We start from the raw sequence: 144,179 nt of genomic DNA on the forward strand, positions 1-144,179 counted from the left end.
TTTTAAAAATGTGAAATGAGAATGAAAGGAGCCTACCGCTGAGGAAAGATGATGGAGCTGGGAGGCAGACATTTAGCCAACATGAGGCAGCAGCAGGAAGTGTGCTTGCTGCCTCCCACTGGCAAAAAACAGAAGCGGGGCAAGAGTGAATGGAGGTGGCGGCAGTGTTTCCCACGGCCATGGGGATGATGGGGCATGGGGCAAGTGTAGCGAGTAGGCCCATAGAACCGCAGCTGCTGCCACAGGGAAAATACAAAAGAAGCACTAAGCGGAGGGCTTCAGGCAAGGCTCCCACTCTCTGAAGAATGTCACATGGCTACTGTTGGTCGCCACAATTCTGTATTAGGTATGTGACTGCAGCAACCAATACCTTCCACGTGATTGGGGTGACCAGCCCACCGGGGCATGCCTGAAGCCCCGCTAGGCCACTCCACACCTGCTGAGCTAAGGCCAGGTGCTGGTCTGGATCTATGAATCAGACAATGGTGACTTTTCTGTGGCACATCTTATAAGGTCTGAAAGCGTACCAATGTGCCATGGCCCATTGGATGGGGAAAACATTGCCCTACAAAAAGGGTCCTATGAACTACACTGCTACATGGAATCCCCCATCTTTCATGCTCTCCCCTCCACCCCCATAAACACTATGAAAAACTGGTCCAGTGAACTACTAGCCATGCAGAGACCCTGACAAGTAGTGATGCAGATCAACAGATATAGATCTTTTATTTCCCACTGTGCAGCCTGTTTGTTTATTTATGTAATATCATGAATATTTTATTCAGGTTTGTTTGCCACTCTAGTAGACTTAGTGTTTAAACCAGCCATGCGTGTAGACTCAACCCAAGGCTTAGGCGTAGTATGTGGCTCTATCCAATACTTAAAAATAAACTGACACAAAGAAAAGAATGGAATATGTAAACATTAAGAAAAAAAAAGAGGACATGCTTCGGTCTGAAAATCTGCTTTATGGAGAAATTTTACCCCTTTTCTTTATGGGTTTGCGGAGTTAAATAGAAGAAGAGGAGCAGGAAAGCGCTGCCTCCTGAAGCCTCCGGATTTCAGCTGCCGAAAGTGGTTGGAAGAGGGTCCTGCGGTGGTCAATGCAACCCTGCGCCTCCTCGTGTACTGCGGCGATTTCTCTTCCTTACGCCCCTAGGAGACCCAGCACCCCCTGACCCGTCCGTACCTTGCCCGTCCTCGGTGGGTTGCCCCTGATCCGAGCTGCTCCCCTCTCCCTGCAAGTCCTCCGCTTTCTCCTCGCCTTCCTTTCCGCTCATTTCCGTATCTTCCGCACGTTTCTTCTTCGCGCTACTCAGAGACTCCGCCGCCACCCGCACACTGTGCCAAATAGCGGCGCCGCGGCTGCAACTACCGGCACCCCCTCCCCCACTTGTTATTCGCGTTTCTCAGGAGACGGGCGTGGAAGGGCGGCTGACGTTATCGCGCCAGGTTCTGCACATGTGGTGCACGTGACGTCCAGCTGCAAGCTCCACCTGTTTTCATAACATAGTTTTGTCAAGGGGCGGGGAGAACCAGCAAGAGCCTAGCAGAAGTCCAGGAGCGCTCTCTGTCACTGTCCGCGGCAGAAGCTGCCTGTTGTATTAGGATGGCTTGGTTCACAGTAGAGGATATTTTAGGGTCCTTGTTCCCATAGTTCATTTTGGGGGTAATTTTCAAACACTCCGCCTGAAATAAGTGGCAAAAAAACCCCTCATAAGTTACACCAATTTTCAAAGCGGACTTGCCTGCATAAGTCTGCTTTGAAAATTATCCTATGAAATTTGCATGCATGCATGCAATTACACCTATTATTATATGCATGGAAAAACTTTGTGAAAATTTATACATATACTTTTTAAAATCCTAAACTATTGCCCGAATTTTAAAAGCCCTGGGCGCGTAAAATTTGGGGGTTACACGCGTGGCCTCGCCCTGTGTGCGCCACGAGCATTTTCGAAAGCACCTGGCCACGCACATAACCCCCGATACGCTCAGAAGTGCTGGGCCAATTAAAAGGAGTGGGCTGGGAGGCGTGGTCTGGGCGGGGAGGGGCAGGCCAGGACAGCGCCATTAGATGCTGCCCCGGGGAAGCGCATGCTAGTAGCCAGCCGGCGCACTGAGTTTACTTCTGCTCCAGAGGAGAGGAGATGGGAAAAGGTAGGAAGGTTAGGTGGGGTATAGGGAAGTTCCCTCCCAATCCACTCCTTAATTGGACAGACTGGGAGGGAACTAGGTATGGCCTACTCACGTCGCCGTGCGTTGCTTTCTAAAATCCCCTCCCCCCATGCGTGAGCCCCGACCCGTCTGCACATGCACACGTGGAATTTAAAATCTGGCGCGCATGTGCACTCGGGAAATGTATTTTATATCATGCTCGCATATTCAGGGCCGGTGGAAGCAGTAGGCGAACTAGGCAATCGCCTAGGGCGCCGAGCATTAGGGGGCACCGAGCCGCCGATGGCTGCCGGTGGACTCATCCCACTGGCGGCTGAGTGGTGAACTACTGCTGTGCTGTGTGCTGGATACACACAGCAAGAAGATCAGCAGGGACACTCCACCACAGCCAGAAGGAAAAGGTCACGTCTAAACATGCAGGTGCTCCTTCTCCTTCCTGCCCGCGCGGCCCCGGAAGAAAAATGTTGCCGGAGCCTTGCGGGCAGGAAGGAGGACGAGCATCAGCTGCGGGCAGAAGAGGAGAAGCACAGCCCAAGAAGACCAGGGCCGCTGCAGAGCCCATCCTGTGGCGACCAGTAAAGATAGGCCCAGAGGTGAGAGAGAGGCTGAGGGCCTGTAGAGTGTGTATGTGTGCGTGTATGAGATGAGTTGAGAGATTGTGTGTGAGAGTGAGTTGAGAGACTGTGTGTGGGAGTGAAGACCTGAATGTTTGCAGAGACAGCATGTGGGAGCCTCTGTGTGTGTGTGAGAGAGACAGTATGTGACAGTGAGAACCTGTGCTTGAGCAAGACAGCATGTGGGAGTGAAAGAGAGCCTGTGTGTGTGAGTGTCAGACAGCATGTGCCAGTGAGAGATGTGTGTGTGTGTGTGTGAGAGAGAGAGAGAGAGAGAGAAAGCATGTGAGAATGAGAACCTGACTGTTTGTTTGAGGGAAGAAGACAGATAGAGAGAAAAGAAATAGAAACAAAGACAATATAAAAGGAATTGGCAAAAAAATAAGAAAGGGAAGGTGGAAAAAAAAGCCTGGGACCAACCAATTAGAAAACTAAGATCAGACAGCAAACGTAAAAAAAAAAAATTACTTTTTACTGATTGGCATGTATAGCAGTGAATGATGACATAGACTTAATTGGCATCTCAGAGACATGGTAGAAAGAGGACAACCAATGGGACAGTGCTATACCGGGGTACAAATTATATCGCAATGACAGAGAGGAGCACCCGGGAGGCGGTGAAGGCTTTATGTTCGGGATGGCATAGAGTCCAACAAGATAAACATCTTGCATGAGACTAAATGCACAATCGAATCTTTATGGGTAGAAATCCCTTGTGTGTTGGGGAAGACTATAGTGCAGGGGTGGGCAATTAATTTTCCCATGGGGCCGCATGAGAAATTGGGATGGTTTTAGAGGGCCGGACTAATATAATTAACTCAGTTCTCAATAGCCCTACTTATGAAAAGACAGCAGTTTACCACCAATGTATGTCCTCTGAGAAAACACAACAAATAAGACCGATACAAACGCTTACATGCTAGCAAAATATCTCATCTCGGTAACAGACACAGAACCGACCTAACATACTCCCAGGATCTGTAGTAATGCACATAAACTAATCCGCACACAGTTACACCTGTATTATGGAATACACTCAAACAGGAGCAACCCTATCTATGAAAAGGCAACACTACAAATATTACATCAGACCCTAAACACCAATACACCTCTTATTAGGAAAACAGAATTAACAAGCAGCTATAGATCCCCAAACAGAAATAATTGTAAAACTATACTAATAAGCAGAATAAATGTTTCTAAACAGCTATGAACAGAATAACATCCAACAATTAAAAACTCATAAAAACTATTAAACATTCTCCAAACACCAATAAAATATTTCAAAAAAGCAGACATCACACAATTAAAATGGCAGTCAAGAAAAATAAACTTAAAGCCACCTTTACTTACCCCCTCCAGCAGCTCTCCTACTCCCCTTCCCTGCAGGCCATGGCACACACCAGAAGCAGCAGTAGAAGCTAAGCTCTATACTTATGGTCCTCTTCCTTAGTGCCCATGTCTCTCACACACACACACCATACCAGTCAAACCTCCATGACCAGTTTCTGTCTCTCACACACCAATCATCTCCCAAACAGTCTTTGGCACACACACACCAGTCACCTTCCTGAACAGTTTCTCTCATGCCATACACACACACACACACAGGCTTCCCACTCCCGTGTTCTACTTGCATATATGGTCTTCTCACTCTCATAATCACTTTCTCTGTCTCTCTCTCTCACACACACACACACTCACTCACCAGTCTCTCACTCCCATGCTTGTTCTCTCCACATGCACAGGCTTCTCATTCCCAAAATCACTTTCTTTCTCTCTCTCACACACACACACACACACACACACACACCAGTCTCTCACTCCCATGTTCTCTTTCAGATATACCGGCTTCTCCCTCCCATGATGTGTCTCACACACACCCGGGTTTCTCACTCCCATGCTCACTCTTCACATGCACAGGCTTCTCATTCCCATAATCACTTTTTCTCTCTCTCTCTCTCACACACACACACACACACACACACACACACACACACACACACACCAGTCACCTGATCTCACTCATGCATACACACACACACAGGCTTCCCACTCCCAAGTTCTCTTTCAGATATACAGGCTTCTCCCTCCCATGCTGTGTCTCACACACACCCAGGTTTCTCACTCTCATGCTCACTCTCTTCACATGCACAGGCTTCTCATTCCCATAATCACTTTCTCTCTGTTACACACACACCAGTCTCTCTCATTTCCATGCTCACTCTCCACGTGCACAGGCTTCTCATTCCCTGAATCACATTCTTTCACATTCACACACACCAGTCTTTTTCTCTCACACACACAGTCACCTTACCAAGCAGTCTCTCTCTCTCTCATGCATGCACACTCACCCAGGTTTCTCACTCCCACAACTCCAGGCTTCTTATGCTCATGCTTTCCCACATACCCAGACTTCTCACTTCCATGCTTTTTCTCTCACACACACACACATCAGTCACCTCCCTGACTAATGCCTCACACTCTCACATACACATCAGTCATCTCCCTGAGCAATCACTTTCATTGTCTCTCACATACACACACACACACATCAGCTCTCTGACCACTCAATCACACACAGGCTGGCTGGCTGCTTCTCACTCTCTCTTACTCACTTCCTCTTCCCCCTACATATGTCACGGAGTTTTTTGCCGGTCCGCGGCGCGCACTCCCGGTCTCTCCCGCTGCCGTTGCCGCTGGGCTGTCAGCACGTTCAAGCCCAGTGGGAACGGCAGCGGTGTTGGAAGAAGCTGTGGCACCCGCGGCTGGGCCTTTTCTTCTTCCCGCGCCTGCCCCCCCTCCGTGACCCGAAACAGGAAGTGATACACGGAGCGGTGCGCGGGAAGGAGAAAGAGCCGTGCCGCGTCGGCTGCAGCATCGGCCCCCGAGCAATTGAACCAGCCGGCAATCGAGAAGAGTCAGCAGCATGAGCCTCCCGCAGGCCAAGAAAGAAGAATCCCTTCGGCCGCGGGAGGCTCATGCTGCTGACTCTTCTTGATTGCCGGCTGGTTCAATTGCTCGGGGGCCGATGCTGCAGCCGACGCGGCACGGCTCTTTCTCCTTCCCGCGCACCGCTCCGTGTATCACTTCCTGTTTCAGGTCACGGGAGGGGGGGGGGGCAGGCGCGGGAAGAAGAAAAGGCCAGCCGCAGGTGCCACAGCTTCTTCCAACACCGCTGCCGTTCCCAATGGGCTTGAACGTGCTGACAGCCCAGCGGCAACGGCAGCGGGAGAGACCGGGAGCGCGCGCCGCGGACCGGCAAAAAACTCCATGACATATGTAGGAAAGAAACTCGAGCGAAGACACGCTGCCCGATTGGCCGGTGCTGGGCAAGGCTTGCCCAGCACTGGCCAATTGGACAGCGTGCCTTCGCTCGAGTCACTCCCTCCTCTCCCCCCCCCCCCCCGGACGCTGTAAAAAAAAAACCAGTTCATTCTCCGCTCCCTCGCTCCCCGATTGGCCGGCCAATCGGGGAGCGAGGGAGCGGAGAATGATCTGCTGCCTTCCCTCTGCAAGGGAAGGCAGCAGTGCCTCATTCCCCGTCTGCTCTCAGCAGTGGGCGGGCCGGATTCAGACCGTAGGCGGGCCGGATTCAGCCCGCGGGCCGCCCCTTGCCCAGGTCTGCTATAGTGATAGGAGTATACTACCGTCCACCTGGTCAAGATGGTGAGACGGACAGTGAAATGCTAAGAGAAATTAGGGAACCTAACCAAATTGGTAGTGTGGTAATAATGGGAGATTTCAATTACCAATAAAGAAACATGTCTATTTATCCACAGAACAACGATCTGATTAACTTCAAGAAAAATACGTTGTATCACAATTTTTTGTTTTTTATAGTATTGGTGCTATGGGTTTTTCAAATTAATATTTCCACACAATTTATTTATGAATTTGGGACCTTCATAACACCAGCGGTGCTACAAGTATGCACTTGTGTTTCACACCGTTGTAGGTCCTTTTTAATCATAGGTCCATCAGTCCAGCTTTTGCAAAGAAATTGGAGAAATTACTTACCTGATAATTTCATTTTTCTTAGTGTAGACAGATGGACTCAGGACCAATGGGTATAGTGTACTCCTGATAGCATTTGGAGATGGATCAGATTTCAATTTGATGTCAGCCCTAGTTCATATACCCCTGCAGGAAGTGCAGCTCTTCAGTATTCTCCTCGAAAAGCATTGTGGATATGTGTATGACTGAATAATTTGAATAACTTGATTAACTTTTAACTTGGTTAACTTAATTAATTTGAACCAGTTGAAATGATTATAGCTGGAGATCGCCAGTGCCCTCAACCGAGAAATGTCGACATCCGGTAGGATGGGTGTCCTAGCTGAAGGAAAGCATGGCTTACCCGTGAATCACTCGCTCTTGCGGATGTCACCCGAGAATTCCATGAGTAACGGCAGCTGTGGGTAGGATGCTGAGTCCATCTGTCTACACTAAGGAAAACGAAATTATCAGGTAAGTAATTTCTCCATTTCCTAGCGTGTAGCAGATGGACTCAGGACCAATGGGATGTATAAAAGCTACTCCCGATCCGGGTGGGAGGCTGCCCATGACCCACTTAGTATTGCCCTTGCAAATGCTGTGTCCTCCCGAGCCTGAACATCCAGGCAGTAAAACCTGGAGAAGGTGTGGATGGAGGACCATGTCGCCACCCGGCTGATCTCGGCAGGTGACAGCATCTTGATTTCTGCCTAGGTGACTGCGTGGGCTCTATTAGAATGGGCCTTGACTAGTAAAGGCGGTGGCTTGCCTGCATCTACATAGGCCGCCTTGATGACTTCTTTGATCCAGCGGGCTATGGTTGCTCGCGAGGCCGCTTCCCCTTGCTTCTTCCCACTGTGAAGGACGAATAGCTGGTCTGTCTTTCATACAGATTCCGACCTTTCCAGGTATAGGAATAGGAATCTACCGATGTTGCGATGGCATAGGCTGCGAGACTCTTCCGAATTCTTATGCTCATGTGGCGATGGTAGCGAGATGGTTTGGTTGAGATGGAAGTGAGACACCACTTTGGGGAGGAATGACAGTACTGTGCGTAACTGGATGGCTCCCAGGGTGAGTCTGAGGAATGGCTCCCGGCAGGACAGTGCTTGTAGCTCGGAGATACAGCGGGCCGAACAGACCACCACCAGGAAGGCTGTCTTCAATGTTAATAGTCAGAGAGACTGGCCGCGAAGAGGAGAATACTGAAGAGCTGCACTTCCTGCAGGGGTATATGTACTAAGGCTCACGTCAGATTGAAATCTGATCCGTCTTCAGCCGCAGGCGGGAACCCCAGTCCCAGGGAATCGATACCCTGGTACAGACCTGGCCACAGGAGACTGGTGCGAGGACCACAACATCGTTCCACGCTCAGTCAAAATTTCTGCGGTTTTGGAATTCCTACAGAACGGTCTACAGAAGGGATTGTCTCTCAACTCCATCAAGGTACAGGTGGCCGCATTGTCATGCTACGGAACCAAGAGCGAGAACGGCGGCATAGTCTCTCACCCGGATGTCTCCTGCTTTCTGAAAGGAGTCAAGCAGATCCGACCACCCCTAAAGTGGCCAGTGACTCATTAGAACCTCAACCTGGTCCTAGATTTCTTAGCAGGAGCTTCCTTCAGAGGGCTCCCTGTCAGTAGCCTTCGCATGTCTGCGTAAAACGGTCTTCTTGGCCAGTCTGGGGCCACCAGAGGTACTGGTCCCTTGTGGTGTTCTATCTTGTGGATGATTGTGCCCAATAGGGGCCACAGTGGGAAGGCGTATAAAAGAGTTTCCTGTGGCTAGGTCTGTACCAGGGCATCGATTCCCGTCTGTGGCTGAAGAAACTGGGCACTTGGGTATTGGACCAATTTGCCAAGAGGTCCATCGTTGGTGTTCCCCAAGGGCTTACTATCAACTGGAATGCTGTGGTCAACAGTCTCCATTCTCCTGGGTCTAGATTTTCTCTGCTGAGGTAATCCGCAGCGACGTTGTCTTTCCCTGTGATGTGGACTGCCGAGATCTCTCGAAGGTTCGCTTCCACCCATGTCATTAGGGGGTCTCTTTCCAGGGACACCTGTTGGCTTCTGGTTCCTCCCTGATGGTTGATGTAGGCCACTGTTGAGGCGTTGTCCGACATGACTGACTGAGTTGTCTCGGAGTCTGTGACCGAACCGTAGGCAGGCTAGTCTGACTGCCCGTGCTTCTAGATCAGGGGTCGGGAACCTATGGCTCGCAAGCCAGATGTGGCTCTTTTGATGGCTGCATCTGGCTCGCAGACAAATCTTTAATAAAAAAAGTAAAAATCTAACAAAACCCCCCACCCTCCTGACACCGAACTCTGTCCAGGAGCTGGAGATGAATGGTGTAATTCTGGGACAGTGGGCTCCATCGTGACAGTAGAGAGCGCTATAGGGGTCTCATGTGAGCTCTTGCCCATGGCACTACTTTCAGTGTGGATGCCATGAGGCCGAGGATTTGGAAGTAGTCCCATGCTGTGGGACGAAGCTCGCTCAACAGGATTCGCAGCTGGGTCATCAGTTTTGATCTCCTTGTCGGTGTCAGGATAACCCTGTCTTGTTTGGTGTCGAAACGAATTCCCAGGTATTCTAGGGATTGGGAGGGCTGCAAACAGCTCTTGTTTGTGTTGACCACCCACCTGAGGCTCTCCATAAGAGTTTTGACTCTGTTGGTCACCTGGTGACTCTCCTCTGGGGATTTTGCCCTGATCAGCCAATTGTCCAGATAGGGGTGTACGAGAATTCCTTCCTTCCTCAGTGTTGCTGCCACTACCACCATGATTTTGGTGAACGTCCGAGGTGCTGTGGCTAACCCAAATGGTAGTGCCCAGAACTGGTAGTGATGGTCCAGGATCATGAAGCATAGAAAACGCTGATGCTCTTGATGGACCGGAATGTGCAGGTAAGCTTCCAACAGATCCAGGGATGTAAGGAATTCTCCCGGTTGTATCACCCTTATGACCGAGCGTAGGGTTTCCATGCGGAAGCGAAGAATCTTCAGATGGTGGTTTTCCAACTTGAGGTCTAGGATGAGCCAGAATGTCCCTTCTTTCTTGGGAAAGATAAAATAGATGGAATAGTGTCCAGTATTTATTTGTTGTGAGGGCACCAGTGTTATAGCCTCTAAGGCGAGTAATCTGGTCAGTGTAGCTTCCACTGCAGTCCTCTTGGAGGGGTCGTGGCAGGGGATTCCACAAATTTGTCCAGAGGGAATTGGTGGAAATCCAGATAATATCCCTCTCGAATGATGGCTAGGACCCACTTGTCCGAGGTTATCTCGACCCATCTTTGGTAGAATAGAGCAAGTCTGCCCCCTATGTCTTCCTCCCTTGGACGGGTCGGCTGATTTTCATTGTGGGGTGCGGCTGGGAACTGGCCCTGAGCTGGCTCCCCTTTTATTGTGCTTGTTCCGAAAGGACTGGCTTCTGCCTGCAGGGCGAGCCGCTTGATATGTGCTTCTGTATGGGTTGAAGCGCTGTGATCCTCTGCCCCTAGAGGTTCGGGGGAAGGGTCGCTGGTTTCTCTTATTCCTGTCCTCCGCTAGCTGCAGCAGTGGGGATTCACCCCATTTGTTGGCTAGCTTTTCTAGTTCGCTCCCGAACAGGAGGGTTCCCTTGAATGGCATCCTCGTGAGTCTCGTTTTGGACGATGCATCGGCCGACCAGCTTCGGAGCCAGAGTTGTCTTCTGGCCGCCACGGTGGATGATATGCCTCTAGCTGCAGTGCGCACCAGATCAGAAGCAGCATCCGTGAAGAATGATACTGCTGGTTCCAGGGCTTCCCCGGGAGTGTTGTTCCTTGTCTGTGATAATCAGGCGCGTGTCACTACGGCACAGCAGGCCGCGATCTGCAGAGACATAGCGGAGACGTCAAAAGACTGAGGATGGATTCCAGACGTCTGTCTTGGGAATCCTTGAGTGCTGCTCCTCCCTCGACTGGGATAGTAGTGCGCTTCGAGACCACGCAGACCATGGCATCCACTTTGGAGATCTTTGGCAGCGGGATCCAGAGGGTACATGGCTGCCAGGGCATGCCCCCCTTTGAACGTGGTCTCTGGGGCTTCCCATTCCAAGTCAATTAGCTGCTGGACGGCTTGTAATAGTGGGAAATGACTGGAGGTCTGATGGAGTCCCTCTAGGAGGGGGTTCATCTTAGGTTCCCCCAAGGTACTTGTGCACGGGATAGCGAGATAGTGACTAGGTCTGGAAGCTCGTCTTTGGTGAAGAAACGCCTCATGGTTCGGTGGAGTTCGGTCCCTGGGGGGAGTTCCCCTTCCTCCAGGGGTTCTGAATCGCCGTCTGAGCTGTCCATGTCCCTGAAGGTGGGGCTTCTGGGCGGTGGGGCTTCTGGACGGTGGAGGCACATCTCTGGACATAGAGGGTCCCAGGATGTTGAGGTCCTCTGGCGGAGGCTGTGGCTATGTTATAGGAGGCCCCTGCTGCATGTGGACGAAGGTATGCAGGCCTTTGAAGAATTCCACCCAGGAGATAGATGCTGGGTCTAAATTAAGAGGCGCTGTGTCCCTAGGGAGCCCCGTTTGAGGGAGGCTCCCGCTGGGGGATGTGAGGTCTGGCGTACTGTTCGAGGAGCTGGATCTCAGCACCGGCTGGGAAGGGCCATGGGCTGAATCCCCCAAGGCCTGCTTGCACTGTATTCACAGGGCTATGGCTTCCTTATGCTGCGCAGCTCTGATGTGGCATGCTGGGCAAAGATCTTGAGCTTCTTCTCCAGTGGTGGTATGGCTTGTGCGCGTAAAAATACAGGGACCGGGCGGCCTAGTTATGCGCTTCGGTGTGTCGAGGTTGTGCGCGTAAGTTGGATGCGTGCTCAATAAGATGCGCACGCCGCTGTGCACACGGGCCAAACCTATGAGCCCAGCACATTATGCGTGTGGTTGTGCGCGTTGCTATGTGCACGGCAATTATGCGTGTGCCGATGTGTGCACAAGAGATTTGTGCGCACGGCTCGCCTCTGTGCGCACGGGTCTGGACGGCAGAAAGGGCAGCGAATAGGTCAAAATGGTGACGGCGACCACGCGGCCAGTATGGCGGCCACCTCGGAAGGTCTCCACGTGGGAGGACCACCGAATCTGACCGGGGCCTAACCCTGCTAGGGCTGATCAACCCAGTGGCACTGGCACCGGCTGGCGACCTGTGCGGCTCTTCGAACTTCGGAGACCAGAGACTTTAAAGAAGTTTTCTACCTTACCTTGTATCGGCGTTTCCCGGTCTCGTTCCGGGAAGTCTCCGGCTGCGGGGGGAAAGGGAAAATACCTTCATCGCCGCGCTCAAAGTTGCACTCGCTGCCTCTCAACCTCACCCGTTGTCGGGGGCTAAGTCCACGCCGAAGGTTGGCTGCCGGCCCGAGGCCAACCTCCGAGGGATCGCGGAAATCACCTCGGGAATTCTCAACTAGGGGAAGGACCCAAGGGGTGTCATGGCAGGAGAGCGGGGCTCGTCTGTAGAGGTAAGATTTCTTCTTGTTTTGGTTTTCTTTGGTAACATTACTCTAACGCTGTGCGAGCGTGCATAGAGTCCCGGACTGCTATGGAGACGGGAAATACTGAAGAGCTGCACTTCCTGCAGGGGTACATGTACTAGGGCTGACGTCAGATTGAAATCTGATCCCTCTCCAACTGCTATCAGTACACTATACCCATTGGTCCTGAGTCCATCTGCTACACGCTAGGAAAGCAAAATTTTTAGTTGTGTGTGGTGAGGGCTGGGAGAAGGGGGTGCAAAATTATAATTTTTGCCCAGAGCACCTAATTGCCTTGGCTAAACTAGTTAAGTTACCTTGCAACTGTATTTATACTTTGGTATGTGGTCCTGCCTAAAGTTACCATAACACCTCATTATTTTTGACCTATCAAAGCCTCATTTTTTAAATCTATACTTCTAAGCATAGCAGGACTCCCAGATCGCTGGCCTGCTAAATCTGAAAGGGCTACACAGTTCCCAGGGCTTTCCTTTCCTTTCTGGATCACTCACTCTCTCAGACCTATTTCTTTAGCCTCTAGGATGCAGGGTTCATCTAGCGGGGAGGAGGTATACACCTCCAGGGCCCCTGAGGCAGTGGCAAGCAAACACAGGCTCAATCCTTAATTCACACCCATCTCTTTCCCATGCTGGTCAGTTACTACTCACAGTAGAAAATGTCTTCTGCTAGGAAAGGCACAATGGAATAAAACAGGGAGTCCAATGGTGATGTTCAATGGAAAAGAGTTTACTTTAACTTAAAATAAGTGTCCATGATAGAATGGCAAAAATCATTAACAACATGAGAAAAAAATCATAATATGGAAAACGGTGGTTTTCTTTATCCGTGCTGCTACATCTATTCTCTCTCCGCTTCCTGTAACTGAACTAATGTCCACTTCAAAATTTCCTTCCCCCCTGGAGGGTAGGAAAAGACTCAAGTTTCAGCATTAAACAAGGGCTGGATGGCAAAACCCCTCAAGCTCCAAAAATAGATAACTCCCAAAACTCTCAACACAGCAACCAATATCTTCCAGGTCTTCTTCTCTGCTGTTATCTGGTGCAAAGGCAAGATGACCCCAAGAACTCAGCTGGGGGGTGGGGAGTGCCCCTCTATCAGTAAGTGGGCCAAAGTCTAACAACAGGGAAAAAATATAGCCTCTTCACTTCTGAAATGCGTACAAAAATTTCCAGTCTTCACGATCTTCCACATCCTCCAAAATTACTCCAGAAATATCCCAGCACTCACCTCTTGCTGTAAACTGGGTGCAAGGGTGAAAGTCATGAATTCAGCCCTTCAAGATTAGGGGTTTGCCTTTCTTTCAGGAGCTGGTCAAAAGTCAAAACAGCAAAACAACTCATTTCTGATCTCAGGTTCCTCCAGAAGTATTTTCCCCACTTCTCTCTTTGAGATCCAGGGTTGAGCTCAATTCCTCAAAAACCCTCTCCACTTCCCTGGTCAGCCTCACTTTGCAGTATCTCTTAATCAACTCTGGGCATGGTCAAGAGGTAATTTATACTCTTAAGACACATCCCACACAAAGGTGGGGTAGAAATAAGGAGAGAACCCCAAAAATGCAAAACCCTAGCATGCTTAAAAAAACAGGGCAAAAATATTAGTGGCTGGCAAGGCTAGGTCACCTGTTACGATCATGGCTGCTATGCAGCCGCCTCACCACCAGAGGTCCCCCGCGAGCATGCTCTCCTGGCTGGTTCTCCTTGTCTTCTCTATATTCCAGACTTCCCTTTATAACCCTGCTTAGCATTTCCATCGATGCTTCGGCATCGAGCTCGTCTGGGCTCCCTGCTCTAGCCTCTTCTGCCTTCTGTGTGTGGCCTACGGGCCCTCTGCCTGCTGTTTGTGGCCTACGGGCTCTCTGTCTGCTGTGTGTGGCCTACGGGCCTTCAGCCTGCTGTGTGTGGTCTACGGGCCTTCAGCCTGCTGTGTGTGGCCTTCGGGCCTTCTGCCTTCCCTTGCTGTGTGTGTGACCTTAGGGCCTTCTGCCTTGCCTTGCTGTGTGTGTGTGGCCTTCGGGCCATTTGCCTTGTTCTACTGCCTTCGGGATTATGTGTTTCATGTTCGGTGTTAGTGCTGTCCTGGTTTGTCTGTCCAGTTCTCTGTCAATCTTGTTTCCCCAGTTCAGTCACTTATACCTCCAGCCATTATCACTCTTCCCTGCACGCTTCCTGAATTCATCCTTACCAGCACCCAGTTCCAGTTTTCTATACACCTTTACCTGCATTCACTTTCACACATACCTCCATGCTGTTCCAGTATTCGAGTTCACCCTTACCTCTATGCATCTGGTATCAGATATCTCCAGCCAGTGTTAGACTCCATCTGCCTATTCCACCTTCCCACTTGCCCATAGGGTTCACTCATTCCTGCCTGCACCAGCCAGCATCTAGACTCTTCTGCAGCCCTGCCTCTCTCCACCCTGAGACACTCCTGTTAGTGGTGTTCACGACTCCTGACCTAAGCCCATTCCGAACATCACCTAAGATAAGACACATTACAGTTACACCCTTCTGATAAGTTTATCTTTTAGTTAAGAGTTCATCAGCCACCAGCTTTCAGCCGATTTAGCATTCAAGGTCACAGGACTTTCAGACTGCTTTTGTGACTTTGTATTTCTCGCTGAAGTCAGGATATTTTCTTGTAGCAGGAGGATGCTGGGGATTTCAAGAGCGCTCTGGGCTGCATCTTCTACAACAATGGTCACATTTCCCAGGCCCCCTAAGGAGTCTCAGCATGCTCCTTGTTAGAGAATCCAGCAATGTAAAATGGCAGATTTTGAAGAGTTAACCATAATAAACATCACAAAGGTCAAATTGCATAGGTGGAACAGCTTTTGCACTTGGGCATGCAAAATTGCAAATTTGCAAATATGTAAATAAGATGGGGAAAAAAGAATAGACAACTTCACTCAGAAAAGGCCTAGCACAAGCAAAGATGCTACCTGGCAAGAAAAATAGGAGTGCAGTTCTTTCTGTTAGCCTATTTTAAGTTCTGCCATAGTGCAGCATTGCTAAAAAATGTATTTCTAAATATAATTATTGAAATGAACAAAGAAGTGCTGTGGTGCTCTTTGGGGCAGATTTTTAAAAAGTACGCGAGCGCGTATTTTTGTTTGCGCACCCGGCGCAACCAAGAGTATGCCGGATTTTAATAGATAGACGCGTAGCTGCGCATATCTTTTAAAATCCGGGGTCGGCGTGCGCAAGGCTGCGCAAAATTGGCAGCCTGCGCGCGCCAAGCCAAGCAGCCTGCCTCCGTTCCCTCCGAGGCCGCTCCGAAATCGGAGCGGCCTCGGAGGGAACTTTCTTTCCGGCGCCCCCCACCTTCCCTTTCCTTCCCCTAACTAACCCGCCCCCCGGCCCTTACTAATCCCCCCCCCCTACCTTTATTTCAAAAGTTACGCCTGCCCGAGACAGGCTTAACTTGCATGCGCAGGCCGGCTGCCAGCGCATCATGTTCTGGTCCGGGGGCTGGTCCAGAGGCCGCGGCCACGTCCCCAGAACACCCCCCGATGACGCGCCGGCCACGACACGCCCCCCCCAGGAAAGCCCTGGGACTTGCGCGCCACCGAGCCTATGCAACATAGGCTCAGCGCGCAGGGGTTGGAAGGGGCAGCTTTTCAGGGGTTACGCACGTACCCCTTTGAAAATCTGCTCCTTTATTTGTTGCAGAGTCACCAGTGTCTGTTATAAATCCCAACCCCCAGTGATTGACCACCAATGTCGACATAAGCAACTAAAATAAAATGACTTAACTTCTCAGTGAGTATCTGACCCCTTTCCCAGAATATTTCTCTAGTTGTAAGAGCAGCTCTGGGCTCAACTTATTTCAAATACATTCCAAATCATTTCACCTTTTAAAAAACTGAGTTGGGTTTATTGATCTTTTCCCACACTCTGTGAAAAAGAACAACCTATTTATCTATATATAATATGGTTTGGTTTTGGTTGGGGGGGGGCGGGGGGGAATAGGCACCTTCTTCCCTTTAAACTTCTAACTCAGTTGGAACCTTCCCTTTCTGCAGCTGTGAGGCCTTGTTTGATCCCCTCCTCCCATGTGTTATGTTTCTGTGAACCCAGAGATACTGAAAAGAAGGGTAAAGATGCCGATCCAGCCCGGGTCTTGGCAGGCAGCAAGCAAGAAAATCCAAGGCAATCCAGGTAATAGGCAGGCAACAAGCAAGAGGAATCCAAGGCAATCCAGGCAGTAGGCAGGCAACAAGCAAGAGAAATCCAGAGTCCAGTCCGGGTCAAAGGCAGGCAGCAGGCAAGAGGAATCCAAGGCCATCCAGGTAGTAGGCAGGCAGCAAGCAAGAGGAATCCAAGGCAATCCAGGTAGTAGGCATGCAACAAGCAAGAGAAATCCAAAGTCCAGTCCAGGTCAAAGGCAGGCAGCAGGCAAGAGGAATCCAAGGCAATCCAGGTAGTAGACACAGGTAACTCCAGCAGAGAGACAGCACCAGCACAAGCAAGCCTGTAGTCGAGGCAAAGTTTGAGTCTGGAAGCCGGGTTTAAATAGCCCGTTACCGGAGCTAGCACAGGGACCATCGGGAGGTGCACTGACGTGCTGAGGGGGACGGAGCCAAGGTGCCGTGCAGGTCGGCCTACGTCGCTGCTGCTTCATGCTGCTCCAGTGTTTTGCAGGGTAAGCCCGATTCGCCGTGGTAACACAATGTGGCCGTCATTGCAGCATCAGTCCAATGACTGAGAAGCACAGACTATTGTGCCTTCTGGAGCCTGGAACAAATGTGCCCATGAACCATCCAGCAAGTCAGGATTTCCCAAACTGTGGTTTGAGACCCCAAATGGGGGTCACAAAACCTTCAGCTAGAGTCACAAGTGCCTCCAAATGGCAGCACTCCTCAGGCGCCAGCAAATTAGTAGTGGAAGTCAGCAATGGGGCTTGTGAGCCAACAAGTAGTCAAAGGCCCTGTAGTGGCACTGCGATAGCATGAGTTTATGTGGTAAAAGGAAGCCCTACATGAAGCTGGATCAGGGCCACTGCGCAGCCTGTGAGCTTGCAATAGTCCACAGGCCTCATGCTAGCTCTCATTAGTAATGCTTAGGGATGTGCAGAGGGACGCTATATGTTGCATTCGGGATTCGTATTTGTCGGGGGGCAGATACGTTGCATTCGGCAAGGGGGCCCCCCTGATATGTTTATACGTTAATTCTTATTCGTTTCCTGGCTAAAATTAAATTAACTACAAACCCCCACCCTCTTGACCCCCCCCAAGACTTACCAAAACTCCCTGGTGGCCGGCACCATCTTGTGCTCCTACCATGTGACAGAGGCTGACCAATGGCACCGGTAGCCCCTGTGACATAGTAAGGGCAAAGGCTATCGGCACCATTTTGATTACTGGCAGCCGATGGCCTGAGTGCAGGACATCGCTCCCGGACCCCCGCTGGACCACCAGGGACTTTTGGCAAGTCTTGGGGGACCCTCCTGACCCCCACAAGACTTGACAAAAGTCCAGCAGAGGTCCGGGAGCAACCTCCTGCACTCCGGCCGTCGGCTGCCAGTATTCAAAATGGTGCCGATAGCGTTGCCCTCACTATGTCACAGGGGCAAACCGTCGGACCCTCCTGACCCCGACAAGACTTGCCAAAAGTCCCTGGTGGTCCAGCAGGGGTCTGGGAGCGATCTCCTGCACTCGGGCCGTCGGCTGCCAGTAATCAAAATGGCGCCGATAGCCTTTGCCCTTACTATGTCACAGGGGCTACCGGTGCCATTGGTCAGCCCCTGTCACATGGTAGGAGCACAAGATGGCGCTGATGGCCATGTGACGGGGCTGACCAATGGCACCGGTAGTCCCTGTGACATAGTAGGTCAAAGGCTATCGGCGCCATTTTGAATACCGGCAGCCGAGGGTGTGAGTGCAGGAGATGGCTCCCAGACCCCCGCTGAACCACCAGGGAGTTTTGGTAAGTCTTGGGGGGGGGGGGTCAGGAGGGGGGGGGTTGTTTAAATTGGCTCCTTTAGATGGCCGAATAATTCGGCGAAGATTCGTTGTATTCGTGGGGAATCGCGATAAGTTTCGCTTCCCCACAAATACAACGAATATGGCCCTAAACTTTAGGGATTCCCAATTCATAGGGAACGAATGCATACCCCTAGTAATGCTGCTTCCAGATCACTGTTGGACTTGGGACCAGACAAGGTTTGCTTTTTTTGGCGGACGATATCAAAATCTGCAATAGGGTAGACACTCTGGAAAACATGAGGAGGGATCTAATGAAGCTTAAGGAAAGGTCTAGATTTTGGAAGCTAAAATTTAATGCTAAAAGTACAGGGCTATGCATTTAAATTGCAAAAACTCAAAAAGAGTGGTACTCTATGGGGGTGAAGTTCTTCTGTCCACAAAACAAAAACAGGATCTTGAGTGATCATAATTGATGATCTTAAAATGGCCAAACAGGTAAGCAACAAAAGTCAGACAGATGCTTGAAGGCATAGGGAGAGGAATAGCCAGCAGGAGAAAAAGGTGATAATACCTCTGCTTAAGTCTCTCATTTAGAGTACTGTGTACAGAGCTGGAGACCACACCTTCAAAAAGATATAAACCAAAACGATTGCAAATGAATCATTAACAGTCTTCATCATAAAGCATACTTAAAATATCTAAATATGTATATCCTGGAGGAAAAAAGGGAAAGAGAAGATATGATAAGAGACATTTAAATACTTCCAAGGAATAAATGCCTAGGATGCAGGTCTTTTCAATGGAAAGGAAGCACTAGAATGGGGGATCATGGCATGGGGTGAAAGGGGGTAGACTCAGGAGTAATCTAAGGAAATAATTTTCTTACAGAAAGGGTGATAGATGGCATGGGGCCAGCACAGAGGATCTTTGAGGGAGATGCAGGGACTATAAAGCTGAGCATATGTGCATGGCTCAATGGCCTTTATCTGTTGTCATGTTTTCTGTTGGGAGATTCATTCTTGATTTTTGAAACAAAGTGGAAAGGTCCTGGACCGTACATGCCAACACAGAGGTTTTCAGATTTAGGACTTGTGATGCCCAGGTTCGGGAAGATGAAATTTGTACTTACCAGATTATTTCCTTTCCTTTCGTCCTAGCAGACCAGTCCACATCTGCTGGATTCTCGTGTACCTATAGATGGAGGCAGAGAATTATTTTCATGTTTTTTTTCCTTACGTTATCCATGCTACTTATTCTAGGATAGCTGGGCAGTTCCTCAGTAGCCTCTTGCCCTAGCCTATTAGGTTGATGTCCTACATTGATTAGTACTCCCTCTTTTTTTTTCTGTGGGGGGAGGGGTACTTGTACTGGTTTACTAGGACTAAAGGAAAGGAAATTATCTGGTATGTACAAATTTCACCTTCCTTTTTTCCACACCTGAGCAGTATTTAGTTTGGGTGGGTTCTGTGCCCCCCCCCCCCAATACTACTTTACTAAACCTCAACTCCTCTTCTGCCTGCAGGTCTAGCCTGTAATGCTTTGTGAATGTACCCCAGGAGGACCAGGTTGCTGCTATACAAACATCCTGAGGTATTGCTGCCTTGCTCTCTGCCCACAAAGTTGCTTATGTCCTGTTGAATGTGTGCATAAAGCCCTCGGGGCATGCTTCCCCTTTCTAGTATATGCTGCTACTATTGCTTCCTTAACCCAGCATGAAATTGAGGGTTTAGATGGTGCCTGTCCCTTTCTTTGGCCTTCTAAAAGGACAAATATCTTGTCTGTCCTTCTGAACTTATTAGTGATCCTTAAGTAATGTAGCAGCACCCTTCAGACATCCAGTGGGTGAGGTTTCCCCCGTCTCTCCCCCTTCCGTCCCTGTCAGAGCTGGTAAAACAATTTCTTGGTTTGAGTGAAATTCTGATAGTACCTTAGGGAAGAAGGATGGGATGGGGCAAATGACTATTCTGTCCCTGTTAATCAACAGGTAGGGCTCCCTATAGGACAAGGCCTGGATTTCCAAAACCTTCCTGAACATATTGCCAAGAAAAAATGTTTTCAGAGTCAGGTATTATTAAGTTGCCCCTCTGAGTGGTTCAAAGGGTGCCTTGGACAAGGCCCGTAGCACCATGTTAGGATCCCATTTGGGTACTACCTGGTGCTTCTGCAGCCTCACGTATTTAACTCCTCTTAAGAAGCGTACTATGTCAGGGTGAGATCCTAGTTAGCTTCTTTGCACTCGGCCCCTAAAACAAGCTAATGCTGCCACCTGCACTTTGAGGGAGTTCATGGCTAACCCCTTTTCTAGGCCTTCCTACAGAAACTGCTCTATTTCTCTAATCTGAGCTGTCTCTGGGACGATTCCTCTCCTTATGCACCACTCTTGAAAAACATTCTAGACTCTACAATAGGCTCAGAAGGTAGAATGCTTTCTCAACCTCAACAAGGTACCCTTGAGTAGCCTTTTTTCTCTAGCCTGTCCCTCTTAAGAGCCAAGCTGTAAGATAATATCGATCTGACTATTCCCAAGCAACTGGGCCCTGCCTGAGCAGGTTCTTGGCTTTCCTTAGTCTCTAAGGTGCGTCTTTGCTTAGCCTACTAGGTCTGCATACTAAGGGCTTCTGGGCTAGTCTGGCGCTACCAGAATGTTCCAGCCCTCATGCTTTTCTTAGAACCCTTGCTATCAAGGGCCATGTTGAGAATACGCAGAACAGCTGCTCTACTGGCCACAGCTGGACTAGGCATCTAACCTTTTTGATCCCTTTTCCTGGCATTTGCTGAAAATTTTTTTTGCCTTGGCATTCCTTTGCATTGCCATCACGTCCCATTCTGGCTGTCCCCATCTTCCTACCACTTTTGTAAATGCCTCATCCACTAGTTCCCATTCTCCCTGGTCTAGTGTGTGTCTGCTGAGGAAGTCCGCCTATATATTCTCCTTCCCTTCTGGCCATCAACCCTATCAGGTTTGCCTCCTCCCAGTTCATTAGTACTCTATGTACTTCCCTGCCTGTTTATATAGGACACTGCTGTGGTGCTGTCCAAAAAACTCTTACTGGCCTTGCTCCTACCTTGGGCTTAAACTTTTGAGCACCAGCCTTACTGCCCTCGACTCCAACAGATTTGTTGATACCTCCCTTTCCTTGGCTCACCATTTGCCCTGCACCACCTGCCCTTCACAGTGCGCTCCCCAGCCTAACTTGCTGGCATCTGTTAATTGTATAACCCACTCTGGCAGGACTAGGCTGACCCCTGATAATAGATTGCTTTCTACCAGCCACCTCCCTAGGCTGGCTCTGGCCTCGGAGGTGAGTCTGATCCTCTCCCCATATTTTCAGCTGCTGTGGTTCCTATGGGAGAGCAATGCCCTTTGAAGTGGGTGCATATGAGCTCTTGCTCATGGGACCACCTCTATGAGTGCTGCCATTGACCCCAGCACCTGCAGGTAATTCCCTCATTGTGGGCTTCCTGGGTGCTATAAGATTCCTCAACTGGTGTCTTAGTTTATCTTGTGTCAAAAATACCTTTGCCTGTTCTGTGTCGATCGAACAGGGTTCCCAGGTAGACCAATCTTTGGGATGGGTGTAAATTGTTCTTGGGTTCATTCACCACCCAGCCTAATGCCTCGAGGAGCGTCCTCATCCTTTTTGTGAATTTCCTGCTCTCCTCCTCTGACCTGGCTCTGATCAGCCAGTTGTCTAAATCCAGGTGCACTGGGATACTTTTGCTCCTTAGGGCTGCTGCCACTACCACCATCACTTTCGTGAAGGTCCTTGGCACTGTGGCTAGCCCAAAGGGAAGTGCTTTGAATGATAATGGTTTCCCAGTATTGCAAATCTCAAATACTTCCAATACATTTCTCTAATGGGGATGTGTAAATAAGCCTCTGCCAGGTCCAAAGCAGTCAGGAATTCTCCCTTCCTGACTGCCCTTATATGTCTGACCTCAACATTTCCATCCTGAACCTTTGGACTTTTGAGGACTCTGTATTCTTTCTTCAAATCTAGCACTGGGCGAAATGTCCCTTCCTTCTTGGGCACTACAAAATATAGGGAGTAGCAACCTGACCCCCTCTCCAAGTCTGGCACTGGCACTATCGCTTCTAGTGCTAACAGCTTTTCTGTTTCCCCGATTGCCTACTCCTGAAATCTGGTAACCTTAGAAAAACTTCTGGTACTGGGGTGGCTAACTCCAGGGCATACCCCAGGCAGATCACTTTCAGGACCCACCTGTTCCTAGTGACTTGGACCCAATCCTCGAAAAAGTGTTAGGCGACTGTCCACTGGTGGAATCTTGGCGCGGGGCCGCAAACCATCACTTAGCTCCTTTAAAACCCCCAGGAGCTATATGGGCCTTAACTCTGACACAACCTTGGACTGCCTGAAATAGCTGTCTTTGCTGTGAGTGCCTGGCCCTCTTGGCTGTTTAAAACCTCTAAATTCTCTGGTTTTTAAATTAAATGGCCTTGTTGGCTCCCCCTAGCCCTGTTCTCTGGAAGCCTTTGCAGTTTTGCACCTGCTAGGCTTTTCATTAAGGTGTCTAACTCCTCTCCAAACAGGAGGCATCCTTTAAAGGGCAAAATGCTAAGCCTTGATTTGGAGGGTGCATCTGCTGCCCCCTGACTGAGCCACAAGAATCTCTTTGCCACTACCACAGACGCCATCTGCTTGGCCGAGGTTCTAATTAAATCGTAAAGTGTCTGCTAGGAAAGCTACCCTACTCTTTCCTGGCCGTATCCTCACCTGTGCTCTCTCCTACACCTAGAGCTTCTTCCTATAACTGCTGAAGCCATTTGCCTAATGCCTTGGCTACATAGCCCCTGCACACAGCTGAGTGCAGGGACAAACTGGCTGTTTCAAATGCTTTCTTCAAAGGCTTCTACCTTTCTATCTTTTGCATCTCTCAAAGGCATGCCCTCTTCTACTGGGATAGTTGTCTTTTTTTGAGACTGCTGCCACTGGGGCATCTACCTTGGGAACCTTTAGCAAATTATCCACCTCCTTCTGTTGCAGGGGATAGAGCGTGTTCATTAGGTATTTAGACCTCAGGGATGAATCTGATGAGACCTGTTGTCCCTTGATCATTTATAGCCGGGTGGAGCGGAAAGGCTCTTGAAAGTCTCTTTATCCCTCTGAGAATTGGATCCCCCTGCCGGTCTTTTTCCTCCCCCCTCGTCCTTGCATTAAGCCTGCAGGAAGCAGAGATTACTTTCACTATTTAGTGGCCCAATTCTTCTTTCCTAAATAGCGTCACTGCTACGTCTCTCACTTCACCCCTTCCTCTGGGAGCTCTAACTCTCCTGAGTTACTATCCATCCCTTCAGCGTAGGGGGGAGACAGGGGGCTCCCTCCTTCTTAGGTTTTTCCCCTGGAAGGTGCAGGGGGAGGTAACCCTGAGGCCCTTCTAGAGCAGCCCCTTTTGATTTTATGTTCTTATAGGCTTGATGCATTTGCATAATAAACTGTGGAAAACGCTGTTTCCTGTACTGTATGTCCCTCTTTCCTTGCTCCCGGGACCTCCCTGTCTGCAGTGGGGTTTGCTTGTAGTTTGGCTGCATCCCCCCCCATGAAGAGCACTCGGCTCGGTCTCTCAATTCCCACGGCTCCCTCTAAGCTGGCATCGGCGGTGCATCTGCCTGCCGCTCGCCCCTCCTCTCCTTCCCTGCTTTCCGATGACTGCCTGCTGGTGATCCGAGGCCATCACAACAAGGGCAGAAGGAAACCGCAATGGTGCTCTGGCTCCTCATTCCATACTGCGCGCATTTCCAGCCTCTTTCGGCCATGCATTGTGCCACTGGAGGGGGATGAAAGAAAACTCAGCCGGTGTGCTCAGCCGCCCTCCGCTCCCTCTGAGTGTACCTCTTCCCCTCCCAGAACTAACTGCCCAGTGCAGACCACGGTTTCCTAAGCACTCACCCAGAGGCTTTTTTGAGTGGAGAGCAGCTCTGGAATATTTTTTGTCTACCGCCCTGGCCCACATCATCATCTTTTTTTTATTATTATTAGTTTCCAGCTATCCCAGACTGTCACCCTATAGCTGGAGGCAGACAACTACTGCGGAACTGACCAGCTATCCCAGAATAAGTAGTGTGGCTAACATAAGGGAAAAAAAAACAACCATGAAAGAGTTCTCTGCCTCCACCTACTGGTACAAAGGGGAATCCCGTGCTGTGGACCAGTCTGCAGCATGAAAAGGAGCCTTTGCACATAGTCCTTGAACGAGGTCTCTCACTATAATGGCTGGACTAAAGATATACAACATGAAAAAACTATCCTTGGGTACTTGCAAATGAAGGCTCATAGTGCTAGATACCAGCCCTCATTTTGATTCAGCTGGAAGCCCAAAGAAGCATGAGGAAACTGCTGGAGTAAAAAGCATGGATTTCTAGGGCAACAATTGCTTTAATGCAATAGTATTAGTTAGTCTCGTTCTGTTTATGTCCTTATTGTTTACGCTTTGGCATAACCAAACTGTTTATCTTTAAAACTCCCAATCCCACTCTTCAGTTCTTCCTGTGGTTCTGATGAGCATTATTTCATTTTTACCTAAATTCATAAATAGTGAACATGGTTAAGCTGAAGGACTTTCAGAACTTTAGACACCCAAACCTCCACACAATCAAGCATTAAGAAGGCCATTAGCAGTAAATTTGAAAGACTGCGATCATTCCCAACATGAGCTGGCTTACAAGTGAGGTTCATTCCTGTCTAGGTTTGCGCAAAACCAAACTATTTGGAGAGACTACCCAAATACAATACAAATTGGATTGAAAAATAGTGGATCTTAATGAGTTTTAAATTTTCACTTTTAATTAGCTGAATTTTCTTCTTATTGCTGGTACTGCTCTATTTCTCCTGGGGATAAGCACTAATTTTCCCAAGTCTACCTAGCTAATAACTGTTTATGGATTGTTTTTTCCTTTAGGAACCTGTCCAACCCTCTTATTTATTGACAAAATGCATCTGCTGCTGATCCAGACTTCTCAGAGGCTTACAATAAAGCACACATGATGCAATCACAGACACAGTTGACAAACATGCGCATCAAAATATAGTTTAGAGAGGACCCACTGACTATCTAGTGGGCCGAATGAGAAACTCCAGAAGACATAACACGGTCACTCCTTGTCTTTCTAGCTCCCTTAAAGAGCCAATTCTTCTTTTGAAACTACTCATCTGGGCCAGCTGCATCCCTGAATGGAGCGTGACTTCCACTAAAGTGAAAGACTGGGTGGACTGAAACCTCAAAGAATCTAGTTTAGGCTCTACCAGATCTTGATCAACTTTTCCCAAACCTCCCCAAGCCCTACTATTTTAGCTGCCTTGACCCCATTCTCCAGCAATAGATTCCATAGCTTTATGATTTGAGGGAAAAATACTTCCTATGATTTATTTTATATCTGAGAGTTGCCAGTTTCAGAGTGTCCTACGGTTATTTTTTAGGGTACACTAACAGTTCCCTATTGACCAGTTCCAACCTCCTCATGATTTTATAAATCTCAATCATATTCACTCACATTTCTCGTTTTTCCAAGCTAAAAGAACCCTAATCTGTTTAGCCTTTCTCCATAAGGAAGCTTTTCATCCTCATCCCTTCCACTATGTCTTTTTTGATGAGATGACCAGAGCTGTACACAACACTCAAGGTGCGGTCACACCATGGAGCCATACAAAGACATCATAATATTCTCAGTTGTGTTCTCTGTTCTTTTCCAAATAATTCCTAACATTCAATTTGCATTTTTGACTGTCACTATACACTGAAGATTTCAAGATATTGTCCACGAGGTTTCAGAGGAACTTTTACTGAGAGCATGTGTAGTTGGGATTATTCTTCCCTATGTGCATTACTTTTTACTTGGCCACATTAAATTGCATCTGCTATTTAAACACCCAGTCTCCAAGCTCCTTCTGCAGCTGCTCACAATCCACTGCTGTTTTAATGACTCCAAACAATCTTGTGTTAGCTGCAAATTTGGTCACCTCACTTATTTTCCAGATCATTTATGAATATACTCAATAGCACAGGTCCCAGCACAGATCCCTGGGACATTTTTCTCCACTTGGAAAACTGACCATTCAGTCCTACCCTTTTGTTTCCTGCCCCTTATCCAGTTACCACTCCACATAACTGGACGCTGCCTCCGATCCCATGACCCACTCCAATTTCCTGAGTATGAGGGACTTTATCAAATGCCTTCTGAAAATCCAGATACCCTGTTCAATCAACTCACCTTTATTTACTTCTTAAAATAAATGTCCATTTATTTCCCATCCGTTAAACATGAATTCCAGATTCTGCCCAGCGATATTATAGTACTCACCTTCCTCTTCGCTCAAGTCTTCTACAGTTGGATCACTTTAAAAAGGTGTGTTCTTTCCTTAAATATCTGTAAAAGATTTTACAGTACTAACCACCATTAATTCTTCCTTTTCAGAGTGACAGCTTGTATACTAAATGAAAGGTTGTTCACAGTATGCAGGAAGCCTATAACCAGCATTCAAATATTGCACACTTGGAACAAATGAAGATTTTTTTTTTTTTTTAAACAGGTGACTTAACAATACTCATAATATAATCATGTCCCCAGTGCCATCAGGATATTAACTATTCTTCTGTCCCTGCTTCTCAGCTCAGGGTTCAGATCCTGCACTTGATCTTAGCCTAAAAGAGGCTGAGAAGTGGAGGGAGAGAATTGGCAGGAGGAAGTCATCCTTCAGTGTGTAATATGATAAATCTGTCAAACTAGTTTGGCATGGTACAAGAACAGTCATATGATTGGACTGTAGTGTTGTACTCATACTGTAATGCTCAGCTAAAAGTATTTAAAATGCATTCATCAAGATACCAAATCATGCTTGATCTTGCAGGGATTTCAACAGATTGCTGGGCACATATTTAATGCAGAATGAAGGCACTGCAAATAAGTGCAAAGCAAGTCTGTACTATTAAAGAAAACCTGACATCTTCTGAGACTGTATCTGGGTTGGGGAAGGTAACAGTAACCTACATATGCACACAGTATCTCAAGATTTTATATAGCACTTCAATGGTCAAGGCAATTGAGAGAACCAGTGATTACTAGTGAAGTTATTAGTGACATGCGTGTTTTACTTCAGTACGAGCCCATTGACCGTAAGCACTGTATGAACTTGGAATGGCGGAGACAGAGCTGAGGCAACCCGCATCAGCACAAACAGCGAGACGCTTTCAATGGGCTTACTCTGAATGGATCTCATTGACAGCAGCACAAGTAAATAAAATGGCTCTGTGTTAGAATCGAGCAGTGTTAAGAATGAGAACTGTACTGCGTCTGACTGGGGTTATGCTGCTGCCACTTTCCATCAACTCCAGGATTAGTCTAAGTAGAGAAAATGGTGGTGCCAGAGTTGGTGGAGTAGAGGAAGTTTTAGGAGTGTGTGTATATTTTTAGAACTCTATGCACCACTATAAGGTTAGTGTGAGAGGCAGGTGCTGCCAGTCCTCTGTCAGAATGGCATTAAATTTACCAAAATAGTTCAAAATCATAAAGAAAAAGATTGTCTCATTTACATTCAAGTCTCAGACCCAGCATCTGCTCTGAGCTCCAGACCGGAGCACAAGCTATGCAACACTGCACAGCACAATCACGCTGGTAAAACAGTTTCCTTATTTTATGCATGAGTTTCTTATAGCCCGACTAAAAACAAAAGCTGCAAGCTTGTTAAAGCAGAAGTGGTTGATAAGTGTTTCCCAGCCCAGGATCTAGACCTGGGGTGAGCAACGTTTGTAACTTTACCAGAAAAGCCACATCAGCTCTTTCAGGGATCTTGGGAGGGCCAAGAAAGGGGTAGCCCCCCATATTACCCAGGCTCGGCAGAGGCAATTTTCCTGAGAGAATGCTACCTCCCTCCAATGCCCTGCCACCTTCCAGCTCCAGCTTTCTTGCTGCTGCTGCCGCCACCACCACAAGCTTTTTCAAATTTCATGGATCACTTCTTGCCTGTGCCAATTTCCTGATGAGCAAGATCAGCAGTTTGTTCCTACCTGCAAGTTTTAAAGATGCACCTTCAGCTGGCAAAATAAGTTAGTTTGCATGATGGGCACTGATTGCTGACCATTCATCAAAACCTTGAGTCCTTTATTCATATGATTGACTAGAAAAATCAAAGAAACAGGCCTTTTTTTTTTTTTGGAGGGAAAGGGAGGAGAGATTTTAATACTTTTGTGTGCTCATCATGGGGTTTTTTCCTTATCTATTTACAGCTGAGCTACTCCCCCTCAGACGAAACTTGACCAGTCTCGATGCAGCTATTTTGCTAAGGTGCTGGGAAATATGAAAGAGACAATCCCTTCTCATCTCTGGCCATGTCCTCTACAAGGTATTACACACTAATGGTTCTGCTTTCCAATATATTTCTCCTAAGGCTGGAGCAGGACAAACTCTGAAAACAGGGTCGAGACAGCCATACGTAGCCACACGTTTTGTCAAATTATGACATGTTTTGCTAACAAGAACACATCAAATACATTCCTCTTTTTCAGCAGAAATAGGATTTTTTTTCTTTGCTTTTAATGAGCATAGTTATAACCCCCAGTACTTGGTATTCAGAAGTCATACTAGAAATCTTTAAAGATTCTCATCACTCATGTTTACCACCTCTTGAATTACACTGGGGAACACGATTTTCATTGAGTTAGATCTGACACTTGTTTTTGACATCTGTATCCAAAAATGACCCGTTTTTCTCTATCACGTCAACTTTTTAAGGTACAGGATATCATCCCTTTGTCTCAAAAATCATACAAAATGTACCTACAAAGGAAATAAAAGAAAAAGTTACCTGAATATACTGTTTATTCAGAGTTATTTTATTCATACAAAGGCTATATATTGTTACTGTAAGTCAAATTGTGTACAAGTAGTAAAGTTCTGCTACCAAACATACATATTAAGGTAAAAATTTACACATTGCTTTTCCAGCAGCATTCAATCTGTGGACAATCTTGCCTGATGCTCCAACAATAGTCAGCCATCATATGTACATCCCATCTACCCTGATACCGTGCCTCCATGACCTTCAAATCTTGGTGGATTCGTTCACCTTGCTCATCACTGACTGCACCAAAGTTTTTCGGGAAGTCAGCAAGATGGCTATGCAGAAAATGTACCTTGATGCTCATGTTGCAACAAAGCATTTTGAAGGTCTCCAAGAGTTTATGGACAATTTCGGTGTAATTCTGTGCTCATGTATTTCCAAGAAAGTCCTTGACAAGGTTTTTGAATGACAACCAAGCATTCTTTTGGAGTTCTGACATTGTCCCGATGAAATGTTCATCTTTAATGAGCTGCCGAATCTGTGGACCATCAAACACACCGGCCTTTATCTTTTCAAACGCCAGGCTAGGAAATGCCAAAATAAGATACTTGAAATAGTCTCCTTCAGTTGGCAAAGCTTTAAAAAATTGCTTCATGAGACCCAGTTTTATGTGCAGAGGTGGGAATATAATGTTCTTTCTGTCAACAAGTGGCTCATGTAGAATGTTTTGATTACCAGGGTTGAGGTCAAATCTTGTAGGCCAATTCGACTGCACCCGATGCTTCTCAAGAACTCTGCTGCCGCACATACACAAAAAACAAGGATACTTGGTGTATCCGCATTGCTGACCAAGAAGGAAGCAGACCATTTTAAAGTCAACACATATGATCCAATTGTGCTTGTGATATAGCAACAGATCAATGACTCTTTATGTCTTCATAGTCTTCACGAAAACAAACAATGGCCAATTGGGACTGCACCAAATAAATTGCTATCGTGGAGGAGGACACGCTTCAAGCTCCGCTTTGAGCTATCGATGAACAGTCGCCATTCAGTTGCATTATAGATTGGAATTCCAATTCCTCCATTAAATCATGAATGTTATGGCAATAGGCAAAGCCACCATCACTTTGAAAGTACTGCAGACATGCACTCTCTTGATCACAAGTAGGATACCTGCGCTCCTTTTTCAAGAAAGTTTTTCTCATGCAGTCTTGATGCTAGGAGTTCTGAAGCCTTTTTGGATAGTCCCAAATCTTGTCCCAAATCATTCAACTCATGCTGATCAAATCCCTTACAAATTGAGTCATCTTCAATTTCAAAATCTTAATCATTGCTGTCACTTAGTTCTTCACCATACTCCTGTTTTTCAAAAGAGGATATTTCAAGGAAAACTGGCACTGGGATTTCAGCTGAATGAGGCACTGGGCGTATAGCTGATGGTAGACTAGGATACTCTATTTTACATTTATTTTTCTTGTTATATCCTGACATTTTCACTATACAAAAGTAACAAGTCACTTGAATGATCTCTGGGCTCTCGCCAAACCATAGGTATACCAAATGGCAATTTATCACATGCTCCCTTTGTCCACATCTGTAAACTCGACACACTGCTTGCACACCTTGTCAGGGGCCCAAGACTTATCTTGATCACCAAGTTTTACTTTAAAATATGCAAAATAGGCTTGCCTGACAAATGCGCTGATGTTTGTCCTTGGGAATGGTGAAACTGTCAAATTTAACAAAACGAATCAAGGTTGTTTAGGCACTTACGAGAAGTAGCAGAGGCAGACATGATCTGAAGGAAAGGAAATAAGTACCTATGTAAATAAAAAAAATAAATTCCGCTAACTCCTTGTACATAGACAAGAACTCAGACTACACTTCAGAATACGATTCACTATATAGAGCGGCACAGAACCTCTCATCACACTGTCTCATGTGTAACTGAATAGCCTAGACAAGTATGAACCTGTTGCTAGTCTCCGAGGTCATCCCCCACCCCTCCCCACTCGAGGGAGGTTTGCTCTCAGCCAATAGGAGAGCACTAGTGCTTCCCTCGATCCAGGCTCGAACCAGCCTAGTGTGGTCAAATTAAGGGGGTCACTTATTAAAGTGCTATATGGGTAAGATCAAGCTAGGTTGAGAGAACACTGCACAAATCTCATCTTTGGCTGAATTTCCTCACACAATCTCATCTTTGGCTGAATTTCCTCACACCAAAGGTCATCAAATCTTCAATCTGTTCGTACGTCGCACTCTGAATGTCAAAGTGGCCCCTAACCCCTACACTAATACCTAAACCTCACCTCGATTAACTAGGTGGGCCTCCTATAGAGGTATAAATACCTACCTAGTATGAGGGCCTTATAGCTTCTCTTCCCCCCCCCCCCCAGTGGTCGTAGGTAGGAATTACAACAATTCTGGCACTTACCGCAAAGTGCAAAAGAGTTATCACAGTTTGCAGTAATACCTATGCGAAGCACTAAGATAGCTCACTTTGCGATAAACAGCCTATTACCATAAAACACACCCCTTTTCCTATCACATGTGATATTTAGTGCATTTTGATAAATCCAGGCCTAAGATAGTCTGTAGAGAAAAAACTTGACGTGATAGAAGAAAACTGCAGTTTTGAAATCAGCACGCCTATTTAAGTCTAAAACAGATGAAAAATCAAACTCAACAGGAATTATGTTAAAAATTGTTCCCCAGTGTTATGCTCCAATAATGCCTCTGGATTCACTTTACGTCCTTGCTGGCATGCAAGAGATCACAATCTTAATTGTTGGTGAAACAAAGAAAATACTGAAGCCTACAACAAAAGACTGTCTAGATGTATAGCTATGTTTAGGTGAAAAATTTGGAGCTCCACAGCAGCTAACGATATTTGATTACATAAAATACTGTACTCCAAACAAAACTGTTCACATTTAGATTTGTGACCACTTAAAACATTTTCCAACCTGTACAAAGATAGTTCTAATATATCTGATTTTAAGTATCAGGCTGGTCTGCATGCTGCATGTCACATGCTGTATCCTGCAAATATCCATGGGCTCTGCTTTTACACCCAGATTCCCTTCCCTGGTCTTACTTATGCAAAACTCCAGACATATGCAAATAGGCAACTATCTGGAGATAACTGGACCACAGCACATACTCTCTCACATTGTACATAAGAACATAAGAAAATGCCATACTGAGTCAGACCAAGGGTCCATCAAGCCCAGCATCCTGTTTCCAACAGTGGCCAATCCAGGCCATAAGAACCTGGCAAGTACCCAAAAACTAAGCCTATTTCATGTAACCATTACTAATGGCAGTGGCTATTCTCTAAGTGAACTTAATAGCAGGTAATGGACTTCTCCTCCAAGAACTTATCCAATCCTTTTTTAAACACAGCTATACTAACTGCACTAACCACATTCTCTGGCAACAAATTCCAGAGTTTAATTGTGCGTTGAGTAAAAAATAACTTTCTCCGATTAGTTTTAAATGTGCCCTATGCTAACTTCATGGAGTGCCCCCTAGCCTTTCTACTATCCGAAAGAGTAAATAACCGATTCACATCTACCCGTTCTAGACCTCTCATGATTTTAAACACCTCTATCATATCCCCCCCTCAGTCGTCTCTTCTCCAAGCTGAAAAGTCCTAACCTCTTTAGTCTTTCCTCATAGGGGAGTTGTTCCATTCCCCTTATCATTTTGGTAGCCCTTCTCTGTACCTTCTCCATCGCAATGTGAAGAAGTATTTGGGCCAGGTCAGAGGGCATGTGGTTTGATCTCACACAGGCATACTCTTCTGTATGCCCCTGAACAAAGGCCACTGTAAACATAAGGCAGGTGCTGTTTCACTTTGGCTTGTGAGTCTTTCCTATGTTTTTCCATCAAGCCTTTCCTCTGAAATTGGAGAAATTACTTACCTGATAATTTCGTTTTCCTTAGTGTAGACAGATGGACTCAGGACCAATGGGTATAGTGTACACCTGACAGCAGTTGAAGACAGATCAGATTTCAATCTGACGTCAGCCCTAGTACATATACCCCTGCCGGAAGTGCAGCTCTTCAGTATTCTCCTCGAAAAGCATTGTGGATATATGTATGACTGAATAATTTGAATAACTCGATTAACTTTATAACTTGGTTAACTCGATTTTAACTGGCTGAATTGGCTATAGCTGGAGACCACCAGTGCCCTCAACAGAGAAACGTGGGTGTCCTAGATAAAGGAAAGCATGGCTTAACCGTGAATCACTCGCTCCCGGGGATGTCCCCCGAGAATTCCATGAGTAACGGCAGCCGTGGGTGGGATGCTGAGTCCATCTGTCTACACTAAGGAAACCGAAATTATCAGATAAGTAATTTCTCCATTTCCTAGCGTGTAGCAGATGGACTCAGGACCAACGGGAGGCTGCCCGTGACCCACTTAGTACTGCTCTTGCAAATGCTGTGTCCTCCCGAGCTTGGTCATCCAGGCGGTAAAACCTGGAGAAGGTGTGGATGGAGGACAACATCGCCACCCTGCAGATCTCGGCAGTTGACAGCAATTTGGTTTCCGTCCAGGACACTGCCAGGGCTCTAGTAGAATGGCCCTTGACTTGTAAAGGCGGTGGTTTGCCTGCTTCTACGTAGGTCGCCTTGATGACTTCTTTGAACCAGCGGGCTATGGTTGCTCACGAGGCCGCTTCCCATTGCTTCTTCCCCCTGTGAAGGACGAATAGATGGTCAGTCTTTCGTACGCGTTCCGACCTTTCCAGGCGATGGTAGCGAGATGGTTTGGTTGAGATGGAAGTGAGACAACACTCTGGGGAGGAACGATGGAACTGTCCGTAACTGGATGGTTCCCGGGGTGAGTCTGAGGAACGGCTCCCGGCAGGACAGTGCTTGTAGCTCGGATATACGACGGGCTGAACAGACTGCCAGCAGGAAGGCTGTCTTCAATGTTAATAGTCAGAGAGACAGGCTGTGGAGAGGTCTGAAGGAGTTTCCTGCTAGGAAATCTAGGACCAGGTTGAGGTTCCAAAGAGGCATCGACCACTTAAGGGGTGGTCAGATGTGCTTGACTCCTTTCAGGAAGAGGGAGACATGCAGGTGAGAGGATATGCTGCTGCTCTCGCTGTTGGTTCTGTAGCATGACAATGCAGACACCTGTACCTTGATGGAGTTGAGGGACAATCCCTTCTGTAGGCCGTTCTGCAAGAATTCCAAAATCATAGGAATTTTGACTGAGCGTGGTATGATGTCGTGGTCCTTGCACCAGGCTTCGAATACTCTTCAAATCCTTATGTATGTTAGGGATGTGGAGAACTTGCGTGCTCAGAGTACGGTGTCAATTACTGCCCCCGAGTATCCACTCCTCCTTAAGCGAGTCCTCTCAATGGCCAGACCGTAAGAGAGAATCGAGCTGGATCCTCGTGGAGGATTGGTCCCTGTTGGAGCAGGTCTCTGTGTGGAGGTAGCGGCAGGGGGTTCCCTGTCAGCAGACTTCGCATGTCTGCGTACCACGGTCTTCTTGGCCAGTCCGGGGCCTCTAGAAGTACTGGTCCCCTGTGGTGTTCTATCTTGTGGATGATCGCGCCCAATAGGAGCCACGGCGAGAAGGCGTATAACAGAGTCTCCTGTGGCCAGGTCTGTACCAGGGTGTCAATTCCCTGGGACTGGGGTTTCCGCCTGTGGCTGAAGAAACTGGGTACTTGGGTGTTGGACCGGTTTGCCAGGAGGTCCATGGTTTGTGTTCCCCAACGGTTTACTATCAATTGGAATGCTGTGGTTGACAGCTTCCATTCTCCTGGATCTAGACTTTCTCTGCTGAGGTAGTCCGCCGCGATGTTGTCTTTCCCAGCAATGTGGACGGCCGAGATTTCTTGAAGATTCACTTCCGCCCATGACATTAGGTGGTCTATTTCCAGAGACACCTGTTGGCTTCTGGTTTTCTCCCTGACAGTTGATGTAGGCCACTGTTGTGGCGTTGTCCGACATTACTCTGACTGCTTTGCCTCAGAGTCTGTGACCAAACCTTAGGCAGGCTAGTCTGAATGCCCGGGCTTCTAGGCGATTGATGTTCCATCCCGACTCTTCTTTGCTCCATTGCCCTTGGGCGGTTAGATCCTGGCAGTGTGCTCCCATCCTCGTAGGCTGGCATCCGTGGTGAGTAGGATCCAGGTTGGGGAGGATAGTCTCGTTCCCTGGCACAGATGGGCTTCTTGTCGCCACCATCGTAGTTGGGCTCGAACTCTGTCCCGGAGCTGAAGCCGTACGGTGTAGTTCTGGGACAGTGGATTCCATCATGATAGTAGTGAGCGTTGTAGGGGTTTCATGTGAGCTTGTGCCCATGGGACTACTTCCAGTATGGATGCCATGAGGCCGAGAACTTGTAGGTAATCGGACCATGCTGGGGGGCGAAGTTCGCTCAACAAGGTTCGTAATTGGATCATCAGTTTTGATCTCCTTGTCAGTGTCAGGATGACCTTGTCTTGTTTGGTGTCGAACCGGACTCCCAAGTATTCTAGAGATTGGGAAGGCTGCAGGCAGCTCTTGTTTGTGTTGACCACCCACCAGAGGCTCTCCAGTAGAGTTTTGACTCTGTTGGTTGCCTGATGGCTTTCCTCTGGGGATTTCGCTCTGATCAGCCAATCGTCTAGATAAGGGTGTACGCGGATTCCCTCCTTCCTCAGTGTTGCTGCCACCACCACTATGATCTTGGTGAATGTCCGGGGTGCAGTGGCTAACCCGAAAGGTAGTGCCCGGAACTGGTAGTGATGGTCCAGGATCGAGAAGCATAGAAAACGCTGATGCTCTTGATGGATCAGAATTTGTAGGTAGGCTTCTGACAGATCCAGGGAGGTAAGAAACTCTCCTGGTTGTATCGCCCTTATTACCGAGCGTAGGGTTTCCATGCGGAAGCGAGAAATCTTCAAGTTAAGGTTGTGTGTTTGATGTGAATAGGTATCATTCTTTGTTAATCAGCACAGCAGTGAGTCACTCAGGAAAACTAACTGAAGTGTAAGTCTCTAAAGGAACTGTTTTGTACTAATTTACCTTAGAAGCACATTATAAATTAGAAGGGAAGAGCTCAGTAACCCACATTCCAGTGGGAACACAGAGAGGATCGGATCATCTTGCTGGTGGCTGAAAGGAATCAATAAGTTTTTGCTTGGGACATTGTCTTTTTTAAAAGTATTGGGGCAAAGTTAACTATTTGGGAATATTATTTAGTGTGTTTGTGCCTTTAATAGTCAGAAAGGCAGTGAACAAACAAGTTAGACTGTTTGTATTTTTAAATAGTCAGTCAATAAGGTAGCTAGTAAGCAGTAGGTAGTGTGTTTATTTTTAAAAGTCTGCATAACAGTGTTCTGCAGACTTTTAAAGAACCGAGTGTTTGTATTGGAAAAAAAAACCCAAACAAAATCATGAGAGGTCTAGAACGGGTGGATGTGAATCGGTTATTTACTCTTTCGGATAATAGAAAGACTAGGGGGCACTCCAAGAAGTTAGCATGGGGCACATTTAAAACTAATCAGAGAAAGTTCTTTTTTACTCAACGCACAATTAAACTCTGGAATTTGTTGCCAGAGGATGTGGTTAGTGCAGTTAGTATAGCTGTGTTTAAAAAGGATTGGATAATTTCTTGGAGGAGAAGTCCATTACCTGCTATTAAGTTCACTTAGAGAATAGCCACTGCTATTAGCAATGGTATCATGGAATAGACTTAGTTTTTGGGTACTTGCCAGGTTCTTATGGCCTGGATTGGCCACTGTTGGAAACAGGATGCTGGGCTTGATGGACCCTTGGTCTGACCCAGTATGGCATTTTCTTATGTTCTTAAGTGCCGGTTGACTGCCTTGAGGTCCAGGATAGGTCTGAACGTTCCTTCCTTCTTGGGAACGATAAAATAGATGGAATAATGGCCAGTATTTATTTGTTGCGGAGGCACCGGTGTTATAGCCTCTAAGGCTAGTAATCTGGTCAGTGTAGCTTCCACTGCCATTCTCTTGGAAGGGTCATGGCAGGGAGATTCCACAAACTTGTCTGGAGGGAGGTGGTGGAAATCCAGGTGATATCCCTCTTGAATGATGGATAGGACCCACTTGTCCGAAGTTCTCTCGACCCATCGTTGGTAGAATAGAGCAAGTCTACCCCCTATGGCTTCTCCTGTGGGGAATTATGAGCTTTGCCGGCAGGCCATGTCAGGGTTTAACACTAACTTCCCTTCTCCCTGACCTTTGCACTAAATGAGCAACACTAGTGCATCTAAATCTCTAGCTTATAATTAAACCTCTCTGCCCAAGGAGAGGATACCTGACTGTCACGTATTTCTCTAGCTTATGATTAACCCTGACTGCCTGAAAGGATAGGTAGTTGCCACGTAGTCAGATGCAGTTAAAAGACAGACACATATGGTATAGGATTCAGCAGCCAATGAGATGATCCGTACACACCCCCTGAGCCAAGCCAATGGTGTAGTGACACGTCTGTATGCTATGGGGAGAGGAGCCAATGATGTGATGACACATTGTATGCTATGGGTGTATGTACAATAAAAAGGGGACCCACAGGAGTGGTCAGCCCTTTTCCTGCCTGCCATGAATCCTGCCTGATGTGTCTTCATTGCTGCAATATCCTCCCTGTGGATGGGTCGGCTGATTTTCACTGTGGGGTGCGGCTGGGGCCTGGGCCCGAGCTGGCTCCCCTTTTGTTGTGCTTGTTCCGAAAGGACTGGCTCTGGCCTGCAGTGCGGGCCGTTTGATATGAGCTTCTATATGGGTTGAAGCGCTGTGATCCTCTGCCCCTGGAAGTCCGGGGGAAGGATCGCTGGTTTCTCTTATTCCTGTCCTCCGGTAGCCGTGGCAGTGGGGACTTGCCCCCATTTGTTGGCTAGTTTCTCTAGTTCGCTTCCGAACAGGAGTGTTCCCTTGAAAGGCATCCTTGTGAGTCTCATTTTGGAGGATGCATCGGCTGACCAGTTTCGGAGCCAGATTTGTCTTCTGGCTGTCACGGCGGATGACACTCCTCTAGCTGCTGTGCATACCAGGTCAGAAGCGGCATTCGCGAAGAATGATACAGCTGGTTCCAGGGCTTCCCCAGGAGTGTTGTTCCTGGTCTGTGCTAAGCAGGCGCGTCACCACGGCACAGCAGGCCGCGATCTGTAAAGACATAGCGGAGACGTCAAAGGACTGTGAGGATAGATTCCAGACGTCTGTCTTGAGCATCCTTGAGTGCTGCTCCTCCCTCCACCAGGATAGTAGTGCGCTTTGCGACCGCGCAGACCATGGCATCTACCTTCGGACAGGCCAGGAGATCTTTGGCGGCTGGGTCCAGAGGGTACATAGCTGCCAGAGCCCAGCCCCCTTTGAACATGGTTTCTTGGGCATCCCATTCCAGGTCAATTAGTTGCTGGACGGCTAATAGTGGGAAATGGCGGGAGGTCTGACGGAGTCCCTCCAATAGTGAGTTTGTCTTAGGTTCCCCTGAGGCACTTGTGCCCGGGATGGCAAGCTCTTTTAAGCTATGTGTGACCAGGTCTGGAAGCTAGTCCTTGGTGAAGAAGTGTCTCATGGTTTGATGGGGTTCTGTCCCTGGGAGTTCCCCTTTCTCCAAGGGTTCCAACTCCTCATCTGAGATGTCCGTGTCCCCAAAGGTGGGGCTTCTGGGCGGTGGGATCACTTCCCTGGGCATAGAGGGTCCCGGCATGTTGAGGTCCTCTGGTGGAGCCTGAGGCCACATTATAGGAGGCCCCGGTTGCATGTGGACGAAGGTATGCAGACCTTTGAAGACTTCCACCCAGGAGATAGATGCTGGGTGTCTAGACTAGAGGGCGCGGTGTAATGCTAGGTCCGGCGTACTGCTCAAGAGGCTGGGGTCCGGTACCGGCTGGGGAGGGCCATGAGTTAAGAAATTAAGAACATAAGAACATGCAATACTGGGTCAGACCAAGGGTCCATCAAGCCCAGCATCCTGTTTCCAACAGTGGCCAATACAGGCCATAAGAACCTGGCAAGTACCCAAAAACTAAGTCTATTCCATGTTACCATTGCTAGTAATAGCAGTGGCTATTTTCTAAGTCAACTTAATTAATAGCAGGTAATGGACTTCTCCTCCAAGAACTTATGCAATCCTTTTTTAAACACAGCTATACTAACTGCACTAACCACATCCTCCGGCAACAAATTCCAAAGTTTAATTGTGCGTTGAGTAAAACAGAACTTTCTCCGATTAGTTTTAAATGTGCCATACGCTAACTTCATGGCGTGCCCCCTAGTCTATTATCCGAAAGAGTAAATAACCAATTCACATCTACCTGTTCTAGACCTCTCATGATTTTAAACACCTCTATCATATCCCCCCACAGCAGTCTTCTCCAAGCTGTAAAGTCCTAACCTCTTTAGTCTTTCCTCATAGGGGAGCTGTTCCATTCCCCTTATTTTGGTAGCCCTTCTCTGTACCTTCTCCATCGCAATTATATCTTTTTTGAGATTCAGCGACCAGAATTGTACACAGTATTCAAAGTTGGGTCCTTTAGGGCCTCTTCGCACTGTATACACAGGGCCGTGGCCTTCTCATGCTGTGCAGCCCTAATGTGGCATGCTGGGCAAAGGCCCTGAGCTTTGAGTTTATTTTCCGGTGGTGCCATGGCTTGTGTGCGTACAATACAGTTGTGTGTTCTGGTGTGCGAAGTTGCGGCATGCAGGGAGATGTGCGCACGGGTTGAAATTATGCGCCCGACACCGTAAGCGCACGGCTAAGCGTGTTGCTTGTGCGCACGGATCGAAAAGGCAGACAGGGCAGCGAACAGAGCCAAAATGGCGACCACCTTGGAGGGCCCTCGGATCTGACCGGGATCTAGCCCTGCTAGGGCAGATCAACCCGGTGGCACTGGTCCCAGCTGGCGACCTATGCGTCTCCTCAAGCTTCGGAAACCGGAGACTTTTAAATAGATTTCTACCTTACCTTGTCTAGGTGCTTCCCGGTTTCGTTCCGGGCGGTCTCCGGCTGTGGGGGAAGAGGGAAATACCTGCACCGCCACGCTCGAGGTTGCATCCGCTGCCTCTCAGCCTCACCCGATGTTGGGGGCTAGGTCCCTGCCGAGGGTCGGCCGCCGGACCGAGGCTTACCTCCGAGGGATCACTGAAATCACCTCGGGAAATTTCAACTGGGGGAGGGACCCAACGGGTGTCACCGCAGGAGAGCGGGGCTCGTCTGTAGAGGTAAGATTTCTTCTTAATTTGGTTTACTTTGGTAAAATTATTCTAACGCTGTGCTAGCGTGCATAGAGTCCCTAACTGCTATGGAGACAGAAAATACTGAAGAGCTGCACTTCTTGCAGGGGTATATGTACTAGGGCTGACGTCAGATTGAAATCTGATCCCTCTCCAACTATCAGGAGTACACTATACCCATTGGTCCTGAGTCCATCTGCTACACGCTAGGAAATGCTCTATTCTACCAATTATGACCTAGAAATTTTTAAAGATCCAACAGTGAGCTCAAACTTCAAACATACACATCACACACAACTCCAAAAACAAAAAGAAAAATAAACAGATCTTGTGGCAGACTGGCACACATTACTGACTGGAATATTAGTGTGACAAGGCGAGGTTGACTTGGATGGATAGACTAAAGCCACCAAAAACTGTTTACCATTGCTAAGGGTAATACTGCAACCCAGTACATTCTCAGGCAAAGACATCCTAGTCTTAGCACAATACAGCATTTACTACTGCTAATCATCATTTCAATAGCACCATTAGATGTACACAGCTCTTAACAGATACACATAAAAGACCGTCCCTTTTCTGTAGAGTTTACAGTCCAGTTAGGACAAACATACAGGCAAAATAAGAGATACTGGGAAATTAATTTGTTGTAGAAAAATGATTAACATTCCTGATTTATGTGATTGTCTAAGTATTTCATTTGAATTTTATGAATAGTTTTTGTATGTTGCCTAGGCCTTTACTGTACTGTTAGGTAACTAATTTAATAAATGTAAATGTAAAATATAAGATTAAAACTAACAAGGTTTTAATCAGGAAAACTAGGATAACGGTAGCCTCAAAAAGATGGATTTTAGGCTGGATTTGAACAGGCTAGAGAGGTTGCATGAGGTACCAACTAGGAATATTCCAGGCATATGATGAAGCAAGGTGGAAAGTGTGAAGTCAAGAGCTGGCCATAAAGGAGAATGATACAGGAAAGAACGACTTACCCAATTAATGAATTTCGCAAGCAGGGAGTTGTAAGAAAGCTAATAAGGGACTGCAGAGTGAATGCACTTGTAGGTAATGTTCGGCACCAGCGTAAAACTATTTTGAAGGTCACAGATATCTTGTTCAAGCAGCTTCAGTTTAACTAACATTTAAAGACTGATCAATAAAAGGATATCAGTGTCATTTTTGTAAAATGTTTATTAAAAAACTAAAGTAGATATGGCAATTTTTAAATATGGATGACGTGACAATTACCATAAAGCTTTCTCACTATACAAATCTAATCAAGTTTTTTACATTAACAATAATCAAGTATGTTCTGGAAGGAAGCCATGCGTAAACGACCGATGCACATGTGATCAAATTCTAGCTACAAGAGTGCATCTATACCTGCCTCCTCTGCTCTCCAAAGTGAGTCTCAGACTGGATCTAGAACAGCCTTTTCTTAAGAGCACAGCCATGAAGTATTTTTCTTTTTTGTCAATTGGTTTCAATTGTGTCTAAATTTTAGAAAGTGACTCCTAAGTTCCATATAAAACTCATATGCCAAATGGAAACCCTGTGCTTAAACAGAAACTTGAGGCTCAAAATTTAAGGCAGCGTCAAAATCACCCCTCTAACTGAATGCCATTTAAACCCAACTGGAAGTAACGCCACTACTGCTGCTGGAAACAAGGATTTTCTTACATTTTGTTAGCTGTGATGCCACAAATTCCTCTCCATTGTGCAAAAGGAATGGCTTTAAGAGTACACAGACCACTCGTTACACCTGGCACAGAAATAGTTTACAAATCATTCAGTGGCTGTGGATGAACCAAAGCGGGTATTTTCAACTGGCTGGGCAAAAACTGACCAGAGTTTTAAGCATAAGAGTTCCCTTTAATTGTAAACAGAATATTCACAGATGACCTCCCCAAATAACTTCCTCACTGTCTGAACTCACACTAATTCATCTTACACCGTCTAGCTTTTTATGACTTAGAAACCAAACATACATTATGTGAAGCCATACATGAATACCATAAAATAAATGTAATGTAAAGTACTGTATCTGACAACCATATGTTACAAAAAAACACCATTCTATCACGGACAACATGTAGAAATAGTCACATTGATTCCAAGATTTCCATTATCTGCAAAAAGATGTGCTATAGCTGCATCGAAAACTAAACAATCACTGTTCATAATTGCTACGGACACCCCATCATGAATGGAGCGGGGAGTCGCCTCCCACGTCAGCCTTCGACGGTTCCCATTGAGTTCGAGTCTGTATGCAAAGTTCTCTGCTTGCTTGCGTGTGCCTATGAGGAGTACAATAGCAAAAAACTGCTGGTGGCCCTCATACTTCTCTTGTTTCTCCAACACTAGCATGAAATGGTGACCAAAGCATGACTGCATCATGACCCAGTCAACGGCTCCCGGCAGGTTAATGTCCGTGGCAAGAAAGACAATGTCCTCTCCTTGGAGGGTGGTAATGCTCTTATGGGCATGCATTAGATGGGACATGACTGTTTCCAAGGAGCCTTGCCATTTACATGATGCGCCGGGACAAGGACAGGAGTAGGGACGGTATTCGCAAATATCTTCATGGTCTGGCTTTTCTGTGTGGTGGAGTGTCAGGGAGCATCCTGTTGAGGCATACTAAAAAAGAAGAAAGAATGGAAAAAGGTCAACTGCATTACTCTAATTTTTTTTTTTTTTTTTTTAAATTTCTAAGTAGCAAAGTCTATTAAAAAAAAAAAAAAAAAGATTGTTCCAAGTCCACATTCCGGCGGCATGTGAAAGCAAATGAGTCAGAGAGTTCTGATGAAATGCTCCCCTATGGCTCAGGGCAATAGAACAGTACTGCACATCTCAAAAAGGAGAAAGTCATTCAGAGAGATATCTCAGGATTTGCACCTGGCTGCCCTCTGACCTCCCTACAAAGTCTATTAAGGAGCTTTGGTGGGGGCATGACCTATTCTGAAAGGCCCTGCAGGAGTTTGAGCACTGCCAGGTAAAAATCTAAGGTGGTGGTTCCCAAACCTGTCCTGGAGGCCCCCAACAAGTCGGGGTTTCAGGATATCCTCAATGAACATGCAGGCGATAGAAAGTTTGCATGCTATGGAGGCAGTGCCTGCAGATTTATCGCCTGCATGTTCATTGTGGATATCCTGAAACCCTGACTGGCTGGGGAGCCTCCAGGACAGGTGTGGGAACCTCTGATCTAAGGTTTAAGGGAGCGGTGAGGCAAGCGGTGTTTGAAGTCTGAATCAAACCAAAACACCCCCAAACCAAACAATTCTCCTTCGGAGAGAGCACAAGGCTACAGTTATATACCTGTGGCAAGTATTTTAACCTTGCTAATGTTTTGAATCGGCTATGTTGGAAGAATTCCAATACCACAAAAGTTCTAATATTTCTGGAATGAACTGAATAAAAAAATGGATGGCCAATTTGTGGTTTTAAAAGGCTAGCTTATTTAGAAGCCCAGTGCTAGTTCCAGATTTAAAAATAACAAAGCATACAATCAGAGGCGGTGTGATGCTCCATCCGACCCCCATGTCATGTAAAGTCTCACAGAGTTTGGATTTGGTTTTATGGTAGGCAGTCTAGGTGCATTCGTTTTGTACCACCAAAAGACAGGCTAAGTTAAAACCCAATTTAGGTGACACCTCTTGATCTCAGTATTTGGTTAAAGTCATCAATGCATCTTGCTGACAGCAACAGGGTACACAATAACTCTGGCTGCAAAAAAAAGGTTGAAAGGTTATGCAAAATGCCAAGACCCATACACAGTTTTTAGCGTTTATAAATTGCCTATTTGCTTTGTCTGTCTGTATACATATCTACATAAAAGCTAGAAAAAAAAAAGATTTTCCCATGGATCTAGTCCAAAACTGATTAAAAAAAGGAAAAGAAAAATGCTCAAATTGCTCTGCAATTTTCTTATTTATTGGTTCCAAGAGCAACCAGAATAAAAATTTAAAAAAAGCACTCTTTCCTCCCAACCCCCTACTCTCTGCATTCTCACCTTCAAACAGGAACTGAAAGCAGACCTATATTTTTATGCTCTCCACTCTTGCTCCACCATATTCCAATTTTCCAGAGGAAGTGGTGAAGACAGAAACAGTAAAAGATTTCAAAGAGGCATGGGATAAACACTGTGGATCCCTAAAGGCTAGAGGATGGGAATGAAGAAAAGAGTGCTTGGGGGTAACTTGCTGGTGAGGTGGTTACTACCCTTAACCAATAAGCCTTCAAACTGTTAGTGCAACTCAGTCATTGCTCTCTGCTCCAACAGCAGGGGGAAAAGAGGAAAAGGGGAATTAGATTCAGACAGCAACCAACAAGGACACTGAATTGTACAGTCTGGGAGAACAAATAAGCATGGGGATAACTTGCTGATGCAGCTGTTACTACAATTAACCAATAAGCCTGATACTTTTGATGCAGCTACCAGGGGTATGATCTCTGCTTCAACAGCACGAAGTATCGGGGAATTGGAGCCAAACAGCAAGCAACAAGGGCCCTGACTTTTTATGGTCTGGGAAACTGATAAGTACAGGGGTTTATGTCGCGGCAGATACTACCATAAGCTTGCTGGGCAGACTGGATGGGCCTTTTGGTCCTTTTCTGCCGTCATTTCTATGTATTTATGACCTTGATGTAAAACCTTAACCCCTAACTCAGAGCTTTCCAAAATTTTCATGTTGGTGACACACTTTTTAGACAAACAATTTCACGACACAGTAATTCAGTCTACTAGCAAACCAGAGGTTAAACTACTCATCCTGTGATGGCATGAGGGCAGACCTTGCAGAGTCTGACATCCCTCTCAGAGAAGAAAGATTAAACGCGCATTTCAAGTTAACCACAGTCTAAATGCACTGCACAGCAGTTACAAGGGTGACAAGGCTGAAAGAGATGATTTTGTTTCAGGAACAGTGTACTTTAAATCTTTGAAAAATCAAAAATGAAAGGGAAATGCAGAAGGAAAAAGGCAAAATTACCCAAAGGATGAGGTCAAATGTTTCTACTCTTCTTTCAAACTATCCTGTTCTGCAGCAGTATACCATACAGCAAACAACTTACTGCAAAAAAAGGATTGGTCAGCAGTCAGTCCAGCTTCTGAATGCTGAAATAATCGTTTCCATATTACACAGGGCTCAATTTCAGGCCATACTTGTATCTCCACAAAAAGTAAATAATCACGCATGTACTCCTGCATAAAAACTGTGATCATGTGGGTAAACCAAGAAAGGGAATTACTGTGCTCAGTTCTGGTCACATCTCAAGAAAGAGAGCAGAATTAGAAAAGGTACAGAGAAGAGCAACCAAGATGATAAAGGGGATGGAACAATTCCCCTATGAAGAAAAGCTAAAGAGAGGTTAGGACTCTAGCTTGGACAAGATACAGCTAAGGGAAGATATGATAGAGGTCTATAAAATAAGTGGAATGGAACAAGTAAATGTTAATCAGTTATTTACTCTTTTGAAAAAAGTACAAAGACCAGGGTATGCACAATGAAGTTACTGGGTAATATATTTAAAACTAATATGAGAAAATATATATGTATTTTTTACTCAATATATAATTAAGCTCTGGAATTCGTAGCCAGAGGATGTGGTAAAAACTATAACTGCATTTAAAAAAAAGGTTTGGACAAGTTCCTGGAGAAAAAGTCCATTAACAATTATTAAGGGAGAGTTGCAGAGATCCACTGCTTATTCTCTGCCTCCTAGAGACCGGAGGCTTTACCTGATGCTTCACTGCGTTACCGTGCTGCTGCCTGCCCAGCGCCCCGGATCAAGCAGCAAAGCTGTTCCCCTCCTGACCTGCGGAACCCGCCTGCCCACTGACGTCATCTAAGGGCGTCGGGAGGGACATAAGCTTCGCCAGGACGTTTGGCGTCGCGCGCCAAAGGAGCGTGTTCAAGGAGCCTGCCCCTTGATGCACCCTTCATGTAATCCGAAACCACTCACTGACGAAAAAGCACAATGACGACTACGAGCGAACACTGCATCCCAGTAAACATGTATAATGGAATTTACAACCTGGACTACTATAAATCAACCAAGGTAAAAAATCACAAGACTACGTTTAATGGACCACCAAACAGAAATGTAGTAATAATTCCGCAAAAAGATTTCATCACAAACTCTCTCTTTCTTTTTTTCCTAGTGAATATTCAATCTTTAACTAAAAAAAAACTGTGCTTATTTCAGACATTTTGACAGAAAATAAACTGGACGTTTTAGCCATTACCGAGACATGGCCAAAACCTAGTGACAAAGTCATTGTAAATCAAATAGATAATATCTATAACATTTTCCATGCCAATGCCCCAGCGTAGAGGAGGTGGCCTTATGCTAATCATTAAAAAAAAACCCTTAAAATGAAAGTGGTCTCGTACCAAATAAATCAAAATTATGAAATTGCCATATTTGCTTCTTAATACTTACAAATTTGTTTAGTGTACTGCCCTCCCAGACTCTTAAGAGCACTATCTCCGATCATTGAGATCTTTACAAACAACCTAGAACCAAGAAAACCCTCCATAATCCTTGGAGATTTTAATCTACATTTTGACACTCAGCCATCATCTCTAACTTGTCAAACGTTAACAGAAGCATTACCTGCCCTAGGATATAAAACAGAATCTACGAAACCCTCACACAAAGCAGGCCACTCACTGGACGTAATTTTCACCAACTTCAATTTAGTGAAAGAAATACAAACAAAATACACACCGGTTCCATGGTCTAACCATTTCCTAATCAAAGCAAATACAGTCTTCAATAAAAACAAGGTTCAGCAACCTACCACTAATTCTTTTTTCGAGTTTCGACCTCTCTTTAATATTGACACAATTCAAGTACTACTAGAACAAAAATTAGCCACGTTAGATATTTCAAACATGACAAATGCAACACACTCATGGTCATCCACCATAAATCAAATAGCAAATGATTCCAACACATTAAAAAGAAAACACATTAAAACGAAAAAAAAAAAAAAAAAGCAAATCTATGGTATTATAACATTAAAGAAATGAAACAAAAACTTAGGGCCAAAGAGCGAGCATGGAGGAAAAAAAATGCACCTTAACTCTCACAAATTATCAGATATTATTAGCTCAATACAAGAATTTAATAATACAAAGAAAGATTACTACAGTAAAAAAATAGAAAGATTCGCAGGAAATCCAAGAGCATTATTTGAAATAGTGAACAAATTAATCACCGACCCAAACCAATCTGAGGCAGATACTAACCATAATCTTAGCTAGGATTTAGCGCTATACTTTAAAGATAAAATAAATCTGATCACCTCCAGTTTTGACAAAACGCCCATCCAAGAAGTTAAACTGAATAAACAAGACCTACTAAACTGGTCTGAATTTGATGAAACTTCAATAGAAGAAGTGTCCAACCTGATTCAGAAATTAAATCCTGCACAACACCCTATGGACGTGATTCCAATATCAACGTTAAAACAGATGGTGCAAACCATTGCTCCAACAATTGCCACTATTACAAATTTATCACTAGGCGAAGACTTCTTACCCCCCTGAACTAAAATGGAGAAATTACTTACCTGATAATTTCGTTTTCCTTAGTGTAGACAGATGGATTCAGGACCAATGGTTATAGTGTGCTCCTGATAGCAGTTGGAGACCGAGTCAGATTTCAATCTGACGTCAGCACCAGTACATATACCTGTGCAGGAAGCTCTGCTCTTCAGTATTTTCCTCACAAAGCAATTGTGGATATATGTATGTCTGGATAATTTGACCAACTTGAGAAACGTGACCAACTTGAACTGGTTGCCGTGGACTATAGATGAAGACCGCCAGTGCCCTCAACCGAGAAACGCCGACATCCTGTAACTATGGGTGTCCTAGCTGAAGGGACACGTGGCTTACCTGTGTGTCTTGCTCTCGTGAATTGACACCCGTAGTTTTCGTGCATAGTGGCAGCCATGGGCGGGATACTGAATCCATCTGTCTACACTAAGGAAAACGAAATTATCAGGTAAGTAATTTCTCCATTTCCTAGCATATTGCAGATGGATTCAGGACCAATGGGATGTACAAAAGCTACTCCCGAACCGGGTGGGAGGCTGCCTGTGGCCCACTTAGTACTGCCCTTGCGAATGCTGTGTCCTCCCGAGCTTGAACATCCAGGTGGTAGAACCTGGCAAAGGTATGAATGGAGGACCATGTCGCCGCCTGACAGATCTCGGTGGGTGACAGCATCTTTGTTTCTGCCCAAGACACTGCCTGGGCTCTAGTGAAATGGGCCTTGACTTGTAGCGGTGGAGGCTTCCCTGCCTGCCTCTATGTAGGCTGCCTTGATTACTTCTTTAATACAGTGGGCTATGGTTGCCCGCGAGGCTGCTGCTTCTTGTTTCTTCCCACTGTGAAGGACGAATAGGTGGTCAGTCTTTCGTACAGGTTCCGACCTTGCCAGGTATCGGACTAGGAGTCTGCCGAAGTTAAGGTGGCGAAGACGGCGAGATTCTTCTGAGCCCTTGTGCTCGTCTGGAGATGATAGCGAGATGGTTTGGTTTAGATGGAAGTGAGAAGCCACCTTTGGAAGGAAGGAGGGGACAGTGCATAGCCGTATGGATCCCGGTGTGAACTGAGAAAGGGTTCTCGAAAGAATAGAGCTTGAAGTTCGGAAATGTGACGGGCCAAACATATTGCCACTAGGAATGCGGTCTTCAAGGTTAGTAGTCATAGACAGAGACCACGGATAGGTGTGAAGGAGGTTCCCGCTAGGAAGTCTAGTACTAGATTGAGGTTCCATAGGGGTACCAGCCACCTTAAGGGTGGACGGATCTGCTTGACCCCTCTCAGGAAGCACGAGACGAATGGCTAATGCCTTCCACTTTGGTTCCGAAGCATGCCAACACGGCCACTTGAACCTTGATGGAGTTGAGAGACAACCCCTTCTGTAAGCCGTCCTGCAGAAATTCCAGGATCATGGGAATTTTGGCTGTCCGCGGAATGATGTCGTGGTCTTCGCACCAGGCTTCGAATATTCTCCATATTCGTATGTAGGTTAGCGGTGTGGAGAACTTGCGTGCTCGGAGCAAGATGTCAATCACTGCCCTCGAGTATCCGCTCTTCTTCAGGCGTGTCCTCTCAATGGTCCGGGGGCCACTAGAAGTACTAGTCCCCTGTGGTGCTCTATCTTGCAGATGATACCGCCCAGTAGTGGCCACGGGGGGGGGAAGGCGTATAACAGGTCTTCCTGTGGCCAGTTCTGGACAAGGGCATCGATCCCTTGGGATTGTGGTTCTCGTCTGCGACTGAAGAAGTTGGGAACTTGGGCGTTGGACCGGGTTGCCAGGAGATCCATGGCTGGGGTTCCCCAGTGGTTTACTATCAACTGAAAGGCTGTGGTTGACAGATTCCATTCCCCTGGGTCTAGACTTTCTCTGCTGAGGTAGTCTGCAATGACGTCTTTTCCCGCGATGTGGGCGGCTGAGATCCCTTGTAGGTTTGCTTCCGCCCACGCCATTAGGGAATCTATTTCCAGGGACACCTGTTGGCTTCTGGTTCTCCCCTGGCAGTTGATGTATATATTTGACGATTTTTATATACCATTGTTCGGTTTCGCCATCACAATGGTTTACAAAATCCAATTGTTAAAACATGAAGAAACATAAGTTAAGAGAGATGTTAGTAGAGTCTTTCTGTGCAGGTTCCAGTAGGCACATTAGCAAAGTTAACTATGTGCTTTCAGGGGTTAAGAAAATGGCGCATAGCGCAGGAAGGGTATAGGTGGTTATGTGGGACATGAAAGGTATACAATGGGTATAAAATGGATATAAGGAGCGGGTTGCATAGTTAAAATGTTTACATCGAACAGGAAGGGTATAAAATGTTTACTTCGAACAGTAGGGGGTACAACATGGTTACATAGAGCAGGTGGGGGAGGACATTTAGTGGATTGGGAGGCAACTGTTGTGGCGTTGTCCGACATGACAGATTTGCACTGGAGTCTGTGACAGAACCGTAGGCAGGCTAATCTGACCGCCCGGGCTTCCAGTCAGTTGATGTTCCATCCCAACTCTTCCTTGTTCCATTGCCCCTAAGCTGTCAGTTCCTGGCAGTGGGCTCCCCACGCTCATAGGCTCACATCCGTGGTGAGCAAGACCCAGGTTGGTGGAAATAGCCTTACTCCCTTGCTTAGATGGTCTTCTTGTAGCCACCATTCTAGCTGGTTCCGCACTTCCTCCGGGAGCTGGAGGCAAACGGAGTAGTCCTGAGACATCGGGTTCCATCGTGACAGTAGAGAGCGCTGCAGCGGTCGCATGTGGGCTCTTGCCCACGGGAGTACTTCCAGGGTTGATGTCATGAGGCAGAGGACTTTGAGGTAGTCCCATACTTTGGGGCAGGGACCTCCTAGCAGGTTTCGCAATTGGTTCATCAGTTTTCTTTTCCTTGTAGGGGGAAGAACGACCTTGTCTTGCTTGGTGTCGAAACAGATTCCTAGGTATTCTAGAGATTGGGAGGGCTGCAGACAACTCTTGTTTCTGTTGGCGACCCACCCGAGGCTCTCCAGTAGAGTCTTGATTCTGGTGGTCGCCTGGTGACTTTTGTCTGGAGATTTTGCCCTGATCAGCCAATCGTCCAGATATGGGTGTACGAGGATTCCTTCTTCAGTGTCGCCGCCACTACCACCATGATTTTGGTGAATGTGCGGGGGGCTGTGGCTAGCCCGAAGGGTAGCGCCCGGAACTGGTCCAGGATCGTGAAGCGTAGGAATCGCTGATGCTCGTGGTGGACTGAAATGTGCAAGTAGGCTTCTGACAAGTCCAGGGATGTAAGGAATTCTCCCGGCTGAATTGCCCTTATGACCGAGTGCAGGGTTTCCATGCAGAAATGTGGCACCCTCAGGTAGCGGTTGACCGACTTGAGGTCCAGGATGGGCCGGAACGTTCCCTCTTTCTTGGGGACGAGAAAATAGATGGAATAGTGCCCAGTATTTTGTTGTTCCGTGAGCATCGGTGTTATGGCCTTTAGGATGAGCAATTTGGCCAGTGTGGTTTCCACTGCCGTCCGCTTGGAGGGTGCGTGGCAAGGAGATTTTACGAACTTGTCCGGAGGGATGTTGTGGAAGTCCAGGTACTATCCCTCTCGAATGATGGTTAGGACCCATTTGTCTGCATCTCGACCCATCTTTGGTAGAATAGGGCAAGCCTGCCTCCTATGGCTTATTCTTGAAGATGGGTCGGCTGATTCTTATTGTGGGGTGCGGCTTGGGGCCTGTGCCGGAGCCAGCTCCCCTCTTGTTGTGTTTGTTCCAAAAGGACTGGCCCCTGCCTGCAGGGCGAGGGGCTTGGTATGTTCTCTTATAGGGTCTGAAGCGCTGTGATCCTCTGCCCCTAGGTAATCGGGGAGAGGGGCGTTGGCTTCTTTTGTTCTTGACCTCTGGTAGCCGAAGTACTGGAGATTTGCCCCATTTGTCGGTTAACTTCTCCAGTTCGCTTCCGAACAGGAGGGCTCCTTTAAAGGGAATTCTCGTGAGTTTCTTCTTGGGAAGTTGCATCAGCTGACCAACTTCGGAGTCAAAGTTGTCTTCTGGCTACCACTACAGATGAGACGCCCCTGGCTGAAGTGTGTTCCAGATCAGAGGTCGCATCCATGAGGAAGGATACCGCTAGTTCTAGTGCTTCACCAGGCGTGGTGGCATTCCTGGTCATGGATAAGCAGGCGCGTGTTACCACGGCACAGCAGGCAGCAATCTGTAGTGACATAGCTAATACGTCAAATGAGTTTAAGGATGGATTCCAGACGTCTGTCCTGGGCATCCTTGAGTGCCGCTCCTCCCTCAACTGGAATGGTAGTGCACTTTGTGACCGCGCAAACCATGGCATCCACTTTAGGGAACACTACTGTGTTTCCCCAAAAATAAGACATCCCCCAAAAATAAGACCTAGTAGAGATTTTGCCGAATTCCTAAATATAAGACCTCCCCCCGGTGGGCCGGTCAATCCTGTGACGTCATTTTTTATTTATTTATTTTTAATAAAGTTTCCAAGGTATTAGGGGCAGACACGAGCAGTGGTATCCCGAGGGGAGCAATGCCCCTGGGCGCAAGGAGGCTCATGCAGCCACTGAGCGGCCCAAGAAGAGGAAGAGACCCGGTAGCAGGGCCGAGAGAGGAAGAGGCCCGGTAGCAGGGCTGCCGCGGCCCGAGAAGTTCAGGGCCGCTGCAGAGCCCATCCTGCGGCGACCCGCAAAGAGGAGGCCCAGAGGTGAGAGAGAGGCTGAGGGTCTGTAGAGGGTGTGTGCGTGGTGTATGAAATGAGTTGAGAGATTGTGTGTGGGAGTGAGGATCTGAATGTTTGCAGAGGCAGCATGTGAGAGCCTCTGTGTGTGAGAGAGACAGCGTGTGACGGTGAGAGCCTATGCTTGAGCAAGACAGCATGTGGGAGTGAGAGAGAGCCTAGGTGTGTGAGAGTTAGACAGCATGTGCCAGTGAGAGACTGTGTGTATGAATGATTGTATGAGAGACAGCATGTGACAGTGAGAGCCTGTGTGTGTGTGTGTGTGTGCGCGAGTGAGTGAGAGAGAGAGAGAAAAGCATGTGAGAATGAGAACCTGACTGTGTTTGAGGGAAGAAGACGGAGAGAAAAGAAATACGGAAGAAAAAAGGACAATATAAAAGGAATTGGCAAAAAAAATAAGAAAGGGAAGGTGGAAAAAAAAAAGCCTGTGACCAACCGATTAGAAAACTAACATCAGCCAGCAAAGGTAAAAAAAAAATAAATTACTTTTTAGTGTTTGGCACATGTAATCTTTGGGAATGTGCAAGAATAGCACTCTCTCTATGCGGATCTCACAATGTACGATATCAGCATGGAGAAAGTGGAAGCCCAAGGGGCCTGCACAGAGGAGGCAGCAGAATGGGCTTCAGTGTCAGTAGCAGCAATCGGCGCCTCCCCAATAGCCATGTGGCAGCAGTGACAGTGGCAGCAAGATTACTGACATCTGGGGATGGTGGCAGTACCAGTCGGGGGACCCCTTCCAAGCAGTGTGCAGAGGTTCAAAAGCAGCAGCGTCAGCCCAAGCTGACTACCATGAATGCTGCACACTCTTACCTCTCTCTGACAGCACACTGGTGGGACATGGCTGACGCAGGGGAGGCCAGTAGCTCTATTAGACATCCCCTGAAAATAAGGCCTAGTGCATCTTTGGTAGCAAAAATTAACATAAGACACTGTCTTATTTTCGGGGAAACAGGGTAGTAGATCTTTGGCTGAGGATTCCAGTGGCTATAGGGCTTCCAGGGCCTGCCCCCCTTTAAAACTGGCCTCCGGGGCCTCCCATTCCAAGTTGATCAGCTGTTGTATGGCTTGCAGCAAGGGGAAGTGGCGGGCGGCCTGACGGAGCCCTTCTAGGAGAGGGTTTGTCTTTGGTTCCTCTGTGGCACTTGTGCCTGGAATGGCGAGCTCCTTCAAGATAAGAGCCACTAGATCTGGTATCTTATCTTTGGAGAAGAAGTGCCTCATGGTTTGGTAAGGTTCCGTTCCTGGAGGTATTTCCCGTCTTGATCCTCGTCCGAGGTGTCCGTGTACCCTATAGTGAGGCTTTTGACTGGGGGAACACGTCACTGGAAGGCCTAGAGGGCCCTGGAAGGCAAGGGTCCTCTAGTGGCGGATGTGTCTGTGCCATCGGTGGCGGCTGCATGTGGACAAAAGTGTATAGACCCTTAAAGAATTCTACCCAGGAGAAGGATCCTGGGTCTAGGTTAAAGGCCGCTGCGTTCCCCAGGGACCCCATTTGGGGGAGGGTCGTGCTGGGGATAGAGAGGTCCAAGTTACTATCGGTGGATCCGGATTCCTGTTCTGGGTGGGGAGGGCCTTGTCCAGGTTCTCCCAGGGCCTCCTCGCACTGTAGACACAGAGCTGTGGCCTCCTCGTGCTGCGCTGCTCTTATGTGGCAGGCTGGGCAGAGGGCTTGTGTCTTGTTTTTCTTGGCCGGTGGTGCCACGGTTTTGTGCGCATAGGTTGTCGAAACCCTGGTATGTGCGGTTAATGTGCGCGCCGGGAGGCTTAGCTATGCGCTCCGGGTGTGCCCAAGATGTGCACTCACTGAGATGCACACACCGCTGTGCGCTCGGCACCTATGCGCGTGCCGCTGGGCGCACAAGTAATTTGTGCGCCCGGCTCATCTGTGTGCACGGTTCAGTTAGGCGGACAGGGCGGCGAAATGGCATTGGCGACCATGCGAGCAAGATGGCGACCACCTCAGAGGGTCTCCACGTGGAAGGACCCTCTTATCCGATCGGGGTCTAGCCCGGCCTGGGCTGATCAACCCGATGGTATAGATGCTGACAGGCAATCTGTGCAGCTATCCGAGCCTCGGAGACTTAGAGAGAAGTTTTCTACCTTACCTTGTCTCGCCATTTCCCGGTTTCGTACTGGGCGGTCTCAGGCTGCGAGGGGAGAGGGAAGTACCTTCACCACCGCGCTCGGTATTGCACCCACTGCCTCTCAGCCGCTCCCGTTGCAGGGGGCTAAATCCACACCGGAAACCGGCTGCCGGACAGAGGCCTACCTCTGAGGGATCTCGGAAATCACCTCAGGAAATCTCAACTGGGGGAGGGACCCTTTGGTATCACCGCAGGAGAGATTGGGGCTCATCTGGAGAGGTAAGATTTCTTCTTTGTTTGGAATACTCTAATGCTGAGCAAGCGTGTATAGAGTCCTGAACTGCTATGGAGATGGAAAATACTGAAGAGCAGAGCTTCCTGCACAGGTATATGTACTGGCGCTGTCAGATTGAAATCTGACTCCGTCTCCAACTGCTATCAGGAGCACACTATACCTACTGGTCCTGAATCCATCTGCTACACGCTAGGAAACGAGCAATTAAACCCATTTTGAAAAAAAAAAAAAAAATCTTGACAACAAAAGCCTAAGTATCTATCGACCAATCTCGAATCTCCCATTGCTCGCAAAAATTATTGAAAAAGTGGTCTTAAAACAATTAAACGAACACCTAGAAGATAATGAGATTCTCTATCAGACAGTTTGGCTTTTGGAAAAACTTAAATACTGAAACTTTATTACTGTCTCTACACAACTACGTTTTAAGAGGCTTTGACACTGGCAAGAAATTTCTACTGCTGATGATCGACCTCTCAGCAGCATTTGACAAAATATTCTGGTCCACAGATTAACTGAAATCGGAATATGTAATAAACCATTAGAATGGTTAACATCATTCTTGAACAACAGAACATACCAAGTAAAAATCAACATCGCTCTATCTGAAATCATAAACCTTGATAATGGAGTACCGCAGGGCTCTGCATTGTCCGCGACCTTATTTAATATCTACTTATTGCAGTTATGCCACCTATTAACAGGACTTGGATTAAAGTATTATCTATATGCTGATGACATACAGATTCTCATTCCGGTTACCGATACTGTAGAGAAAGCCTTTCAACTAATAACACTAGACTTAAATGTAATCAAACAGCTACTAAACCAACTGAAACTCAGCATCAATATTGCTAAAACAGAAATAATAGTTTTAGAAAGAAAAAATATATCCAAATAATAGCAATCTGTCATTCGACTACGAGAATTTCCAAATTAAAATGTCATCCTCAATGAAAGATCTAGGGGTTTACGTAGATCAAGAATTAACCTTCAAAAATCACATTGCCAATAAAACAAGAGAAGGATATTATAAATTACTTTTATTCAGGAGACTAAAACCTCTACTAAAAGTTAAAAGACTTTAGAACAGTGCTTCAGACTCTAATTTTCTCATCCATTGACCATTGCAAAGCTCTGTTGCTCGGGTTGCCCTACTCGACTATTCGACCTTTGCAAATCATGCAAAATTCCGCTGCACGAATACTGACAGGAGAGCACATCATTCCCATTTTAAAAGAGCTTCATTGGTTACCAATCGAGCAGCGGGTACAGTTTAAAACTATGTATTTTACATAAGGCAAATACACAGAAAAAAGGTCGAATGGCTGAATGCCACAATACGGCTACATACACCGCAGAGAGACTTAAGATCTGCCAATAAAGGCTTACTATCCATTCCGTCAATGGTATCAGCAAAATTAACAGCAGTAAGGGAAAGAGCACTGTCATTTGCTGGCCCAAAAATCTGGAACAACCTACCAGTTAATATACAACTTGAAACAAATAAGGCAATGTTCAGAAAAAAGGTTAAAGCATGGCTCTTTCAACAAGCATTCAATGAAGGTGACAGTAATTGAGAAACAAGATCTAAATGTGGAGAGTCGATGAGTAAGAGATTGTTGAATGTCTTGTATTTTGTATTTTTGCTTAGGACTATTTATTTTAAATTGTAATGGAAGTTAAACTTATTAGCAACATTGTTTTATTGTTTGGTATTTTATTTTGTTTTAAGTGTAATATGATAGCTTTTTCAAAAAGATATATCCATAAGAAACAACATTATAGACTCAACCCACTCACTGCTTAACGTGTAGGGCATGAATGTTTGATTGTATTATTATTTTAATGTTAGCCTTTTATTTGATCTTGTTTTAAAGTTTATTTATTATGTATGTCAGTTGTAAACAGTTTTGATTAATTCTTTTGAATTGTAAAGGCGGTATATAAACATTTTTAAATAAATAAATGATGGTTCTACCAAATACCGGTATAGAAATTCAAATAAATAAAATAAGCAGCTTGGAATTTTCTATCCCTTGGGATCCTGCCAGATACTCGTGACCTGGCTTAGTCACTGCTGGAAATACTGGGCTTGATGGACCCTTGGTCTGAACCAGTATGGCAAGTCTTATGTTCTTATGTAATATTTGTTTTGGCAAATAGCAAAGTCATACTTCAGTCTCAGTGACTGATTTTATCAAATACCACCCCTAATCACCAGTGAACCTCAAAGCCTTGGCCTAGCACCTTCTGCTGCCTCTCCTACCTGGAGAACCAAGAAACACCAGCCCTGGACCTCCACTCCACTACATGATGTTCCAATGCGGTGAGCTTGGGAAGTTTGCCTGCACTCACAGGTCCTTCTCCTGCCCAGATGGGGCGGGGAAATGGAGCGCAGGTTTTTTTCCCCCTTGCTCACTTCATCAGAGCATCATGTTGCAGAAATGGAGGGACTGCAGCTGCTGGTTTCTGAAGGTCTGAGGCAGGATCAGCAGTTTGCTGGGTGGCAGGGGCTGGGAATTTTGTCATCCCACTAAATTTTGCTACCATAAGCACAGACCTAGTAAACCTGTGCATAAATCCAGGTCTGCTCATTCTAGATACTTCCAGTTAAGAACAATACAATTGCCATACTGGGTCAGACCAACCCCAGTATCCTGTTTCCAACAGTGGCCAACCTAAGTCACAAGTACCTGACAAATACCCAAACATTAAATAAACCTCAAGCTACTTTTGCTTATTAATGGAGAAATTACTTACCTGATAATTTTGTTTTCCTTAGTGTAGACAGATGGACTCAGGACCAATGGGTATAGTGGAATTCTGATAGCAGTTGGAGACTGATCAGATTTCAATCTGACGTCAGCTCTAGTACATATACCCCTGCAGGAAGTGCAGCTCTTCAGTATTCTCCTCGAAAAGCATTGTGGATATATGTGCGACTGACTAATTTGATTAACTTGAATAACTCCATAACTTGGTTAAACTTTATAACCTGATTAACTTGATCTGGTTGAATTGGCTATAGCTGGAGACCGCCAATGCCCTCAACCAGAAAACGTCGATACCCGGTAGGATGGGTGTCCTAAATGAAGGAAAGCATGGCTTACCCTTGAATCATTCGAGAATTCCATGACTAACGGCAGCCGAGGGTGGGATGCTGAGTCCATCTGTCTACACTAAGGAAAATGAAATTATCAGGTAAGTAATTTCTCTATTTCCTAGCATGTAGCAGATGGACTCAGGACCAATGGGATGTATAAAAGCTACTCCTGAACCGGGTGGGAGGCTGCCCGTGACCCACTTAGTACTGCCCTTGCAAATGTTGTGTCCTCCCGAGCCTAAACATCCAGGCGGTAAAACCTGGAGAAGATATGGATGGAGGACCATGTCGCTGCCCTGCGGGTGACAACATCCTGGTTTCTGCCCAGGACACTGCCTGGGCTCTAGTAGAATGGGCCTCGACTTGTAGAGGCGGCAGCTTGCCTGCTTCTACGTAGGCCGCCTTGATGACTTCTTTGATCCAGCGGGCTATGGTTGCCCGTGAAGCCGCTTCTCCTTGCCTCTTCCCGCTGTGAAGGACGAATAGGTGGTCTGTTTTTCGTACTGCTTCTGACATTTCCAGGTATCTGGATAGGAGTCTGCTGATGTTGAGGTGGCGTAGACTTCGAGCCTCTTCCGAATTCTTAGACTCATCCAGCGATGGTAGCGAGTTGGTTTGGTTGAGATGGAAGTGTGACACCACTTTGGAAAGGAACGAAGGGACCGTGCGTAGCTGGATGGTTCCTGGGGTGAACTTGAGGAACTGCTCACGGCAGGACAGTGCTTGTTGTTCTGAAATGCGGCGGGCTGAACAAACTGCCAGCAGGAACGCTGTCTTCAAGGTCAAAAGTCGGAGAGACAGTCCACGGAGGGGCCTGAAGGAGGCTCCTGCTAGGAAATCCAGGACCAGGTTGAGGTTCCAAAGAGGTACCGGCCACTTTAGGGGTGGGCGGATGTGTTTGACTCCTTTCAGGAAGCATGAAACATCCGGGTGAGAGGCTATGCTGTCGCTCTCTGTGCCGTAGCATGACAATGCGGCCACCTGTACCTTGATGGAGTTGAGGGACAATCCCTTCTGTAGCCTATTCTGTAGGAATTCCAAGATGTGGGAATCTTGACTGAGCGCGATATGATGTCGTGGTCTTCGCACCAGGCTTCGAATACTCTCCAAATCCTTATGTACGTTAGAGATGTGGAGAACTTGCGTGCTCGGAGTAGGGTGTCGATTACAGCCCCCGAGTATTCGCTCTTCCTCAGGCGAGCCCTCTCAATGGCCAGACCGTAAGAGAGAATCGAGCTGGATCCTCGTGGAGGATCGGCTCTTGTTGGAGCAGGTCTCCGTGTGGAGGCAGTGGCAGGGGGGTCCCTGCCAGTAGTCTTCTCATGTCTGCGTACCACGGTCTTCTTGGCCAGTCCGGGGCCACCAGACGTACTAGTCCCCTGTGTAGCTGTATCTTGTGAATGATTGCGCCTAGTAGGGGCCACGGCGGGAAGGCCTATAGTAGAATCCCCTGTGGCCAGGTCTGTAACAGGGCATCGATCCCCTGGGACTGAGGTTCCCGCCTGCAGCTGAAATACCTGGGTACTTGGGCGTTGGACCGGTTTGCCAGAAGGTCCATGTCTGGTGTTCCCCACTGGTTCACTATCATTTGGAACGCTGCGGTCGACAGCTTCCATTCTCCTGGGTCTAGATTTTCTCTGCTGAGGTAGTCCGCCGTGATGTTGTCTTTCCCGGCGATGTGGACAGTCAAGATCTCCTGGAGATTCACTTCCGCCCATGACATTAGGGGGTCTATTTCCAGAGACACCCGTTGGCTTCTGGTTCCCCCCGGACGGTTGATGTAGGCCACTGTTGTGGCGTTGTCCGACATTACTCTGACCACTTTGTCTCTGAGTCTGTGGACGAACCGTAGGCAGGCTAGTCTGACTGCCTGCGCTTCTAGGCGATTGATGTTCCATCCAGACTCTTTTGCGTTCCACTGCCCTTGGGCGGTTAGCTCCTCGCAGTGTGCTCCCCATCCTCGTAGGCTGGCGTCTGTGGTGAGCAGGATTCAAGTTGGTGAAGATAGTCTTGTTCCCTGGCTCAGGTGGCTGACCTGCAGCCACCATCGTAGCTGGGTCCGAACTCTGCCCGGGAGTTGTAGACTTACGGCGTAGTTCTGGGATAGTGGATTCCATTGTGATAGAAGTGAGCGCTGTAGGGGTCTCATGTGAGCTTGTGCCAATAGCACAACCTCCAGTGTGGATGCCATCAGACTGAGGACTTGTAGGTAATCCCATGCTGTGGGGCGGGGTTCGCTCAGCAGGATTTGTAACTGCTTCCTCAGTTTTGATCTCCTTGTGGGAGTCAGGCTGACCTTGTCTTCTTTGGTGTCGAATCATACTCTTAGGTATTCTAGGGACTGTGAGGGCTGCAGACAACTCTTGTTTGTGTTGACCACCCATCCAAGGCTCTCCAGTAGAGTTTTGACTCTGTTGGTTGCCTGGTGACTTTTCTCTGGGGATTTCGCCCTGATCAGCCAATCGTACAAGGATTCCTTCCTTCCTCAGTGTTGCCGCTACCACCACTATGATCTTGGTGAACATCCGTGGTGCTGTGGCTAACCAGAAGGGTAGTGCCCGGAACTGGTAGTGACGGTCCAGGATTTTGAAGCGTAGGAAGCGCTGATGTTCCTGATGGATCGGGATGTGTAGGTAGGCTTCCGAAAGATCCAGGGATGTGAGAATCTCTCCTGGTTGTATCGCCCTTATTACAGAGTGTAGGGTTTCCATGCGGAAGCGGGGAATCCTCAGGTAGCGGTTGACCAACTTGAGGTCCAGGATGGGCCTGAACATCCCCTCTTTCTTGGGGACGATAAAATAAATGGAATAATGCCCAGTATTTATTTCTTGTGGAGGTACTGCGGTTATGGCCTCGAGGGCCAGTAATCTGGTCAGTGTAGCTTCCACTGCCACCCTTCTTGGAGGGGTCGTGGCAGGGGGATTCCACGAACTTGTCCGGGGGGGGGGGGGGGGGGGGGGGTCGGAGGAAATCCAGTTAGTACCCCTCTCAAATGATGTTTAGGACCCAACTTGTCCAAAGTTATCTCGACCCATCTGTGGTAGAATAGGGCAAGTCTGCCCCCTATGGCTTCTTCCCTTGGATGGGTCGGCTGAATCTCATTGTGTGGTGCGGCTGGGGCCTGGACCCGAGCTGGTTCCCCTTTTGTTGTGCTTGTTCCGAAAGGACTGGTTCCTGCCTGTAGGGTGGGGTGCTTGATAATTGTTTCTGTATGGATTGAAGCGCTGTGAACCTCTGCCCTTGGATGATCGGGAGAAGGGTAATTAGTTTCTTTTGCTTTTGTCCTCCGGTAGCCACAGTGGTGGGGACTCACCCCATTTGTCAGCCAGTTTCTCTAGTTCACTGCCGAACAGGAGGGAACCCTTGAAGGGCATCCTTGTGAGTCTCGATTTGGAGGATACGTCTGCCGACCAGCTTCGGAGCCAGAGTTGTCTCCTAGCTGTCACAGCTGATGACACTCCTCTAGCTGCGGTGCGTACCAAGTCGGAAGCAGCATCCGCAAGGAATGATACTGCTGGTTCCATGGCTTCCCCAGGCGTGTTGCTCCTGGTCTGTGATAGGCAGGCACGTGTCAAAACAGTGCAGCAGGCCGCTATTTGTAGGGACATAGCGGCGACATCAAAGGACTGTTCAAGGATGGATTCCAGACGTCTGTCTTGCGCATCTTTGAGTGCTGCACCTCCCTCCACTGGGACAGTAGTGCGCTTCGAGACCGCGCAGACCATAGCATCCACTTTTGGGCACGTCAGGTCTTTGGCCGCCGGGTCCAGAGGCTACATGGCTGCCATAGCCTGTCCCCCTTTGAATGCGGACTCTGGAGCAATCCATTCCAGGTCAATTAGCTGTTGAATGGTTTGTAACAGAGGGAAATGGCGGGAGGTCTGACGGAGTCCCGCTAGCAGAGGATTCGTCTTAGGTTCCCCCGAGGCACTTGTGCCCGGGATAGCAAGCTTCTTCAGGGTGTGGGTGACTAGGTCTGGAAGCTCGTCCTTGGTGAAGAAGCATCTCATGGTCCGGTGAGGCTCTGTCCCTGGAGGGAATTCCCCTTCCTCCAGGGACTCTGATTCCTTCTCTGAGATATCCGTGTCCCCTTAAGTGGGGCTTCCGGGTGGTGGATTCACTTCCCTGGGCCTAGTGGGGCCCGGAGCGTAGCAGTCCTCTGGTGAAGGCTGTGGCTGTGTTACCGGAGGCTCCGTCTGCATGTGAACGAAGGTGTGCAGGCCTTTGAAAAATTCCACCCAGGAGATAGACACTGGGTCCAAGCTAAGAGGTGTTGTGTCCCTGGGGGGCCCCGCTGGGATTTGCTAGGTCCGGAGTACTTATTGAGGAACTAGCACTCAGGCCCAGATGGGGCTGGCCCTGGGCTTGATCCCCCAGGGCCTTCTCGCACTGGATACACAGGGCGTCTGCCTCTTCATGTTGTGCGGCTCTGATGTGGCATGCTGGGCAGAGGCCCTGAACCTTGAGCTCCTATTCTGGTGGTGCCATATAGACAAGTAAAATCTCTTGTGCGTCGAATATGTGCGCGTGGACGGATGTGCGCACAAGTCGCAGTTATGCACCTGGCCCAGTAAGCGCGAGTAACTTCTGCATACTGCACTTGAGCGTGTAACGTTGTGCGCATGACTCGCACTATGAGCACGGATCGATACGGCGGGCAGGGCGGCGAACAGGACCAAAATGGCGACGGCGACCACACGGGCAATATGGCGACCACCTCGGAGGGTCCCCACATGAGAGAGCCCTTGGCTCTAATAGGGGTCAAGCCCTGTTAGGGCGGATCAACCTGGTGGCACTGTGCGACTCCTCGAGCTCCGGAGACTGGAGTCTTTAAAGAAGATTTCTACCTTATCTTGTCTCAGCGCTTCCCGGTTTTGTTCCGGGCAGTCTCCGGCTGCGGGGGGAGAGGGCAAATACCTTCACCGCCACGCTCGAGGTTGTACCCGCTGCCTCTCAGCCACGCCCGAGATCGGAGGCTAGGTCCCCGCCGAGGGTTGGCCGCCGGACCAAACCTCACCTCCGAGGGACCATGGAAATCACCTCAGGAATTCTCAACTGGGAGAGGGACTCGAGGGTGTCACCGCAGGAGAGCAGGGCTCGCTGTTGAGGTAAGTTTTCTTCTTATTTTGGGTTTTCTCCATTAAATTTTGCTCTAACGCTGTGAGAGCTTGCAGGTAGTCCCTAACTGCTATGGAGACGGAAATACTGAAGAGCTGCACTTCCTGCAGGGGTATATGTACTAGGGCTGACGTCAGATTGAAATCTGATCCGTCTCCAACTGCGATCAGGAGTACACTATACCCATTGGTCCCGAGTCCATCAGCTACACGCTAGGAAATAGTTTAAGGATTTTTCCTCTAGGAACTTATCCAAATCTTTTTTAAACCCAGTTACACTAACTGCTGTAATCACATCGGCTGGCAATGAACTCAAGAACTTAATTATGTGCTAAGTAAAAAAGAATTTCTTCAATTTGTTTTAAATGAGCTACTTGCTATCTTCATGGAGGGCCCCCTAGTCCTATCTGAGAGAGACTAAACAACCAATTTACCTTAACTTTTTCAAGTCCTTTCATGATTATGTTGACATCTATCATATCCCCCCCCAGTCATCTCTTCTCCAAACTGAACAGCCCTAACTTCCTTAGCCTTACCTCATAGGGCAGCCATTCCATGCCCCTTATTTTGGTCACCCTTCTCTACACTTTCTCCAGTGAAACTATATTAGACCACTTTCTCCAGTGAAACTATATTAGACCACTTTCTCCAGTGAAACTATATTAGACCACTCTTCCACACTCAGGACTTCAGAACCATTCTACAAGCTATCATTTTTTCTAAGATCGATTACTGTAACTCTATCCTTCTGGGCCTACCTTCCTCCTATACTAGACCCCTCCAGATGTTACAAAACGCTGCGGCAAGATTACTGACAAACTCCAGGAAGAGGGACCATATATCTCCAATCCTAAAAGATCTCCACTGGTTGCCTGTTCACTTTAGAATCCTCTACAAATCTCTTTCCATAATATACAAAACCATCCATCAACACACCCCACTCGACTTACAAGTCCCATTCCAAATTTATAACTCCTCCAGACCAACAAGAGACACACTCAGAGGATCTCTTCAAGTGCCCCCAGCCAAAACTACCAAACACATTACCTTGAGAGATCGGGCCTTTTCAACAGCCGGCCCCCTTCTATGGAACTCCATCCCACCGGACCTTAGACAGGAGCCCAGCCTCCCAACCTTCAGGAAGAGACTTAAGACCTGGCTGTTTAAAAAAGCTTTCCCGGACACCGATTAATTCTATTCAGCCAGATTCTACCACTTCCACATGTAAAAATGTTATTACTAATGTAAATACCTATACCTAATGTTATTCTCTTTCTTTTCTTCTCTCCTCCCAGTTCTATTACCTTGTTATTTGTAACTGCTTCCTTCTACACAAATAGGTTATTGAATTGTTTACTGTACACCCCTGTTATATGTAAACCGGCATGATGTGTTTGCAACATGAATGCCGGTATATAAAAATTTTAAATAAATAAAATAAATAAATAAATATCTTTTTTGAGATGCGGTGACCAGAACTGCACACAGTATTCAAGATGCAGTCTCACCATGGAGGGATACAGAGGTATAACAACATCCATCGTTTTATTTGTCCTTCCCTTCCTAATAATTCCTAACATTGTTTACTTTTTTGATCAGTATGGCACAGCACACTGAGCTGATGATTTCAATGTATTATCCACTATGATGCCTAGATCTCTTTCCTGGGTGGTAACCCTTAAGAGAGAACCTAACATTGTGTAAACTATAGCAAGGGTTATTTTCCCCCATCAAAGAATCCATCACTAAAGCGCTAGAACTTTGGGAAAATTGCTTTCAAGAAATTAACGAGCTCTTATCCAGCTTAAATCTAATCCTTAACCAATCAAAAAGTGAATTCATTCTAATCACTCCAGATAATTGCAAAATCACTACAAACCCGCCAGCCAACTTGCAAACCTCAAAAGTAAGAGATTTAGGAGTCTCCATAGACAACCGGCTAAATTTGAAATCGTTTATCAACCAAACAACCAAAGACTGCTTCCACAAACTGCACGTATTAAAAAGAATAAAACCCCTATTTCACTTCCATGATTATAGAACAGTGCTCCAAGCAATAATATTTGCGAAAATTGATTACTGCAACTCGATCCTACTAGGCCTCCCATCATCACATACTAAACCGCTCCAAATGATACAGAACACCGCAGCAAGAATTCTAACAAACAAAAGAAGAAGAGATCACATTACACCAGTCCTTAAAGACCTACACTGGTTACCAATCCACTACAGAATAATTCATAAATCCCTCACCACAATCTACAAGAATATCCATGGACTGGCTCCACTCCATCTACAAATAGCTCTTAAAAAACACTCCTCCAACAGACCCATCAGAGAAGCATATAGAGAATATCTACAGGTACCACACAACAATACCACCCAACATATAACATTGAGAGATCGGGCCTTCTCCACAGTAGGTCCCCCACTGTGGAACTCCATCCCCCTAGAACTAAGACAGGAACCATGTCTTCCAACCTTCAGGAAAAGACTGAAAACATGGCTGTTCATGAAAGCATTTCCGGACCCTTAAAGATTCACTACCATCAAATGCAGAATTACTGAACATTTCCTATTAAACTGAAACAGTCACTATCTACCAATCATTAAAAAAAAAAAAAAATCATTAAAAAAAAAAAAAGAAGCTAAAGACTTGGCTATTCACTCAAGTACATATGTTCCTGATTTATGGTTCATGATTTATGGTTCACAGTTACATTTAATTGAGTTTATGAAAGTTCTCTTTTAATAGTTTTCCTGTATACTTGTGTTAATGTATTCTGCCTTGAGGCGACTGTTTTAATGTATTTCCGCCCTGGAGGAGACTGTTCAGTTCCTTGTAAACCGGTGCGATATGTATTCTTTACAGGAACATCGGTATATAAAAATTAAAAATAAATAAATAAATCATTACAATGTTTTACTTCTTGTTAAACTTTTTATCTTTCCTCTAACTCTAATCCCAGTTAGAATGACCCCCATTTTATTGTAACTTTTTCTTCCATGCACTTGTTTTACTTTTTAATGTATACTCTTGTTATTAGTTATTTACGTTATAATGTATTTCTCACCCCTTGTTTTATGTAAACCGACATGATACGAACTCCGTGAATGCCGGTATAGAAAAATACAAATAAATAAATAAAAAATAAAATATGCATCACTTTGCCCTTGTCCATGTTAAATTTCGTCTGCCATTTGGATGCCCAATCTTCCAGGCTTGCAAGGTGGTCCTGCAATTTATCACAATTCGCTTGAGATTTAACTACTCTGCATAATTTTGTATCATCCGCAAATTTGATCACCTCACTCTTCATTCCCCTTTCCAGATCATTTATAAATATATTAAAAAGCACTGGTCCAAGTACAGATCATAAGAACATAAGAAATTGCCATGCTGGGTCAGACCAAGGGTCCATCAAGCCCAGCATCCTGTTTCCAACAGAGGCCAAAACCAGGCCACAAGAACCTGGCAATTACCCAAACACTAAGATCCCTGAAGCACTCCACTGTTTAACTTTTTCCCCACTGTGAAAGCAAACCATTTAATCCTACTCTGTTTCCTGTCTTTTCACCAGTTTGTAATCCACAAAAGGTCATCACCTCCTATCCCATAACTTTTTAGTTTTCTTAGAAGCCTCTCATGCGGGACTTTGTGGAATGCCTTCTGAAAATCCAAATACACTAACTACATCTACTGGTTCACCTTTGTCCATGTTTATTCACCATTTCCAAAAAAAAAAAAAAAAAAAGTAGGAGATTTATGAGGCAAGACTTCCCTTGGGTAAATCCTTGCTGGCTGTGTCCTATTAAACCATATCTAAATATTTTGTGATTTTATTCTTTATGTTTCCATGATTTTTCCCAGCACTGAAGTCAGGCTCATTGGTCTATAGTTTCCCGGATCATCCCTGGATCCCTTTTTAAATATTGGGGTTACATTGGCCATCTTCCAATCTTATCAATGTCTTACATTTAACTCACCAATGCTTATGCTTAATCCAGTTTTCTTCTGGATTAAATAGGCTCTTTCACTTTACCTTTTAACAATACCAGTAATTGTTTTGTCTTCCTTCCACCTTTCTTAATGCATGGAATACATCTGGGTCTGTGCTTTTAGGATGGTATTTATTTATTTTTAACAATGTCCACACCTGTTGCACACTTTTTACCTTTGCAGCTGCACCTCTTTTTTTTTTTTAATTTACTCATTTTATCAAAGTTTCCTTTTTGAAAGTTTAGCGCTAGAACCATGGATTAACTTACTGTTCCCCTTCCAGTCATTAATTCAAATTTGATATGATCACTATTGCCAAGCAGCCCAACCACCATTACCTCTCTCACCAAATCCTGCGCTCCAATGCAAATTAGATCTAAAATTGCTTCCTTTCTTGTTGGTTCCTGAACCAATTGCTCCATGAAGCAATCATTTATTACATCCAGGAACTTTCTCTCTCTAGCATGTTCTGATGTTTCACTTACCCAGTCAATATTGGGGTAATTGAAATCTGGAATTTGCTCTGGATTGCATTTTTGGTCTTGGATTACCTTGATGTTTGAGCTGTAAATGGCGGCCGATGACCAAACCTTCAGTTACTCGGAAGCAGACTTGAACACAGTATTGTCTGACCAGCATTTTTTTGATGAATCTCTCTCTTCGGTTTCTCCCACTGTCACCTGGGCTGATGTTATTGATATTCAAAAACGTCTGACTCGCGCTGAATTGCACGCTGCGACCCTTATAGAATACTGTCGGGTCCGACGGATCCCACGGGGTCTCCGCATTCAAAAGGAGCCCCGTTTACACACCGATAATACTACTTTTATTACTCGGTGGAACCAAATCCTTAATAAGTGTTCCTTGGATCTGATGGTGCTTATTATCGAGACCACGAAGCATCTACAGATTTCTCTCCAGGAGGACTTAACAAAAAATTTGGATATTATTAAGCATACTATTTCCAGTGAAACATTTGACCAGGAACACTGAATTTCAATCTCAACTTAATAAATTTCGCACTGATCTCAAGACTGTTAAACATCAAAAATTTATTCGGGACGAGACCGACTATAAGTCGGGTTTTGTATATAAATGGATGGCCAAGTCTCGCCCACAGCCTGCAAGGAAGGTAACTTTTGCGCACGATTCGTCCGGCGATTCTTCAGGCGAAGACACCCTGGCCACGCGCCCACGGCCCCCACGCGAGGCCCCTGTGGTAATCTCTTCGGCTGCTCCTCCAAGTTTATCCTCTACACATGTATCCTCGTCACGCTATGCATCTATCGCAGCCTCTTTTTTGGACTCAGGTCAGCACCCTCCCGATCCAGGCATTCCTTCCAAATCAGTTCGCAACACTCGCTCTCGGGGCCGAGCACAACAGCCTCAACGGACCACCAGAGCCACCAATCAAGTCTCCGACCCATGGCTCTAGAGCATCCTTCAGTCTTTAATTTATCCTCACGGTCTCTCTCACTGCTCGAACTAAGAGTTTTGACCAGGGGTTTATCCTTTGTACCTACGGTGAAATTGAATTTGATTATAAAGTGCATTTTCACCGTTTTTGCAGATTGTTAAAAATTAAGCAGTTTTTTGCAGATGTTCCCTCTCTCCCAGACTCCTCCCTAGTCCGTGCTAAGTCGAGATGGGTTCCCCCCGGCCCTGGCGACCCTCTTCTCTTAGCTTTTGAGAGGCTGGTTGATCAGGACATGAGGGTACTTGCCTCCACTCGACATTACACTCAATTTAATCTGTCTAAGTCTGAATATCAAGCGTTGTTATCTCTTCAAAATGATCAATCGATTGTAATAAAACCGGCTGACAAGGGAGGTGGGATTGTCATCCAGGACAGGGACAGCTATATATTGGAAGCCATGAGTCAACTCAATGATACCTCTTTTTACCAACCTTTATTAGAGGACCCTACTCCCCAGCTGTTGCAGCATATAAAAACCATCGTGGAACAGGCAGTGAAACACCGCATTTTGACACCCCGTGAGGCCAAATTTCTAATAACTGACCATCCTATTACCCCAGTCTTTTACACACTACCTAAGGTTCATAAAGATTCACAACATCCCCCTGGTCGGCCCATCGTAGCTGGCATCGGTTCACTTCTGGAACCTTTGTCCCAATTTGTGGACCTTTTTTTGAGGCCTTTTGTACCTATGATTCGCTCCTACAATAGGGATTCCGCACACTTCATTACTCTTTTGAATTCTATACCGTTTCCTGTTGAGCCGTTTGTCTTTGTTACTCTTGATATCATTTCTCTTTATACCAACATTCCTCAGTCTGCTGCCCTTAGGGTTATTGAAGAAGTTTTGAACACCCGCACGGATCCTCAACGGGTTCCTACTTCACTGTTAGTTACGTTTGCCGGCTTAGCACTCACAAAGAATTATTTCAGATTTCATGATACATTTTATTTACAGGTAAAAGGAACAGCAATGGGGGCCACCATGGCCCCTAGTCTGGCCTGTCTCTTTGTGGCAGAATTTGAAGACTCTTTTGTATACCCCTCTGAGTGGTTTCAACATATTGCGATCTAGCTGAGATATATCGATGATGTCTTTTTAGTCTGGCGGGGCACGGAGATACAATTATTCATGTTTATTGATTGGCTCAATACTTGTAACCCTAACTTACAATTCAATTTTTGCATGCATCGATCTCAGATCGCATTTTTGGATAGTCTTGTTTCAGTACATGATGGCCAATTTCTGACCACCATCCACTGAAAGGATACAGATAGAAATACCTTGTTATCTTTTCAAAGCTGTCATCCTAGTATCTTGAGAGAAAACATTCCCACTGGCCAATTCTTTAGATTACGTAGGCTTTGCTCCACCAGGAGTGAATTTATCCACCAAGCTGAAACAATGTCATCCCGTTTTATATCTAGAGGGTACCCCAGGCGGGTGGTGAGACATGCTATGAAACGAGCGTTATTCACTGATCGGGATTTGTTGTTCCTTCCACCATCTCATTCTGATAGTTTAGTAACTAACTGCATTCTGCCTTTTTCCACTTTTAGTCGACAGGTTACCACCATGATCCGTAGACACTGGCGGGCTCTGTCCCTAGATACGGTGTTTCCGGGCCCCCTTCGGTTTACTTACCGGAGGGGTAAAAACTTGCGAGACAAGCTTGTCCACACGGATCTTTCTCAGTCACGGGACTTAGTCAGTGTACTGGGACATCACCCATGTGGTCATTGCACGATGTGCTCCCACACAACTTCTACTACTTTGTTTACTCACCCAGTTTCTCAAAAAGTTTTTCAGCTTCGCTCATATTCAGACTGCACTACATCAGGAGTTATTTATGTGATCACCTGTCCCTGTCCCTTAGTATATGTAGGGAAAACCTCTCGCATGGTCAAAACACGCATTATAGAGCACTGTTCTAATATTCGGCATTCAAGAGAGAATGAACCTTTGGTTGACCATTGGCTAAAGAAATCCCATACTCTCTCAGACCTTATGTACTGCGTCATTGACGTGTTTCCACGGCCTGCTCGCGGTGGTCATTATGCTGAACAGCTTGGTCGCATTGAACAGCGTTGGATTTTCACTTTAGATACTGTTGCCCCCAAGGGACTCAATCGGGAGATTGAGTGGTTCTTGTTTACTTAGAACTGTCATGACTAAGGTTGGTTGTGCACAATGCTGTTTGGGTGCGCTACAGGAATGGGAACCAATGAACGGGGTCCTCTGATCCACGTGATTGGTTCACCTGTAGTTTTGGCGCCTTCTGCCATTCTTTAAATACCTGTCAGTGTCAAGGGGAAGCGCGCTCCCTGCTAAATTTAAATACACCAGCTGTCAGGTAATATTATGGTTTAACTTTCTTGTATTTATGTTCGGTTATAAGTCCTATACTGTATTCTGACTCTTTATTGATTTATTTCAGTATCTCGTATATGAATTCCTGGTGGCGTGCCCTCCCGATGCAGCCCTAGGTGAAACACAGGACCGTGTCGGGGGACGCCGTAAAGTTCTATGCTGTATAAACCAGTGGAGTTGCCTGATTGAATGAATAAAAATTTCTTTGACCTTTTTGGAAGCTACTGTGAGTACTTTGTCAGGATTGACAACATTCCTGCACTTTTTGTACTACGCGGTAATTGAAATCTCCCATTACTGCACTACCAATTTGGGTAGCTTCCCTAATCTCTCTTAGCATTTCACTGTCCGTCTCACCATCTTGACCAGGTGGACGGTAGTATACTCCTATCATTATACTCTTCCCCAACACACAAGGGATTTTTACTCATTAAGATTCGATTGTGCATTTAGTCTCATGCGGGATCTTTATCCTGTTGGACTCATTGCCATCCCGGCCATAAAGCGCCACACCGCCTCCCAGATGCTCCTCTGTCATTGCGATATAATTTGTACCCCGGTATAGCACTGTCCCATTGGTTATCCTCCTTCCACCATGTCTCTGAGATGCCAATTAAGTCTATGTCCTCATTCACTGCTATACATTCTAATTCTCCCATCTTACTTCTTAAGACTTCTGGCATTAGCATACAAACATTTCAAAGTGTGTTTTTTGTTTGTATTTACATTCTGCTTTTCAGTTGACAGCGGTAAATTGGAATCTTTTAGCTCAGGTGAGTTTTTAATTATAGGCACTTGAACTACTTTTCTTATTACTAGAACCTCTCTGTTTGGGATGCCCTAATTCTAATGCTTCTTAGTATCCTTTGAAGATACCTCCCTCTGAACCATGCATTGATTTTAAAAGCTGCTCTCTCTCCTTTTTAAAGGTTAGTGCCAGCAGCCTAGTTCCACCTTGGTTAAGCTGGAGTCAATCCCTTTAGAAAGAGTCCCCACTTCCCCAAAAGTTTCCCCAGTTCCTTTCAGAAAACTGAATCCCTCTTCCTTGCACCATTGTCTCATCCATGCATTGAGACTCTGGAGCTCTGCCTGCCTTTGGGGACCTGCACGTGGAACAGGGAGCTTTTCAGAGAATGCTACCCTGGAGGTTCTGGATTTCAGCTTTCTAATAGCCTAAATTTGGCTTCCAGAATCTCCCTGCCACATTTTCCTATGTTGTTGGGGCCCACATGTACGACAGCTGGCTCCTCCTCAGGATGCTATTCCTAAGATTTCTCTTATCAGGTTGCCTGCAAATCAGCATCTCATAAGAAAAATGGACTTGTAGTACAGTCATGCCTGAGGAGTGAGGAAAGACTGCTGCCATTACCACAGTGATCCCTATAATTGGTGCCAAGTGTGTGCCTCAGAATCAGCAGCCCTCAAGCAACCAAGATCCCCCTAAGCCACCCTGTCACGCCATCAGGAGGTAAAAGTAAGGATGGGCGGGATTAAAGCAAGAAAATTAACATTTAAAGTGTGGGAGAGAAGAGAAATTTTCATCAGATTAATAAGTAGGGTTTCAACTATAAATACTAAAAGCAGAACCATTGATGTCAGTAGGCTCTACATAAAGATAAAACATTCACCAGTACAGACTGCCCTCTTTCTTTCAGAGCAAAACAAGGCAGCAACAGTTTATGGCTTCCTCATCAAGCTGCAACGTGTACATATTTAAAAGGAACCCCACCCCTTTCACTCATGACTGGATTGTTTCACTTTGAAAATAGACAGAGCAAAGAAAGGAGGAAACAACTGACTGGTTAACGTTTCACTTACTGGAGACACCAGGAGCAGACAATACGACTGCTTTTTAGTGCACAGTGCTGTTTATAGTTTGAGCCCTTGAATGACCTGGTTTGTGAACGCTGTTCAAAATTCTATTATGAGATGGGGGTGGAAGATTCCTAAAACCTGATGCCTGTCACTGGCCTGGGAGCAGCAGTCAAAGCTGCAATAGGCCAGAAGAGAGCAGAAAAGAGCACAGCCGCTGCCTACGGGGTTCCAGGTCAAGAGGGGGCTGCCCCCTGCTCTACAGAAGACAGGCTGACGGCTGGAAAAAAAAAAAAAAAGAAAGAAAAACTAAAAAATTCCCAAGCCAAAAACAAGTATGCAAAAATGACAACACAAAGATATCCCGATATACACAAAATAAGAAAAAAGTGGCAAAGTCCAAAATGGAAATTTAAAAAAAAAAATGTCATACAGGAAGTTTTTTGCCTTGGCACCTAAAAACTTTTGGCTGGCACTCAATTTTGTGCCATATTTTGATGGCACAGTAAGGAGTGACTTGTGTGTAGGTAGCCACGTGCTGTGTGGCAGTAGAGCTGCCAGAGGAGTCCGTTTAAATCAAGAAGCAACAGCACTTGATGCCAAATGAAATCATGACTGAACAATACAGATCAGTGAGTGGGAGATGGAGGTCCTAGCCTTGCTAAGTCTGGAATCATGAACGAGTACCGCACAGGGCTTGTTAAATCCCGGGTGCCATGTCCTCACAGGATTTTCACACTCCATGCAATCATAGCTGCCACCGTGGTTGCTGGTACAGCTGTTCCTTTTCAGTCAACACTGCACAGCTCTCTTGAGTTTGAACCGAGCGCCATGTGGTGCTGACCAGAAGAGGACTGCTGTACCAGTGACAGCCAGCAAGGTGACAGGGAGGGGTAAGCTAGATGGAGGTGCCCGAGTCAAGTCAGCTGACGTGTAGTAGCTGACTGGATGGAGTGAGAAGGACGGAACGAAAGACAGCAAGAGAGAGTTGCTGCCGGGGATGAGTGGGGAGATGTAATGTCTCAGTAACCCTGACCAGGATTTGTTTGTACTTCCTGCTAGTTCAGTTCTGTTTGTGCTCCACCCCTGGTTTTGGAGAAGGCACCAGTAAGCTGCCACAGGTCAGAGTTTAAGGCTCCATATACATACAGGAAGCAAGAAAGGGCAGAGTCTGTAAAATACATTTTACAGGTGTTTAGTTTAATCTCAAGCCTTGGTTCTGATTTCTCAAACACATTGGAACACTACAGGAGATTGCTGAGAACCAGGTGTGGGGATGAGAGGGAGACTAGTGGGGACCTGCATTAACGGTCTGATTTACTAAGCTGCCTCTCTCCAAGACACAAAATACAGCCTTAGAAATCAGTCCCTAATGAACTGTAGCAGACTTCTGTGGGGAACTCCCCCATCCTTGCTCTTAAACTACGGTGGGGATGAGGGTGGAAGATAGGCATGCTCTCAGGTGCAGGCTCCTACATAGACCCAAAGAAGATTTGTCAAAGACTGATTTAGCAAAAGGTGAAATTTAATCTTACCTGTTAATCTCCTATCCTTGAGTCCTGCTAGATTAGTCCTTGCATGCAAGTTACCCCTCTACAGCTGCTGTGACTTCACATCCAGCTATAAGGAAGGTGCGGTTGAAGGCAGTTGCCAGTAACCTTCTGTGACTTAAGAAAAAAGGTGTCCCCAATTCATTCCAGGAGCATGGCTTTACCCAGGGCAAGTCTTGCCTCACAAATCTGCTTCACTTTTTTGAAGGAGTTAATAAACATGTGGATAAAGGTGAACCGGTAGATATAGTATACTTGGATTTTCAGAAGGCGTTTGACAAAGTTACTCATGAGAGGCTTCTAGGAAAAGTAAAAAGTCATGGGATAGGTGGCAATGTCCTTTCGTGGATTGCAAACTGGCTAAAAGACAGGAAACAGAGAGTAGGATTAAATGGGCAATTTTCTCAGTGGAAGGGAGTGGACAGTGGAGTGCCTCAGGGATCTGTATTGGGACCCTTACTGTTCAATATATTTATAAATGATCTGGAAAGAAATAATCAAATTTGCAGATGACACAAAATTGTTCAGAGTAGTTAAATCACAAGCAGATTGTGATAAATTGCAGGAAGACCTTGTGAGACTGGAAATTGGGCATCAAAATGGCAGATGAAATTTAATGTGGAAAAGTGCAAGGTGATGCATATAGGGAAAAATAACCCATGCTATAATTACACAATGTTGGGTTCCATATTAGGTGCTACAACCCAAGAAAGAGATCTAGGTGTCATAGTGGATAACACATTGAAATCGTCGGTGCAGTGTGCTGCGGCAGTCAAAAAAGCAAGCAGAATGTTGGGAATTATTAGAAAAGGAATGATGAATAAAACGGAAAATGTCATAATGCCTCTGTATCGCTCCATGGTGAGACCGCACCTTGAATACTGTGTACAATTCTGGTCGCCGCATCTCAAAAAAGATATAATTGCGATGGAGAAGGTACAGAGAAGGGCTACCAAAATGATAAGGGGAATGGAACAACTCCCCTATGAGGAAAGACTAAAGAGGTTAGGACTTTTCAGCTTGGAGAAGAGACGACTGAGGGGGGATATGATAGAGGTGTTTAAAATCATGAGAGGTCTAGAACGGGTAGATGTGAATCGATTATTTACTCTTTCAGATAGTAGAAAGACTAGGGGGCACTCCATGAAGTTAGCATGGGGCACATTTAAAACTAATCGGAGAAAGTTCTTTTTTACTCAACGTACAATTAAACTCTGGAATTTGTTGTCAGAGAATGTGGTTCGTGCAGTTAGTATAGCTGTGTTTAAAAAAGGATTGAATAAGTTCTTGGAGGAGAAGTCCATTACCTGCTATTAAGTTCACTTAGACAATAGCCACTGCCATTAGCAATGGTTACATGGAATAGACTTAGTTTTTGGGTACTTGCCAGGTTCTTATGGCCTGGATTGGCCACTGTTGGAAACAGGATGCTGGGCTTGATGGACCCTTGGTCTGACCCAGTATGGCATTTTCTTATGTTCTTATGTGGTCTGCTTTCTCTCTTCCTGAGTATCTGCCTCCCCCCCCCCACTTCTTTGCATTTCTGTCCGAGAACAGCAGGCTCCCACCCCGGAGAGGGGGCAGAGACTGGCAGGAAAGAGATAGGTAGGAGAAAACAGCTTGGCTGCTAGATTATGCTAGCACAGAATTCCCAGGTGAGATTTGGACTGGTCTAGCAGGTCTCAAGGAAAGACAATTAACAGGCAAGACTAAATTTCACCTTCATCTTCCTGCTAGACCCATCATTGCACATGGGAGATACAAAGCCATGGGGCCTGATGGGATTCATCCAAGGATATTGAGGGAGCTCAGAGATGTTCTGGCGGGTCCGCTGTGTGACCTGTTCAATAGATCCCTAGAAACGGGAGTGGTGCCGAGTGATTGGAGAAGAGCAGTGGTGGTCCCGCTTCACAAGAGTGGGAACAGGGAGGAGGCTAGCAACTACAGACCGGTTAGCCTCACTTCGGTGGTGGGAAAAGTAATGGAGTCACTGCTGAAAGAGAGAATAGTGAACTATCTACAGTCTGGAGAATTGATGGACCAGAGGCAGCATGGATTCACCAGGGGAAGATCCTGTCAGACAAATCTGATTGACTTTTTTGACTGGGTAACCAAGGAATTGGATCAAGAAAGAGCGCTCGATATCATATACTTGGATTTCAGCAAAGCTTTTGATACGGTTCCGCACAGGAGACTGGTGAATAAAACGAGAAGCTTGGGAGTGAGTGCCAAGGTGGTGACCTGGATTGCAAATTGGTTGACGGACAGAAGACAATGTGTGATGGTAAATGGAACCTTCTCTGAAGAGGGAGCGGTTTTAAGTGGTGTACCGCAAGGATCGGTGTTGGGACCGGTCCTGTTCAATATCTTTGTGAACGACATTGCGGACGGGATAGAAGGTAAGGTTTGTCTTTTTGCGGATGACACTAAGATCTGCAACAGAGTGGACACGCCGGAAGGAGTGGAGAGAATGAGACGGGATCTAAGGAAACTGGAAGAGTGGTCGAAGATATGGCAGCTGAGATTCAATGCCAAGAAGTGCAAAGTCATGCATATGGGGAGTGGAAATCCGAATGAACTGTATTCGATGGGGGGGAAAGGCTGATGTGCACGGAGCAGGAGAGGGACCTTGGGGTGATAGTGTCTAATGATATGAAGTCTGCGAAACAATGCGACAAGGCGATAGCAAAAGCCAGAAGAATGCTGGGCTGCATAGAGAGAGGAATATCGAGTAAGAAAAGGGAAGTGATTATTCCCTTGTACAGGTCCTTGGTGAGGCCTCACCTGGAGTACTGTGTTCAGTTCTGGAGACCATATCTACAAAAAGACAAAGACAAGATGGAAGCGGTACAGAGAAGGGCGACCAGGAAGGTGGAGGATCTTCATCGGATGACGTACGAGGAGAGATTGAAGAATCTAAATATGTACACCCTGGAGGAAAGGAGGAGCAGAGGTGATATGATACAGACTTCCAGATACTTGAAAGGTTTTAATGATCCAAAGACAACGACAAACCTTTTCCGTAGGAAAAAAATCAGCAGAACCAGGGGTCACGATTTGAGGCTCCAGGGAGGAAGATTCAGAACCAATGTCAGGAAGTATTTCTTCACAGAGAGGGTGGTGGATGCCTGGAATGCCCTTCCGGAGGAAGTGGTGAAGACCAGAACTGTGAAGGACTTCAAAGGGGCGTGGGATAAACACTGTGGATCCATAAAGTCAAGAGGCCGCCAATGAAGAGTGGGTGACTCGCCAGAATGATGGCTACTGCCTGGACACAATACCCTTATTCAATAAACATACACATGCTTACTGTGACTCCAACATCGCTCTAAGCTTCAACAGCAAGAGGAAATGTGAAAAAAGGATTTGCACTCACAAAGAGGGGAGTAGCTGGCTTGTTACGGCGGTTACTACCCCAAACCAAATATGCCTGATACTTCAATTTCAATGCATATACAGCATAGCTCTCTGCTTCAACGGCAGGGGAGAAGAATAACTGATACTTCACACATCCAGCAGAGCTCTCTGCTTCAACAGCAGGGGAAAAGAAAAACTGATGCTTCACGCATATCCAGCATAGCTTCAACGGCAGGGGAGAAGAAAAAAGGATTCGCAATCACAAAGCGGGGAGTAGCTGGCTTGTTACGGCGGTTACTACCCCAAACCAAATGTGCCTGATACTTCACTTTCAATGCATATCCAGCATGGCTCTCTGCTTCAACGGCAGGAGAGAAGAAAAACTGATACTTCACGCATGTCCAGCATGGCTCTCTGCTTCGTCGGCAGGGGAGAAAAAAAACTGATACTTCACGCATATCCAGCATAGCTCCCTGCTTCAACGGCAGAGGAGAAGAAAAAACAACCAACAAGGGCTGTACAACATGGTCTGGGTAAAACAGGTGGGGGCATGGGTGTGGTTTGCTTATTGCGGCGGTTACTACCCCTACTACCCCTGACTAATCAGGCTAGATGTTTCACTTGGATGCAGCTCCGTCACTGCTCTCTACATTGGTGGTGGGGGTGGAAGGGAAATAGAACCAAGAGCTAAGAGAAACAGATAAGTATGAGAGAAAAAAAATGTGTGAAGCTTGCTGGGCAGACTGGATGGGCCATTTGGTCTTCTTCTACCGTCATTTCTATGTTTCTATGTTTCAAGCTGCTCTTAATCTGGGTGGGAAGAAGACAGTGCTGCTCTAAGGATGCCCAAACCAAAGGTGTCTGCAATATTTGGTAAAGGAGAGCAAGGAAGACCAAGTACGTCATCTGAGGCTATGGAAGACACCTCTGCCCAAGATGATATCTGTGCTCTGGTGAAATGCCGATGCAATTGCCTCCTTAATCTATCTGGCTATGCTTGCCTCTCCCTTCCACAGACCACCATAGAGCACAAACAACTTGTCCTTCAAAAAGGGTTCATCACTTTTAAACACCTCAAAAGTTTGCGCCTAACATCCAGCAAATGGAAATCAGTGTCCTCACCTTTGGACCCGTTATCTTTGAAACCTGGAAGGGACACTGATTTTGGTGAAAGGAAGACATTTTATTTGGCAAAACAGACAGTACTGGGTGAAAAGTAAACTAATCTGGCAAAAATACCAAATAAGGTTCTCTACATGACAGAGCCTGTAGCTCAGAGATACACCTGGTGGAACAAATGGAGATATCCTTTAAGTATGACTGCTTTATTGATTCAAAAGAAGAACCGGTTAGGGACCTGAGAATTAGACTGACATTCCACCGTGGGACCATGAGCCTAAAGGAAGGTATGATCCGCTTAGCCCCTGTGAAGAGCTAGAATATGTCCGGATGTGTGGCTTTTCGCAGTCCCTTAATAGGTCCTCTAATAGGATACTGAAGAATAGGCCGAGCAGACAACCAAGAATTCCCAGATGCCTCTGCTGTATTGTAGCCTGTCAAAGGTGAATGAACTTTGAGTGTTTTTCTGAGCATGACTTGCAGAAAATCTCTGAGACAGATTTGCTGGCAACAACAGGAAAAAGGCCTATTTAATGGCAACATTTACTTCACAATACAGAGAAACTTGTTTTGTAGAAAACCAGGATGCAGGCTTTTGTCTTGCAGATGCCTATTTCAACTGACAGGAGCCAGGTAAATGAAGATGCCCCTGAGGGTGCAGCTTTAATTAAATCCTGGTGCCACAAAACGGAATTCATGCTGAGCTTCTATTCAAACACCAGACTTGTTACCTGTTTATACAACAAAGAATATCAAGAGAAGAACAGAAGAACAAAGCCAGCAAAGTCATGATTGATAAAGGAACTTTTTTATGGTGGGAGGAGGAACAGGGTTAGAAGAATTCTTAGTTGAGGGAGGTCCTCACAAGCATTTCCTATACAGGATAGATTGTCATGACAACAGCATCATGTGTTTGTGGGCGGTTACACCTTTCTGGAAGTTTCGGCAATACTGTATGTTTTAATTATAAAAGAAGGTTCTCTTCCTGTATTGGAGGAGATGCAAGTTATTACTAATAGAGGGCAGTCATATTGCATCTCCCAGAACACTTGTCTTGGACTTTCTTATAAACAGCTGAATAAATTATATTTTAAAATCTTTTTCTGAATCGAAGTGTTCTGATTGCCCTGGCTTTGAGTCCAAAAAATTATACAATACAGCCACCACCTGTACCTTCAGGGATTTAGAGCTAGGCCCTTGTCTAGTCTTCTTTTGGATAAAGTCTAGTATATATGAGATGTTTGCACTCCAAGGCGAGACTGCATGGTCCTGACAAAAACTCTCAAACAGGCGCCACAACCATATGTAAGTGAGGTATGTGGATGCCTTTTGCACCTTCAGCATAGTTGCTATTACTAGTAGAATGTAGCCCTTTCTTTGCAATCATGCCCATTCAAGGGCCAAGTTATAAGACAAAATGAAGACGGGTCTTCCATTGGAATTGGACCCTGCCATAGGAGCTCGTACTCCCTGGGAAGATGCAGCAGGGTTCCCACTACTAGCCTTTTAGGTCCTCACACCACAGCCTTTTCGGCTAGTCTGAGGCTACTGGGAACACCATGAATGGGTGACCCTCTATTCTTCTTAATGACTTGCCCTGATAAAAACCCTGGTCTCTCATAGGCATCTATTCTACCGGAACCTGGTTCCCTCCGTCCACTGAAAAAACCTGACTTGCGTGTTTGCACAAGTTACTATTAAGTCCATTAACAGGTGCTCCCATCACTGAATTATCTGGAAGGCTTTCTGAGTTTCCATTCTCCACGATTTAGCCTGTTTCTGCTCAGGAAATTGGCTTAAATGTTCTTAATTCCTGTGATGTGGGATGCCAAGATTAAAAGCAAGTTCTGCTCTGCCCACCTGGTGAGAATGCCAGCTTCTATTGCAAGGAACTGGCTATGGGTGTCCCCTAGCTTGTTCACATATGCTACTTGAGTGGCACTGTCGGATAATATTTTTAATGCCTTACCTCTTACTAGGGGAAGGAAATAGCAGTGCTTGTTTTATGGTAGTTGTCCCTACCATGGTCAATTTTCTCAGTGGAAAAGGGTAAACAGTGGAGTGCCTCAGGGATCTGTACTTGGACCGGTGCTTTTCAATATATATATATAAATGATCTGGAAAGGAATACGACGAGTGAGGTTATCAAATTTGCAGATGATACAAAATTATTTAGAGTAGTTAAATGACAAGCAGACTGTGATACATTGCAGGAGGACCTTGCAAGACTTGAAGATTGGGCATCCAAATGGCAGATGAAATTTAATGTGGACAAGTGCAAGGTGTTGCATATTAGGGAAAAAAACAAGTTTGCTTACCGTAAACGTTGTTTCCGTAGATAGCAGGATGAATTAGCCATGCTGTCCTGGGATCTGTCAATCAGGTCCGGGAGGCGGAGCTTGATAAAGCAGAGGATAGAGTTTTGTACCCTCTGCGGCTGCGCGTGGGTTCCCGCGCAGGCAGTACAGATTCTCCTCAGTCTGTGATTAAGCAGTAGTAGATCTAATGATTGGTGATTGCCAGGGAGGTGGGTGGGTCAGCATGGCTAATTCATCCTGCTATCTACGGAAACAACGTTTACGGTAAGCAAACTTGTTTTTTCCCGTCGATAGCAGGGATGAATTAGCCATACTGTCCTGGGAGTCGCCAGCTCCTATCACGTTCAGTCTATTCTGTTCTTAAACGTGAGGCAGGTTGTGGCAATCACTTGGAGTAAGCTGATGCGGATTGTAGGATTGTTTGACCTAACTGTGTATCCGCTGCAGCTTGTTGATCTAAGCAATAATGTGCTGTGAAAGTATGCAGGGAAGTCCATGTTGCCGCCTTGCATATATCTATTGGTTGAATATGACTAAGGTGTGCCCATGTGGTGGATAGGGCCCGAACTTGATGTGTCTTTGGTTTGTGAGGCAATGGCACGTTCTGTTTGTCATAGCAGAACTGGATGCATTGTATTATCCAGCTTGAAATGGTCCGTTTCGTGACCGGAAGCCCTGTCCCCTTAGGGTCAAAGGAGAGAAATAGTTGTGATGGGCGTGATGGAGCCGCAGTTCTATTTCTATAATAAGCCAATGCTCTTTTACAATCCAGGGTGTGTAATAACGCCTCGCGTTCATTGGTGTGTGGCTTTGGAAAGAAAGTTGGTAGGTCAATGGTTTGATTAATATGAAACTGTGAAATAACCTTCTGCAAAAAGGAGGGATGCGTTCTCAGGACTACCTTTTGATGGAAGAACTGGAGATATGGTTCATAGTGAACTAATGCTTGAAGTTCGCTGACACGCCTCGCGGAAGTGACTGCGACTAGAAATACCACCTTCTAGGTTAGGTATTTTAAGTGCGATGATTCTATGGGTTCGAATGGGGCATGCATCAGTTGTTCTAATACTATGTTGATGTTCCACGGAACCGCCGGTTTCTTGAACGGTGGTCTAATGTGCAGTATACCCTTGAGGAATCAAGCTAGAAGGGGATGAGCTGCTATGGTGACATTATTAACCGGTCTATGGTAGGCCGCAATAGCGCTTAAATGAACACGAATCGATGCCGTGGCTAAGCCTGTCTCGTAAAGGGTATGCAGATAATCTAGCAATTGTTGCGGTGTGCAATCCACCGGAGATATGCGATGTGATGCACACCACGAGGAATATCTTTTCCATTTGTAACTGTAATTCAGTCTAGTGGAGGGTTTCCTAGACTCTAGAAGTATGAGTTGTGCACTCTGTGATACCTGTTGTGTTAGTAGCCACCTGTCAGTCTCCGGGCTGTCAAGTGAAGGGAGGAGTGCATCGGATGGAGCAGGGTCCCTTGATCCTGAAGGAGAAGGTCCGACCGATTCGGGAGCCGGATCGGGTCGTCCGTTGAGAGGCAAAGGAGGTAACTGTACCATGGTTGGCGCGGCCATGATGGGGCGATGAGTATCATCTGTGCTCTGTCCGTTATGCATTTTTGTATTGTCCTGGTGATGAGGGGAATTGGTGGAAAGGCGTAGAGTAGGCCTGTTGACCATGGAATCAGAAATTCATCTTGCGCTATTCTGCGTTTGCTTGGATGGATAGAACAAAACTTGGGAAGTTGCGTGTTGTGTTCCGTAGCAAAAAGGTCTATTGATGGAGTTCCCCATCTGTTGAATAATTGGAGTGTTATTTCTGCATTGAGTGTCCACTCGTGGGGATGAAATATGCGACTCAATCTGTCCGCTCTTGTATTTGCTATACCCGGAAGATAAGTCGCTTGAAGATGTATGCTCTGTCGATGAGCAAGTTGAAAAATTTGCAATGTTTCTTTGCAGAGGGTCCAGGAGCCTGAACCCCCCTGTTGTTGATATAGAACATTGCCACTTGATTGTCCGTATATACCATTAGTCTGCGGCCACGCAAGAATGTCTGGAATGCCTGTAAAGCCAGGCGAATGGCTCGGAGTTCCAGCAGGTTGATCTGTAGGGACTGTTCTGCTATTGTCCATAGGCCCTGTGTTTCGTATACCTCTAGATGCGCTCCCCAACCCTTCCTGGACGCATCTGTTAGAATTGTGTTGTGCATGGGTTGGCGAAATAGAGCCCCTTTGACCAACGTGGATGGAAGGAGCCACCACGAGATGTCTTTTTTCATTTCCTTGGTAAGGGTGATGGCCTGAGAGAGAGGTTGTGAGTGCTGTTTCCACTGTCGTTTGAGTCTCCACTGTAACCTTCTCATGTGTAACTTGGTATTTGGGACTAGGAAATTGGCTGCTGCCATGTGGCTGAGGACCACTAGCACCTGACGAGCCGATGTTATATGTTTTGTCTGTAAAGTCTGTAAACGTTGTCGCAATTGAATTTGTCTGTCCAACGGCAGGAACGCTCTGTGTTGCGTGGTGTCCAGATACGCTCCTATGAATTGGAGTTGTTGTGCTGGTTGTAGCTGAGATTTTTGGAAGTTGACTACCAATCCCAATTGTTGTAAGCATTGCAGGATGTGATGCAGATGCGAGACGAGTAGTGCCCGGGTCGGAGCTACTACTAGCCAATCGTCCAAATAAGGAAAGATTGTTATTCCTTGTTGTCTGAGGTGAGCCACCACCACTACCATGCACTTGGTGAACACTCTGGGAGCTGCAGACAACCCAAAGGGGAGTACTCTGTATTGGTAATGTCTGTGCTTGTGGTGAAAGCAGAGGTAACGCCAGGAAGAGGGGTGCATTGGAATGTGAGTGTATGCATCCTTCAGATCGATGGAACACATCCAGTCGTTGGGTTGTAAGAGTGGTAGGATTGACTTCAGGGATACCATTTTGAATCTTTCCTTCACTAGGAATTTGTTGAGTTCCCGTAGATCTAGTATGGGTCGCAGGCCTCCTGATTTCTTGGGAATCAGGAAGTAGGGGGAGTAGAAACCTTGATTGTGAAGGTTTTTGGGGAGGAGTGCTATGGCCTTTGTTTGGCATAGGTGAATAATCTCCTGCTGTAGCTGTGGTTGGGTTCTTACCTGCTTTGGATCGGTGAATTGTGGCAGGTTTGGTTTTGAGTGGAAATGTAACCGATATCCCTGACGTACAATGTCCAGAACCCATTGATCTGATGTTATGTGTTCCCACATGTGTAGACACTACTGGATTCTTCCTGTCGGTGGTGAGGGATGTGGTGGTGGCTTCAGTTTCAAAAAGACTGAGCCGGCTTGGCTGCCGTCGGTTGCTGTTGGCTTTGTTGGCGTTGCGCTCTCGGTTTGCCTCGACGTGGAAGCTGAGATGGTTGTTGGTGACTCTGTTGTCTTTGGTAGGTTGGATAAGGTTGTGTACGGTAACCTTGATAAGGTCGGTAAGGTCTACGCCCATATGACACCCTGCGAGAGTAAGGGTAAAAGCGTTTGGGGGCTTGATAAGGTTGATGGGTCTGTAACGACTGGACCGCTAGTGCCTCGTCTTTAAGCTTTCCTACCGTTTCTTGTAATTTTGTGCCAAATAGGTGTTCTCCTGTGCAAGGGAGATTGGCCAACTTCTCATGCACATTGTCTCTAATACAGCTGGAGCGGAGCCACGCTGTCCTCCTCGCCGCTATAGCTGTCGCCGATGCCCTCGAGGAAGTCTCCATGCCCTCGTATACTGATCTGAGTAGATGTCGTGAACATTCTTCCATATCGTGTAATGTTTGGAGCAGTTGTTCCCCTGTTGTTGAAAGTAATCCTTTTGTGGCTTGTATGCACTCGTACAAATACTGCACCATGTAAAATTGGTGGTGCATGATACGTGTAGTAAGCATAGCGTTCTGGTAGATTTTCCTACCTATTTCATCCAAGTATTTATGATCCTTGTTAGGAGGATAGGTGGCATGGAGTTTTTGTTTCCGAAATCTCTGCAACGCTGATTCTACGACTACCGATTCGTGTGGTAGTTGTGAGAGGGTATAAGGAATATCCTTCCTAATACGAAATTTGAGATCTGATTTCCTGGAGACCGCTTGTACTGATTGGGGTGTCTCCCAAGATTTCAGGAGGAGGCGATGAAGAAGATCATGTGGAGGAAGTGTGGTAGGTTCTCCTGGCACATCGAATATCTTCAACAAACCCAGAGTTTCTGCTCTGGGGTCAGGTTCCTTCTGAATCTGTAGTTGGAGGATGTGTCCCATTTTCTCTAAAAAGCGAGGATATGACAGGTCCTCTGGTGGAGAATATGGTTCTTGCTGATCTTCCGGAACATCGGAGGGGTACCCCGTTGAAGAAGCGGGGGATTCTGAATGGAACCGATAGTGTTCCGGTGAGTTGGAGCGCGGTGGAGAGGGCTGCGGAGTTAGTTCCCCAGGAGAGGTTGGTGTGTCTCCTGTGTCAGCCCTTGGTGGTGAAGTTTTCTGTATAGAGTCTGTATTCGTGGGTTCTTTATCCAGTATGAATGACGACTGTAAGGTACTAAAGAAGCCTTCTAACGATTGTGACAGTTGCCAGAAGGCATCCTTGGTGGCCTGTGGCAGAATCGATCTTTGTTGCTTATCTACCGGCTCGTTATGGTCTCTAGTTGAACTAGACTTCTTAGATGGAGAAGAAGCCTGCGAGGATGTCAGGTAGATAGGTGATTTTGAATGTCTTGAATGGGAGATCCGCGATTATCTTGAGGTTGAAGGACTGATTTCTAACCTATCTCTTCGTCTATAGTGAGATTCACCTGCATGCCTGTCATGTCTTGTTTTTGAGGCAGATGATTTGCGAGGTGGGTCTCGTTCCCGATGAGAGGAGGTTGTCTTTCTATCTGAGGAGTGCTCTGAAGACCTGCATGTACGTTTAGGTGTTCTCTCGCCGAGTTGTGTACTGCCCGATAAGGCGTAGAGCTCTGGCCGTCTGCCAGAATGTTCCGTAATGAAGGCGCCTTCTGGGTGTGGTAGCTTCCTTGTTGATGCTATCTTGTGTTTGTAGGACGAATCTGTCTCTGGTCGTTCCGTGGACTGTGGTCGGGAATGCGGCGCGGTAATCACCTTTGGTGGTTTTCGCGTCTTGTCCGATGAACTCGGCGCCGTCTTTGGTGCCGTTGGTTCTGGCGTCCCTCTCGGCGCCGATGGCTCTGGCGTCCCTCTCGGCGCCGATGGCTCTGGCGTCCCTCTCGGCGCCGATGGTCCTCTAGGTACCGTTGATGGCGGCGCCGGTATTGAGGTTTTTGGATCCGGCGCAAAGAGCGGTGGTTCCCGCGCCGTATAGGCAGCTGTCTTCGGCGCCGTCTTGTGTTTGCGTTCTTTGTGACGAGAAGATATCGTTTTTGAATGTGTTGATACCTGCTTCGTGTGATGTTGTGGTACGGGCGCCTTTGGGTATGGCGCCGTACTGCTATGTTGTTTCGGCGCCGTTTGTGACCTCTTTGGAGACGGCGCCGTTGTCGGCGTCAGCGCGCCCTCCGCGGACTCAGACGCCATTTTGCGTCTTTTTGTTGGCGCTCGATCCTTCTGATGATGGAGGCCTCGTTGCGAGTCCTTGCTGGAGTTACTCGATGCCCCTCTGCGGTCGGGAAGAACAGAGCCCTGTTTCCCTTGTACCTGCTTTTCCTTTGGGCGTGAGGAGTCGGAAGATGCCGTTCTGGGCATTGAATATTTTAATTGCTTCACCGGGCCCGGTGAAGAGTGAACCTCCGAGGGATCCGAGGTGCTTAAAAGTTCTTGTAGACGATAGGCCCTTTGGCGTTTGGCTCTCGGGGACATCTTTTTACAAAATTCGCAGTTGGGTACATCATGGCTGCCGCCGAGGCAGCGGTAACATCGGTCATGGCCATCCGTGACCGACATCACCTTACCACAGCGGCAGCGTTTGAAACCCGATTTGGACATTGAGGAGAATGTCAGCTCCGCGTGCGATCCCGCGCGCGGAAAGAACAGACTGAGGAGAATCTGTACTGCCTGCGCGGGAACCCACGCGCAGAGGGTACAAAACTCTATCCTCTGCTTTATCAAGCTCCGCCTCCCGGACCTGATTGACAGATCCCAGGACAGCATGGCTAATTCATCCCTGCTATCGACGGGAAAATAACCGTTGCTGTAGTTACACGATGTTAGGTTCCATATTAGGAGCTACCACCCAGGAAAAAGATCTAGGCATCATAGTGGATAATACTTTAAAATCGTCAGCTCAGTGTGCTGCAGCAGTCAAAAAAGCAAATAGAATGTTAAGAATTATTAGGAAGGGAATGGTTAATAGAATGGAAAATGTCATAATGCCTGTATATCGCTCCATGGTGAGACCACACCTTGAATACAATTCTGGTCGCCACATTTCAAAAAAGATATAGTTGCAATGGAGAAGGTACAGAGAAGGGCAACCAAAATGATAAAGGGGATGGAACAGCTTCCCTATGAGGATAGGCTGAAGAGATTAGGGCTGTTCAGCTTGGAGAAGAGAGGGCTGAGGGGGGATATGATAGAGGTCTTTAAGATCATGAGAGGTCTTGAACGAGTAGATGTGACTCGGTTATTTTCACTTTCGAATAATAGAAGGACTAGGGGGCATTCCATGAAGTTAGCAAGTAGCACATTTAAGAATAAATCGGAGAAAATTCTTTTTCACTCAACGCACAATAAAGCTCTGGAATTTGTTGCCAGAGGATGTGGTTAGTGCAGTTAGTGTAGCTGGGTTAAAAAAAGGTTTGGATAAGTTCTTGGAGAAGTCCATTAATGGCTATTAATCAATTTTACTTAGGGAATAGCCACTGCTATTAATTACATCAGTAGCATGGGATCTTCTTAGTGTTTGGGTAATTGCCAGGTTCTTGTGGCCTGGTTTTGGCCTCTGTTGGAAACAGGATGCTGGGCTTGATGGACCCTTGGTCTGACCCAGCATGGCAATTTCTTATGTTCTTACTGTCTCTATAGACTATGACAATTCTCTCCTTGACCATCTACCTTGGGCCACTCGGCCCAGTCAATGGGCTCCCCAGCTGACTGTGATGGCATCTGTGGTTACTGTGATTCAAGGGGATGGATCTATGCCCTTTAATAGATTGGAGGGTTGTTTCCACCACTCCAGGTTCTTTTCTGCCATTGGGCTTATCAGGAGGTGAGATTTGTAGTCTCTTGACTTGGGGACCATTAGGCCAGCAGGGTCTGCCGAAGACAGTCTCAGATTCTCAGTGATGTTTGACCCCAAAAGCACTGTACTTGAGCTATTAGCCTGGATACCCTTTTTGGAGTTAGGTTGATCCTTCCTTCTGATGTACTGAATATGGCGTCTAGGAATTCAAGAATGGGAGTAATTTAGACTTAAGTAGTTCTCTACCCACACCAGTTGCTCCCTAAGCCGCATTTCTCTCTCTGTGACTTGCTGGCTTTGTGGGAAGGACTTGGCCCTGACAAGCCAGTTGTCTAGGTAGGTAGGTAGGAGCGGACTATTATGCCCTGTTTCCTCAGTGCCACTGCTGCTATCACCTTGGTGAAAGTTCTTGAAGCCATTGAGAGTCTGAACAGGAGAGCTTGAAATTGGAAAGACTTGCCTAATATGCAGAATCAAAGAAGCTTCTGATAGTACTTTGAAGAGGGATGTGAAAGTAGCCTTCTGCCAGATCTAGGGATGACAAACTCACCCTTCCTGACTGATATGACAGAGCAAAAATGGGGCAGGTGTAGGTACTTTTTGATCTCTTTCAGATCCAGGATGGAACAAGAGGACCTGTCCTTCTTTGGGATCACAAAATAAATCAAGCAGGTGCTTGAGGCTCTGCAGCCTAAGGTGGTCTTCATTGCCTCCCACTTTGTATTTGAAGAGCATGAAGGGACTATAGAAACTCCAGGGACCAAGGCAGTCAATTCTTTCGTGTAATCCCTTTGAATATCATCCAGGATCCACCGGTCCACTGTTATGTGGATCCATTCTGTGAGAAAAAGCCAAATAAGTCCACCTACTGGATATATTTTGGAATACACCCGCTGTATGGTCACTGGAATGGGCAATCTGCTCCTCTAAATGGCAACTTGCAGAGGTGAGACTTGGATACTGAATCTGCCACCCAGGTGCACAGTCAGAGGAACCTCCTAAATGCCACTTCTGACTGCCCAAGAGGCCATTTGGATAAGGTCATATATAGCATCCACAAGGAAGGCTACACTGGACTCTAGCCTTACTGACTTCACTTTCCGTGAGTTGCGGTGTCTAGAGAACTATCTCTCGGGCAGCATAACCCCCACAGATGGCTGCCTGATGAACCATGGTATTAGTGGAAAAGTCTTCTTTTATAATAGAAAAACGGAGGCTATCTTGCGGGTCTTTCAAAGCTGTTCTGCCTTCAACTGGAATCACTGTTTTATGGGTAACCGCTGAGAACAGGGCATCAACTCTGGGGATTCTCAGAAGGCTATTTTTATCTTCTAGCGGTAAGGGGTAGATCTTACTCAAGATTCTGCCTCCCTTTAAACCTCTGAGGGAATGAGGGAAGTCCCATTCTATTAATATCATACTTTTTAAGGCTGGGTGCAGTGGGAAGGTCTTCTAAGGCCTTCGAATCCCCTGCAGGATCATGTTTCCTTCTGTCTGGTCCCCAGTTTTGGCCCCTGAAATGTTAAGGCAGACATTACATTAGAAATCAGGGCAGACTGTTCTTCCCTGTGGAACAGCCTCACTACTAAGGATTATTCTTCCTGAAAGGAGCAATCCCCTTCCTCTAGGGAGCCTAGAGGGGTAGTATGCTCCGGATTCTTCCCCCGAGACAGACCCTTCAAAAAATTCTTGTGCCAGGATTTGCATGGAGAACCCTGAAGCCTTTAGTGTTGCTTTAGAATGCTTAAAAGGTGGTTTTCTAAAATTCCCAACATAGAATAGACCTGGTATAGCTAGAAGGGGCTCTGTGCCAGGCTTCTACATAGCACAGAATTCCTAGTGCATAAAGAGAACAAAATCAGGAGGAGAAAAGCTCCATATAAAGACATGACAGCTTCTTTTCTAACTCCTGTGGAGCTATTTGCCTGCAGCTGCTTAGAAGCACGTCCTCTCCTTATCAATGAGGACTCAGAGGGTGCTGCAAGATTTTAATAATTTCTGCCTCTAATAGCCCCGAATATGCTCCTAAAACTTCTGCAGATACACCTTGTTCCTCTGTGGGTGTGTTCTAGCTCCAATGTACTCCTGCTCTGTCGGCTTCCTCATCACACAGGGAAGAGACCCCATGACCGTCAGGAGCCTCCTAGAATTGCAGGTTGCAGACCTGCAGCCTCTGTTCATCACACTGCTTTCCTCTAAAGCAGTGGTTCTCAACCTTTTTTTTGGCCGGGACACACCTGACATGGTTCTCACATGCGTGACACTGAACATGTGACCATCATGGGGCTAAATGTAAACATGCACTCTGCATCCATAGGAATCCCCTCAACCCCCAGCAATGAGTACAGAGCAGATCTAGGGCATTACCCTGTTCAACTCGCCATATAAAAAAAAAAAAGATATTCTGGTTCTGATGACATCTCAGTAAAAGCAAAACAAACTCCTTTTACTTCCAGGCACAATAGCCTTCCTTATGAAAAGATACCACTAAGGCATATCCTATTGAGAAAACACAACAAATAAGATTGATACAAATGCCTACATACTAGTAAAATACCTCATCTCGGTCACACATCCTTCACCAAGTACAGCGAAACCACAAATTATAAATATGGAGACAGAAACTGGAATGGAAAACCAAAAAAGCCACTCTGCATGCAGTGCGAACCTGGAGAAATGGAAAGAGAAATACAGCACCTAACAGACTCTCAGAATTTGCAATAATGCACACAAACTAACCTGCACAAAGTTACACCTGTATTATGAAACACACTCAAACAATAACAATCCTATCTAAGAAATACAACTATTAAACCAGTCCCTAAACACTAATACATTTCCTATTGACAAAACAGAATAAGCCAAGCTGCTATAGAGCCTCACACAGAAATAACTGTAAAGCTATACTAAAAATGTTATAAAAAAAACAGCTGAACCGAATAATATCCAACAATTAAAAACTCATAAAAATTATTAAAACATGTCCTAATATTAAAATATTTCAAAACAGCAGACATCGCATAATATCCAATAATTAAAATGGCAGTCAATCAAGAAAAATAAATTTAAAAAGCCATCTTTACTTACCCTCTCCAGCAATTCTCCTACTCCTTTCCCTTCCAGGCCAATAGCACTCACCAGAAGCAGCAAGGGCTGCTGAAGCTCTATCCTCACAGTCCTCTTCCTTAGTGCCCACAACCAATCACTTACACCCACCCAAATTAGACCCCACGACCAGTCTCAGTCTCTCTCACACCAGTCATCTTCCTGACCAGTCTCTCTCTCAATCACACTCATGGTCTCTTATACAAGTTCTCAATCACACACAAATGCTCTTGCACCCACTCACAGACACAAAGCCCTCACCCAGGCACCCACTCACAGACACACCAGCTCTCACCAAAAACTTCTTCCTTCACTGCAGGGATGGGCTCCAGTTCCGCCGCGGCTTTACTCCACCTTCTTTTTTCGCCGCCAAGGGAATGGGCTCCCGTGGCGGCCTTGCTTCGTTGGGGTCAGGTTTTCCTCTTCACCGCCCTGTGAATGGGCTCCCGTGGCGTCCTTACTTCGTTGGGGTCGGGTTTTCCTCTTCACCGCCATGTGAATGGGCTCCAGTGGCGGCCTTACTTCGTTGGGGTCGGGTTTTCCTCTTCACCGCCATGTGAATGGGCTCCCATGACGGCCTTGCTTCGTTGGGGTTGGGTTTTCTTCTTCACCGCCATGTGAATGGGCTCCCGTGGCGGCCTTGCTTCGTTGGGGGTCGGGCTTTCCTCTTCACCGCCATGTGAATGGGCTCCTGTGGCGGCCTTGCTTCGCCGGAGTTCAACACTGCTATTCGTCCCACCCCCACGCTATGCAATGCCTGCCTCACCGGCCAATCAAAGGCTTCCTCCCTTCTTCCTACTCCTACTGGCAAGTAGAAGGGAGGAGGCTTCCGATTGGCCTGCGCGGGGGCAGGTAGAATGAAGGAGGCTTCCCATTGGGCAGTGGAGGTAGGAAGAAAGGAGGCTTCCAATTGGCCCGCGGGGGCTGGGAGAAGGAAAGTACAACAGGGCAGTGCGATACCGGTTGAGAAGCACTGCTCTAAAGCCTACCACTTTGTTGTTCCTTAGCCTTTTTTTTTTTTTTTTTAAACCAGGCAGAAGGCGGTCTTGCAGGCTGGAAAGAGACACCACGGCTTCCCTTCTCCAGAGTCTGCGTGCTCACTCTCCCTCAATGCAATTTAAAACTGCTCGCACCCCCATAACCCCACTCCTAAACCCTCAAGTTGCTAAACTTTTTCTTTTTAAAGGCATGGGACTACTCTACTAGGGTTGATCCACCAGAACCCTCGAGGTACTGGGAACCAAACTACAAAAAAGGGAACACCCCCAGTGGGAGCTAGCTTCCACTGGGGGAATTAATCCCTAGAGACTCTTACCCCAGCTTTCTTATATCTGGGCATGACTTCACAAGAGAAAATATATAATATAAATAAAAGGCTTGTGTAATGTTGGTCAGTCAGTCAGTCACACTGTCATGTCTGTGTTTGGCCACTAGGTGACACCTAGAACACGAAAAGTTATACTGTGCAAAGAATCTGATCAGTCTGTCAGGCTCCTACATACACACACACGCATGGGCAGGCACACACCTCCAAACATACACACGCACATACAGGCTGTTACAGACTGCACTACTTGAACAATGCTGGACACTTTTCACTAGCAGCAAGTAAAAATTTGCTTCCCTGTTTTTTTTAGATTTTTCTTCCTATTTTGATTCATAATACTCCCTCATTTGTACTAAAAATGTCTCATTCAGCCATACAAAAATCTACTATAGAAGTAGACTCAAAAGATGTTTCAACATCTAGCCTGCCTCGAGCAAAGGGGTCACCTCATTTGTCCTTTTTTCACATCCCCATACTCACTGATTAAAATGCTTCAAAACAGACAGCAATACCAGAAAATAGTACTGCAATATACACTTCATGCAATCTAACGAGAACATTTCACCACAGCTGTGCATTCAACTCAACTAACTGTGCACTGGAAGCAGGAATAGTTTTGGTGTGTCCCCTTCCCATGCCACAGCCAAGCTATCACAGGCATATTTGGATTGAGCATGAAGCCTAAAAGTAATTCTATTTGTGCTATATATAGTCAACGTGTACACAATTCCCTTGCCAAAAGTTATGGTTGGCCTAATGCCACTCAGCCATAGTTCCCTAGTGTAAAACACAAATAGAGAGCAACAGGATCTCGAGACATCTCGCAGCCCAGTGTTCCAAAAACTACCCACATTAACATCCCAGCCCTTGATACCCTTTCTCTGCAGTCTACTTTCACATTTGCAAATTCAGAGGCTAACCAGTGCGGCGGTGCAGTTCATTTCACCTTACGCACCCTGTGTTCATCTGTATGTGTCTTGATATAGCGAATGCCAAGGTCCACTCTTGTCCTTGGCATAACAAAATACAACATTTCAAGGAAGCCTTCTTTATTTCATGGCAAAACACTGTACAAGATGGGAACTTCCACAACTTCTGTAAAACCCAGCCACTTCTCATTTAGCTGAAGTAGTCAAAATCTGGTTATATGACATTTTGGTGAGACTAGTGTTGCCTTTTTTTCTAGTAAAAGTGGTCAATATAGTACATAAAAACTAAACAATGTTATAACCTGGAATCTTCTTTAACAAAATCCTACATAACTGACAATATTTCAACAAGATCAATTTTTAATTAAGATGTATCCACATATTTCATCCCAGGAATCCATACCTTAGAAATTCAAGAGACAAGGTCCAATGATGTGCTTTTAAAAAAACTGAGAAGACAGTAAACTAAGGTATACAGTACAGTATGCAATAAACCAGTCTTTTTAGCAATAAATTTATATATTTATATATATATATTTTTTTTTACCTGGCAGTTTTCTTCCTGCTCTTTTGGCTTTCTAGCTCAATGTACATAAGATTTTGGTGCATTGAATTTCAATTGCACCTACCTAGGAATTCCCTCCTATTTGCTATCCTCATTCAATTTAGGATCCAATGCACTGAATTTCATTAGCAGCCATTAATGCATTGTTTAATTTGTGCATTAAGAGCCAATGTTAATGAGATACTACTAAGGAGGCCTGCATTAGTGCAGACAGTAAAGAAAAAAAGTTAACTACATCTCCCAACAGTGTAGTTACATCTTTTGTATGAATACATCAGCTTTACATTTTGCACCATTTAATGTGCATAATTTTTCTCTGAGCTAATAGGCAATAAGTTATTTAGCATACTTTTGCATCCATTACCTCATTAGCATAGATTTTGCATCAACAATAAAGCAAGCTAGTTTATGCACATTATCAAGGCTAATAATACGTTAACCTTTTACATTAGCTAACATAGGCATTACAAATAAAATAATGTGCTTTTACACAGTTTAGTAGATTTGCATCTATGTCCAGTCCTCTACCAGGGGCAATGCACCAGCAATACTTTTGGAATCATATCATCAAGGAGCCTGAATTGGTCTCTAGATGTCGCTGTTGTATGACAACTAGGACTCCCTCACTCCCAAATGGTGTCAATGCTGCCTCCACAGCATCCCCAGCAAACCATGAGGGAAGACCTGCCAAGAATCAAAAGAATCAAACCCAGATCCCACTGATTCACCGGGATAGTTGCCTCTTTACTAATATTCCACCCCCACCCCCCCCAACCAGGGCCGGCGGAACCACTAGGCAAGCTAGGCCTGTGCCTAGGGCACCGAGACTTAGGGGGAGCTCCCACTTCAGGCGGCAGAGTTTTGAGAAGTCAAATACTGCCCCTTCAAAATTCTGCCCAGCCCCCGCCTCACCCTGCTTCCCCCCCCCCCCCCCCGTCCTGCCCCCCTGGTGGTCCAGCGGAGGGCCCGGGAGCGATCTGCCGCTCCCAGGGCCTCGGCTGCCACTAACCAAAATGGCGCCGGTGGCCTTTAGCCCCTACCATGTGACAGGGGCCAACCAATGGCACCGGTAGCCCCTGTCATATGTTAGGAGCTGAAGGCCACCAGCGCCATGTTGGTTAGCGGCAGCAGATGACCTGGGAGCAGCAGATCGCTCCTGGGCTCCCCGCTGGACCAAGTGTTTTGTGAGGGGGAGGTTGGGAGGGTGGGGGAGGGGCGGCATGTTGCTCCCTGCCCCTAGAGTCGGGGCTGCGACCGGGGGCCGAATCCCCTTGCACCGGCCCTGCCCCCAACAGATGGGAGCAGAGGCAAAATGTAATCGAAGAACAAAAACCATGATTCTGCCTGGTACTTGCCCATTATTTTTAAAAATTACCATATGAATTCAAGAAACATCTTGCAAAAGAAATTCAAAGCTCCCCTCTAACACCTACTCTTTGTGTAACTCTCAGCAAATCATCTTATCTCCATTTGCCTCTTGACCCAAATGAAACAAGTTATTTGGTTTTCCTGCTCAACACATTAAACAAAAGAAATGCAAATAACTTTCCTAAGCAAGTGGCTTGCCTTCAGTCTTTCTTCAAAGCACAGTGGTTAAAAGACGGCATGCCAATGTCTCAGAGTCCTGTCATCTTTCGGTTTTATAATCCAAGGCAGGCTGGTATCAGGCCCTTTTGAAAGTGATGAATGCCTTGCAAAGGTAACAGCAGGCAACAAGAAAAATTCACACAAAAAAAAAAACGAAATAAAAATGTTGGCTGATCAGTCTAGAGTTCAGACTAATCACAATCATGCCTCAATACAAATACAATGAATGCTCCTATAATCAAATAGATTATGTCCCATGTGCTCTTGAAAGTAGTGAGTAAACAAAGTATTTTGAACCTCATAGTGACAGCTTTATATTTGGATTGTGGAAAGCCCAGTAAGACCAAGTTCCTCCAATAGAACACTGCTCAACTTAATTTTCACTAGCTAGGCATATTATATATTTACAAGAGTTGCGAAGTCAGGGCATTTTTGAAATCTACAAATTCCCACATGAACTGTAAATTGAATGTATAAACAGCATCTTAGCAGTCGTCTGAGCCATCAAATGGAGCAAGACAATCAGAGGACTGAATTAACTTTGTATTCATTTGCTTTAGCACTCTTTTTTCCAAAGCACTATATAGTTTAGCGAGCAGAAAATGGGACCCCTTACAGCCTGAAATATTGCGTTGGATTCCGTATGTGCACTGGGGTGCAGTTCTTCGTAAGCAGATTACAATCATACACGGTCCTGCTGCGGGCCTCACACTACACACTGAGCTAATCCCACTTTAGGTTTATGGGGCAATCCTTTTGTGGCCGCTCTCTCGAGCATATTTCCCCAGAGATGCCTCCAGGGCCTCCTTACCTTGCAGGGGAAGAGGACAGCGGAGGCCACCTTCTCCATTGCCAGGTTGCGGATGCTGGGAGTAAGGGACCCCCGGCACGTCGGGCAGCAGCTCAGCTTCTGGCGGCATTGGTTACAGACCAGGTGTCCCGCCTGACACTGCAGGATAGGGGGCAAGACATAGTCGAAGCAGACGGGGCACTCGAAGAGCGACGTGAGCTCGTGGTGCTGCGGGGAGAGCGGCCCGGCTCCCGCGATCACGGCGGCCGCCGCCGGGGGAGCCGCGGCCGCCGATCCAGCCGAGAGCGCGGCCGGCACGGCGGGGGAGGAGGCGTGCTGCTGCTGTTGCTGTTTACCGCAGGCTTTGCTAGCGCTGGGTCCGGCGGAGGACGGGCGGCTCATGGCGGTCCGAACAAACCATCGAACCGCGCGGAAAGATCGGGACAGCGACGAACTGAAGTGAACCAACTTCCACCGATCGGCTCCGTCCGGCGTCAGAAGAGAGAGAGAGAAAGATCCCCCCGCTGGATGCCGGAAGCCCGGAGGCGACTGCACGCGGCGTAAACCCCCGCCACGGCTCGCCCGGAACTTCCGTTCTCCTCCTCCTACCTGTCCGGTTCCAGCGCGCCCTCCACCCCTTCGCCTGCCACCTTCTGGAAGATTGCGCGACGTAGTACGCAGCGGCGTGGGACGTACTTACGTCATAACCGACACGGGCGTGCATGGTTCCGCCGGGAAAGGGGACTGCTTGGGGTGGGGAGCGGGGCGGGCCCTGCGAGTTGCTGAGCTGGGCGGTATAAACTGCCGTATAATGTCTGGAGTCATTCGTAAGGGGCAGATGCACTAGAACAGAGGAAGAAGAGCTGCCTGGGGAAGTTATCAGATTTCAGGAGGGGAGTTGTATTTTTTGAGTCTTTGTTTTGCACTGATATCCCATATGGTATTTGTAGTCACTAATTCAACCCATTGAATCGGCACTGAAGGTACCAGCCTGCACCAGGAAAGTGTCATACATACAGACGTCTTAAATTGGTTCCTGTGGCAGGTTCCTTCAATTTCAAGTATCATGGCCCTTTATGATCCTCATCAGTGATATTTACATGCAGTCAACGAAGGCCACAAACAGGTTGAATTTTTCAAGATATCCTTAATTAAATAAGTAGGAGATAGATTTGCACAGAAAGCAGTCAGCATACAACTCTTTCTTCTGCGTAGGAATATGCTGAAAACCTGACCCGTTCGCAGTCCCTGTTCATAGCTAGGAAGTGCTTTCTCAAGCTGTGAAGACCCATGGTGGTCTCCGATTGTAACATTGCCTGCACTGAAAAATGAATACAGGTATATCATTCTTAGGGTTTTTCCCCCTGTAGGTTAATTTATCTTTCTCGATCTGCATCACATTTTCCTCACATTCTTTTTAAACTTTTCTGGGGTTTGTATATCCAATGTATGCAGCCTAGTGCAGATATTTCCCACATATTAATATCAAGGTCAAGAACCTTGAGGTTGCGTCAGAAACACTTTAAATTGCAAATGTGGATGTCCATTGTGCAACAGCCAGGTAGCACTGTTTCGCTATCCTTATTTTCTGCAGCAAGATGTCCATCTATTAAGTACATGATTTATTTATGTGTGTGGATTTTGTAACTTGCCCCAAACTTATTGGAGGGGCTAGTGAGAATTTTTTTTTAAAGAAACGACCGCCCTGTTAGCCTGAAACTTTCCTCACATGTTCATTGTTATTTATTCAGTTCCTTGTTTTATGTAAAGCCTGTTCGTTGTATTCCGTTGTCATGTAAACCGGTGAGATGTTCCCAACGATCGTCAGTATATAAAACCGTTAAATAAATAAATAAATAAACAAACAAACAAACAAACAAAGATGTATTTGGGAATTCTTCCAAGTGCTCAAGCCTTAGAACAGGTCTCTGAAATTGGTAACAATTTAAGTCTGCTACAGACCAGTGAGCCTGATGTCAATGTTGGGCAAAATGGTAGAAACAATCATAAAAAAAAAATTACTGAATATATAGGTAGTCATTATTTAATGGGACAAAAAACCCCCACAGATTTAGCCAAGGGAAGTCTTGCCTCAACAATCTGCTATATTCTTTTGAAGGTGTAAATAAATGTGGATAAAAGTGAGTAAATTAATTATAGTATATTTGGATTTCCAGAAAGTGTTTGACAAAGTCCCACATGAGGACTTCTGAGGAAATTAAAAAGGCATGGGATAGGGGTAGTGTCCTATTGTGTATTAGGAACTGGTTAAAAGATAGAAAACAGAGAGCAAGGCTAAATGGTCAGTTTTCTCAGTGGAGAAAGGTAAATAGTGAAGTACCTAAAGATCTATTCTGGGACCACTGCTTTTTAATATATTTATAAATGACCCAGAAATGAGAAGAACAAGTGAAGTGATCACATTTGCAGATGACAAAATTATTCAAATTTGTTAAATCACAAGAGGATTGTGAGAAACTGCAAGAGATCTGTGGTAGAATGGGCATGCAAATGGCAGAAGACATTTAATGTAGATAAGTGCAAAGTGATGCACTTAGGAAAGAGTAACCCAAATTATAGCTATATAATAGGAGTCACCACATCAAAATCAGGAAAAGGATCTATGTATTATCATGGATAATTGAAATTCTCTGCTCAGTATGCAGCTGCAGCCAAGAAAGCAAATAAAATGTTAGGAGTTATTAGGAAAGAAAAGGAGAATAAAACATAATATCATAATGCCTCTGTATTGCTCCATGCTGTGACCTCATCCTGAGTAATGTGTCATGGAGTGAGAAACAAGTCAGGTGGGGTTTCAGACAGTATCTTCCGCCTGACCAGCCATCTCCCCTGTAGGTTGAGCCCTTGGGTTCTGGTGGTGTTACGATTCCTCCTGTAGCTGTGCCACAGGAGGCCTCTCACCTTTTCTTTGGAGGCCGCACCGAAGCCTGGACAGTCTATCCCGGTTTTGCTCCATGGCCTGGAAGGCCTTCGACGCCCTCGGGGCCTGCCTGAGGCCTGCTCCAGTCTCAGTTTGGACTTCCTGGTTTGGGCCCTGCCCTTCTTCCTAGGGGCCGGCCCACAGCTCTTTGCTTTAGTTATAGGGCCAGCTGGGTGTGGTCCATCTACACTCCTCCCAGGGGGTTGCCTGCTTACAGCATTATAAAAGGATCTTCACTTCAGTTCCTGTTTGCCTTTGGATCGGGTTCCACAGCCATCTGTGTTTTCTGACCGGTCCAGGTCTGCCGTGGTCTGCTTCCGCTTTGACGGCCTTGTCTTCATGTTCTTCATTGGAGCTCCATGTCTCATGTTGGTGTCGTGATCCTGTCCTGATGTTCCACCCTGATGTCTTCGCTTTCGCCCCTGCCTTTGGCTCCTTGATGTCCACCTTCTGGCGTGCCATGTTGTGGTCCGTGACCAGCCCATGGGTAGTGGCTGTGTGGGGCGCTCATGGTACTTGACCATCTACAACTGCGCAGTACAAGCCTCCGGAAGATTTCTGCTTCAGTTCTTGCTTGCTTCTGTCCCGGTCTTCGGAGTCCCTTGTATTGCATCCGTCCATGCCCAAGACTCTGACTGAACCTTTGCCTTTCAGCGTGGTTCATGACCAGCCTAGGAGGGGCTGTGTAGGGCGCGCCTAGATACAGGCTTCTACAGTATCTTTGCCATGTTCCAGTTCATCTATTCCAAATCTCGTATGGAGCCTGCCTTGCGTTCGGCGTGGTCCGCGACCAGCTCACTGGTAGTGGCTGTGTAGGGCGTGCTGCATTGCAGTCTCAACCCAGCTCTTGACCTTGCTTCTGAATATCCTTTGCCTGCAGTACCTAGCTTCTGAACCTTTGTCCAAGTCCCTGCATGAGTCTTCGTCTGTGTACCCAAAGCACATCGTTCCTGAGTCTTTGTCTGTGCACCCAAGTACCTTGCTCCTGAAGTCTTCGTCTAGTCTCTATATTCCAGAGCCTTCGTCTGCCCTCGTCCTCTGTCCGGCCTGCCGCCTATTGCCATAACCAGCAGCAGGTCCGAAAGGGCTTGGAATGGTCGGAGGACTGTTCACTGATCAACATTGTGTTGTTGGTCATCCTGAGACGTGCAGGTCCAGTAGAGGGCAGGCCTTCAGCTTCCTTGGCTCCGCTTTCACCATGTCCTGTTCCTCGCTACCCGTGCTCGCACCAGCTCACCTCCCGCGGTGTGCCTTGGGGCGCCTCCCTGAGTCGTGCCCTGGCTCAAGGGCTCACAACACCCGCTATAGAAACAGCCGCGCCTCCGTGCTCATAACAGGTGGCCAGCAGGAGTTAGGCTGTAACTGGAGACAAGCTGCATCTAGGAATAGAGCAGGTGTTGGAGACAATGCAGGGACAGGCAATGAGATAAGAACTGGAGACAGGGTGGTACTGAAAGCAGACAGGGCTGAAATAAAAGGCAAAGCCTAGTCTAAAGACAGGGTTGGACTGGAGATACAGGCTGGAATCAGAGATGAGGGCCAGGCCTGAGACTAGAGATGGACACAAGGCCCATTGGGAACTGGGGCCACAGGGAGAACTAGACAGGGCAAGACAAGGACTGGACAGGACTAGACCAGGACAGGATGGACTAGACAAGACAAGGAAATACAGAAGACCCAAAGGCCGAGACGGCAAGGAAGTACTAGAAGGCCCGAAGGCCGAGGCAGGGCAAGGAAGGCCTGAAGGCCGAGGGCACAGCTGAGCAGGACAAGAAGCCTTAATAGCCACAGAGCAGGCAAGGAGACCTGAAAGGTGTGCACGGTGACCGTATGGGGGTATATTTTATAATATGTTATGAACATAATATAACACACAATCTGGTAAAACATAATATAACACACAATCTGGTAAAGCAAAACTTAGCTTACTAAATGTTGTAAATATATGGATAATAAATCAGCAAAGATAAGTAATATCAAAATTGAATACAGTATCACACTAAGCTGTACATAAATCAATACAGGTAAATAGGAAACAGACACAAATAAAGATAGAATATTAATCAAATGACAACAAAGTACACTTATGTCTTCCATCTATAAGCCAGTGTCGTTGGAAACCTGGAAGGCTGCAAGCCCAGGGACCCTAAAAAGAACCGGCAGATTCGCTCTTTGTTCCTTTCAGTTCATCCAACTAAAATAAGCAAATGCAATGCCTTATATATCCCTCTGCAAGTCAGGAGTTTTAATTTGCACTTTAACCAGGAAGGAATTTCAGTACTAGTCCTTGATCTTCCCATTTGTTAAAAGATACCAAATGTCTTAACTCATTATCTGCTCATTGGTATCGGTACTACCGTAATCTTTGGTATTTGATTTTCCCAGATGTTAAAAGACACCAGATGAAACAGAAATATAGAAACATAGAAATGACGGCAAAAGAAGACCAAATGGCCCATCCAGTCTGCCCAGCAAGCTTTCGAACTTTTTTTTCTCATATGTATCTGTTACTCTTGGCCCTTAGTAACCTTTTGGTTCTATTTCCCTTCCACCCCTGCCATTAATGTAGAGAGCAGTGTTGGAGCTGCATCTAAGTGAAATATCTAGCTTAATTAGTTAGGGGTAGTAACCGCTGCAATAAGCAAGCTACACCCATGCTTATTTGTTTACCCAGACTATGTAATTCAGTCCTTGTTGGTTGTTGTCTGTATATAGATCCACTTTTCTTCATTCCCCCCTGTTATTGAAGCAGAGAGCTATGCTGGATATGCATTGAAAGTGAAGTATCAGTCTTTCTCCCCTGCCTTGAAGCAGAGAGCTATGCTGGATATGCATTGAAAGTGAAGTATCAGTCTTTCTCCCCTGCCGTTGAAGCAGAGAGCTATGCTGGATATGCATGAAGTATCAGACTTTCTCCCCTGCCGTTGAAGCAGAGAGCTACGCTGGATATGCATTGAAAGTGAAGTATCAGTCTTTCTCCCCTGCCGTTGAAGCAGAGAGCTATGCTGGATATGCGTGAAGTATCAGTCTTTTCCCCCTGCTGTTGAAGCAGAGAGCTATGCTGGATATGCATTGAAAGTGAACATCAGATGTTCCCTGGCACCATCTTAGCTTTTTATCAGCTCATTGTTGCCAGACTATCTCAGGAACAAAGGGAACAAGGACAGCAGTAGTGTCATGCCTTTATACAAGCTTTGTTCTTAAATTATATGCAATATATTGATCCATATTCATCAATCATTAGAGCCTGTTCTGATCCATAGCTCTCAATTCACGGTACAAAGTCTTCCGGGGATCTAGCTAGCTGCCTAAAATTATCTTCTTACAAAAGGCCACAAGTAAGACAGAAGATCACAGGACAAGGTAGAAGGGCAAAGAAGAAGTCCAAGCAGCAGGAAAGCAAGGCAAGGCAAGGTGACTCAATGAAGAGGCAATGAGTTGTGAGAGAGGCAGGGCTAAATAGGGTTGCCTTGCTGAGTCATGGAACCATCAAGGAGGTGGCTAGGACAGAAGCAAGTGTGGCTGCGCAAGGACCTCTGCTAGCAGGAAGACTAGCAGCCGGAATCGTGACATATTGGGGCAGATTTTCAAAGACCTACGAGCGTAAATCCTGCGTAGGGGGGTTACGCGCACCAGGACTATTTTCAGAAGGCCCGGCAGCACGCATAAAGCCCCAGGATGCGTGTAAGTCCCGGGGCTTGATAAAGGGGGCGGGGTCAGCGGCTTCTGGCACAGTGCCCATTTGCCGCTGTGTGCCAGCAATTGGACGGCGCGCGCAACTTGCGCCTGCATGGAGGCAGGCGCAAAAGGTAAAATAAAGATCAGGGGAAGTTATAGTAGGGCTAGGAGAGGAAGGTTAGGGGAAGGGGTGGGAAGGTCAGGCTAGGGGGAAGGGAAGTTCCTTCTCAGGCCTCACTTATTTCGGAGTGGCCTGGGAGGGAATGGAGGAAGCCAGCGCGGCTCAGTGCGCGCAAAGTACACAATTGTGCACCCCCTTGCGCACGCTGACCCCAGATTTTATAACATGCACGCGCCTGCATGCGCATGTTATAAAATCAGGCGTATATGTGTGCGTGCCAGGTAGCGCACGCACATATAGGCCACGCATGCTCCTTTTAAAATCTATCCCATTGTGTGCAATTCTGGTCACAATGTCTCCAAAAAAATAGAATTAGAAAAGGTACAGAGAAGGGTGACCAAATGTATAATTGGGATATAAATTGTCAGCGCTTATGTTTTGAGTATATCTTTGCTTATGTTTTAAGGATATCTTTTTAATATGTATTTGTAATTTTTATTGTAATCCGCTTATCATGGCAGGTGCTTTATAATTGTAAAAATAAATTATTTAAATAAATAAATGATAAAAGGGATGGAATGATTCTCCTATGAGTGTTAGGAACACAGCTCACAGTATGGCCCTGCAAGCTGCTGTACTCACCTCAACGCCACCAAGAGTGGCTGAGGACGCCGCCGACACACTCCTGTGGCTATGCTGCTGCTGACTTCTCAGTACTGCCGAGCGCGGCCCCACATACTGCCAAGCTGCTTCTGTCCCAGAACCTCCTTAGGCATGCGTGCTCATATGTGCACATTATATAAGCCCTGCAGAGGAAAACGCTGAGTGGTGCCCTCTGATGACGTCAGGCCAACCAGCCTATTTAAGTAAGGACCTTGCAGCATTACTTCACCTCAGCAATGCGTCTCCTGCTTTGCAGTGTGTGTTGCCTATTGCTCCTGGTTCCTGATTCTTATCCAGCCTTGCCTCGTCTTCTCCAGCCTTTTTCATTTAGCCCACCTTGTTCAGCCTCGCCTTGTCCTATCTTTCTTGTCTAGTGTTTTCAGTGTGTCTTCATCCACCCTTGATGTGACTCTCTGGATCTTGACCACTTGCTTGGACCTGACAACGATTGGATCTGATAACAATTGTCTGGCCACTCTTGCTAGCTGCCTGTCCCAATGTTAGCCTGTCTCTGATTCCCTTAGTCTGCTGCCTGCCCTGACCCCGATGTGTTTTTGGATTTTAGTTATCTTCTCTGCCCTAGGGACCCGCCTAAGTCCTGCTGACCGCCAGAACCCAAGGGCTCAATCTGCGGGGAAGGCGACTGGTAAAGGTGAAGCTCTAGACTGTCCTGCTACAGAGCACAATTGCCAGCTGCCAGCATAGGCCTCAGTTTGCCTTTGAGGCTGTATTTACACCGCAGCACAAAGGGCTCACACACCCGCTATCCTTCACAATGAGGAAATGCTGAAAAGCTTAGGATTCTTCAGCCTGGAGAAGAAACAGCTGATGGAGATATGATAGAGGTCTACAAAATCATGAGTGGAATGGAACAGGTAAAATCAATGAAGTTACTAAGTAGTACATTTAAAACAAATAGGAGAAAATATTATTTTTCTCAGATCATAGTTAAGCTCTGGAATTCATTGCCAGAGTTGGTGGTGAAGGCAGTTGGTATAGCTGGTTTGGGAATTGTTTGGATGGGTTCCTAGAAGAAAAGTCCATGAACCATTATTGGGGTGGACTTGGGGAGATCCACTGCCTGTCTCTGGGATAGGCAGCATAGTATCCTTGTGTTATGTTCTATAGGGTTTGGGTGGACCCTTGGACACTGTGGCAGCTGACCACGCCCATGGGGGAAGTCCCGTGAGGGGCCACAGGTCAGGCTCAGCTCTGGACACACAAACATAGATTATATCTTTTATTAGACAGTTTGTGAAGCCACCAGAGGTGGTGGTAGTGAGTAGAAGATGGACCCCGGCTGGACTAATATTCCTCAGGGTGCTATAACAGCGGCTTCTCCGGTAGCAGTACTGTAGGAAGAAGAACTGAGAAAATGAGTACACTGAGACATTCACAGAGTCCCCTGTATGGAGAAGCCCCGAGATAGGGAGAGCTGGCCCTCGAGGAGCGTGTACCAGATCCCTGGGTGCAGAGACTCGTTGGCAAGTACTCACGCAGCAGTTCTCCATAGAAGATGGCACTGGTGCTGGAACGGAGGCAGGCCCTCGAGGAGCGAGTACCTGGTTCCAGGGAAACAGCTCTGAGGAGTAGATGGTAGTGGTACTCACAGATGGTGTCTGTAGCGAATTCTTCCAAGTAGAAGAGGAGATGGACACAGGAGTGAGTCAGGGAACATGGGCCCTCAAGAAGCGAGTACCGGTTTCTGATAGTGACCTGAAAGAAGTAGAGAATCCCCCGAGGAGCGGGTACCCTGTTAACAGCAAAGAGTCCAAATAGCAGTTGGAGGCAGAGTAGCTGGATACGGAGAGCGAATCCCATCCATAGGAAATCCCTTGCTAACTCAGAGGCTAGCAATAAACAGGCTTAAATATCCGGGCAGCGTGACATCATCACAGGGGGACGCCCCTGAGGTTCACACCATAGAGGAAATAATAATGAGGGCTGCGCGGCGAATGCGCCCTAAAGTACATGAAAAGCATGGCGGGAGGCAGCGCCCAAGCTGGTCCGGGGACGCCGGAGAGGGCGGCAGGCAGACGCCGCAGCAGCCAGTCATCCACAGGGAGCAGGAGGAGTCACAGAAAAAGAAAGGTAGGTGGAGTGAAGCCGTCGGGCAGTGACGGTTGCAATACCTTGGCCTGATCTCCTGACCTTGTCCCTGAAACACGGTCGGAGCATTGCAGAGGCCGAAGGGCATGACGAGATATTCGTAATGGCCGTCTCTTGTGTTGAATGCAGTCTTCCACTCGTCACCGGGCCGAATTCTCACCAGATTATATGCCCCCCGAAGATCCAATTTCGTGAAGACCTTGGCTCCTTGTAGGCGATCCAATAGTTCTGGAATCAAGGGTAGCGGGTAGCGGTCACGCTGCGTAATGCTGTTCAGGCCGCAGTAATCAATACAGGGTCGGAGGGACCCATCCTTCTTACCGACGAAGAAGAACCCAGCTCCGGCCGGGGAGTTGGACGGTCTGATGAATCCTCGGTCCAAGTTTTCTTTGATATAGGTGGACATGGCCTGGGTGTCCGGGAGTGAAAGTGGGTAGACCCTCCCTTGAGGTGGCGTGGTGCCGGGGATCAGGTTGATCGCACAGTCGAAGGGCCGGTGCTCGGGGAGTAGCTCGGCCTTCTCTTTCGAGACTATGTCTCGAAAGGCGTGGTACTGGGGTGGTAGCGCTAGTAGTGTTGTCAAGAGTGGTATCAGCGGTCGAGGCCGGGCCGACAGACATTCCTTAAAGCAGGTCGGCCCCCAGGACGTAATCTGGAGGAAGTCCCAATTGATCATGGGAGAGTGCTTCCAAAGCCATGGCAGGCCTAACACGACTGGATATATGGATCTCTCCAGGATGAGGAACGAGATTTCCTTGAGGTGTAGGAGACCAGTGCGGAGCATTAGTGGCTGAGTACGAGTGGAAATGGTTCCAGGAAGTGGGGTCCCCTGAATCGAAGAGATACATAAGGGGGGTTTCTGAGGTTGGACCCCAAGCTGGAGTTGCTCTACCAGGTCCCAGACGATAAAGTTCCCCCCGGCTCCGGAATCCACCAGGGCTAGGGTGTCGAAGTTCCCATCCGGGAGAATCAAGGTTACTGGAACAGTACACGGGGAGGCAGAGGTGATGTTACCTAGAGTTAACTCCCCGACTGACTCTAGGTCTGAGCATATCCCGGACGCTCGTGACAGTGGGCAAGGAAATGCCCCTTGTCGCCGCAATGAAAGCACAGGCCCTGGAACCAGCGCCTTCTCCTCTCCTCTTGGGAAATCAGACCCCGGTCCAACTGCATGGGTTCAGCATCATGCAGCCCCGGGGAAGCTGGAGGAGAATGCTTGGTTCGGGAAGGCGTGGTTCCGGAGCCCCCGAGTTCTCGAGCGGGTCTCCTCTCCCGGAACCGGCGTTGGATGCGGCGGTCTATGCAGTCGGCCAGGTCAATAAGATCATTCAAGTCGTCCAGGAGATCTCTGGCCGCCAACTCATCCTGAAGTCATGGAGAGAGCCCCTCCAGGAATATGCCATGCAGGCTATCGCTTTTCCAATTCAGCTCAGCAGCCAGGGTTTGAAACTCTACGGCATACTCTGCCAAGGGACGTTACCCTGCCATAGCTGGAGTAATTCAGACGTGGCCGTGGGTCTGCGGGAGGGCTCGTCAAAGATCCATCGGAAAGAAGTGACGAACTGAACTAAGTTGGCTAAGCGAGGATCCTGGCGCTCCCATAGGGAAGAGGCCCAAGCTAATGGCCTCCCATCCAAGAGGGATATAATGTAGCTCGTTTTGATCTGGTCAGTGGGAAAGTGCGCTGGCAATAGGTTGAAGCGGATATAACATTGGTTCAAGAATCCGCGACACATTTTCGCATCCCCTGAGTACCGCAAAGGTGCTGGTATCTGTATGGGCGCAGACAGCCCTGTGTTAGGGATGGCTACCGGTACAGGGGAACCGGAAGCGGCGGCTCCTTCCACCCGGTCCGCTAACCTCTACACATTTGCCACTAGTGAGTCGAGGCAAATTTGCTGCTGTTGCAACCTTTTTGCAATTCCTGGGATGGCTTTCAAGGTCGAGAGGTCCGCCGGGTCCATGGCCTTGCAAACTGTTATGTTCGTGGACCCTTGGGCCAGCTGAGACTGCAGGTGTTGTGCTGTGGATACCCACAGTGGGCGTTGCAGCCGGAGACGGCGCTGAGGAGAGACTTTGAAGACTGCTTCACCACTGGAAGTCCGAGGTCCCCCCAGGAGGAGCCCGTAGGGACCCGGGCCTCTTGGTCGTAGGAGGATCCTATGCGACCAAGGATCAGAAGGGCAGCCTGCCGAGGTAATCCAACGATGAGAAGACGCCCAGGAGGTCAAAAGAGACTTCACCCTTGGAAGCCCACAGTCCCCCTGGGAGGAGCCCGTGAGGACCTGAGCCGCTGGACCTTGTCCCTGAAACACGGTCGGAGCACCTCCGGGCGGTGATGAACAAATACCTGTGGCAGTGGGAAGAGATGAAACCGAAGTCCAGGAACAAGCCAAGGTTGGGAGCCAGAAGTCAGATATCGAATGCCAAAACCAGGGACGGAAGCAGAAGCTGGAGTCGAAGAACGAAGCAAGGTCAGGAGCCAGGAATCAGATGAGAGGAACAAGCAGGAACCGGGAATCAGGAAGCACAACTAGCTACTCCGAAGAGTCAACCTCGTTGCAAGGCACTGGTTAGCTGTGGCTGCCGGGTTTAAATAACCCGGCAGTGTCTGACGTCAGCAGGAAGGCGTCCTCTATCTTCCCGTGCTGGCCCCTTTAAACAGAGAGCCCCTGCGCGTGCGCGCGCCTAGGGGGCGGGGCCAGCGGTGGATCGGCGGCGGCGTCTCCCTCGCAGGGGGGATGCCGTAGTAGGCCGCGTCTCAGGCCTGGGCAGCCGCGTCTCGGGTTCGGCGAACCGGAGGTGAGTGGAGATCCCTGGGCACAACCCGGCATCGCAACACACTCATCACTTGCAAATGCATGTGAATGAAGCTATTTGCTATTCACTCCCAATGCAAAAGAAAATGTGCATCTAAGACGCACATTTTTGTGCTCAGAAATTAACGCCTGCCCGGTAAATTTCTGAGCACAAAATTCGGCATCTGTTTTCCTAACCGGCGGACGGCCGACGCTCGCAGGCTCCCATTATCAAGCAGGCGCTAGGAGTGCACAAGTGACCCTAGCACCTCCTTGATAATGTGACTCCTAATTTTAATATTGTATGACGCCCCCAGGAGGGTTGCCTGGGGGCATGATAGGAAAGCGGGCGCTGACTGTTCAGCACCCGCTTTCAGCGCACAAATATTGCATCGGCCCCTTATTGTTTTAGGTTTCTCAGGCTAGGCAGTTCACAGATGAAGGCTTTTTGAAGCTGCTTGTCACCGTTTAGTTATAGGATGCTTTTTTTTACAGACATGTCTTTTAAATGAATACTCTGGCCTCGGTTAAGGTTAATTTAATTTAAAATAAACTATGATTCTCAGTCGCTGTCTCACAAGAGTTCTTAAGATTATCACACAATCTCAATGGTAGGAATTGTGGACCCTTGGCCCGAGGTGGGATTGTTGCTACTTGAAGGGTTGGGCCCCACAGGTCCCCACCATCGGGAGGCGAGGCTGGCTGGGAACAGAGGCAAGCTGGGACTTTGCCTGTACCAACCCTCGCTCCCTGCAGGATGAGCCCTCGGGTGCCAGGGCCAGCAGGACTTAGGAGCACCTCTGTGTGGCTGGTCCCGGAGAGGGTAGATGACAGGGTGCAGAGAGTGTCAGAGGTTAGGCACAGTTCAAGACAGGAGCACTCTTGGAGGGAGGAGGAGAAAGAGTCTCAAGGAGTGCAAGGTCACTGCAGCTCCGAAGAGTGTAGAGCAGGACCACGTGGGAGTGGCCTCGAGATGAGGAGATGCAGGTGCAGAGACTTGAACTGTGGTATGCTGAATAGTGGCTAGAGCGTGGAACCCGCTGTAGCAGGTGCCAGGAGAGTATCAGCACAGAGGGACTGCTCGAGACATGGCAATGCGGTGACAGGACCTTCTGTAGTAGAAGCGCAGGGGAGTGCTCCTAGGAGTGGGGACACCGAGACACAGTCCGATAGAGTTACAGCACTGAGTCAGGTCTTGATGAGTAAAAGCACTGGAGCAAGATCCTCAATGTAGAAGTGCCATGGGAGTCCTGAAGAGGAGAGGGTGCTGTGGTAGGGGCACAAATGTAGAGTCACTGAGCCAGGCCCCGAGGAGCGGGAAGCGCTGAGAGAGAGTCCAGGTGAAGAAGCGCTGAGCTAGGCCCCGAGGAGCGGGAAGCACTGAGGGAGAGTCCAGGTGACATAGCGCTGAGCCAGGCCCCGAGGAGCGGGAAGTGCTGAGAGAGAGTCCAGGTGAAGTAGCGCTGAGCCAGGTCCCGAGGAGCGGGATGCGCTGAGACAGGAACCCGGGTGGAAAAACGCAGAGATCCGAAGGCAGGAACAACAGGTCCATAGAAAAGGAACTGGCACCAATAGGAACCAAGGAACTCGTTGCCAAGTCAATTAGTAGTGGCTGGAGGTAAGGCTTAAATATCCCAGACCCGTGACGTCATTAGCTGGGGACGAGCCTGAAGTTCCCGCCATTGACCCTTTAAAAGGAGGACAGATGGCACCGCTCGCGCTTAAGGAGACCTAGGGTCGGAACGCTGGTCGGTGGCGGCATAGTTGCCACGTGGAGTACAGGGAGTCAGGAGGAACACAGCGGCAGCGATTGGCCACCGCCGTGAGTGCACCGGGGGTAGTGAGCCAAGCATGACATGATGTGAGTTGAGCCTGCCGTGGGTGGCCACGGCCAGCAGCCATAACAGTACCCCTCCTTCTAAGCCCCCCTCCCGGGGGTTTCGGTTTCACGGATGGGTGGCATGGAATTGCTTGATGAGGGTTTTATCAAGAATATTGGTGGCTGGTTCCCAGCTATTCTCTTCCAGTCCAAAACCCTCCCAAGAAAGAATGTACTCCATTTCTTCCCACGTCTTCGCACATCAAGGACTTCTCGCACTTGGTATTCTACATCAGCTTCGGAAGACAGTGGCTGTGGCTCGGGCAGCTTCTTGGAGAATCCGGATAATACCAAGGGTTTTAGCAAAGATACATGGAAGGTGTTGTGGATCTTGAGGGAAAGTGGAAGCCGGAGCTTGTAAGTAACCGAGTCCAACCGGAGGAGCACCGGGAAGGGGCAGATTTTTCTGGGTGTAAAGCGTGAATATGAGAGCTTGAGATGGATAAATTGGGTGCTAAGCCACACCTTGTCGCCCGGTATGAGCTGAGGGCCTACATGGTGATGGGCATCAAAGAAATTCTTGGCCCTTTGGGCTGTTTTATGTAGTAACTGCTTTGTACTGTTCCGGAGCTGATGTAATTCTTGGGTGGAAGACTGAGCCGCTGGCAAAGGAACAGACAATGGTAATGTAGTGGAGGAAGAGGTTAACGTCCGTAGACTACCTGGAAGGGTGAAGAGCCAGTGGATGATGAGGGATGAAAATTTAATGCGAACTCCGCCCAGGGAAGGAAGTCTGCCCAATCGTTTTGCTGGAGGTTGACATAGGCACGTAGAAACTGCTTGAGAGTCCTGTTGGTTCTCTCCGCTTGCCCATTGGCCTGGGGGTGATGTACGGAGGTGAAATCCAGAGAGACATTGAATTTTCTACAGAAGGACCTCCAAAAACGGGCTGTAAACTGAACTCCACGATCAGACAGGATGTGCTTAGGAAGACCATGGAGCCGGAACACATGGCGGATAAATAGCTGAGCGAGTTGTGGGGCTGATGGAATGCCAGGCAGAGCAACAAAGTGGGCCATTTTAGAAAAGCGGTCCATAATGACCCAGATGGTGTTGTTGCCACCAGAAGGTGGAAGGTCGACAATAAAGTCTGATGCAATGTGGGTCCATGGCTTGCTAGTGATTGGTAGAGGTTGTAAGAGACCCCATGGGCGTCCCACTGGAGGTTTGTGTTGAGCGCAAGTAGGGCAAGACTGCACATAGGCTTGTGCATCCTTCCTCATGGTTGGCCACCAGTAAAATCGCTGGAGGGTGGCCAAGGTTCTGGACTGCCTGGGGTGCCCTTCGGTGAGGGAATCATGGGCCCAGCGGAGTACTCTCCGGTGCAGCTGGCGAGGGACCACCGTCATCCCAGGTGGAACCAGGTAAGTGGCTGCCAGGATGACCTTTGTAGGGTCTATAATGTGCCGAGGAGGATCCGGAACATCCTCAGGGACAAAGGACCTTGAGAGAACATCAGCCCGGCAGTTCTTATTGGCTGGTTGGTAGCGCAGCAGAAAGTTATATCAGGTGAAAAAGAGGGCCCAGTGAGCCTGATGGTGATTCAAGCGTTGAGCCTGGTGCAGGTACTCGAGGTTCTTGTGATCGGTGTACACCATGATTTGATACTGAACTCCCTCGAGCCAGAGGCGCCACTCTTCGAAGGCTAATTTAATAGCCAGGAGCTCCTTATCTCCTATAGTATAGTTTCGTTCAGCAGGAAAAAAACGTCTAGAATAAAAAGGAGCATGGGTGTAACATTTGATTGGCAGAGTACTGGCTTAAGACCGCCTCAACTCCCTCGTCGGAGGTGTCAACCTCAACAATAAACAGACATCTGGGATCAGGATGTTGAAGGCATGGCTCACGGAGGAAGGCGGTTTTACGGTCTTAAAAAGCCGTTACGGCCTCAGGTGTCCAGAGAGAGGGATTGCAGGTCATGGCCGTAAGAGGTGCGGTCAGAGTGGAGTAGTGATGGATGAAGGAACGATAATTGGCAAAGCCAGGAAACCTTGGTACGGTCTCCTGCTCAAAGGAACATTTTTCTAGCTTCGCATAAAACTGGTTTTCTCGGAGACGCTGGAGGACGCAGGCGACATCTTGATGGTGGCTTTGCAGATCTTTGGAAAAAATTAGGATGTCGTCGAGATACACCATGACACATTGGTATAACATATCCCTGAAGACCTCGTTCATTAAGTTCTGGAAGACAGCTGGGGTGTTGCAAAGGCCAAACGGCATCACACGATATTCGTAATGGCCTTCTCTCGTATTAAAAGCTGTCTTCCACTCGTCTCCCTCGTGGATACAAACCAGGTTTTAGGCTCCTCTGAAGTCCAGTTTGGAAAAGATTTTTTCCCCTTGGAGTGCAGGGAGCCAGGAGGAACTCGGCGGCAGCGACTGGCCACCTCCGCAAGTGTACCGGGGATAGTGAGCCAAGCATGGCATGATGTGAGTTGAGCCTGCCGTGGGCGGCTGCGGCTGGCGGCCATAACACTCAGTTTTCCAGTCCCCCAGTTCTAAGAGCAGATCTATTCTCCACATCTTTGCTATTTTTATTAACTGGCCTGGATCAATTGCCTAGAGGGCACCAAATCCCCAGACTAGGAGGAGCTATTTTCCCGAACTTTATGGCTGTGTACCACTGAGGGACCACTTACCCAATCTGACTGAACACTCCCCTTGTTTAGACACTATGTGAAACAGGATAAGGACAGAATGGAAGCCATCCAGAGAAAGGCAACCAAACTGGTGTGGGGTCTGTACTGGAAGGACTTATGAAAGGAGACTGGAGGATTAAATATACACACCCAGGAGAAGAGGAGAGACAGAGGAGACTTTCAAATACGTGAAAGGAATTCATGATAAACAAAAGTCAAATCTTTTCTAATGGAAAGGAAGTTTTAAAATTAGGGGTCGTGATATGAAACTCCAGGGAGGAAGGCTCAGGAGCAATGTCCATGGGAAGGGTGAAGGATGCATGGAAAGCCCACCTGGAAGAGGTGGCGGAGACAAGAACTGAAATGGAATTCAAAAGGGCAAGAGACAAAACATAAAAACTGCCTTGGAGCTGAAGAATGGAAATGAAGAAATAGGGTAACCTCCATGGGAATACCTACACAGGGCATTGGTTAACAGAAGGCATTGGGGTTACTTGCACAGAGCAGCAGTTATTACCCTAAGTTACTTTCTGGGCAGGCAGGAAGGAACATTTTGGTCTTTATCCATGTCAGTAATTTTGCCACTATGTCAAAAGAAAAATATGTCATCACTTGAGAAAAAATATTTATAACGTATAGGAGGAAGAACCCCCTTCACTCCCCCCACAGATCATAAGAACATAAGACCAGCCCCATTCACACATGTACATTTTATTCAGAGCTTTAAAACTTGCTTTATGTTGTATGAAACATAGGTAAATGACAAGAAACAACACACTGCTATTAGATAATATTCCTAAAATTTATTTACAGCCTTCCCCTGATTTTATACACTAGCTACATTTTCCCATGCAAGAGCCATTTTAAAAGGGCCAGTAATTTTTCCCCTAGTGAGGATGATGCTTAATCTTTTATAAACTGCTTAGCCTAACATGTAAATTAGTCTACACAACAATCGCATCTTGGGATCTGTTTTCTAAGGTGAAACGCTTTGTAATGTGCATAAATGCATGTTATTATTGTGGCTCCCATTATTTCTACATTATTCACTAATAATGTGTTATAACATGCATTACTGCATACCACATCTTCATACCTGGGAACTCTCAGGATTTCACCCTGAGACTCGGGATTTGCATCAGTTGCAGGGTCTCAGGGGAAACACTAGAAATCTCAGGGCCTCTTTGTATCCAGCTCAGCCACTCCCCTTCCTCAGTAAGCCCGCAGAGAACAGAAGTGAGGTGAGCCTGGAGCAGATACTGCAAGCAGCATGTGGGGAGATAATGGAGAGGGGCCACAGCTGTGATTCCAGACTTGGGACTCACTCAGGCAGAGTGAGAATGCAGAAGTCATGGGGCTGTGAGTTAGTTATTTATTTATTTATTTATTTAACAGTTTTATATACCGAATTTCTTGTAACAGGTTACAAATCAAAACGGTTTACATAATAACTATAACAGTGCCTCAAATAGTGCAATTACATAAAACAGAGGAATACAGAACTAGGATCATGAAACTGTTGAAACAAACCAGGGTATATATATATCGAACTATGATACATGGCTGGTAGAGAATGGTTAGGTTAAGACCATGGTATTGGCAAAGGGCCTTGGGAATTGGGGCTAAAGTAGGACATATAGCATTTGACTGAATTGAGAGAAAGCAGGCAAGAGTCAATGAGTTACTGGTGATAGAGTTGATTTAAGATCATCTGGCGTATGATTCAGCAAAGGCCTGCTTGAACAGCCAGGTTTTGAGTCTTTTCTTAAATGTGACCGGGCAATGTTCCAGCCTGAGGTCTGGTGGAAGAGAATTCCAATGTATTGGTCCAGAGGCTGAAGTTTTTTAATTAATGACGTTTTTAAAGGGGGGACCATGAGGGTGTCCTTATATGCTGCTCTTACCGGCCTGGATGGTAAGTGAGGTCGGAGAGGGTCGGAGAGTTATAGGGGAGAGTTATAGGTCGGAGAGTTATAGGGGGTGGGAGCAAAGAGAGGGTTGGGGTCAGGGAGAGAGGAAGGGGAAGTATGCTGGGGTCATCTCAGGAGGGGGGAAAGAGAGAAAATATGGATTAGTTGGAGTGGGGGTGGGGTGGAAAAGAGATAGTTGATTCATATTATTAATTCATTCCCACCCACCACCACCCTTTGCTAATCTAGAGTAATTTTAGGGTGACCACAACTGAAAAGTTTCCAGGTACGCACATCTTAGTAATGGACCTTCACATTTCATATCCTAATCTAAATCATTATTTTCTTTCATACACATCTTTCACTTGTACTTCATACACATATACATTTTAAATGCAAAACTCATTTTCTGTTAGCATACAGTACCTATCCATAATAATATGTATGCCCAACACTACAGGGAAATCTGAAAACAGAGACACTGTTATCATAGATCTTTAATTTTAACCTTGCTTTCCATTGCTCTGGATCCTGTATACCTTCCCATATCTTTGTAAACTTGGAGTGTTGTGTTGCGCAGGAGGTGGACCCTTGTGCTGAGGTGGGGTTGGCGCTACCCGCAGGGCAAGCCCTACGGGTCCCCACCATCAGCAGGCGGAGCTGGCTGATTGACGGAAGCCAGCTGGAGCTTTGCCAATACCAGCCCTCATTCCCTGCAAGTTGAGCCCTTGGGTACTGGGGCCAGCTGGACTTAGGTGGGCCTCCGTCCGAGGTCTTCTCATGGACAACGAGGAAGTCAGCCAGGGGCCAGCAGCAGTAGTAGAAATAGATTTGATCTGAACGAGGCGGAGACCCGGGCACCAATGAGAACAGGAGGCAGACAGAGGGCGCCTGAGTAAGAACAGGCTGAAGCCTGAGAAGCCAAGTCCAGAGTGGGTTCAACAGGAGCATTGCAAAGCAGGCTGAAGTCGGGGCAGGTGGCAGGCAATGAAAAGTGGCAAGACAAGCACAGATGAAACCAGAAGTCGAATGGAGAATGGTCAGGCAAGGCGAAGGTCAAAACCAGGAGACGGGCAGGAGCATAGTCATACGTAGCAGAGGTCAAGCCAGGTATCAATCAGTAGCATGGTCAGATGAAGCAGAGGTCAAAGCCAAGTAGGGTAGACAGGGAACACAGGAGCAGGAACAGATACCATGATCAGGAACAAGTCAGGAACTAGGAACACGGAGGAAATGCAGGAACAAGCAACTAAGCACACGACTAGCGTGGAGACCTGTTGCCAAGGCGAGGAAGCACTGGCTGGGCCCGGCCTTAAGTATCAGGACCTAGTGACGTTATCATCCGGGGCCGCGGGGTGGTTTCCCGCCGCGGCCCCTTTAATGTTAGAGCCGATGCGCGCGCGTACGCCTAGGGAGGGGCACAGCGCAAGACGGCGGTGTCTCCCCGCGGACCACACGGGGAAGCCTGCGACGGAGCTGAGACATCCGCTGAGGAACTGGGAGCATGGGGAGTGGCCCTGACATGGAGGCGGCTGCCCACGGCCGCAAGGGAGGCAGAACCAGGTGCTGGAGCAGGCAAACGGGGGTAAGTGGGCCTGGCCGCAGGCCTGCCACGGCCGGCACATGCAACATGTTGCCTCTGTAAGTTCTGCTCGGAGACTGCTCCAGGTATCCACCATCCCATTTGTGAAACGTTCTTTGAACCAGATAAATATGCTTATGAGCATATTTTTATAACTAGCATAACTTTATATGGCACATTGGAGCAGTATTTATGGATTGGTAATTTTTCTGACATTTAGACAAATTATGTATTCTTAATTGTTTAAGAATGATTATGTAAGGGGCTGATAATTTGAAAAGTGATTAGATACACCTTTTCATCATTTAATATGCTGCATTTTTTGTTCTATGGTTCTGATTGAACCTGCTTATGTATACCTGGCTTGTGATAATAGATACATAACCAGGTAACATTTTTGTGATGCTATGTTAAGTTATAAAATGGTAGGAAGGATGCTTACCCTGGGATTAATTGGCGAAGGTTCTTACTCATACTGATATCGCAGGATAATTGTATGAGTCTGGTTAGATCCTCTAATAACTCTCTCATCTAGGCAGGAATAATTTCTCCACCCTTTGCTTGGATCTCTCTTCCTACAACTTCAAAGGAAAATGAAAGAGTTTGCTGGCTCAGTTGCAGCATGCAGTAGGAGAGCTGGTTTCTATTCCTAGATTCAGCTTCTGATTCTAGGGTTGGCAAGATAGTGAGCACTGAGGAGGTAACAGTCATGGCAATTGGAGAAAAAGAAACCAGCTCATCATGCAACAATACCACTTACTGGTAGGCTCAGGGTGCATGCACACTGGGATCCAAAGTAAGCTGTGGTCTGTTAAAAAAAATATCTGAGAGATCATCTAATGGTCAGATGTGTGCCAGATTCCAGACAGAGCTGCTGTCTGTGGCCTCTGGCAGATGGGCTAGATTGAAGGAGGAGGTTTCAAATGGGGGAAAATGCCACCAGGTAGCTAGATGCGGAAAGGAGCAAGAGGAAGTTGCTGGGCCAAGAAATAATAAAAATAAAACATATAAAGCAGAAAAGTAGCGAGTGTTAAGCATTTTGCTATCTTAGATGACTCACAGCATCTACCTCATTTCTGAGATTTTCCACAGACGTTCCTTTTTTGTATGATAGATTCAGCTAACAGACTAACAATAAGGCTTGTAAATACCATCATGCCTACTGTTGTAGAGAGCTACCTTGGGCTGCTGGTTAACAAAGAACAAAATCATTTCATTGTGTTCCAGGCTTCCTTATAGATAACAAAGAATTTGAAGAACAAGAGAGTGACTTTGCCTCCTTTCAATATCTATATTCAAATTAATGCTGCTAATTGAAAAGGGCTTGTGGTGGAGACAGATGAGTACATTGGAGAAACAGGACAACCATTCAAGTACTATTTACTTTTTAAATGGAACAAAGAACTGAAATGCTACATTTAAAAATACAAAGTTTGTGAAGAACCTGAGGGGAAGACTCAGTTCCACAGGTGCGATGGCAAAACTGAGCAGCAACTATGAAGAGAATTGCTGGAACAAGTTGAGCAGCAGCAAAATCTGTTGTCACTTCAATGCATCCTAAGCATCGATCCTAAAGCCACAGGTCCAAGTTATTACCAGAACATCTCAAGAATATTATTTATGACAATATGCAGATAACATAGTGAGGTTAAAAGAGAGCATGCCTACAGTTTTTGGAGATGCAGGAAACAAACAAGCTGCCTGTTCAACTGGGCATATAGCGTTATGTACTGTTATTTTTATGTGTTTTGTTTTCTGTTTGATTGTATTTTTGTTGTTTAAATGGAATCCTCTTTGCGCCTTTATGGAAAATGCAGAATATCAAATGGAATAAAATAATTAAATATTAAGCAAGAATTGGAGTGCAGAAATATAACCATCACATATTATAAACGAGTAATATTATATATTCTCAGCTTGAAAAACCCACAGCAATCCAGTATTGTGAAGAGGAGTACTACACAGACTCACATTTTCCTGAGAACAGGTAGGTGGGGTATTGTAATCGGTGCTGTGTACAGTTTTATATTACTCTCACCTGTTAGCAAGAAAAGCTTCTCATGTAAAAATTTATGTGAGAAATAATATCAAGAAGATTGTTTTTCTGCATGGAAAGAGTGGCCATCATATCTTACTGCTGGGAGGAGTATTTCAGGAATTTAGGCCTGTTGCGTCGGAGGTGGACCCTTGGGCCGAGGTGGGGTTGACACAACCCGTAGGTCATCAGTTGGAGTGGGCTGAAGATAGAGGCCGCTGGAGTTTCACCTATACCAGCCCTCGTTCCCCGCAGGTTGAGCCTTTGGGTGCCGAGGCAGGCAGGACTTAGGTGGGCCTCGAGGTTGGTTAACAAAAAAGGTTGGTTCAGCCCAAAGACAGCAGACGATAGATGGCCTAGTCCTATCCTGGACTGGGTACGGTACTGGAACTCGGACGCCAATGGAACGGAGATTAGCTGGAGGTACTCGAGCAATGGTAGGCCGGAGCCTAATAAGTCCACGGAGTAGGCTAAAGGAGGCATCAATAACAGGTTTGGATCAGGGCTGGCGGCAAAGCGGAGGTCATGGCAAGCAATGCTGAGTACAGATCTCGGAGAGAGTTAATAGCGTTAGTCAATCAATGCAGTGGTCTGATCACGGAGAAGTCAATAGCAGTAGTCAGATGTAGCAGAGGTCTGGGTCTGGAGATAGGCTGTAGCGTAGTCAAACAAAGCAAAGTCGATATCCGTAGAGTCAGTCCAACACATAGACAGGGCAGGAACGAAGAAGACAGGAACCGGGAACAACGGAGGTCAGGAATGAAGAGTAGAGAGGATTCTCTAGCAGCAATGAGTAGAGATGTGAATCGTGTGATCGATCGTCTTAACGATCGATTTCGGCTGGGGGGGGAGGGAATTGGATCGTGGCGGTTTTGTTTTTCTAAATATCGTGTAAATCGTAAATCGGGGGAGGGCGGGAAAACCGGCACACTAAAACATCCCTAAAACCCACCCCGACCCTTTAAAATAAATCCCCCACCCTCCCGAACCCCCCCAAAATGTCTTAAATTACCTGGGGTCCAGTGGGGGGGTCCCGTTGTGATCTTCCACTCTCGGGCCACGAGTGCGTTGATAGAAAATGGCGCCGGCGCTACCTTTGCCCTGTCACATGACAGGGCAAAGGTAGCGCCGGCGCCATTTTGGTTCCTGTCCCCGACGTCACGAGCGTAGAAGATCGCTCCCGGACCCCCGCTGGACCCCCAGGGACTTTTGGCCAGCTTGGGGTGGGCCTCCTGACCCCCACAAGACTTGCCAAAAGTCCAGCGGGGGTCCGGGAACGACCTCCTGCATTCGAATCGTGTTGCCGTACGGCCGGTGCCATTTTTTCCAAAAGTCCAGCAGGGGTCCGGGAACGACCAGCGGGGGTCCGGGAACGATCCTCCTGCATTCGAATCGTGTTGCCGTACGGCCGGCGTCATTTTGGAAAAAATGGCGCCAGCCGTACGGCAACACGATTCGAATGCAGGAGGTCGTTCCCGGACCCCCGCTGGACTTTTTGCAAGTCTTGTGGGGGTCAGGAGGCCCCTCCAAGCTGGCCAAAAGTCCTTGGGGGTCCAGCGGGGGTCCAGGAGCGATCTTCTACGCTCGTGACGTCGGGGACAGGAACCAAAATGGCGCCGGCGCTACCTTTGCCCTGTCATGTGACAGGGCAAAGGTAGCGCCGGCACCATTTTCTATCAACGCACTCGTGGCCCGAGAGTGGAAGATCACAACGGGACCCCCCCACTGGACCTCAGGTAATTTAAGACATTTTGGGGGGTTTCTGGAGGGTGGGGGATTTATTTTAAAGGGTTGGGGTGGGTTTTAGGGATGTTTTAGTGTGCCGGTTTTCCCGCCCTCCCCCTCCCCTCCCCCCCGATTTACGATTTTTGACGATAAATCAGGGGAATTCCTATTAAATATCGCCTCTAACGATTTTTGACGATTTAAAATATATCGGACGATATTTTAAATCGTCAAAAAACGATTCACATCCCTAGCAATGAGTACTCGGATAGCGACGAGACCTGATGCAAAGGCAATGCAAGGAGTGAGTGCCTGGTTCTGTTGACTCTGCTCGTGGAAAATTTGGCCTGGCAGGGTGAGCCTCATGTTCTGCTTGCAAAGCCAGAGGTAGTGACTTGATACTCTGTACGGTAGTGTTTGATGATTTTTGTGAATTCCATCAATAACTGTGCTGCTAAAATAGAGTTTCTCTCTTCCACCTTGGAGCCTTCGGTTCTGCAACTTGGGAGCTAATTGCAGGAGGAGGATAGTAAGAATTAAGTTATGGAGAAAGACATACAAGATATCATAAGAACATAAGAACATAAGAAAATGCCATACTGGGTCAGACCAAGGGTCCATCAAGCCCAGCATCCTGTTTCCAACAGTGGCCAATCCAGGCCATAAGAACCTGGCAAGTACCCAAAAACTAAGTCTATTCCATGTAACCATTGCTAATGGCAGTGGCTATTGTCTAAGTGAACTTAATAGCAGGTAATGGACTTCTCCTCCAAGAACTTATCCAATCCTTTTTTAAACACAGCTATACTAACTGCACGAACCACATTCTCTGGCAACAAATTCCAGAGTTTAATTGTGCGTTGAGTAAAAAAGAACTTTCTCCGATTAGTTTTAAATGTGCCCCATGCTAACTTCATGGAGTGCCCCCTAGTCTTTCTACTATCCGAAAGAGTAAATAACCGATTCACATCTACCCGTTCTAGACCTCTCATGATTTTAAACACCTCTATCATATCCCCCCTCAGTCGTCTCTTCTCCAAGCTGAAAAGTCCTAACCTCTTTAGTCTTTCCTCATAGGGGAGTTGTTCCATTCCCCTTATCATTTTAGTAGCCCTTCTCTGTACCTTCTCCATCGCAATTATATCTTTTGAGATGCGGCGACCAGAATTGTACACAGTATTCAAGGTGCGGTCTCACCATGGAGCGATACAGAGGCATTATGACTTTTTCCGTTTTATTCATCATTCCTTTTCTAATAATTCCCAACATTCTGTTTGCTTTTTTGACTGCCGCAGCACACTGCACCGACGATTTCAATGTGTTATCCACTATGACACCTAGATCTCTTTCTTGGGTTGTAGCACCTAATATGGAACCCAACATTGTGTAATTATAGCATGGGCTATTTTTCCCTATATGCATCACCTTGCACTTATCCACATTAAATTTCATCTGCCATTTGGATGCCCAATTTTCTAGTCTCACAAGGTCTTCCTGCAATTTATCACAATCTGCTTGTGATTTAACTGCTCTGAACAATTTTGTGTCATCTGCAAATTTGATTATCTCACTCGTTGTATTTCTTTCCAGATCATTTATAAATATATTGAACAGTAAGGGTCCCAATACAGATCCCTGAGGCACTCCACTGTCCACTCCCTTCCACTGAGAAAATTGCCCATTCAGTCCTACTCTCTGTTTCCTGTCTTTTAGCCAGTTTGCAATCCACGAAAGGACATCGCCACCTATCCCATGACTTTTTACTTTTCCTAGAAGCCTCTCATGAGGAACTTTGTCAAACGCCTTCTGAAAATCCAAGTATACTATATCTACCGGTTCACCTTTATCCACATGTTTATTAACTCCTTCAAAAAGTGAAGCAGATTTGTGAGGCAAGACTTGCCCTGGGTAAAGCCATGCTGACTTTGTTCCATTAAACCATGTCTTTCTATATGTTCTGTGATTTTGATGTTTAGAACACTTTCCACTATTTTTCCTGGCACTGAAGTCAGGCTAACCGGTCTGTAGTTTCCCGGATCGCCCCTGGAGCCCTTTTTAAATATTGGGGTTACATTTGCTATCCTCCAGTCTTCAGGTACAATGGATGATTTTAATGATAAGTTACAAATTTTTACTAATAGGTCTGAAATTTCATTTTTTAGTTCCTTCAGAACTCTGGGGTGTATACCATCCGGTCCAGGTGATTTACTACTCTTCAGTTTGTCAATCAGGCCTACCACATCTTCTAGGTTCACCGTGATTTGATTCAGTCCATCTGAATCATTACCCATGAAAACCTTCTCCATTACGGGTACCTCCCCAACATCCTCTTCAGTAAACACTGAAGCAAAGAAATCATTTAATCTTTCCGCGATGGCCTTATCTTCTTTAAGTGCCCCTTTAACCCCTCGATCATCTAACGGTCCAACTGACTCCCTCACAGGCTTTCTGCTTCGGATATATTTAAAAATGTTTTTACTGTGAGTTTTTGCCTCTACAGCCAACTTCTTTTCAAATTCTCTCTTAGCCTGTCTTATCAATGTCTTACATTTAACTTGCCAATGTTTATGCTTTATCCTATTTTCTTCTGTTGGATCCTTCTTCCAATTTTTGAATGAAGATCTTTTGGCTAAAATAGCTTCTTTCACCTCCCCTTTTAACCATGCCGGTAATTGTTTTGCCTTCTTTCCACCTTTCTTAATGTGTGGAATACATCTGGACTGTGCTTCTAGAATAGTATTTTTTAACAATGACCATGCCTCTTGGACATTTTTTACTTTTGTAGCTGCTCCTTTCAGTTTTTTTCTAACAATTTTTCTCATTTTATCAAAGTTTCCCTTTTGAAAGTTTAGCACGAGAGCCTTGGATTTGCACACTGTTCCTTTTCCAGTCATTAAATCAAATTTGATCATATTGTTTTGCACTAATTAACCTTGGAAGCACATTATAAATTAGAAGGAAAGTGCTCAGTAACCCACATTCCAGTGGAAACACTGAGAGGAGAGGATCACCTTGCTGGTGGCTGAAAGGAATCAGTAAGTTTTTGCTTGGGACATTGACTTTTTTAAAAGTATTGGGGCAAAGTTAACTATTTGGGAATATTATTTAGTGTGTTTGTGTGTTTGTGCCTTTAATAGTCAGAAAGGCAGTGAATAAACAAGTTAGACTGTTTGTATTTTTAGTCAGTCAATAAGGTAGCAGTAGATAGTGTGTTTATTTTTAAAAGTCTGCAGAACTGAGTGTTCTCCAGACTTTTAAAGAGCTGACTGTTTGTTTTAATACTAACTGAGTGCATTGTATTGAAAAAAAAAACAAAACCCACAAAAAAAAAAAAACAACCCACAAAAAAAGTAGCCAGAAGCTAGAAATAAGCTAGGAGCAGTATATACCAAAGTAAAAAAGTTGAATAGTTCAGCTCAGTTACTTACCTTGGAAAGGTGTTGAGGTAGTGTGATTGGGTTTGAATAGGGACCAACATTTGTTAATCAAGGGAGCAGTGAGTCACTCAGGCTGACTAACTGAAGTTAGACTGTTTGTATTTCCCAACCCTCCCACCCCTTGCCCACCCACCCCTAGCTCATCCCTTAATTTATAGGCAGGTGCCACTTTCACAAAAAAAAACAAAAAAACCATCAACAAAAACTTTATTGAGAATTCGATCAGACCCCGGTAGGCCACTACCAGACACATAGTGAATTCACTAATACATTTAAAGGAAGTTAGACACATTCCTACTCCCATAGCAACCTAAAACTTAACTAGGAACTGATCAAAATTGAGATGAAGGCAGCAGTCCAGCAGCAAGAGGGGGGCTTCCCAGTCTTTTGCATCGAGTGTCACATGTATGATTTTTTACCCACCGGTGAGAAGTTGTACATGTGCATGCGATGCAAAGAGCTCCTGGCTCTCAGAGAACGAGTCCGATCTCTGGAGGCTAGAGTGGCAGACCTGGAGGAGCTGAGGCAGACAGAGAGGTATATAGATGAGACCTTCAGGGACATAGTAGTCAAGTCCCAACTTCAGACTGGCAGCCCTGGTGCTGCCTTGGAGGAAGAAGGTCTCATAATGGGAGAGCACCAACCAGGTGTAGCAGGAAAGGATCCTGTAGCAAGGACCTGCTCTCTAGGTGATGCATTGTCCTTTCGCACTGAGGATATCTCCCCAAGGCCTACTGCCCAGGAGGGAAGGGTTAGGTCAGCCGTCATAGTTGGTGAGTCGATTATTAGGAATGTAGATAGCTGGGTGGCTGGTGGGCGTGAGGATCGCCTGGTAACATGCCTACCTGGTGCGAAGGTGGCGGACCTCATGCGTCACCTAGATAGGATTTTAGACAGTGCTGGGGAGGAGCCGGCTGTCGTGGTACACGTGGGCACCAACGACATAGGAAAATGTGGGAGGGAGGTTCTGGAAGCCAAATTTAGGCTCTTAGGTAGAAAGATTAAATCCAGAACCTCCAGGGTAGCATTCTCTGAAATGCTCCCTGTTCCACGCGCAGGTCACCAGAGGCAGGCAGAGCTCCGGAGTCTCAATGCGTGGATGAGACGATGGTGCAAGGAAGAGGGATTCAGTTTTGTTAGGAACTGGGGAACCTTTTGGGGAAGGGGGAGTCTCTTCCAAAGGGATGGGCTCCACCTTAACCAGGGTGGAACCAGGCTGCTGGCTCTAACCTTTAAAAAGGAGATAGAGCAGCTTTTAAACTAGAACAAAGGGGAAAGCCGACAGTCGCTCAGCAGCGCATGGTTCGGAGAGAGGTATCTTTAAAGGATACTAATGATGCATTAGAATTAGGGCATCCCAACAGTGAGGTTCCAATAATTAGAAAAGTAGTCCAAGTGCCTGTAACTAAAAACTCACCTGAGCTAAAAAATTCTAACTTATCCCTATCAATTAAAAAGCAGAATACAAACAAAAAACATACTTTGAAATGTTTGTTTGTATGCTAATGCCAGAAGTCTAAGAAGTAAGATGGGAGAATTAGAATGTATAGCAGTAAATGATGACATAGACTTAATTGGCATCTCAGAGACATGGTGGAAAGAGGATAACCAATGGGACAGTGCTATACCGGGGTACAAATTATATCGCAATGACAGAGAGGAGCAGTCGGGAGGAGGTGTGGCACTTTATGTCCGGGATGGCATAGAGTCCAACAGGATAAACATCCTGCATGAGACTAAATACAAAATTGAATCTTTATGGGTAGAAATCCCTTGTGTGTCAGGGAAGACTACAGTGATAGGGGTATACTACCGTCCACCTGGTCAAGATGGTGAGATGGACAGTGAAATGCTAAGAGAAATTAGGGAAGCTAACCAAATTGGTAGTGCAGTAATAATGGGAGACTTCAATTACCCCAATATAGACTGGGTAAATGTATCATCGGGTCACTCTAGAGAGATAACGTTCCTGGATGGAATAAATGATAGCTTTATGGAGCAATTGGTTCAGGAACCGACGAGAGAGGGAGCAATTTTAGATCTAATTCTCAGTGGAGCACAGGACTTGGTGAGAGAGGTAATGGTGGTGGGGCCGCTTGGCAATAGTGATCATAATATGATCAAATTTGATTTAATGACTGGAAAAGGAACAGTGTGCAAATCCAAGGCTCTCGTGCTAAACTTTCAAAAGGTGCTGTGTTTAAGGAGTGCTGTGTTTAAGGAGTGACGTGTTCTCTCTAGGACACTAGAATTCCTGGGAAACCAGGAAGAGTGGGTAAGAAATCTTTTTTAAATAGTATAAAATTCCAGGCATTTGAATCTTTGAGCACTTATTTTTTCAAACATTATCGGAGAACTGCCACTTTTGTCTTTAAGGAAACATTTTCTTGCAGTTCTACATTTTGGTCCTAATTTTAAAAAGCATTTATACTCTTAAAATTGTGTTTTACACCTGTAAATGCACTTTACCCTTGTAAGTGGGCTTTTGAAAATTGCTATAGTATGTGCCATTGAATTGTCCATAGGATATTCACGTGGAAGTGCACTTTACGTGTGTAAATGGCTTTTGAAAATTGCTATGTTAGCATATTACATTTACATATGTAACTCCTTTTAAAATTACCTCCTTAGAATCTGATTCTATTCAATTGGTTACGTTATTTTTCTTGCCAGTTACTTCTTGTCATAATGTTGCACAGAATCAGACTCCTAAATCTACTTTTGTATTATTTGTTTGACATATTATCTGGAAAATTCTGGTGATGAAATATTAGAGCGTGGGACTTTGTTGGTGCCTCTTGTTACTGAAGCTGACCTAAGTAAAGTAAGGAGATGATATTTTAGAAATTTAAATTCTGTTTATGGCCGTCCTGTCAGAATTTTTCCAGATTTGTCAAGAATGACTCAGGAGAGGAGAAAGGGTTTTCTTTCCTTATTGCAAGTGTGATGGGCATTATATTCCCCTGGCAAATGCAAGAAAGCAGGCTGTAAGGAAAACCTGGGAGACGGATCCAGTATGTAAAAGAAATCAGAATACGAGTCAAGCTTCAACTCCCAGGGGTTATCAGACTCCAACTCCCAGAAGGCACAGGGGCTCTGGAGCGAGAGGAACTTCAAAGGTTTTACCCTATCAGGAGAACAAGAGAGCCCGGGCGTGGTGGGAGAAGGGTAAGAGCTTGTTGGAAGGAGGGCAGGCAGGAATAGGAAGGAGGTTTACTCAGACCATATGGAGAGATGGAGGAGATAGGGTCCAGGTGGGGAGCAGCTCTTAGGAGGAGCTTAAACCAATGGATTTAGGAGATTACAGGGCAGCAGCTCTAAGTAAATACTGCTGTTCGGTGGATAGAGTTGCAGCCATAGTGAAAGGGGATCATAAACTCCAGCTGCAAACTACAGTGGGAGGTGGTAGTAGGGCCTAGTTCCCTAAGAGCCGGGCCCAATGAACATAGGAGCTGATGCAATAAAGGTGCGTAGAAAGCGGGCGCTGAACAGTCAGTGCCCGCTCTCTTTTCGCGCGCATGGTGCCCCAAAGGCAGTAATGAAAACAGCCGCCTACTGGCAGACAGGCTGGTTATGAAAACCGAGGCTGAGTTTACTGGCGTCGGTCTTCATAACTCGCAGTCTGCCGAGTTTTTTTTTTTTTTTTTTACTTTAAAAAAGTACAGAAAAGCAATTTTTTCTGCTTTTCTGTACTTTTCAATGCGCTCAGCTATTAATGCCTGCTCCAGGCAGGCGTTAATATCTGAGCGATAAATGTGCATCTGAGATGCACATTTATCTTTTTGCATTGGGAGTGAATGAGTAATAGGCTCATTCACATGCATTTGCATGTGATGAACGCTATCTCATTCACTCCGCATTGGACGCGCGTGAAATAGGCGCTAATCCCCCTTATTGCATTAGGGGATTGATTAGCGCCTATTTTACCCATGTCTAACTGCTCGTTAAAGAATGCGCTCGGCTCAGCACACCATATTGCATCGGCCCCAAAGACAAGCTTACGCTGTGCAGGAAACTGCTGTAAGCAACCTGCAGAAGGAATAAAGCGGGACGTTGCTTCCTTACCACTGTGTTTTGATAAGAGAAAGGTATGACTTAGAGACTGTTGTGTTTTGCTAAGGCAAAAGCTACAGAGACTTTAACTACGGGAGATCCTGGGACTGTTTGTTTAAGCCCAGCTCACTAATTAGGTTGAGGATTTGAACCCATAGCATCCAAGACATTATCTTGCAGCATTGGCATGTTTTGACTTTTCATGAATGTTTACAACATAACCCCCTTTTTGCTCCAACTAGAGGACGTAACTTACGTGATTTATTAGTACACTCAGATTCACACGTGGAGCAGATAGAAGAAACATCAGGACAGTATACTTGCCAGGGATGTTCAGTTTGCAAACACGTTTTAGTGACAAGAATTTTTCAACATCCTTCATTACCATATAGACAAATTTTGAGAGCACAATTTGACTGCAGCACTGCTAAAGTCATTTATGTAATCAAATGTCCGTGTGACAAATTATATATAGGTCACACTAAATTGTCTATACGTACCCGAATAATACAACATATGAGTTGCATTCACACTGGCAAGGTTGATTCACCATTAGTAAAACACTGGCAAGAGTTTGGACACACAGAGGAGCAATTAAAATTTTGCATTCTTCAACAGCGACAGAACCGTAGGGGGGGAAATGTTTCACAAGATCTGCGACAAACGGAGCAAAGGTTTATTTATTATTGGCAAACAATAACACCGAAGGGATTAAACACCATGATAGAATGGGAGGCATTTATTTAAAAATGCAACAGTGATTGAAAGGATTAGATCATGATGTCTTGAGGTAGAACAACACACATTGAGGACTGGTGCTGTCGAGATGAGATCGGGTTTGGCAGAATGAATAGGAGTGTTTAACCATTAGTGGGAGAACTAATGAACGCGTCCGTGATAACATCAATATATAGTGAATACAGATAAGTACTCCGCAGGGCAGTTTAAAGAAATCAGCGGTAGTTCGAGGGCTGTACTGACAGCGCGGCACAAGTAGGAGATAATGGGGAAGTCTGGATTGGATGCAGCAATGACTGGTGGTTTTGGTAGGGTTATAGTTTGATTGGGTGGATTTGAAAGTAGGGGAGGAGTATAACTAGGCGGTTTGAATGTGGCGGTCTGACCAAAAAATTTTAGTTGGAGAGACCGTAAACAGCCGCAGGGACGGCGAGGGTGAGTGTTATCTATAATATATAATGGTGGGTGAGAGAATATGGTAGAGGAATAGGTTTCATGAAATAGTGTTCCTTTTCTGTTTCTTTTTTTATGCAGTACTCATAAAACCTTAAGAGATTAGAAATATATCGGGTTTTTCCTGACCAAGACAAGACTAGTGTTGTTTACCCAATGTTCAAGACAACAGCTGGGAGAGGCGGCGTTAGATGTTACTTCGTTGTTTGAGTATATCCGGAGGCCTTTGACGCATAAAGTTGTTCCATGAAGGTGCGTGGAATGATATCATACATGGGGGGTTCATAAGGTTTCACTCTTTATTAAGGTTGTATATGTAGCTTATACCTTTAATATTCTTGTAGGTGAAGGTTCAAAGGGTTTAATTACCCTCGGATGACAAGTGGTGATTCTTGCAAAAGTTCGTGTCAGATGATATAAGAGTTTTATAAAACTGTAGTAACAGAAAGTAAAACTGTGGGAGTGTTTAAATATGATGCCTGTAGAAAAATTAATTAGAACAAAATTATTAGTCTGAATTTATCATCGGAATGGTTAAGAGATGGAGAGTTGAATGTGGTTTTTTTAATGAAATATTTTTAGGTGCATTCCTGAATCGGGGAATATTTATATTAAACCAAGGGGAGCCATGTGGCCAAAGTGATTCGGGGATGCTTTTTCTGACCCACTCCTGATTGTTCAGGTAGGAGTGTGTTCAGTATGAATGTTTGTTTAAATAATCATTTGTTCAAAAAGTATTTAAATTTTGGATTATTTTGGAATCACATTATGATAGTTTGATCAGTCACATGTGAATAAACATTGCCACATATTATTGTGAGCTGTTAGATAAAACAATATATGTAATAATGTTTATATCAAAATTGTACTCATTTGAATAGGTAGTTCAAAGTGTGATACTGCTCTGTTTTGACCATTTTTCAGTAACAGCAGAATCGTGAGGAGGGAAAGATAATTCTGTGCTGGTGACTGGTCTTTTCGAGTTAAGTCCCCTGAAGAAGCCTGATAGGCGAAACAAAGTCCTTGTTGGGACACAAGAGAATAATTCATAAGTGGGACACACCGTTAAGAAGACCTGAGGATCATCTGTGTGAATGCTCAAAAGAGTCATTTGAGACCAAGCCTTTTGACTTGGTCTCATATATATCATCAAGTACTAGCAAATTACATCAAGCATAGAGGTTTGAAAACCAAGAGGTGTTTCTCACGAAAGAAGACCAATAACCATATTGAAGTAAAGATCTATTTTTGGTGTTATTTGGGTGAATGAGGGACAGAGTGAGATTAGAGGCAGTATAGAGTTGAGGGTGAATATCAATTGAATTTAAGATTGTATGTTTGTGGATACTGACAGTGCGATCCAAACTGAGCAGTAAAAAATATTTGTATTAGATGTAGGTAGGTTTTATAAAAAGAGCAAAAGTAATATTGTGTTATACTTTCAATAAAGCATAATAATTTTTAATTGAATAATGCAATTTTTGAATTAATTCAATAAGAAGTAATAGTGCTTTTCTTTCCCAAACATTTTTGTTTTGGGTTTTTTTGTGTAAACTATACGGTAAGCACATACAATATATCATACGTTGCCTTAGTTTTTTATATATATATATATATATATACACAAATAATTTACATATTTTGTTTTCTTTGTATTGTTTTCCAATATGTTTCTGTATGCAAAGATTAATTTGACTTTGTAGTATATCTTTGAAATTTAATAAACATAAAGGGGCAGATTTTAAAAGCCCTACGCGCATAAATCCAGCTGGATTTACGCGCGCAGGGTGTTACGCGCGCCGACCCTATTTTGCATAGACCTGGCGAAGCGCGCAAGCCCTGGGACGCGCGTATGTCCCGGGGCTTGAAAAAAGGGGCGGGATGTGGGCGGTCCGGGGTGGGGTGGGGGCATGGCCAGAGGCCTCCGTAGGGCCTCTAGGCCGGGGGATCGTGCGCAACCTACGCCTGCCCAGAGGCAGGCGCAACTTGAAAAATAAAGGTCTTGGGGGGGGGTTTAGATAGGGCTGGGGGGCGGGTTAGGTAGGGGAAGGTGGGGGGGAAGGAAAGTTCCCTCCAAGGCTGCACTGATTTCAGAACGACCTCAGAGGGAACAGGGAAAGCCATCGGGGCTCCCCTAGGGCTCGGTGCGCGCAGGGTGCACAAGTGTGCACCCCTTTGTGCGCGCCGACCCCGGATTTTATAACATGCATGTGGCTGCGCGCACATGTCATAAAATTGGGCGATTTGTGCACGCAGGGTTGCGTGCACAAATCTACGCCCGCGCTTAGGTATTAAAATCCAGCCCAAAGTTTAAGAAAATTGAAAAGTGTGCTTCTGAATGCAAACCCCACCCAGACTCTGCCCCTGGAACACCTCTGCTGAGTGTTATTTCACATGCACTTCCACCCGTATTAATCCTGAACAATTTTGTAACAAGCCACTGTTTTATGCACGTGAATGGCTTTCAAAATGGTCCTGCAGTGCTTAGGTGATATTTCTCCAAGGCTGTATGTTCCAATTATACCTTTCTCTTTTTTTTTTATTAAAACTGAGTGGGGAGTGACAGTCTTATATAAATTGAGACCCCAACAGTAGCACATATTACCTTATTTTAGGCATTATAATAATAATTTTTTGGTTAATTGACTGAGGAAAAAAAAATTGCTTATGGCCCACAATGGAGTGGTACTACTGACATTCTGCTACTTGCAAGGACACTTTTAGGAGATCTAGGGACCAGGGGGCACATCAGCCAGCTGAACAATTTAATTGACAGTGACTGACTCCAAGGAAACTTACTTCATTTCTTATGCATTTTGTCATTTACTCTTCTTTGTCTGTTTGTCGGTACAGAAAATGTAAGGTACCCAGTTTTACATTACCCATTTTCATTTTAACTGGCATTGTTGCAAGACTCAATTTGTATACACCCAATTGAAAAAAGGTCGATGATTGTGCATACAGGATGAGGATTTTTTTTTTATCATGAATGTTCAGGACAGAACACACACATTCAAAACCGAATATATGTAGATAATAAATCTGAAATCTAGACATTCCATTCTCCACAATATCCATTTAGGAATTGTCCCAGAGTTGAAGTCATAAGCCTGGAGTACTTAACAATGCTTTGCAGAGCCATTCCCATATTGGTTTCTAAACTTGTTAGGTTTTCTGAATTTATGGGTCCCTGTCAGAATGAAAAATATAAGAGGTTATGGCAGATTTCTCATCTTAAGCACATCAGAAGCAAATCTTTTTATAAACTGTGGTTTGGCTCTACTATGTCTTCAAGTCATAAGCATTTCTATGCTTCTGCTTCATGATATGAAACCGTTCTTTTAGGGACAATATGTTTAAACTCTTTGTAACTGTTATAAACTACTGTCTGTAGGATTTTTCCCAATATGCATCCATAGCAAACCGTGCTTGAAAACAGGAGTCATGTGTCAGCTGGCAGTAGATAAAGCACAGAGTCTCTGAGAAAATAATTTAGCAAAGAGTATGGAAGGGCAGCTTGCAAATGAATTTGGCATATTGGTAACTAAAGGTAGGTGCACAAGCAAAGACAGACACGACTGATTACTACATTATTGTGTAATAAAAGACATAAATATGGGAATGGGTGGCTTTATGTTAATACTTTGCTCTTGAACTTAGCATGAAGGTTAGATTTCTTCAGTGAAATCCAGAGCTATCACTGTCTTAGAGGCTCATGAACTAAAATCTACGCAGAATAAATAATGAGCGGCATAATTATGCAAATCAGCTAATTACCTATGAATGTATGGTTAAATATTGCACGTTGAAATGTCTGACTGCAAATGCACAACCATTACCGAGAGAAACCTGACTGCACCTCAGAGAGGTGCACTACCTTCAACACAAAATATTTGCTGCAGAACTGATTTGCATGCAGTTGTTATGGGTGGTTAATACAAGATAATTAATGCAGTTTAGTAATCAGCCTCTTGGAAAGGTTTAAAATATGTCATTGCAGGGGCAGCTTCCTTACCTGCTGCACTGCATTCATCTCTAATTCTCTGTCAATCATTTAAACTGGTATTTCAGAAATCATATTTTGCTTGAATAAATGATTTATGTATTTTGCTTGTGAAAGTTTCCATGGTTACTAAGGGCTCTTCATTGAGTACTGTATATATGCATTCCGAGGTTGGGGGAAAGGTATCAGCATGGGGTGGATTATATATATATATATACTGGTATCACTCAGCCTTGCTTAAATTATATTTGCATAGTCTGGGTATAATAGGTAAATGTTAGCATCAAGGATCCCAGACTCACCAGTTCTGAATTGGTTCTACATGCTAAGCTTATCCATGAATTACTTCTGAATTTAAATGCATTTGTTAAAATAAAATGGAAAGCAGTTACATATAGTTACATATAGATTGTTAGTGCCCTGCATATTCTTTTACTAATGGTTTTATTTTCTTTACAGGGGCAGTCCCTGTAAAGAAAGGCTTGAAAGGATTCCATTTCTGTGACACATTGGTATAGGTTGGCACACAAAAAATGTATTTTGCAAGAATATTCTTGTAGTTCAGAATTCTTTTAGCCATGTTGGATCTGGCAAAATGACAGTATTCTTTGCAGGTCAAGATACTTTTTATTAGTGCAACCTAAGCCTTGTCCAAGGATGATGATTTACCTGAGCTTTCAGAATCCAGGAAACTCATGTGGTACAACGTTTCTCCATCCAATAAATGGTATCAGAACCCACAAAGCTTTTTTTTTTTTCTCCAGATTGCAGTGGCTATTCCCTAAGTGGCTATTCCCTAAGTGGCTATTCCCTAAGTAAACGATTAATAGCCATTAATGGACTTTTCCAAGAACTTATCCAAATCTCCAGGATTTCAGAACAGTACTTCAGTCAACGATATTCTCCAACCAATAAATGGTATCAGAACCCACAAAGCTTTTTTTTTTTTCTCCAGGAACAATTTGCCTACTAGAACTGTTAGTAGCTACACTCTTCGGCTAGACCTTTAAGAGATGCCTATAAGGGATCCCTTCATGTTCCCCCGATCAAAATGGTACAAAGATTAACTATCAGAGACCGAGCTTTTTCAACAGCAAAGAAATTGCTTTTTCAACAGCAAAGAAATTGCCATGCTGGGTCAGACCAAGGGTTTCCAACAGAGGCCAAACTAGGCCACAAAAACCTAGCAATTACCCAAACACTAAGAAGATCCCATGCTACTGATGCAATTAATAGCAGTGGCTATTCCCTAAGTAAACTTGATTAATAGCCATTAATGGACTTTTCCAAGAACTTATCCAAATCTCCAGGATTTCAGAACAGTACTTCAGTCAACGTTTCTCCATCCAATAAATGGTATCAGAACCCACAAAGCTTTTTTTTTTTCTCCAGGAACAATTTGCCTACTAGAACTCTTAGTAGCTACACTCTTTGGCTAGACCTTTAAGAGATGCCTATAAGGGATCCCTTCATGTTCCCCCGATCAAAATGGTACAAAGATTAACTATCAGAGACCGAGCTTTTTCAACAGCAGGCCCCACCATCTAGAATACTTACCCCCAGACCTCCGACAGGAAACCTGCCTCATAAATTTTAAAAAGAAACTCAAGACTTGGCTGTTCAGTCGAGCCTTTCCCGAATCCTAGACTATATTCTCCCAAGATATTATCCAATCAGCTGTGTTTCAGTCATATCATATTATATCGTAAACTAGCAGAATGTCACATAATCAGGTTATTATGCTAGAGTTAATCCCCAAAAGTTTGTCTTCAAGCCCCACTCTTTGTTTATTTCTCTCTACCTTGGTTATCCTTCTCTTCATTTCCAATTCCAAGTTGCTCTCCCTTGTTATAATGTAACTTTCTACTTCCTGTTCCCTCTCTGTTCTCCTCTTTGAGATCAGACTAGTTATTGTTAATGAACTATCGTTCTATGTAAACCGAGTTGATTTGATCTGTATCAAGATCAACCCTAAATAAATAAATAAATAAATAAATAAATAAATAGATAGTAGCTGATTCACTAAGGAGTTTTCCCATAGACACAAAATGGGAGAAAAGCCTTAATGAATCTAGCCCTTAGTTTGAAAGATGTTCGAGCTAAGCAATTCTGTGAATATACTGGGGGGAAAAGGTAATTTAAGTATTCTACTGTGCCCCTCCTCATCGTGACTATATTTCTGTGATCCAAAAAGATTTAAAACTTTAAGTCCTCAATAACACATAGGAGGTAATTTTCAAAGGAGTTACGTGCGTAAATGTAACACACTATCGTAGCAATTTTCAAAAGCCATTTACTTGAATAAAGTGCATTTACACATGTAAAAAACCCAGTTTAATCAAGTAAATGCTTTTTAAAATCAGACCCTTATTGAATTTGCTGTTTGTTATAGCTGCTAGCATAAGTGCCCCTCAAAACTGATGATAAAAAAGGCATTTAAGCAACATATGTATAAAAGAATGAATTTGAATGTTGTGTGAAATTGGCGCACAATGATCATCAATTCACAGTTTGTTCCATAATGTCTTCTTCATTGAATCTGTTGTTGTCTACACTTTCAGCCTCTCATCTCCTATCTCTTCAAACTCTTTGACTTTCCATTTCAACTGCTTCTACATGTCCAAACCACTTCTACATGTCCAGCTTTACTAAAATCTGAGTGCTCATGTGATCTACTTGGATTTCAGCAAAGCTTTTGATAGTCTCATATAGGAGGATTGCGAATAAAATAAGCTTGGGAGTGAGCACCAAGGTGGTGGCATAGATTTCAAACTGGTGGACTGATAGAAGACAGTATGTAATGGTAAACAGAACCTATTCTGAAGAGAGAACCATGTTAAGTGGAGTGCCACAGGGATCAGTATTGGGACAACTGTTCAATATCTTTGAAGGCGACATTGCGGAAGGGATAGAAGGTAACGTTTTTTCTATTTGCAGATGATACTAAGATCTGCAACAGAGTGGGCACACCTGAAGGAGTAGAGAGAATGAAAAGAGATTTAAGAAAGCTTGAAGAGTAGTCAAAGATTTGGCAGCTAGGATTCAATGCAAGAAATACACATAAGAAATTGCCATGCTGGGTCAGACCAAGGGTTTCCAACAGAGGCCAAACTAGGCCACAAAAACCTAGCAATTACCCAAACACTAAGAAGATCCCATGCTACTGATGCAATTAATAGCAGTGGCTATTCCCTAAGTAAACTTGATTAATAGCCATTAATGGACTTTTCCAAGAACTTATCCAAATCTCCAGGATTTCAGAACAGTACTTCAGTCAACGATATTCTCCAAAACCGACTACTGCAATTCACTCCTTCTAGGACTCCCGATCTCTGCCATTAGACCACTACAGATGCTCCAGAACTCAGCAGCCAGGATATTAACTAACACTAACCGGAGAACTCACATAACCCCGATACTCAGAAACCTACACTGGTTACCTATTAAATACAGAATCTTGCACAAAGCACTCACTATCATCCACAAATCCATACACAACCAACTTCCATTAGACCTTCAGTTACCACTCAAATTATACACTTCTGCAAGACCCATCAGATCGGCACACAAAGGAACCCTTCAAGCTCCCCCAACTAAATCCACTCGTCTAACCTCCACGAGAGAACGGGTACATTCCACAGCTGGCCCCTTCATCTGGAACAACCTGCCGACTGATCTAAGACTGGAACCCTGCCTGATTACCTTCCGGAAAAAACTCAAGACTTGGCTTTTTGTCCAAGCCTTCCCTCAAGCATAACATCGCAACAGTGCTTTGATTTAGCTCAACTGACTAAATGAACAAATTCAGTAATTGCTAATTCTTCCATGTTCATTCTCCAGTTTTTTTCTGTCCTTTATTTCCTGGCTACTCTAGCGTCCAAGTTCATTCTCCCTGTTATTTGTAACTGCGCTTCGGCCTTCTTGTTATACGGTTTTTTACTAAATTAACCCCTAAGTTTGATGTAAACCGGCCTGATATGACGCCTGTCATGAAGTTTGGTATAGAAAAATGTTAAATAAATAAATAAAATAAAATCTTTTTTGAACCCAGCTACACTAACTGCACTAACCACATCCTCTGGCAACAAATTCCAGAGCTTTATTGTGCGTTGAGTGAAAAAGAATTTTCTCCGATTATTCTTAAATGTGCTACTTGCTAACTTCATGGAATGCCCCTTAGTCCTTCTATTATTCGAAAGTGTAAATAACCGATTCACATGTACTCGTTCAAGACCTCTCATGATCTTAAAGACCTCTATCATATCCCCCCTCAGCCATCTCTTCTACAAGCTGAACAGCCCTAACCTCTTCAGCCTTTCCTCATAGGGAAGCTGTTCCATCCTCTTTATCATTTTGGTTGCCCTTCTCTGTACCTATTTCATCGCAACTATATCTTTTTTCAGATGCGGCGATCAGAATTGTATACAGTATTCAAGGTGCGATCTCACCATGGAGTGATACAGAGGCATTATGACATTTTCCGTTTTATACATTCTGTTTGCTTTTTTGACTGCTACAGCACACTGAGCTGACGATTTTAAAGTATTATCCACTATGATGCCTAGATCTTTTTCCTGGGTGGTAGCTCCTAATATGGAACCTAACATCATGTAACTACAGCAAGGGTTATTTTTCCCTATATGCAACACCTTGCACTTGTCCACATTAAATTTCATCTGCCATTTGGATGCCCAATCTTCCAGTCTTGCAAGGTCTTCCTGTAATGTATCACAATCCGCTTGTGATTTAACTACTCTGAATAATTTTGTATCATCTGCAAATTTGAAAACCTCACTCTTCATATTCCTTTCCAGATCATTTATATATATATATATGTTGAAAAGCACCGGTCCAAGTACAGATCCCTGAGACACTCCGCTGTTTACCCTTTTCCACTGAGAAAATTGACCATTTTATCCTACTCTCTGTTTCCTGTCTTTTAACCCAGTTTGTAATCCATGAAAAGACATCGCCTCCTATCCCATGACTTTTTAGTTTTCTTAGAAGCCTCTCATGAGGGACTTTGTGAAACGCCTTCTGAAAATCCAAATACACTACATCTACCAGTTCACCTTTATCCACATGTTTATTAACCCCTTCAAAAAAATGAAGCAGATTTGTTAGCCATGACTTCCCTTGGGTAAATCCATGTTGACTGTGTTCCATTAAACCATGTCTTTCTATATGCTCTACGATTTTGATATTGAGAATAGTTTCCACTATTTTTCCCGGCACTAAAGTCAGGCTCACTGGTCTATAGTTACCCGGATCACTCCTGGAGCCTTTTTTAAATATTGGGGTTACATTGGCCACCCTCCAGTCTTCAGGTACAATGGATGATTTTAATGATAGGTTACAAATTTTAACTAATAGATCAGAAATGTCATGTTTTAGTTCCTTCAGTACCCTAGGATGGATAACATCCGGTCCAGGTGATTTGCTACTCTTTAGTTTGTCAATCTGGCCTACTGCATCTTCCAGGTTCACAGTGATTTCATTCAGTTCGTCTGACTCATCACCTCTGAAAACCATCTCCAGAACTGGTATCTCCCCAACATCCTCATTAGTAAATACGGAAGCAAAGAATTCATTTAGTCTTTCTGCAATGGCCTTATCTTCCCTAAGAGCATTTGGGGTGCGGTAATCCAAAAGAACTGTATATGATGGGGGGTGAAAGACTGATGTGCTTGGACCAAGAGTGGGATCTTGGAGTGATAGTATCTGGCGATCTGAAGATGGTGAAGCAATGTGATAAGGTGATAGCTAAAGCCAGAAGAATGCTGGGTTGTATAGAGAGAGGAATAACCAGTAAGAAAAATGAGGTGATAATCCCCTTATACAGGTCCTTGATAAGGCCTCATTTGGAGTATTGCATTCATTTCTGGATCCCTTATCTCAAAAGGGATAGAGACAGGATGGAGGCGGACCAGCGCCATTTTTAAAGATGGCGCCGGCCATCCAGTGCTCCCTCCATGTGACAGGGGCCGGCCAATGGCACAGATACCCTGTCACATGGTAAGGGCAAAGGCCATCGGCGCCATTTTGATTAGTGGCAGCCGACGGCCCAAGAGTGGGAGATCGCTCCCGGGACCCCCACTGGACCACTAGGTACCTGTAAAATGTTTTTGGGGGGGGTTGGGAGGGTGGGGGAAGCAAAGGGATTAGTTTTAAAGGGTCAGGGTGGGTTTTTTGTTTATCGGCTTGGGTGCAGCCGATAAAACCACGATCGGGCCCGATGAAGAAAACCCCACATGTGAATCGGAACCGGAATCCGAACCGATTCCAGTTCTGATTTACATCTCTAAGACTTACCATCTTTTGGAGGAAACAACACGATTTGGGTAACTGTTGACCTGTTCTCAAAGATGGCTCGCTTTGTGGCTTTCCCTGGCTTACCCACCGCAATGGAACTCGCCAAGCTATTCATCACACACATCTTCCGCCTCCACGACCTGCCTAAGCACATAGTGTCGGATCGAGGAGCCCAATTCACAGCTAAGTTCTGGAAGGCACTATGCAAGAAATTTGATATTTCTCTTGACTTCACCTCAGCATACCATCCACAATCTAATGGGCAAACAGAGAGAATGAACAGGACACTCAAGCAGTTCATTCGTGCCTACGTGAACACTCGCCAGAATGATTGGCATGAACTGTTGCCATGGGCAGAAGTTGCCATCAATTCTCATCCAGCAACATCCACTGGATCAACACCATTCAAAGTGGTTTACGGACAACTACCAATGCCACTTCTATTATCAGTGTTGTCCCTGGCAGCTCAATCTACTGCCAAAGATATTCAACAAGTATGGACTCAGACAAAAGAGATGCTTCTTAAAGCAGGACTTCGAGCTAAAAAGGGATACGATGTTCACCACTGCAAGGCTCCAGCATTTCAGCCTGGTGATAAAGTCTGGCTATCCACTAAGCACTTGAGACTTAAACTTCCCTCAGCTTGCTTCGCTCCTCACTTCGTTGGACCATTTCCTATTCTCCGATGACTAGGCAATCTCACTTATAGTCAGAAGCTACCATCTACTAGGGATGTGAATTGGGCTTCGGACGATTGAAAATATCGTCGATATTTTCAAAATCGTCAGAAATCGGGGGCTCCCCTAAAATGATAGGAAAACCCCACGACATTGATCGTGGGGGTTCCCTTATCATTTTGGGGGAGGGCGGGAAAAATGGCACACAAAAATAACCCCTAAACCCACCCGGACCCTTTAAAAGTAACCCTTTAGCTTCCCCTACTGTCCCGACCCCCCCCAAAACCTTTTTACAGGTACCTGGTGGTCCAGTGGGGGTCCCGGGAGCGATCTCCCGCTCCCGGCCATCCTCCGGCTCCTGGGCCGTCGGCTGCCACTAATCAAAATGGCGCCGATGGCCCTTTGCCCTTACCATGTGACAGGGTATCCGTGCCATTGGCCGGATCCTGTCACATGGTAGGAGCACTAGATGGTCGCCATCTTGTGCTCCTACCATGTGACAGGGGCTGACCAATGGCACCGGTAGCCCCTGTGACATAGTAAGGGCAAAGGCTATCGGCGCCATTTTGATTAATGGCAGCCGATGGCCCAAGTGCAGGAGATCGCTCCCGGACCCCCGCTGGACCACAGGGGCTTTTGGCAAGTCTTGGGGGACCCACCTGACCCCCACAAGACTTGCCAAAAGTCCAGCAGGGGTCCGGGAGTGACCTCCTGCACTCGGACCATCAGCTGCCAGTATTCAAAATGGCACCGATAGCCTTTGCCCTTACTATGTCACAGGGGCGACCGGTGCCATTGTTCAGCCCCTGCCACATGGTAGGAGCACAAGATGGCGCCAGCCATCCAGTGCTCCTCCATGTGACAGGATCCGGCCAATGGCATGGATACCCTGTCACATGGTAAGGGCAAAGGACCATCGGCGCCAATTTGATTAGTGGCAGCTGACGGCCCGAGAGCGGGAGGACGGCCCAGAGCGGGAGATAGCAGGAGATCACTCCCGGGACCCCCACTGGACCACCAGGTACCTGTAAAAAGTTTTTGGGGGGGTCGGGAGGGTGAGGGAAGCTAAGAGGTTACTTTTAAAGGGTCGGGTAGGTTTTTTTGTTTATCGGCTGGGGCGCAGCCAATAAACAAAACGCGATCGGGCCCGATGGAAAAAAACCCACATGTGAATCGGAACCGGAATCCGAACCGATTCCAGTTCCAATTCACATCTCTACCATCTACATTGAAGATCCACAACGCATTCCACGTCTATTGAAGCCATTGATTCTTAGTGAGTTCTCCAACAAGACACCAGAAGCTACACCAACAGATGCAGAAGAAGACATTGAATGGCAGATGAAATTTAATGTGGACAAGTGCAAGGTGTTGCATATAGGGAAAAATAACCCTTGCTGTAGTTACACGATGTTAGGTTGCATATTAGGAGCTACCACCCAGGAAAAAGATCTAGGCATCATAGTGGATAATACTTTAAAATCATCGGCTCAGTGTTCTTCAGCAGTCAAAAAAGCAAATAGAATGTTAAGAATTATTAGGAAGGGAATGGTTAATAGAACGGAAAATGTCATAATGCCTCTGTATCACTCCATGGTGAGACCGCACCTTGAATACTGTGTACAATTCTGGTCGCCGTATTTAAAAAAAGATATAGTTGCGATGGAGAAGGTACAGAGAAAGGCAACCAAAATGATAAAGGGGATGGAACAGCTCCCCTATGTTGTGATTCGGAATGTGAACCCTTGGTCCAGCGATGAACTGATGTTCGGACGCTGGAAGGCGAGGCCAAATCAAGGTCTTACGCCGAAGAGGAAGAAGATCTGGATGCAGGTGCCTCCTGCCGGTCGTGTAGTCCAGATAGCTGGCGCCTCCAACAGGTCGTGAGAATTAGAAGAATTCGAGCAGTCCAAAACAAGCAGGATCTCGGAAAACTCCGCAGCCGGTCCAGGAGTCGAGAGCCAGAGAACACACCTCAGCCGGTCCAGGGGTCGAGATCCAGAGAACACACCACAGCCGATCCAAGGGTCAAGAGCCAGCGAAACACACCAAAGCCAGTCCAGGAGTCGATCACGGAAGAACAGGAACCAAGCACAGGAACAATTTAAGGCAAGGTCTGAGGTGCAGACCTTGCCTTAAATACTCTCACCCAGCTGGAGCTTGCAGGAAGGAGCCACTCAATTTCCTGTAGTGGCTCCTTTAAGAATTCTTGAGTCGCGGGCGCGCGGCTCTTAGAGGAACCAGCAGGGGGCGGAGTCAGACGCGAGTCGGAGAGCTGCTGACGCCGCGGCCATTTTGGGGCAGAAGCAGGAACGCCGCAGGACCAAGATGCCAGCGCCGGTGATTACCGCGAGTGATGCAGTCTAACGCCCCGGTGAGTGGCCGGTCCCGGCTGCGGCTTACCGCTGTCGGAAGGCATAACACCCTATGAGGAAAGGCTGAAGAGTTAGGACTGTACAGCTTGGAGAAGAGACGGCTGAGGGGGGCTATGATAGAGATCTTTAAGATCATGAGAGGTCTTGAATGAGTAGATGTGACTCGGTTATTTAAACTTTCGAATAATAGAAGGACTAGGGGGCATTCCATGAAGTTAGCAAGTAACACATTTAAGACTAATTGGAGAAAATTCTTTTTCACTCAACGCACAATAAAGCTCTGGAATTTGTTGCCAGAGGATGTGGTTAGTGTAGCTGGGTTCAAAAAAGGTTTGGATAAGTTCTTGGAGGAGAAGTCCATTAATGGCTATTAATCAGGTTTACTTAGGGAATAGCCACTGCTATTAATTGCATCAGTAGCATGGGATCTTCTTAGTGTTTGGGTAATTGCCAGGTTCTTGTGGCCTGGTTTTGGCCTCTGTTGGAAACAGGATGCTGGGCTTGATGGACCCTTGGTCTGACCCAGCATGGCATGTTCTTATGTTCTTATGAATATAAAGTAGATGCTATTCTCGATGTGAGAAAAAGAGGCAGACTATGGGAATATCTTCTATCATGGGAAGGCTATGGACCTGAAGAGAATTCTTGGATTCCATTGGCCAATATACTGGATAAAGAGATGCTACAAGACTTCTATAGATTGCATCCTTAAAAACCAAGACCTGGTAGGAAACAGCGTGGATGCCCTTTGAAGGGGGGTACTGTTGTATCTGTCGGTGCTTGACGGCTTCGCCCCATTTACCTCACCTTTTTCACAGCTCCTCCCGCTTACCTAGGAAAGATGGCTACTGCCATGTCTACAAGCCGACCTCTTCGGCGTCCCCGGAACGGCTATGGTGCTGCCTCCCGCCATGCTCCTCCCAGGTACCTACTAGGGTGCGCGCGTGAAACCCACATCTTTATGCAACACTTGGGCGAACCTTGGGGGCGTTCCCCTTTACTGACGTCACGCCATCCGGGTATATGACATCTTCTATTTTGCTAGCTCGTTGAGTTAGCAAGGACTTGATTCCAGATTCGCTCCGTTCCTGTCTACGCTACTCTGCTGCTTCCTTGCTGCTGCTGGAAGCTTTCTCTCTGCCCTTCGGGGTAACTACTAACCTGGGTACCCGCTCCTCGGGGGCCCTCTGCTTTATTTCAGGTGCCTTACAGGGTTGGACACTGAGCCTTGCAAAATGAAAATTCCTGAAAACTGCAAGCTTATTAAAAAAGGATATTTGTTATTTAATTTGCTGTGGAACATTTAAAGAGAAATCATTAGAATGAGAATGCTCTTTTGTCATGATAATTATATTTTGTTAATGCAAATCCCCCACTCCCTCCAAGAAACAGAGCATACAGATGAGAACGGAGGACATTTTCCCTTTCCTGTCACTGATGTAGACCACTTGAAATATAAACCCATTTCCTTATCT

General features: G+C 46.2%; 2 protein-coding genes across 5 annotated transcripts in view; both read right to left on the reverse strand.

The window, feature by feature from the left end:
- Positions 1-1,417, reverse strand: part of ERICH6 (glutamate rich 6) — a 285,150-nt gene extending 283,733 nt beyond the window's left edge. For all 4 annotated transcript variants that reach the window (XM_029616495.1, XM_029616497.1, XM_029616496.1 and 1 more), the window contains exon 1: positions 1,190-1,417. In XM_029616495.1, the coding sequence (XP_029472355.1) occupies positions 1,190-1,280 (91 nt within the window). In that variant the 5' untranslated portion in view covers positions 1,281-1,417. The remainder of the gene's footprint in view (positions 1-1,189) is intronic.
- Positions 1,418-41,398: 39,981 nt separating this feature from the next.
- Positions 41,399-97,256, reverse strand: SIAH2 (siah E3 ubiquitin protein ligase 2). The gene is made up of 2 exons (XM_029616468.1): positions 96,598-97,256; positions 41,399-42,864 (listed from the first exon to the last, which is right to left on the reverse strand). The coding sequence occupies exons 1-2, from the start codon at positions 96,976-96,978 to the stop codon at positions 42,307-42,309; spliced, it is 939 nt and encodes a 312-aa protein (XP_029472328.1). The 5' UTR covers positions 96,979-97,256; the 3' UTR covers positions 41,399-42,306.
- Positions 97,257-144,179: the final 46,923 nt, after the last annotated feature.

The sequence above is a fragment of the Rhinatrema bivittatum genome, chromosome 9, assembly GCF_901001135.1.
Source record: "Rhinatrema bivittatum chromosome 9, aRhiBiv1.1, whole genome shotgun sequence".
Taxonomy (NCBI): domain Eukaryota; kingdom Metazoa; phylum Chordata; class Amphibia; order Gymnophiona; family Rhinatrematidae; genus Rhinatrema; species Rhinatrema bivittatum.

What these genes read in the sequence shown, in the direction of transcription:
- SIAH2 (XM_029616468.1), bottom strand. Translation starts at nt 96,978, where the DNA reads ATGAGCCGCCCGTCCTCCGCCGGACCCAGCGCTAGCAAAGCCTGCGGT. An exon ending in CTGTCCTCTTCCCCTGCAAG is followed by an intron (nt 42,865 to 96,597) that starts GTAAGGAGGCCC and finishes CTTCTTTTTTAG; the next exon opens with TATGCCTCAACAGGATGCTC.